Here is a 144,179-nt window from a genome sequence, read left to right as displayed (position 1 = left end):
TAGACCAGGGGTTCCTAATAAGCTGTGGGATTAGAGAAGTCCTAAGTGGGGAAGTGATGTTTAAACTAACATCAGAGAGAATAGCACATGTGAGATGCTCAAGGCATTGGGTTTCAGACAGAAGAAAGGCCAGTGTGAAGGACCCGATGTGAAAAGGGGCTTCTTTTGATATATATGGAAGAAGAGCAGTAAAACTGAATAGAGAACACGAAAAGGAATGTGATGAGAAAATGAGGCCAAAGGCACTCAAGGGCTAGATCCCGTGGCATCTTGTAAACCTAGGGTGATGGAGAGCCATTAGGTACTTTAATCAGGGCAGAGCCTAAGGGGGCACTCTGCATATATAGCCCAGAGAATGGATTGCAGAGGAGTCAGTCATGCCACGAAATGTACTAGTGAGCTGATGGTGACTTACACCAGAGTGGAGGCAGCTGAGAAGGAGAGAGGCGAAGGGATTTGAGGACCCGTTAGGAAACAGAATTGATGTGACTGATAGCATTGGTTCTTTTCCATTCATTCACTTCGTCTATTGTGTGTCTCGCAGTGTTCTTGACCTTGAGGATCGAAGTGAACAAAATACAGAACCTGCTTGCACGAATCATTCTAAGCAGGGACCGGGCATAGGAGAAAAACAACGTACTCTGCCAGGTGGTGATAAAGCAACAAAATAAAATAAAACAAGGGTAGAAGATAGAGATGAAAGAGCTATTTTAGATATTTTTATTTATGATGGCCAGGCAAGACCTCTATGATAATCTTACTTTTGAAAAGACATCAGGATGGAGGGAAGGAGTGAGCCAGGTATCCATCTGGAGGGAGAGCATTTGAGCACAAAAAAGTTTTAGCAGTGGAGTGTTTGGCATTTTGGGCACAGCAAGGAGTTCAGTATGATTGGAACAGAATGTTTTCTTTCATCTTCTTTTCAATTTTCAAGGCTTCCTATGCATGCTATGGTCTCCATGAATAAAATTGTCTTGTTAAGAACTTTCATTGGCTTCTTTTTTCTAAGTGGTTAAAAGTTCTGACTACTGGAACCTTGTCTATACTATTTCCTCTTGGATTCTTGTTTCTTATTCTCCAATTACTCTCATCTCATAATGTTGGTTATGCTTTTCTTTGTGCTCACAGCTCATTGCTGGGATACAAGTTACGGGTTTTCATGTTCACTGGCCAAATACTGGAATAGAGGATTCGTGACTTTACAAGCTGCAATTAATGCTGCTATTATAGAAGTAAGAAAAGTTCTAATAATGTAAACTAATTCCAGAAGCATCAAGACTTTGGTGAAAGATGAAAAATACTCAGGTTTTCATATGTTTATATAATGAAGCAGGTATAGAAATGCTGAAACTGGATTTAGGCAAAGGAACACATTGCTTTTCCTTTTTAGCTTTAAAGTTTCCACTAGTTACAGAATGACAGGAAGTTGCAAAAACAATGTACAGGGAGATCTGTGTGCCCTTCACCCAATTTCTCCTAATGGTAATATCTTGCATAACCATTGAACAATATTAAAACCAGGAAGTTGACATTGGTACAATCCCCGTAGCTTATTGATTTCACGTTTCTCTACTTTAAATAATGATTTTGTTTGTTTGAACCCTTCTTTAGATCACGACAAATCACTCTGCGATGGAGGAATTGATGTCAGTTACTGCTATAAATATGAAGACATTACCTTTTATTTCTAAAAACATCCTTCAAAATGAGATGTTTATTTTCTGCTGCTTGCTTTACTTCTCGCCATTTATATATTTTTTATCATTCAGTGTTACAAAAGAGAGAAAAAAGAGTAAGGATTTAATGAAAATGATGGGTCTACAAGATTCAGCATTCTGGTGAGTGACCGATTCAAGTAATACAAATGAATAAGAAAAATTAAGAAGCAGTGAAAAAGCATTGTTGTTTCAGAACATTATGATTGAAACCTGATATGCTGGCTACGTTTTTCCTTTGTTCTGACTTTTTGATTTAGTCTTTGTTAAATTTTTCCATGCAAAATAGTGGTTATGATTTGCCGAGCATTTTTTCTGTGCCATGAGTATGTTAAGCCAATGCTGTGACAGAGGAGCTGTTAAGAACAAAGCGAATAAAAGAATTGCTCAAAGTCAAATGGATGATGAGTGCCAGAGTTGGGACGCCAAACCAGATGCCATGAATCTGCCCACGGTTATCACTTGATTTCTTGAGATTTCCTCATGTTGAAGAAAATATAATCCTATAATGGCTAGCTTGTATTCAGAGGTTTAGTCACCAGGGCTATATTTTTTGGAGCAACTGAATACCATACATTGAAGTTAAATAAGATAGGCTACATAATGTCCCCAGCATATACACATAGGATGGCATGTAGCACGAGCTTAATAAGAGCGTTTGCTTCATATATTGACATACTTATATCTTACCTCACTCCAGAAATGATTTAAAGTGATTTTGAAATATATGTCTCTATATATACATACACACGTATATGTATGTATCTATGTGTGTATTTGTTATAATAAAAACAAATAATTGAGGAATAGAAACAAAGGCCTAACAAAATAATAAATAAGCTTAGCAGATAACAATGCAAATCATACAAACTCTAAGCCTCCAGGAGGCCAAAGCCGAGAATTCTGCAATATAATCAGGTGTAATATCTATACTAAAAAAAAGGAAAAAAGGAAAAATAATTTGTTTATTTTAACCCCAAAAGAAATCTCACATTTTTTGATATTGAATCCTGGGAGGTATTTCTCTGTATACTCCCCATATCAAGAAAACACTCTTTATAAATGTGGAACTATGTGGAATGGATGAGGAACAATTGTTGAATAATTCTTTGCAAGCCACATGTTTCCTGAAGTAAAATTATGGGCTAAGAAATTCTAACTCTTTTATAAAGTATATTTTATTAACAGAGAGAGTTCTAATTCGAATACACATCAATTGTAAAATAGATAAAAGAGGAAACTGTCTTGAAATAAAAAAAGAAAGGAAAAGAGTGTTTTGCAGTGGAACTTTGGGAAATGGAAAGGAATGGATGGAGTGTGTTAGGAGGGAAGCGAGAGGGGATCTGTGTAAAAAGGATTGTCTTTCAGTTCAGGGCATGTCCGGTGGGACAGCATCCCTGCAGTCGCCTGAGACTAGGTAGGCACAAGTCAACTCTAGGTCAAAATCAGAAAGATATTGGATATTTAGATGTCGATTCACTCTCAGGATAAATGCTTCTTAGTATACATGTGACCTAAAACTTAGCAAAATGAATTTATGTGTATATTCTTAAGACTCAGAAGGAAAAACTTTCTAGAACATTTTTGTTAAGTGCAGGGTGTCTATCAGAAATAAATTTTATGACAGGCTTTTTTTTACTAATGTAATAAATGTGAATGTAATCAGTATTTATTCTTCAAGTGCTTTGTATTTATCGTGAAGGTTTTCCTAGGTTTATTAACGTTTCCCCAGATCCCCTCAGCTCTTTGCAACCAGTTCCTTTTTCTAGGTAATGTTTTAATTTCCTTCATTTGTAATTCCCTTACCCTAAGGTTCTTCAATTCCTACCTATAGTTGTCCCCATCTATACTCAGGAGGTGGATTCTGCGGAATGTGGTATGCTTTCTCAAAAATGCTGATGTTTCTAACACAGCCTGAATCATTGTAATGACATAAAATTTGAAAAGAAATCAAATAAGCGGTAAACACGTTCTACTGGGACATATCGATGCAAGTTCCTGATTTTAGCACGTTTGCTGTTCTCCTCAGCTGTTGAATTCTTATTTAGTTAGGCAGTTTTATGTAGAGGGAAGAGCTTTGGACTGAGTGAAGGCCTGCAGCATCATCCTAGCTTTGTTATTGATTTACTTTGTTGACCTTGAATAGGCCCATTAATTAGTAATAGAGACCACGATTTACTCATCTGTAAAATGAGAAACTTGGACTAAAATACTGTGCAGTCTTGTCAGATCTAAAATTGAATACTACTTCTTAATAACCACCTCATAAAAATGTGGCTACCAGCACATCTAAAGTAAAACAATGTGAACTACTTAAGGGCGTACCATAATTTATATCAGTTTAAATAAAGAAAGCATGAATAGAAATAGCAAGAATGGAATGGGCTTAGTGCAGTTATGAAATGTCAATTTCCTACTACTCAAGAGGGTGGAGGTGCTGCTGGCTGGGATCCTCAAGAATGGTCAGCTTCCATGGTTACTTGTTGGATCAGCAGCTGTTAAGTTTCCTTCCAGTTCTACAATTAGAACACTGACAATTTACAATAAAGCTGAAGATTAAAAAAATGTTTTATTTCCTTTAATTCAGCAATTTTACCCTGGAGAAGTTTTTATTCATTTTACCAAGCGAGACAAGTACAGGAATGTTCTTAGCAACATTGCATTAGAAATAAAAACTGGAAACAACCTAAATATCCATAGGCAGGAGAACATTGGGATATATTCATACCACAAAATATTATACAGCAGTGTATGCTATTGTATGTACTGATTTATAAAGGCAAGTTGTGAAAGAATACATACAAGATGATACTATTGATACAATGACCATACTACTTATACAATCTGTGAATACAGAGCTGATACCTAGCTAGTAGACACCTGCACAGCCGTGCCAGTGTAATATTAGTAATATTTTAGTTATTAATCTAGGTGGCAGGTACAAAGGTAATCCTTGTACTATTCTTTAGACAATTTTTGCATGTTTTAAATATTTCTTCTTATGAAATAAGTTAAAATAATTGAAATAACTTTTTGTCTTTATTTAGGCTTTCTTGGGGTTTGATCTATGCTGGCTTCATCTTCATTATTTCCATGATGATTACAACTATCATAACATCTGCCCAAATCGTAGTCATGACAGGCTTCATGGTCATATTTACACTCTTTTTCTTATATGGCTTATCTTTGGTAAGTTCATACATTTATTACCACTTTCTCTGCTTTAGATCTTAATTATATGTAGCAAAAATTAGATGTCTCAGCAGGCTGCTGCAGTCACTTCTTTCATATCCATTGTGTGTGTGTGTGTGTGTGTATGTGTGTATGTGTGTGTTTGCTTGAGAAAATCTCTACGGGTATGAGAAAATGATGTAACCCAAATAAAATTGGACCTCTTTTTGGCATACCGGTCTGAATTAATGAAATGATGGATCAAAACAATTATCTTGACTCTCAAAATTTCAAAGGCCTTTCTGGATGATTAATGAGCATGCTCTTGAGGGGGTAGACCCATCTTTTTTTCCCCAAAGGTCACTCATCGCATGATAGCTTTTCACAATATCTCTTCTCCCTCTAATACCCCACCTTGCGCTTACTTCCCACACCACTCTCCTCCTCTGAACCAAAGCTTCTAATTTCTTCCACCTTTCAGGGTGTTTCTGCAGAGGGTATGTAGATGTATTATATTATTAATTAAATTGGTTAATATATTAATTTAGTTTCTTTCAATCTTTCTAGTTGTGCATTTCTGTCCTTTCCTCGGCTCTTCACTCAGCTTTTTCCACCATTTCCTCATAACAAAAGCCCAGCATTTGAGAGTGTAAATAAGGATCCTCTTTACAAAGGGTTTGAGAGAAGGACTGAGCATAATTACGCCTTAATATTTTCATCACTGTCTCATCGATAAATATTTATGTTATGATATAGAGATCCTTATTTTATTGTGCTGCCAATGATTCTCAGAGAACTAAACCTATGTCACAGCTAGTTGTCTTCTCTCTCTTTCAGATAGCTTTAGCATTCCTGATGAGTGTGTTGTTAAAGAAAACTGTCCTCACCAATTTGGTTGTGTTTCTCCTCACTCTCTTTTGGGGGTGTATGGGATTCACTACATTTTATAGACAAATTCCTTCATCTTTGGAGTGGATTTTGAGTATTTTTAGCCCCTTTGCCTTCACCGCTGGACTGACTCAGGTAAGAGCATAGTTAATTGGTTTATTTATTCACTTATTTTTTGAGGAAAATTAGCCCTGAGCTAACATCTGCTGCCAATCCTCCTCTTTTTATTGAGGAAGATTGGCCCTGAGCTAACATCCGTGCCCATCTTCCTCTACTTTATATGTGGGACACCTGCCACATCATGGCTTAATAAGCAGTGTGTAGATCTGCGCCCGGGATCCGAATTGGCAAACCCCTGGCCACCAAAGCAGAGCAGGCAAACTTAAACGTTATGCCACTGGGCCAGCCTGGATTCATTAATTTTTGAACTTTCAAAAAGAATTTGATACTTCATTACTGCTCATAATCAACACTATTTTAGCTTAAGAGGTTTTGTTCTAAACAATTCTACTGTAAAGCTAAATTTGAAAATATTATTACATTGTAGAAAAATGTTTATCTCCCAAGGAGACTTGAACAAGAAAATCTTGAATAAGGCAGATTTTCATATCTCTGATGTATTTTCATTTTGAAATATTTTCTCCAGTTTTTTTCTATATGCAAAATTTACCTTTCTTTTTACTTCATATAATGAAAGCATTCTCTTAATTTATTAAAAATTGTTGTATAAACCTCTTTTTGAAACCTCAAATATGAAAAGTTTTCAAGACATAAATATACAGTTTGACAAATAATTATAAATATATCAAAGTACTCTTGAACTATATCAAGAAATAGACTGTTGCCACAAGCCCAGAAGCTCTTCCAAAACTCCTTCCTCCTAAAGGTAAAAGTTTTATGATAATCACTTCCTTGCTTTTCATTGTCACTTAAATAGGTGTTTATAAATATAACTTTTTAGTTTTGCCTATTTTGAACTTTATATAAGTGCTTTGTACAAGGCATATTTTTGAGATTCTGTCTTTTGTCACTCAACATTATATTTTTACTTTTTAAAATTTAATTTAATTTTTTTTATTGTGGTAACATTGATTTATAACATTATATAAATTTCAAGCATACATCATTATATTTCGATTTCTGTGTAGATTACATCATGTTCACTATCCAAAGACTAATTACAGTTTATCACCATACACATGTAGCTAATCAACCCTTTCACCCCGCTCCCTGCCCACTTCCCCTCTGGTAACCACCAGTCCAACCTCTGTCTCTATGTGGTTGTCTGTTGTTGTTTTTAACTTCCATTTATGAGTGTGATCATATGGTATTTGACTTTCTCCCATTGACATTTCACTTAGCATAATACTGTCAAGGTCCATCCATGTTGTCACAAATGACCAGATTTCATAGTTTTTTATGGCTGAGTAGTATTCCATTGTGTATATGTACCACATCTTCTTTATCCATTCATCCCTTGATGGGCACCTAGGTTGCTTCCAAGTCTTGACTATTGTGAATAATGCTGCAATGAACATGGAGGTGCATGTATGTTTATGCATTTGTGTTTTTATGTTCTTTGGAAAATACCCAGCAGTGGAATAGCTGGATCATATGGTAGTTCTATTCTTAATTTTTTGAGGAATCTCCATACTGTTTTCCATAGTGGCTGCACCAGTTTGCACTCCCACCAGCAGTCTATGAGAGTTCCCTTTTCTCCACATCCTCTCTAACACATTGTTTCCTGTCTTGTTAATTATAGGTATTCTGATCAGAGTGAGGTGATATCTCATGGTAGTTTTGATTTGCATTTCCCTGATAATTAGTGATGTTAAACATCTCTTGATGTGCCTGTTGGCCATCCATATATCTTTTTTGGAGAAATGTCCGTTCAGATCTTCTACCCATTTTTTAATTGGGGTGTTAGTTTTTTTTGTGTTGAGATGCATGAATTCTTTATATATTTAGGTATTAACCCCTTATCAGGTATATGGTTTGAAAATATCTTCTCCCAGTTGTTATGGTGTCTTTTCGTTTTGTTGATGATTTCCTTTGCTGTGCAGAAGCTTTTTAGTTTCATGTAATCACGTGTTTATTTTTTCTTTGTTTCCCTTTCCTGGTCAGACATAGTACTTGAAAATATGCTACTAAGACCGATGTCAAAGAGCGCACTGCAGCTGTTTTCTTCTAGAAGTTTAATGGTTCCAGGTCTTACATTCAAGTCTTTAATCCATTTTGAGTTAATTTTTGTGTATGGTATAAGATAATGGTCTACTTTCATTCTTTTGAATGTGGCTGTCCCATTTTTCCAACACCGTTTATTGAAGAGACTCTCCTTTCTCCATTGCATGTTATTGGCTCCCTTGTTCAAAATTAGCGGTCAAAAGATGTGTGAGTTTATTTCTGGGCTCTCAATTCTGTTCCGTTGATCTGTTTTTTTACCAGTACCATGCTGTTTTGGTCACTATAGTTTTGTAGTGTATTTTGAAATCAGGTAGTGTCATACCTCCAGCTTTGTTCTTCTTCCTCAGGATTCCTTTGGGTATTTGGGGTCTTTTGTTGTTCCACATAAATTTTGGGATTCTGTGTTCTATTTCTGTGAAAGTGTGGTTGGAACTTTGATAAGGATTGTATTGACTCTGTAGATTGCTGTAGGAAGTATGGACATTTTAAATATGTTAATTCTTCCAATCCAAGAGCATGGAATATCTTTTCATTTCCTTGCGTCTTCCATTTCTTTCAACAATGTTTTATAGTTTCAGTGTACAGATCTTTCACCTCTTTGGTTAAGTTTATTCGCAGGTATTTTATTCTTTTTGTTGTAATTATAAATGAGATTGTATTCTTAATTTATCTTTCTGCTACTTCGTTGTTAGTGTATAGAAATGAAACTGATTTGTATGTTGATTTTGTATCCTGCAACTTTACCATATTCATTTATTATTTCTAAAAGTTTTTAGTGGATTCTACAGACTTTTCTATATATAAAATCATCTCATCTGCAAACAGTGACAGTTTCACTTCTTCCTTTCCAGTATGGATCCCTTTTATTTCCTTTTCTTGACTGATTGCTCTGGCTGAGACTTCCAATACTATGTTAACTTAGAGTGGTGAAAGTGGGCATCCTTGTCTGGTTCCTGTTCTTAGAGAGATAGCTTTCAGTTTTTCTCCATTGAGAATGATATTAGCTGTGGGTTTGTCGTAGATGGCCTTTATTATGTTGAGGTATTTTCCTTCTATACCCAATTTATTTAGAGTTTTTATCATAAATGGATGCTTTATGTTGTGAAATGCTTTCTCTGCATCTATTGAGATGTTCATGTGATTTTTATTCTTCATTCTGTTAATGTGGTGTATCATGTTGATTGATTTGTGGATGTTGAACCATCCCTATATTCCTGGAATAAAACCCACTTGATCATGATGTATGATCTTTTTAATGTGTTATATTCATTTTGATAATATTTTGTTGAGGATATTTGCATTGATGTTCAGCAGTGATATTGGCCTGTAGTTTTCTTTTTTGTGTTGTCCTTGTCTGGATAGGTATCAGAATAATGTCGGCTTTGTAGAATGAGTTAGGAAGCTTCCCCTCCTCTTAAATTTTTTGGAAGAGTTTGAGAAAGGTAGATATTAAGTCTTCTTTGAATGTTTAGTAGAATTCACCAGGGAAGCCATCTGGTCCTGGACTTTTATTTTTTGGGAGGTTTTTGGTTACTGCTTTGATCTCCTTACTGGTGATTTCTCTATTCGTATTCTCTACTTCTTCTTGTCCAGTTTTGGAAGGTTGTATGATTCTAAGAATTTATGTACTTCTTCTAGGTTATCCAATTTGTTGGCGTGTAGCTTCATAGTATTCTCTTATAATCTTTTGTATTTCTGAGGTATCTGTTGTAATTCCTCCTCTTTCATTTCTGATTTTATTTATTTGAGCTTTCTTTCTTTTTTTCTTGGCAAGTCTAGCTAAAGGTTTGTCAATTTTGTTTATCTTTTCAAAGAACCAGCTCTTAGTTTCATTAATTTTTTCTATTTTTTTGTGCTCTCTATTTCATTTATTTCTGCTTTGATTTTTATTATTTCCTTCCTTCTGCTGATTTGGGGCTTTGTTTGTTCTTCTTTTTCCTGTTCCTTTAGGTGCACTGTTAGATTGTTTATTTGGGATTTTTCTTCTGTGTTGAGGTAGGCCTGAATTGCTACAAAATTCCCTCTTAGAACTGCTTTTGCAGAATCCATAGATTTTGGCATGTCATATTTTCATTTTCATTTGTCTCCAGGTATTTTTTGATTTTCCTTTTGATTTCTTATTGACCTAATCATTGTTTAATAGCGTTTTGTTTAATCTCCACATTTTTGTGGCTTTTCTGATTTTCTTCCTGTAGTTGATTTCTAGTTTCATAGCTTTGTGGTCAGAAAAGATGTATGGTATTATTTCGATCTTCTTAAATTTATTGAGACTTGTGGCCTAATATGTGATCAATCCTGGAGAACGTTCCATGTGCATTTGAAGAGAATGTGTATTTTGGAGTTTTTGAATGGAACGTTCTATGTATATCTACTAAGTCCATCTGGTCTAATGTGTTGTTTAAGGCCAATGTTTCCTTATTGAACTTCTGTTTGGATGATATATCCATTGGTGTAAGTGGAGTGTTAAAGTCCCCTACTATTATTGTGTTACTGTCTATTTCTCCTTTTATGTCTGTTAATAACTGCTCTATATACTTAGGTGTTCCTATGTTGGATGCATAGATATTTACAAGTGTTATATACTCTTGTTGGATTGTTCCCTTTATCATTATGTAGTGCCTTCTTTGTCTCTTGTTACAGTTTTTGTTTTAAAGTCGATTTTGTCTGATATAAGTATTGCTACCCCTGCTTTCTCTTCTTTGCCAATTGCATGGAGTATCTTTTTCCATCCTTTTACTTTTTAGTTTGTTAGTATCTTTAAGTCTGAAGTGTGTCTCTTGTATGCAGCATATATAATGGTCTTGTTTTCTTTATCCCATTGGCCACCCTATACCTTTTGATTGGAGCATTTAGTGCATTGACATTTAAAGTAGCCATTGATAAATATGTATTTATGCCATTTTGTTACTTTTTGTTTCTGGGTGTTTCAGTAGCTCTTCTCTGCTCTTTTCATCTTCTCTTGCCCTCTTCTCTTGTGTTTTGATGGCTTTCTTTAGTATTATGTTTGAGTTCCTTTCTTTTAATTTTCTGTGTATTTATTACAGGTTTCTGATTTGTGATTACTATGAGGTTCACATATAATAACCTAAGTATATAGCAATCTATATTAAGTTGAGGTCTCTTTAGTTTGACCTCTTTCAAAAATCTCTACCCTTTTATCTCTCTCCTCCACATTTTATGTTTTTGATATCATATTTAACGTCTTTTTGTGTGTGTGTCTATCCGTTATCCTTTTTCATGGAAATAGATAATTTTAGTGCTTTTTTCTTTTGACTTTGACTTTCATAGGTGGTTGATCTGCAACCTTTACTATTTATTTGCCTTTACCAGTGATTTTATTACTTTTTTAAATATAATTTTCTTATTCCTGTTTGTGGCCTTTTATTTTCCACTTAAATAAGTCCCTTTAGCATTTCTTGTAAGGATGGTTTCTTGGTGATAAACTCCTCTAGTTTTTGCTTGTCTACGAAACTCTTTATCTCTCCTTCCATTCTGAATGATAACCTTGCTGGGTAGAGTATTCTTGGCTGTGAGTTTTTTCCTTTCAACACTTTTTAAATAAATCATGCCACCCCTTTCTACCCTGTAAGGTATCTTCTGAGAAGTGAATTTTTAATTTTGGACATTTTAATTATAATGTGTCTTGGTGTGGGGTCCTTGGGTTTATCTTGTTGGTGCTCTTTGTGCTTCCCATACCTGCATGTCTGTTTCCTTCCTTAGGTTAGGAAGGTTTTCAGGTATTATTTCTTCAAATAGATTCTCTTGCCCTTTGTCTCTCTTTTCTCCTTCTGGGACACCTATAATATGGATGTTAGTGTGCTTGATGTTGTCCCAGAGGACCCGTAGACTGTCCTCATTCTTTTTTCTCTTCAGCTTCAGTGATTTCCTCGTCTTTGGTCCAGCTTGCTCATCCGTTCCTCTGTGTCATTTACTCTATTGAGTCCCTCTAGTGAATTTTTCACTTCCGGTATTGTAGTCTTCATTTCTGATTGATTCTTTTTTATATTCTCCAGTTCATTGTTGAAGTTCTCACTGAGTTCATCCATTCTTCTCCCAAGACCAGTGAGCATCCTTATGACTTTTTATTTGAACTCTTTGTCAGATAGATTGTTTATTTCTGTTTCATTTAGTTCTTTTCCTGGGTTTTTGTCCTGTTTCCTTGCTTGGAATGTATTCCTTTGTCTCCTCATTTTGCCTGTTTCTCTGTGCTTCTATCTATGTATTAGATTGGTCAGCTATGTCTCCTGATCTTTAAGAGATGGACTTATATAAGAGATGCCTTATGAAGCCCAGCAGTGTGCTTCCTTCTCATCACCACTTCCAAATTCAGGAGTGTCCCCTGTGTGGACTACATATGTCCTTCTGTTGTGGCAGGGTTACTCTTGCTGCAGGTGCCCAGGGAGGCTAGGCTGTCTCCCTGGATGGCTGGTTGTAATGCTCAACTGCATGTGATTGCTATGGACCCTTCAGTCACTTTGTCAGGTGTGGGGCGCCTGAGCACAGTTGGCTGCAAGGTCAAGTAGCACATTCCTGTTGCAGTTTTTCTGTTAACTCAATAGGCCCCCAGCATGGCTGGTTGCTATGCTCAGGGGCAGTCAATTGTTGACCTTATAGGTCAATTCTGGCCTATAAGGCTATTGTCAACTCTCTCAGGATTGCAACTGAGTGGGGCTGGCTCCAGGCATGGGAGCACCCAATTGTTTCAGGCTTTGGAAAGTGGGGCTGATCCCTTATGTGGCTGCTTGAGAAGCACAAGTCTTCTGCAACTGACAAGCCCCACTGCCCACAGGACCATATACCCAGTCAACACAGTCCTATCCCCTGTGCATGCCCCTACCCACTGAAGTGGACCTAATCACTCCACTGCAGAGGCTCCCCACACTCCACCAATGCCCCACACACTCCACCCACTCTTTGCACATGCTCTGGCCCACAGAGGCAGACCCACTTGCCCTGCTGAAGAGGTTCCAGGCACCCTGCCTATGCAGGCCCACAAATTGCCTGAGGGCTTGCTGTTTGGTGGGGCTGGTCTCTAGGGTGGGCTGCCTGCCCTGGCTGAACTGCATCAAATTGGTGCTCTACTGGGTGGGTGGGTCAGACCTGGTCTAATAGGCCAGAGGAAGAACTCCAATGGTGTCTGCCAGCATCTGTGTCAGCATGCCTGTACTAGGGCACAATAATGGCGGCTGTTGCTAATGTCTCAGTCCCTAGAGTGGTCTTACTTCTCACCGAGATGCATCCAAAACCTATCAGGTGAGTCTCTTTTTACCAAAGGACTGTGCCCTTTTCTTTCTGGTGATTTTAGGTTGCTTCCCAAAACAGTTGAATTTGTGCATGGGCCCTTTATACCAGGCTTTACCCCGCTTGTGTCCAATAGCTTTTCTGGTGATATTCCCTGTTGTAGTTAGTAGCCAGCAAAGCCAGGTATTATGACACTTGTCTCAGTTGTGCTGAGTCTAAAAGCTGCTTATAGCATTAGTGTTCCCCTACTCAGAACCCTCAATCCTCCAGGGAAGGCTTCGTACCTTAGGATTGCTCCAGGCTGGCTGTGAAGCACCGTGCCTGGTGAAGGTGGTTTTTTTTTTCTCTCCATAAATGAATTTTGGCCTCTTCCACCTAAATCAGCACTGTCCCTGTTGCAGAGGTTCTTTTTTTATCCAGTTTTCAGTTATCTCTCAGGGGTAATTGTTCCAAGAGTAGTTGTAAATTTGTTGTGTCCACGGGAGGAGGTGAGTTCAGAGTCCACCTATGCTGCCATCTTGACACTGTCTCCAAATTACATTTTTAGATGTCATCCATGGTTTGTGTGTAGTTATATTATAGTGTTATGTAGTATTCTATTGTGCAAATATACTATAGATTTTCTTACTGATGGACAACAATATTTTCCAGTTTTTGACTATTATGAGTAACTCTGCAAAAAAACATTCTTATACATATTTCTGTTGAACATGGACAATCAAACCTATTTGGTATAGATCTAGGAGTTGAATAGTGGGACCTAGAGTATGTATATCTTAATCTTCACAGCTATTGCCAAATATTTTTTCCAAAGTGGTTGCATCAATTTACTTTTGCACCAACAGTGTTTCAGTTGCTCCAGATCTTCACCAATGTTTGGAATTGTCAGTCTTTCAAATTTTAGCCATTCTGGTAGATATGTAATAATATATTGTTGTGGTGTTAAGTTGCATTTTCCTGATTATTGACTAAGTTGAATACTTTTTCATATGCTTAGTGGCTTTTTGTATTTTCTCTATTATAAAATGCCTCTCCTGGTCTTTTCCCCATTTTTTTACTGAGTTTTCTCTTTTCCTATTGCTTCATACAAATTCCTTATATATGCTGGATATGAGACATTTTTCAGTTATTTGCTGCTGACATTTTTGCTATCTTAATGGTGCTCTTAATGAACAAAATTTCTTAATTTTGATAAAGTCTGGTTTGTCAAGTTTTTCTTTCATGTAGAGAGCTTTTGTATCTTTAAGAAATTATTGAATACCCCAAGATTATAAAGATATTATCCTACATTTTATTCTGGAAGTTCAATTGATTCAGCTTTTACATTTGGATATAAAATCCACTTCAAAATAACTTTTGTGTATCTATAGGAAGAGACAATATTAATTTTTCTACACTGACATCCAATTACTTCAGCTCTATTTATTTAAAAGATCATCCTTTCCCCAGATGAATTGCAATATTTCTTTTGTCACAACTCAACCAATCATGTCTGGACCCATCTGTCTATCCTTGCACTGCTGACACATTGTCTTAATTGTTTTGCTTTATAATATGTCTTGATATCTGGTAGTAACAATTTTACCACTTTATTTTCTTTTTCAAGAGAGTCTTTTCTACTCTAGATTCTTTGCAATGATGTAAATTTTAGAATTAACTTAGGAAGTTATACACACATATGTGTGTGTGTTTGTGCAAAACTGTTGAGATTTTGGTGAAGTTGACTTTTTCATCCATTTGGGGAAAATTAACACTTTTTTTGTCATGAATATATCCTCACATTCATTTTCCCTTAGTAATTGTTTTAATTTTAAGTATAGAGTCTTGCACATTTTTGTTTGATTTATTCCAAAGTTTTTGATACTTTTGATGCCGTTATAAGTAGCATCTATGTTTAAATTCTTATTTCTAAATGTTTGTTGTTAATGTAGAGAGATGCATCTGATTTATGTACATTGGCATTGTATTCAGCATTCTTGCCATGTTCATTTATTGAATCTAGTTATTTTTCTGGGTTTTCCCTTGGGATGCTTTATATATAATCATGTTGTCTACAAATAATGATGGTTCATTTTTTCCTTTTGCAATCTTTATGCTGTTTACTTGTTTTTCTTGCCTTATTGTACAGATTAAGATCTCTAGTACAATGTTGAATAGAAATACAGGCAAAGGAAAAGCTTTCAACATTTCACAATTAAGCATGATTTTTGGCATTGGTCTTTGTACATCTAATTCATCAGATTAAGGAAGATTTCTTATCTTCTTAGTTTGTGAGGAGTCTTTCTTTATTATAAGCAGATATTGAATTTTATCAAACACTTTTCTGAATCTATTAGATTGATCATGTTATTTTCTCCTTCAATCTGTTGTATGTTGAATTACATTGATTGATCTTCAAATGTCAACTCAGCCTTGTATTCCTAGAATAAACTCAACTTTGCCATGAAAAACTAACATTTTAACATAAATTGAGAAGTTGTATAGTGTCTATGGTGAGGAATTGGGCTTGGGAGCTGAACTTCTTTATTCTGATCTCAGCTTTACCACTCCTCACTTGTGATTTTTGACTTCATCTGGTTAAGCTACTCAACTTCTCTGTCTCAGTTTCATCATATGTAAAATGCAGATAAAAATAATAAGGCATACCGCATAGGGTTATGATCGAGATTAAATGGGATTATATGAAAAGCACTTAGAACAGTGCCTAGAACATGGTAGGTATTATTACATGGCAAAATTATAAATAAAATTCTTTTTTTGTAGTAATAACTAGAAAAAAGGTAAGTCCTCTTATCATTTTCCTACTAAGATCCTCCAAATAATTCTTCATGTTCTTTCTAAAATTTGTATTTCATTGTTGCAAAGAGTAGATATTTTGCAATATTGCAAGGACTTTATGAAAACCAGCAAACGAATTATAATTTAAATTTGTATCCTTAGAACATTGTACTTTTTAAATCAGTATTTCCTTCTAATATTCCTTTTATCACTATAAAATAGAAATAGTTTCACTAATAACTTTATTTTAAGAGCTTCTTAAAAAAGCTGCTTATAAAATTATATAATTCTTGCTGCTACACTGAGTTATTTTTATTTATCTAATTTAAATATTTATTATTATTTTTGTTTGAATCTTAGATTATCCACCTGGATTATAATATGAATGGTGTAATTTTTCCTGACCCTTCAGGAGAATCATATAAAATGATAGCAACCTTTTCCGTATTGGCTTTTGATGCTCTTTTCTACTTGGTATTGGCATTATACTTTGACAAAATCTTACCCTGTAAGTAATAGTGGATTTTTCTCTGACCTTTACTAATATTCATCACACTGAAGATGTTTTTCTTGAGGTTATGTGAATATATTTTAAGAAATTAAGAATAACAAATATTTCTCATCACAGGCTAAATGAGTTCTTTATTTCTACTTCATAATTTGAATGGTCCAAAAGACGTTTTATGTAAAAAAGTTATTTTTCTGACTTTAATAATAATACACATTTTAAATATACAATAATTATAATTTTAATACATATTATGATTATATAGTATTAAATAATGTTATTTTTTCAAGGTTCCCTGAAAGTGTTTTCAAAGAATGATATTTAGGATTTGTATCAGAACAAGCTGAAAAAATTAGTTAAGGTGATTTTGGCTAGTATAGGACCATCTTATGGTGGAAGTGCTTCCTAGTAAATATTTGGTCATTTTACAAGAATGTGGGGGCAGATTGTAAACTAAACACAGCTAGAAAAGACCTCAGATGTGAAATAATCAGTGTCTTCCTGACTTTGTTTCTGGGAGGACTATTTTGGAAGGGAAGATGTCCATCCTTTAAGGAAATAACAAAATGAAAATTAGAGAGGATATTTTCAGCAGTATTCTGAAAATTTTTCATATACTGTTCATATTTACAGAAATATATTACCAAGTTAGATTTACTTCATCTTGCAGACAACCAAAAATTTCACTTATTATAAGCCCAGAATTTCTTCACATACTCTAGGATCAGAATGCTTTTTTCCTTCTTCTTATCTTCAAGAAACAATCTCCTTGTTTTTTATCTTCCTTCCACTTTGACTGTATTTAAGGTTGTGTTATGTGTTTCTGTGTATTTCTGTCTTTCTATCACTTCTAGTTAATAACTGAAAGCCCTTAATAACAAATACTACTTTATTTTTAAAATCTGAAAAATTACTACATTTTCATCCTGAACAAATGTAATTTCTTCATGTATTTTTTTATTCATGTAACATATAGATTTCAGTATTATGTTCATCATATTGCTGTGGTCAAATGATTTATTAAGTTCAAAACATGTTTACGATTATTTTTATGTGCCATATTACAGCTTTCCCCCCAAATATTTGGTTTCATTCATACTTCTAAATACCTTTTCGACCACATTTTATTCAAACTTTTGATTTATACGTTGCTGAAAGTTCTATTATATTGTTTAACCTTTGTGAAAATGTTATTTCCTTTGAATTTTCATCTTTACTTCAAAACCAAGTTTTCTTCTCAAAAATAGAAGTTAGGAAGAAAGTAATTTCTTTACGATGCTTAAAAATCCAAGACATCCTGTACTATTCTGAAAAGACTTCTCTGCTCATTGTTTTAATGTTACTGACTCAATATCTTATTGCTTCTTGATGAATTAGATGGAAATGAACGCCAGAATTCTCCGTTATTTTTCCTGAACTCATTATCTTGTTTCCAACACCAAAGGACTGATAATAAGTTCATTGAGAAAGAAATAGATCCTGAGCATCCCTCTGATGACTGTTTTGAACGGGTAGCTCCAGAATTCCAAGGAAAAGAAGCCATCAGGTAATTGCACTTATACTAATATATGGATGCAAGGCTAATGAATTATTAACCAACAGCAACGGGATGAGCCTAAGGCAAAACGTTGAAGAAGAAATTCGTTTTTATGACTGTCACTTTGAACTCTTCCACGCCATCACCACCAATATCTCCTAACTGCTACTTGAAAGGACAATTCTCTTTGCTTAGCTCCGTGTGATCTTACTGCATCACTCTCCGTCCTGTCTTCCTCCTTGTTTCCATCCCTTGTCCCCCATCTCTCTTTTATACTTGCTCTTTCTCTTCTCTGTCCCTTCCTCCGTAGTTTTGTCTGGCTTACACAAGATGATGGAAGAAGTAAGAAATTTAGAATCAGAAATTCTTAAATCTTAATAGCACACTTCCCTCTCATTTGATGTGTAATCTTGGAAAAATGAATAAGTTTCTCTGGAGTCTTGGTGTCCTGTGTGAAACAAGAGTAACATTTGCTCTGTAAGGTTGTTTGTGACAGATTTATATGAGTTTTTAAAATATCTCTGCTCTCAGACCCTATGGATTCTAACTCGGGGGGTGTGGGCTTGAACCCAAGGGTCTGTGGATTTTAAAGAGCCCTGTAGATTTTTCCAATGTGCACTAAAGTTAAAGAATTAGAGAGTTTTAAATATCAACCATTTGTTTATTTAGCAGATATTCATATAGTGCTTACTATGTACCAGACACATATTTAATTCCCAGCAAAAGTTTATAAGGCAGGCGCTTTTATTTTGCCCATTTTATAAATGAAAAAGTTGAAGTACTGAAAGGTTAAGTCTCTTGCCCAATGTCACACACTCGTAAATGGGGAACTGGGATTGGAATCCAGTTTGGCTCTAGAGTCTATGCTCTTAATTTGTAGTAACCTGGCTACTGTAGAGATGTCAGGGGGCAATGGAAGATGAATAAAATGGAACTATAGCTGGAAAATGAAATATTCCTAAGACAAGAGTATAGGATGAACCTATGTACCTAAGCTTTGCCTTTCTAATTCTGATCCTATTTTCTGTTAAGTTTTCTGAGGGGCAACAGTCGCTCCCAACCCTAGCTCCATGGAAAACACCTGCCTGAAAGAGAAAGGCCAACTGAGGAATAATCAAAAAAACTCAATCCCAAGGTCATCAGTCCCTCTCTTCCAGTTGAGAGCACAAAAAATGGCATTATATTACTATTCAAATTATAATAATTTTCAGGTTAAGTTTTCTAAGAAAGTGTTAAGATTAGTTACATAGGTCAAAAAATGTTTGTTCTTCTGCTGTGAAGGAGAGAAAAGTGAAATGTCCTCACCCACACACCCACCATCCCCCTTACCCTCAACCCTGACCAATCTAATCAATGTTGACTCTGGGCATCCCTGTCTCGTGATCTGGATTCTTGACTAAAATAGAGATTTTGGACCACTGACAAACTGGGAAAGGAAAGTCGTCTGATCCAAGGCCTGTCCACTGAATCTCTTTGCTCCAGTGTGGGACGCCTCACCCCAGATCCACATGAAAGTAGCAAAGTAGACTTAGGTGCCCAGCATTACAGCTCTTCAGTGAAAAGCTGCTCACATTCAGTCACTAGTTAAGCAGGTTCTGGGGCTGCAAGACAGCCTAAAATTGACCTTTACCACCCAACGTTAGATGCAGTTCCCAATCCACAAGTCTTATCTCTTCTTTCTTCACAGCAACCCTTTCTTAGGAAAATGATTGCCCTTTCCCACCACTAGACAAGTATCAACTCTATCACGATCAATCCCAACATGTGAATTTGATTTTGTATGGATATAGAAGGTACTAAGGTGTCGATTCCCTTTTCCCCAGGCAGTCTCTACTTATATACTAATGAACTCTTCCTCTTTCCCTAGCAGAACTTAAGCTATATGTATCTGGAAGTATGGGGGAAATCTTGCAGAGTTATAACTAGAATCAAGATCTTGGTTCTGTAAAAATATCTTGTTTAAATTCACAACTGGCTTCCTCTCACCTGTACTCCCTTTTCCCAATTCTTCTTCTTCTTTGGGGGCATTTGTATGTACATCTGTCCATTCCTAGAACTTTAGATGATTCATGCAACACTCCCAGAACATAGGCAGGAAGTCTGCCCCAAATGTAAATGGCTATCTTCATCTCTGAAATCCCAAAATAACTAGCTGCTCTTAAATGGAAGTTTATTTATTAAAATAAAACATTAAAGCCCCACTTCAATGTGTGTCCCATTACACACAAAAAAATGTGGAAACAAAATACCCTGTCAGATTCAGTGCCTTTTCAGCCTTTCTCTTTCAAATTTTCCAACTCTTTGGTGTAACCCCACACACCGCCAGCATTCTGGTTGAATAAAAGTCCTTACCTTTATTCTGATTCATGTTCAGAAAGGAGGGTGACTAAACTCTGTTTCCCTTTGAAGTTGAAGATGCATTGCACATGGTATTATGTAATCATGACATTTCTAACCTGTCTGGTTCCTGCCTTGTCCTGCAGCAGTTCCCTTTGAGATTCCAATGTGCATTGAAATTTGATAACCACTCATTTAGAGGTGCGTGTGTGTGTGATATTCAGATAAAGAAATCCAGCAAACCTTTAGATTTGTGAGCTCAGGGGAAAGGATGAGGTCAACTTTAGGTTGGTGTTGAAACCACAAGAACCAATGAGATACTCCTTTGAGAAAGTCAAGAGTGAGAAGACCCATAATATACATAGAGAACCCTGTGGAGCATCAAACTGATGTGTCTGGTGAAAGAAGAGAACTTGACAAGGAAGTAGAGAAGGGAAATTTAGAAAAATAGGAAGAAAATCAGTAAAGTGGAGTGTCGCCTTGAAAGTAGACACTATCAACAAGGAGAAAGTCATTAAGAGTGACCCATAATCCAATAAATAAGGATGGGAAAATATTTATTGCATTTGGTAATTAGGAGTCCACTAAAGATTTCAGCACGAAGACGTTTACTAGAGTAATGGATTCAGAAGCTAGAGTGTAATTGATTAAGGGGGAAGTAAGAAGTGAGGAAGTGGAGATGGCAAGTTTACATTTTTATTTTAAGAATTTTTTTAAGATAAGGGAGGAGAGAAGTTCGATTGTATCTAAAGCAGAATTAGAGGCTAAAGAGAAACTATCAGAGAGAAAATGCAGATGACAGGCTCTGATCAGTAAACAAGATTGGAAGGAATGGGAGATGATGGTTAAAGAGTACAAATAAATGATCTTGAACAGGGGAAAAACACAAAATCTTCTAAGACGAGAAGATGAAAGTAAGGATAATTACAGAGCACTCTACTTTCTAAGCAAAACACTAATAATTTAATAGTAACTTTCTGAAGAGACTCTTTTATTTTGTATCTCAAGGGAAGTGATTGATCAAAAATAAGTCTTTACCTTTCTTTGTAGTGTGGTAATGTCATCCCTTATTTCAGGTAATGTGGTTGACTGCATCTAGCACTCTAAGTTGGTTGTGATCTGTAGTATTTTTGCCTCTGTGTTGGCTAAGTAAGCACCCCTTCTGTCATTTCAGAATCATAAATGTCAAAAAAGAATATAAAGGAAAGTCTGGAAAAGTAGAAGCATTGAAAGGTAAAGAAAAGCATTTCATTGTTTCATGATTTATTACAAAAAATGGGGAAAATTCAATGTGAAAAATTTTAAAAATATAGATAAGTGAAACAGGAAAAGAAAAAAGAATACAAACAATCTAACTCCACTACCTGGAAATTAACTATGTTTAAGAATGGATATAATATACTTCCAGATGTTTCATGCCTCTATTAATTTGCAAAAATGGGATCATACGGTGAAAAATGCAATTTCACTTTGTTTTTTAAGATGACTTTGCTATAACCAATATTTTATTTTATTTGCACCATGAGGAAAGAATATCTAGACTTAAAATTGATATTTTTTTTTACTAGCCAGGGAATTTACATAGTTTATATGTACTGGTGAAATTCATTAAAACAGGATGAGTAACATCCTTGACTGTGAATTAAATTTTACAAGTCAATATCCTATAACAAACATAGTTTATAATTTTGGATACACCAACATATTTGATACTAAAGCTTCTAACAAATATGGTTTTCTATAACAAACGTTTAAGCAAGTATCAAATTAGTGGCTACGTTTTATAGAGGACACCATGCTTTTAAAAATTAATTAATTTTTACCAAGGTATAACTGACATATTAACATGTTAGTTTCAGATGTACAACGTAATAATTTGATATTTGTATATATTGTGAAATGATCACCACAATAAGCCTAGTTAACATCCATTCTGATGCATAGTTACAAATTTTTTGTGTGTGATGAAGACTTTTAAGATCTACTCTCTTACCAGCTTTCAAATATACAATATGGTATTATAAGTGTAGTCACCATGCTGTACATTATATCCCCATGACTTATTGATTTTATAGCTGGAAATTTGTGTCTTTTGATTTCCTTAACCCATTTTGCCCACCCCCTATGGCAACTACCAATCTGCTCTCTGTATCTATGGGCTTGGTTGTTTTTTTTTTTTCAGTTTGTTTACTTGTTTGTTTAGATTCCACATATAAGTGAGATCAGACTGTATTTGTCTTTCTCTGTCTGACTTGTTTCACTTAGCATAATACCCTCAAAGCCTATGTTGTTGCAAATGGCAAGATTTCGTTCTTTTTTATGGCTGAATAGTATTCCCATTGTACATATAATTTGCTTTTATTAATAATGATTTTAGGAAGAATGTAAATCATTTTTACAAGGGACAGAAGTTTTAAAAGTTAAAAAATAAGATCTGTAGACCCTGAGGAAGATTAAGAGTTCTCTCTCCATTGTGCTTACTTTATATTTATTTTCTAACAAATGCAGCATACCTTAACTCAATCTTACTAATTCTTTTGAGATTGGGTTTTACTTTGAGAATTTATTATACTTGTGTCAGCAAGTTTAATCTCACTCCAGGTTTCTCTCATCAGATTCCATCGAGACCTGTGGCTTCTTTCTTTAATTTTAGCCAATGATATATTGAAGTATTTTTAAATTTACCATTTCAGTTTCCAGAGCACATTATGAACTGCTTTTGCACTCATCAATAACCATGAACTTCTTTTTATGTCTAAACACTTCCAACTTCTACAAGGATTTCTTCTATTTTCACAAGTAGCAGCATCTTAAAAGAATTGAAAGGATTGAACATCAATACATTAAAAAATATATGAAACAGAACCATTTGGAGTTGCTCTTTGGGAAGTAAGAATGAGAGTTGTCTCTCTCAGCTTGTCCCCATGCAGTGGAACACCTTTGGGAAAACACTTTTGAAATCCCTTATCAACAGCTGATTCTTCAATGGCTAAATAGCATACCATGGTAGCAATACCATAATTTACTTAACTAACACACTAGGGTATGAAATTCTGTTTGTTTCCAATTTTTTCACAATCATAAAAAACACTGTAATGAACATCCTTCTTCTTCTTCTTTTTTTTTGAGGAAGATTAGCCCTGAGCTAACTGCTGCCAATCCTCCTCTTTTTGCTGATGAAGACTGGCCCTGAGCTAGCATCAGTGCCCATCTTCCTCCAGTTTATATGTGGGATGCCTACCACAGCATGGCTTGCCAAGTGGCGCCATGTCCACACCCAGGATCGGAAGCGGTGAACCCCGGGCCACCGAAGTGGAACGTGCGCACTTAACTGCTGTGCCACCAGGCCGGCCCCATAATGAACATTCTTGTTCAGTCTTTATAAAGATCATCAATTATTCCCTGAATATGAATTTCTAGAAGCAGACATTCATTATTCAAAGAGACCATATTTTTAAGATTTTAATTCAAATTTCAAATTGTTTCCCTCCAAGGTTATAAAGATTCATACTCCCACAAGCAATAATTAACAACAACAATAGCAACACTGATGATAACAACAAACACTTACAGTTCATTGAATACTTAGTGTGTGCTGGGAGCTATGCTCAGTGCTTTACATGGACTTTTTTTCATTTAATCCTTTGAGATACGTAATAGCTCTCCCATTTTGCAGATGAGGAAACTGAGGCTTATATTTCTTTTTTTCAGTTAATATGGGTCAATTCCAGGATAGCTAGTGCCACTTTTCTCTTATTCTTGAAAATATTTATTTTTCCACCTAAGAAAAACCTCATGAAATTTGTTAATGTACTTTTTTAGTTGTCACCATATTTGTTATTAATTAATTCATCTTTTTTGGTGAATATGAAAGGTCGTTTCATTGATCTTTATTTCTTGTGTTTACTTTTGGCCATTTTAGGCTTCTATTCTATTTCATTGGTCAGTGTATCCTAGACCAGTAACATGTTATTTTGATTACTATATTTACTCACTCCGCTGGTATTACTGTACTAGTAACATATTATTTTATTTTATTTTTTTTGGTGAGGAAGATTTGCCCTGAGCTAACATCTGTTGCCAATCTTCCTCTTTTTTTTTTTTTTTTGCTTGAGGAAGACTAGTCCTGAGCTAACATCTGTGCCAATCTTTCTCTCTTTTGTACGTGGGTTGATGCCACAGCGTGGCTTGACAAGTGGTGTATGTCCGTGCCTGGGATCTGAACCCGCAAACCTGAGCTGCCAAAGTGGAGTACACTGAACTTAACCACTATGCCGTGGGGCCAGCCCCAGTAACATATTATTTTAATTTTTATAGTTCTCCAGTGTATTTTAATATCTTGTAACCAAGACAAATTTCTTTCTATTCTTTAATTTTTCTTAATGATTTGAATTTATTCTTCCAACGATCTTTGAATCTTTTAGTCAAATTATAAATGAGGGTTTTAATAGACTGGATTACAGTAGGAAGGATTTTCTCTTTACATATAATTGTTATCACTAGCACATTTAATAGCTTACCAAACCAAACCTTATAGAGTTTAATTTATCCAAGATCATTGAGACAGAAAATGGATGAACTGGAATTTCAGCCCAGTCATTAATTAATTTCAATAATGTTTGACAATGGGTCAGGTAACTCAATTGAAAGGACTTGATCTTTTAGATATACTGTATTACATATAAGATTCTTAAGAATTTCATCTTACTCTGTCCAACAACTTTCCATAATAAAGTTTGATTTTCACTTGATGGTAAAACAAACAAACAAAAAGTAGTACCTCAAAAGATTCTTAGTTAAATGACTTTTGCTATTGACATGTAAATGCAAAGAGTTTATGACAAGGGGCCAGTGTGGTGGTGTAGCGGTTAAGTTCGGGTGCTCTGCTCCTGCAGCCCGGGGTTCACCGGTTGAGCCCGGGCTCAGACTGATGCACCACTTATCATGCCATGCTGTGGCAGGTGTCCCACATATAATATAGAGGAATATGGGCACAGAATTTAGCTCAGGGCCAGTTGTCCTCAACAAAAACAGGATTGGCCCCAGATGTTAGCTCAGGGCTAATCTTCCTCAAAAAAAAAAAAAATCAGTTTATAACAAAAGAATAGAAAAATGGGCATAGAGTAAATATAAATTTTTGGTGAATATATTTTAGAATGCAATTAATACCATGGAAAATGTTTATAATTTAATATTTGAAAAGGCAGACTAGGAAAGAATAGAGTATGGTCGTTTGTGAATGTATATATGTACATTTACATATTTATATGTGCACATGCATACACACTGGAAGTAAGTGTATTACAATGTCAATATTTGGAATTATGGTTAATTTTATCCTCTTAAGTGATTGTGTTTATTTTTCAAGTATTCTACAGTAAGCATGTTATTTTAGCAACCAGAAAATATTGAATATTCTCTCTTTCAAACTATTGAAATGCTTGAGAATACATAACTAAGATAGATTGTCTTGTTCTGTTTTTAGAACCAGCCTTGTCTAATGTGCCTTATTTATAATTTTCATATTTTATTCTAAAAACAGGCTTGCTCTTTGACATATACGAAGGTCAAATCACAGCAATTGTGGGTCACAGTGGAGCTGGCAAATCCTCATTACTAAACATCCTTAACGGGTCGTCACTTCCAACAGAAGGTGAGCAAAAAGGAATTTTTCAAAGGCAAGATGTCTGATAATAGAATGAGGGCATAGGTATGCCTTTCTCTCATTTTAAGGTTTAAATTTGACTGCTTAAGAGAAAATAATGTTTGTTTATCTAAAGTTCTTTAACAGAACTATATGATTTTGAATATACATTTTATTTCTCAAATTTGTATGAAAATCATTATCTTTATTCCATCGCTATGTGATGTTCCAGGGGAAATATACACTACTCTGGGCATATATTTATGTTAAGAATAATTAGTAGTTGTTAATAAGTTATGAAGTCATCATTTTAGATATGTGGAATATATGCCAATATTTTCCTAAGATCTCCAAGCATTAATGAAATGTATTATCTTGCCACTGTTAAATTGTTTTTAACTTCTATTCTTAGGATCCATTACCATCTATAATAAAAATCTTTCTGAAATGCAAGACATGGAGGAAATCAGAAAGATAACTGGCATTTGTCCTCAAGTCAATGTTCAATTTGACATACTCACTGTGAAGGAAAACCTCAGGCTGTTCGCTAAAATAAAAGGGATTCAGCCACAGGAAGTGGAACAAGAGGTAGATAGACATGCTGGATTGATTGAACTGCCAACTATTTGCCAAGTTGAATCATGACCACAGAATTGCCCTCAGTGGTTTACCTGCCCTGTTATGGATAAAATTTAGGCAATGTGGGGGCTGGCCCAGTGGCACAGCAGTTAAGTTTGCACATTCCATTTCGGCGGCCCAGGGTTCGCCCGTTTGGATCCCAGGTGCGGATGTGGCACCGCTTGGCAAGCCATGCTACGGCAGGCATCCAACATATAAAATACAGGAAGATGGTCACAGATGTTAGCTCAGGCCCAATCTTCCTCAGCAAAAAGAGGAAGATTGGCGGCAGATGTTAGCTCAGGACTAATCTTCCTCAAAAAAAAAAAAAAGAATTTAGGCAATGAGGTCCTATAAAAAAGTCTGCTGCTGTAATGAACCGTTAAAATTGGATAAAATGAATCATCTTGGATTTTAAGCTGTGTGTATTTTCTTGTATAGGTACAAAAAGTTTTATTGGAAATGGACATAGAAAACATTCAAGATAACCTTGCTGAACATTTAAGCGAAGGCCAGAAAAGAAAGCTGACCTTTGGGATTGCCATTTTAGGAGATCCTCAAGTAAGTGAGATTGTGCATGCGGAGGAATGCAGGTTGAATATCACTAAAGTGTCAAGCTCTTCTTTTACCACTAAAAGTAGTAGAGCTTTCACAGTAATGCATCAAGAGAGAGCCTGCCATGTTTAACTGAGTCCAAGTGTAGTGGATGTAAATTGTTGGATAGTTATTTATTTATTTTTTGGTTTTTATTGTTATCCATGCTATCATGTGGAAGCAATTAATATGGAAGAGAGACGTATTTTATATACCTTCATCCTCTGCAGGTTTTGCTATTAGATGAACCAACTGCTGGATTGGATCCCTTTTCAAGGCACCAAGTATGGAGCTTCCTCAAGGAACGTAAAGCAGACCGTGTAATCCTCTTGACTACCAATTTCATGGATGAGGCTGACATCCTGGCTGGTAATTGTTGGTTTTACCTCAGTATTACAGTAAAGAATTTGGAAATGTTTATTCCTGGGGCAAGAGTCTCGCTCTCATTACCTCAGTGTGCCTACATTCCATAACAGCCTGCGGATGATAGGAGTCTAGTCCCACTGTAGAATTCCTTGCTGACTATACATTTGCTTGATCGTGACCACTCATAAAAGATTGTGATTTTTTTCATATCAGCTATCAATTAAACACCCAAATCTTCTTTAATATATATTTGGCTGAAAAATATCCACGCATTCTTTAGCATCCAGAATAGAAAACATGCCAATGTAATTTATGCTTTTTTGTCAGGAAGTATTACAGGGCAATGAAGTCGACTGTAATTCATAAGCTCCTTTTAAATGCATACATTTTAGTGTGTGTTTCAAATTTTTAAATGCACATAGATATAGTTATGTCCACAGAATGCTTCTCCTATAGAAATCTGAGCTTTGGCACCTGATCTACATTTTTTAGAGAGGAAAGAAATGACTCTTAATATCTTTTCTTTCTGGCTTCTTTCTACTCAGATAGAAAAGTGATCATGTCCAATGGGAGACTGAAGTGTGCAGGCTCTTCTGTCTTTTTGAAGAGAAGATGGGGTCTTGGATATCACTTAAGGTAAAGACTTCAGGAATAGATTGGAGATAGACAGATGGATAGATATACTGGTATATCCAAAAGGCAGACACTTATGAGAGAGAATTGGCCTTATGCTTCATCTCTGCCAAACTGAATGGATCATTGTTTCCCAAATGCATTTCCTACATTCCTGCCTCCTTGTATCTTTGCTAATGCCAATGATAAGCAAAATTTCAAAATTAGCCCAGGCTGACTGATCTCAGCAGAGCTACACGTTCCAAGCAGCTGCTCCATGCAGCGTAAACCTCCACTTTCTTCCCACCTCCACTTTCCTCGGCTGACCCATATAATTCTGTAATATATTTTCATTCTTTCACAGGGCACAAAGTCAAATAATTTCAGAAGGTAGTATCAGCAGGGATTAAATCTGGTGGTAGAGAGTAAAGAAGACTGGGTCTAACAAGAAAGGGTGTCCAGGCAAAAAAAAATCAAAAATAAAGAAACTTACGCCAAACAAAACGTGTACATAGGCCAAATTTCCCTATCAGCCACTAATTTCTGATATCTACCTGGTCTTGTGTAATCTTTATTTCCCTAAGAAGTCTCCTCTGCCTAATGTTCTCACCTCCCTCTGTTTATCTTCCTATTTGATATATACAGTTTTAATTACAGTATGTATTTGTTTGTATATTTGTAGTTCTTCTGAGTTTATACACCTTCTCTGTGTAGATCATAGGATTTTTCAAACTGATGGTATTATTATTATTGTTATTGTTTACTCACTTTGTTTGTTCCATAAAGCCAAGTAAAGTAGTACTCAAAGGCTAGATATTCAGTTAAAGCTCTTCTTTCTAGTAGCAGTGGAGAAAATACAAATTAAATTGTCTTTTCTTTTAAATATTAGTTTATACACAAATGAAATATGTGATCCAGAAAAAATAACATCCTTCATTAATCGTCACATCCCTGATGCTAAATTAAAAGCCGAAAGCAAAGAAAAGCTTGTGTATACTTTGCCTGTGGAAAAGACAAATAAATTTCCAGGTAACTTAAATATGATTACGATGGAATGAAATTTGGGAACAAATGTTCACGTTATTGCTACAATTTTTATTCTTTAAAGGAGTTGGATTTTGTTGTAGATTGAGTTCCCCAAGAAGCAGAACTTGAGATGAGGATATTAGTGCAATTAATTTGTTTGATAATTGATGCCTAGAAGCTCCAACAGGGAGTGGGGACATGAGAGGGAAGGGAAGGAAGCCAGGAAAGTTTGCAATAAGCAATGGAGGAGTAATACCACTGGAGAAATAAATAGATAAGTAAATACGTGAGCTCAGAGTTATGTCACCAGAGGGGTGAGAAAGCTGGGGTATTTACTTGCCACTCTGTATCCATCATTGGTTAAGAGATGCTTCCAAGAGCATAAATCTTCTGATCCTTCATTCTTGTGCTCAACATGAGCTTAGCATACTTCAGGGCCCAGAAAAAAAATTCCTCAGGCAGCTGTTCTTAACAAGCAGATTTGCTGTATACAGGCAAGCGCAGAAAAGACGGGGATGGGCATCCACGCATAAGCTAAAGGTTTCCTTTTGTATTTTAATTTAATTGTGTATGTATTTATTTCACAGAGAAAAACATAGTTTATTTATTCTACAAAAGTATTCACCATGGGTTCCCAGCCTGCTGGGTAGCGGAACCAACGTAGGCTTTGTTTGATAGGTAGTCCCAATAATCCCTAACTCTTTGTATGATGCTGTCTCTGAGCCAGGCACTGTTCTAACGGCCTCATATATATCAGTTCATTTAGTCCTCACAAAGTCCCTGTGAGGTGGGCACTGGAATTTTCCCTGTCTTACAAGTGAGGAAATGCATCTCAGTCTTTAATGACTTAAACAGCTTTCTTTTTGTTTAAACATTTAGTTTATTATAAGTTTAACTCCCTATAGGCCTGCTTTATACAGGCTCATTTAGATGATTCAGTCTCATGAAGCAAAAATACACAAGAATGCAGATTTAATCCCACCTCCAAATATAGCACTCTCTCTGTCCTTGTTGTAGCATGGAAGATGGTGTCCCCAAGACCATGGGCCATGCTGTGCTATTCTGTTCTTGGACTAATGTCCAGTGAGGTGCAAGTAGCCCGCCTTCTTTTTTGGTTGGGGAAGGGGAATAGTGAGTTATATGCTAGTACCACCACTAGAATATATCACTTAGCCAGAGTCCCCGGTGTTGGTCCGTAAGCCCATGGCAGCCTCTTTACGTGGACCCCAGGCCTCTGCAATTCCAATGGTGTACTTATCTACTTATGTTTTTGCTAGGACATAAGGAGGCTCCCAGATCTGTATTACAATTGTATAATAAAATAATAATCAAGGCCGTGGAGGTTAGAGAAATGACTGGTGTCAGGCTGGGGTTTATACAGAGTGGTCACAGAAGGCCACAAAAAGAAAATGCTCTAGAGCATTCCAAGCAGAGAGGAAAAGAGGGTGTCCAGAGTGCAGTTAGGAAGGGAGGAGAGTGGCAACTGGGAAGGGGTCAGGTTGTAGGTATAGTTACTCATTCAGATGGAGCTTTAGAGGCTGTGGTGTGGTCTTTTAATTTTATGTTAAATGCGTTGAGAAACCACTGAAAATCATTAAACAAGGGATTGATGTGATGTGACATATTTTCATTCTCTGGATAGAAAAGATCACTCTGGATGTAGCGGAACAAGAGTAGATACTGGGAGACCAGCTATGTGACCATTTCAGAGGTACAGGTCAAAGATGATGGTGATTGGGCTACCGCGGTACCAGTTGAAAGATGGATGGAAGGGGATGGATTTGGAACATATCTGGAGATAAAGTCAAGGAGTCTGACTGATGGCCAGTCTGTGGAGCATGAGGAAAGTGAAAAATAAAGAGACTCTTCTAAATTTTTGGCTTCAATCATTGGGTGGAAGCTGGTGTCATTTATTGTAAAATGATGGTAGGGACATTTGGGTAGGATGAAGAAGGAGAAATTAATGTTCTGTTTTGGAAATGTTTACTTTGAGATGCTTTTAGACTTCCAAGTGGAGATATCGAATGGCTAAGTATTTAGTTGGTTATAGGACATTGGAAATCAGAGAAGAGCCAAGTGAGAACTGAATTTGGGAATCATCAGGATATAGATGGATTTGATGCAAAGAGAATGGATCAGAGTGTACGAAAAGAGAAGGTGATTTAGGACTGAGTCCTCAGGGAAAAGTAGAAGAGTAGTCAGAGGGAGATGGAAACTGAGAGCCCCCGATGAAGTTAGAGGAAAAACAAGAGAATATGTTCTCATTAACTCAAGGGAGAAAATGTTTCTAGAAGGAGGGAGTAGTCAACAACTTTGAATGCCACTGAATTAAAAAAAAAGAGAGAGAGAGGGGGCTGGCCCCGTGGCCGAGTGGTTAAGTTCGCGCGCTCCGCTGCAGGCGGCCCAGTGTTTCGTTGGTTCGAATCCTGGGCGCAGACATGGCACTGCTCATTAAACCACGCTGAGGCAGCGTCCCACATGCCACAACTAGAAGGACCCACAACAAAGAATATACAACTATGTACTGGGGGGCTTTGGGGAGAAAAAGGAAAAAATAAAATCTTTAAAAAAATAAAAAATAAAAAAAATAAAAAAAAATAAAAAAGAGAGAGAGAGAGAGACCGAGTTAAAAGAGTAAAATAAAAATAGAATAAAACTTGTGCATGGAGTCATTGATGACCTTGAAAAGAGCATCTTCTGTGGAAGGATAAAAATAGCATTTGGATTTGTGGGGGTTAAGTTGAATAGGATGTGACAACTCAAAGGCAACAAAGTAGACAAATCTTTGAGCCCTGTGTGTGTGTGTGTGTGTGTGAGTGTGAGCGTGAGTGTAGGAGGAGATTGGGGTTTTTTTGTTTGCTTTTTTCCTGATGCTTGTCTTTGCTTACTGGGTGGCATTACAGCATTTTTCCCTGCTGTTTGGGATGACCCACTACATGTAGGAGAAATTGATGATAGAGGGGAGAGAGAGAGAGAGAGAAAGGAGATTACTTTGGGAAGTCCTTGAGGTGCCAAAAGAGGATAGAATTCAGAACACGAGTCAAAGAGGTAGCCTTTGATAGGAACGGCTACAAGTCTTTCGTCCATACAGTTGGAAGACCCAGAATATGGGGAGAAATACAGGTTGATTTGTGGTGTGGAGGTGGGAAGATGATGCTCTTTCTGATGGCTCATATTTCTTCAAAGAAGTTTGCCAGATATTCATAACTGGGGATAGAAGATGGAGTGCAGATGGTTTGAGGATACAGAGGTCTGGCATATGCATTTTAGAGAGGGAGAGCATTCTAATGAAATTTTGCCTCTGCTTACTGGGATATTCCAAAGACATAAATTTTCTGAACAATATTCTGCATCATCTTTTAAATGTAATTTACTAGATTTAGTTATCAATGTGATATTTCCAAATGTATCTGATCTGATCTGTTGCCTTAGACCTTTTTAGTGATCTTGATAAGGGTTCTGGCCAAGGTGTGATGAGTTATGATGTTTCCATGTCAACTCTGAATGAAGTTTTCATGAAACTGGAAGGAAAATCAGCTTTCGAACAAGGTAAATCCATTTATATAATTCACAGAAAGTCCATTTCCAAATGATCATGTACCAATTTAGTATTTATAATGTCTTATGTAAGAGTCACACTAAGGAATGTGACAAATTCCAAATTTGACTCTGCTGTTTGGGAAGGGCTGTCATTGTTTCCTAACATCATTACTAGGACTGAACACAGATCCCTTCTTGGAACATACCAAATCACTATTTGCAAACTATTTGCCTACAATTTAAGCAGTTTTCTCCTATCCCCAGACGCTCACTGCTTCTTGGACACTTTGAAGACATAAAAGTTTCTCAGTCAGGGTCATGAAGTCTGAGCAGATATTTCTTATAAAAAATTGTTCTTAGCTTGTTAATATGCAAACTTCTGCAAAGGTCTAAATGGGGGAAAGTCTTGGGACCATCTTGTATGTACTTTAATGGGTGATACTGATAAGAGCTGTCATTTATAGAGCAGCTGTGCCAGACACTTTGATAAATGTGTGTATAGGGGCCGGCCCCATGGCCGAGTAGTTAAGTTCTCGCGCTCTGCTTCGGCAGCCCAGGGTTTCGCTGGTTCAGATCCTGGGCCCGGACATGGCACCACTCATCAGGCCATGTTGAGGCGGCATCCCACACGCCACAACTAGAAGGACCCACAACTATCTACTGGGGGGGATTTGGGGAGAAAAAAAGCAAAAAAAAAAAAAAGAGAGATTGGCAAGTTGTTAGCTCAGGGGCCAATCTAGGAAAAAAACTGTGTATATATTGCATTACTTTCCTACAATAACCACCTTTCTAACAAGTGTCATTGGCACTATTTTACTTATGATAAAATCAGACAGAAGAGCAGTTAATTGATTTGCCCCAAATCATCCCAAGTCACAGATGTGGGAATCAGGTACAGATCTGGTGGTTTCAGAGCTGGTAATCTTTCACCTACACTTCTTTTTTTATTTTTTTAAAGATTGGCACCTGAGCTAACATCTGTTGCCAATCATTTTTTCTTTCTTTTTCTTCTCCTTCTCCTCCTTCCTCTCCTCCTCCTCCTCTTTCTTCTTCTTCTTCCTTTTCTTCTTCTTTTTCTTCTCTTTGTCCTTCTCCTTCTCCCCAAAGCCCCCCACTACATAGTTGTATATTGTAGTTGTAGGTCCTTCTGGCTCTGCTCTGTGGGACGCCACCTCAGCGTGGCCTGATGAGCAGTGCTAGGTCTGTGCCCAGGATCTGAACCAGCAAAACCCTGGGCCACCGAAGCTGAGCATGCAAACTTAACCACTCGGCCACGGAGCCGGCCTCTCACCTACACCTCTTGATAGCTTAGTACTAGACGTTTAGGAATCAATGATTGGCTATTCCTGTGGAGAAGATTTCTCAGAATCTCTCAGAATATTCTTACATATGGAACCTTCTATGTCTGTTGAAAGACTGGGCATAATGAGATCACTCTTTAGTGAATTCTTCTTTTGGTATGAATTTGGCATGCTTTATCACTAGATTTATTGAATGTGAACATCATAAATGTAATCTGTTTCTTAGTTTTCTTTGTAACCACAGACATTCTAAAACAAATTTTAATATTGAAAAGAGAATACTGATACCCAAGGATGACATTAATAATGTGTGTGCATATGTGTGTATGTGCAGATTTTGAACAAGCAGAAATGACAAGAGACACAGAAAGCCTGCACAATATGGATCTGGCTCACTCTTCTTTCCCTGAAATGCAGGAGGCTCTGAGTGACATGGGCCTCTGGAAGATGCAGGTCTGTGCAATAGCATGGCTCCGTTTCTTAAAGTTAAAACGTGGAAAGAAAGCACTTTTGGCCCTGTGAGTATCAGAGTACTGTGGTTTTGTAAGTGAATTTCAAAAGAGGATCAAACCAGAAGAGAATTTAAAACTAGAGCACAATATGCCACATTCTTGCCAGAGGATGGCTAAATGCAGCATTTGATTTTACTGGGGACAGTGGGAATACCTGTATGTTAGCACTCGATTAGCCTAATCCACAGATCTGCTTAGTTTTCATAGTTTGATAGCCTGGTGTTTATATAGCAATGCCTTTTAGTATTGTTGGCATGCGAAGATGTGACTTTCAAGATTTTAGCACCTATAATCAGGGCTGGTGTAGATTTGGTATTTGACAAATATTTGTGAAATTTTTGACTGAATGAATAAAATTACTATAGATTCATATGGTTATTTTTCTTTATTGGTAGACTATTGGTATTTGGAATCGCAATATTCCCTTTGATTGTGGAAAAGATACTTTTCGCTGTAGTAAGTCAAAAGAGTGATTGGGAATTTAAACCTGAATTGTATTTCCTCTCTCCTGGACAACTTCCCCAAGACTCTCGTACCAGCCTATTGATCATCAATAACACAGGTGAAGAGACAAACAAAATTTAAATCCAGAGATAAGTTATTGTTATTGTTAAATAGCACATGTAAAAGGAAAAAAAGCAAATCATGAGAGAAGAAAATGTGTGATTAAACTTTATGTATAGAAATCAACTTCTGGGGAATAGTGCATTTTGCTCTGATTTTGGAGATGATGGGGATGGTGGGACAAGATAAAAGGAAGGTGGGTCACTATAGGAACCCACAGGTCACTGTAGGGACTATAGAAACAAGATAGAAGGAACGTGGTAAAGGAGAGCTGCCTTTTTATCTGACTACCCTGAGACACTGTGGGAGAGAGAAATAAGCTCCTATATTGACTGAACCCCTCTATTTTTAGATCTCTTTGTTACAGCGGCCTAACCTCTACTGTAAATATTATGCACACTGATTAAGCTATAGAGATGGCATTTTTATACCCCGTGCCCCTCCAACAGGGTCTAGGAAGATTCCTTAAGACAGTTTGGAGCCTGTGCTCTTTTTGTCCTAAATAATGGGTAACTGGTTTTGTCTAACTGGTTATCTAACTTTGAAGAAGCTTTTATGTTTCTGCCCAAGATATTAAAATATATTCAGAGTAAGAGTCCTCTTTTGATGAGTTCCCCGGCCCATTCTGATTTTTATGTACATTCGTGATTCAAGGTGTAGATGTCTTCTCTTTAAGCAAAGAGTTTCTTTTCATTTCTGTTCCTCATTCTTATGGTTTTCTATTTGGGTTTTGGAAAGTAAATTGTGTTCACTCTCTTATCTTAAAACTAAAAGCCTTGCTAATTGTATGTTTGACTTTCAAGATCTAGAACAGTTTCTTTACCTTTCAGCCTGTCGTTGTCTAATGAATGTATTTTCCTCTCTGGTTACTCTGAGAACAATGTATTTGTGTCAACTTATTTATTTTTTCTTCCCTGTACTCACTTGTTAGGTATTTTGTGATTTAAGTTTGGGATTTCTATGCCATCTTGTTTTTCTCTTTTCTCACAATCTGATGATCATTCGTACAGTATTCATCTTTAAATTGGAGAATCCATATTTGCCCAGGTGAATGTGGTCACCATTATGGTGTCCTACCTCACGTGACTGTGGAGATGGAGGGGACACGCACTGCCCCAGGATGCATGGAAAGCCTGTTTGCTATGTGTACCTCCCGATCCCACCTGGTGGAAATCCTAATTAGGATTCCGATCCCAGAGCCCCGTCTGAGAGTCCCCAGGATGAACTCCCATTTCAAAGTCCAAATGAGGAAAAAATGAGAGTTCTCATTTCCTTTTCCTATTCCGTTCTGTCGTTCTAACTGCCTGGAGTTACTTTATGTCCTGCTGTGTTGTTCTCTCCGGATACTATCTCTTGAAAGTAAATTTGGGGTCTTGTATCCTGGAGACAGCTACAGCTGCTGCCTGCTCTATGTGGAACACAGGGAGGGGCCTGTGGTCACCTTGTCTGAGGTGTATTTAACCAGTCAATGAGTCTGACCAAGACTTCAGAGCCCACTTTGCCCCTCAAATTTGTCCACTCTGAGTTCTGATATCCTGGAAATTGGTTTTATCTTTTCAATTGTTTGGTCCTGTGTGATCTAGGCTGTGGGTTTTTCTCAGCTCTTATTTCTCTGTCAAACGATCTCGTCTGCTTTCTTCTTTAGGGGCAAATCAAAAACTTCAGTGTGATAGTGGCACCCTTTTCATTTCCCACTTCCTGAGAAAAAATATATTTATGTAATGTATGCGTACATAATACATATGTAAATATGTAAAATAGAGGTATATGTTATATATACGCATACATATATTCATTTTTCTGTTATTTCAAAGAATAAGAGAGGAGAGTGTTATTGGCCATTTTAGGCTGGACAATCTGAAGTACTCCTCATATAATTATTGTATTTCTGCAAATTATTGAGTTCAAATGTATTTTAATGAAGAATCATAAAATAGAATTATCTTGTTTTAATGGTCATGTGTTAATTGGCATTACACAAAATTATAAAGCTAACATCACAGCATAAGATTTAATAAACTGAAGATGGTAGAGTGGTTTCTCTTTCACGGACCAATATTACTGTGATACCCAAAGAGACAGGCCTTCACATAATATTCTGTACGTATTGACTTTAAAAAATTTGACACATTTGTTCCTGCTTTTATATTGTCTTCTGTCATTGATTTCATACTAGAATCAGATATTGAAGATTTTATACAGTCACTGAAGCATCAGAATATACTTTTGGAAGTAGATGACTTTGAAAATCGAAATGGCACTGATGACCTGTCATACAATGGAGCTATCATAGTTTCTGGTAAACAGAAGGTATGTTTGCCTCTTGTTTTGCTTTTATGACAAAAAAACCCCCAACGCATTAATAAAGTGCTACATTTTCACTGTTTCAAAAACTGCAGAAAGTCAACCTAGGTAGTGTACAGCAACTCAATTCAAAAACATTTTGGTTCATTATTGAATAAACTGTGAGGTTGAAAGAAGTTTTTATTAAACATTTTCCATCTTTTTTTCTCCTCTGTAATAATAAGTACTTTATTTTTTGTAATTTTTTAAAACGTGGAAATAATATACCTGTGCAAAAGTACATAGAATACATATGCACAGCTTAATTATTGCAAAGTGAATTAAAATATTAAGTGATCACTCATGTTACCCACGCTATCACAATTCATGTTAAACAAAAGACCACTACCAGCATCCCAGACGCCCTCTAGCTATCTTTCCTAATGATAATCCTCTCCCTCCCTCCAAAGTAACCACTATCTCACTTTTATGCTCCTCACTTTCTTGCTTTTCTTTATAGTTTTACCACTTATCATACTTCCCTAATCACTATAGCTTAGTTTTGCCTGTTTCTGAGCTTCACAAGTGTATAACTTAGAATCATAAAATATGTTCTCTTTCTTGTCTGGCTTCTTTTATTTTTATTTTTTCATATTTATTATGATTGCTTTTTTATTGCAATATAATTGACACACAACATTATATTAGTTTCAAGGGTGAAACATAACATTTTCTGTCTTAACTGTTGATTTAGATAATTTTTACATTTCAAAGTAGCTAAATGTAATTGCATTATTCAGACTTCATAAAATATTCGACCTTATAATTATCAACTAATATCATTATGAATTTAAGGAATCCTATTCAGTGGCTAACTACTCAAATGATGTTTTTGTATATTGAGAAAAGACTTTACATACTTTAATAACCACATGAAATCTCTGAGAGAAAGGTGTTCTCAGTCTACTACCTCAACATCTTTCAGTTTGGGTATAAAAAGTGCAAGCAGTAGAGATCCTTCCAGGACCATGACTATTGGAACTATGTCCTAATCGTCAGTAAAACTCTGAGTCAGGGAGCCACATGAAGTCAAGCGACCTCTTTATTTCTTGCTACCAGGGAAATAAAAACAAAAACAAAAGCCTCTGAGGATGCATCATTGGATTCAGTTCTACCTAAACTAGGTACATCATAAAAAAATGGAATCTGCTTGTGCCAACTGTGGGAAACTACGTTGTCAGTTCCTTTACTTGTTAGTTTTCTAACATATTTATTATGGGAACTATTGGTAATATTTAAACAATATTAAGCCTCTGATGAATTTATGAACATTTTCATAAACATGAAGAAATAAATATTGTCTTGGAAAGTATGAAAATGCTTCATTGGCAGTTTAACCATGAATACTTTACGAAACCCATGCTTGTCTCCTATTCAGAAGATCAGGGTTCCTTTGCTTGCTCACTGTAAACAGTGCATCTCCTTGTCAGGGCCACTTTTAAATTCTGTTCGCTGAAATTTCCTCGTCAGTAAAATGGAGACAAAATAATCTAAAATTAGTAATACTAATAAAAATTCATATTGCCGACTGTGCTATCCAGTGTGCTAGGGCCTAATATACGTTATCTCATTTAAACTATATAACAACTCATTTATTATCCCCTTTCACAGATGAGGAAGCTAAAGCTCAGAAAGATCAGTTAACTTGAAGACGGTCACAACTAGAATGTGGGACTAGTAAGATCTCATATAGAAAATCTTTGTTCTTTAAGAATTTAGAATTAACATTATTTATTTTATTTGTGTGTGTTTGTTTTATGTTAAGGATTATAGATTTTCAGTTGTGTGCAATACGAAGAGACTGCACTGTTTTCCTATCCTTATGAATATTGTCAGCAATGGACTACTTCGAATGTTTACTCATACACAACCTATTCGAACCGAGAGAAGCTCATTTCGTTTGGTAAGTGTTAGATTTCCTCATTCTGAATAACTAGGAATTTGACAAACCTATGTTTTCCCCTTTAGCTTTTAAATATTCAAAGTTGGTTGTTATCCTAAAAATTATTATTTTGTTCTAACATTTTAAACAGATTCTATCTAACAGAATATGATTTGTTTCTTATTATTATCAGACAATTCTCATAGGGGAATACTTTTCAGTATTATGTCATGGTCTCCCAGGGAATCTTCTGAAAAATTATACACACTTGACTGCAGAGGTGTATTGGAGAGAGTGTGTACACTGAATTGGAAATAAGAGCACTTGTAACCCAGCTTTAGAATCTTATAAATCTAACATAACTTGTCAGTGGATCCTCCATTGACTACATAGGTGGTAGATTGACTGACATGAAGGAGAATTTGCCAGTTCTTGGGCTCTATGCTTTCTGATGAACGCCTTCACCTCCGGTGGTTGCTCTCTGTTGCAGGGGTATCTGATATACACAGGCTGCATTTTCAGGATTCTTTGTCGGCCAGCTACAGGGTAGGTTTAGGCAACTGGAAGCAGTGGTGGGAGCCAGGAGAACAGGAGGATTCCCTACCCTGGGCTCCAGTAACGTCCCTTCCTTCCTTTGTCGCTCTAGCCCAGAAGTGACAGTGGCTTCTTTCTTAATCATCCTTCTTGGCTTCTCTGCCCTTTCCACTCATGTAACCATTACCACTGTAGGATTAATTTCTCTCTATTTTAAGTACTGAAGGTGGTGATGGTTTACTGATTAGACCCTGACTGATACCCAAGAGGGACCTCTCAAAGCTGACTCCAACTGTTTTAAGCCAGGAGGTTGGAAGAACAATAAACATGATGGGAAATGGAACCATCAAAAAGGGAAGCCCATTTTGTGACACAGGGGTCAAATTCAGGTTTGGCTTCACTGCATTAGTGGTGCCGGGGGTACATGCAAGAGCAGATGGATGGAATATACTTGAGACATCAGCAATGGACATATTTTTCCTCTCTCAGTCATTCTTATGAAGACGGTAATGCATTTTCCTACCTGGTGAAAAATTGGAATTTATAGATGTAGCCTTCAAAGCCTTAAATAAAGTTTGAGAATTGTAGAATCATTTTGAGATAGGCTATTGCATTGCTCCCCTGTAATTATATCCATGAAGCAGTCCTTGTACCCTGCCCGAGCATAGTACAGCCTCAGGCAGACACTGATTTGGGGGTAGCGATTTAAAATTCATCTCCTTGAAGATGGGCTCAGCGGCGTTGAGTTTTCTTTTTATGCCTATGCTTCAGAACACGCCCACCCAGCTTCAAAGATACATCATTAGGTTTGCTGAGAGAGACATGCTCAGGCCTGAAGAATCTGTTCATCTAGGATTGCAATTTTGGAATTATTACTTTTTTGTATTGAGGTAAAAAACACATAACATAAAATTTACCATCACAACCATTTGTAAGTGTATAGTTTGGTATTGTCAAGTATATTCACATTATTATGAAACAGATCTCCGCCACTTTTTCATCTTGCAGAGCTAACACTCTACACCCTTTAAACAATAACTGCCTATTTCTCCCTCCCCACAACCCCTGGCAATCACCATTCTACTTTTTGTTTCTATGAATTTTATTACTTTTGTTACCTCACATAAGTAGAATCATATGGTATTTGTCTTTTTGTGATGGCTTATTTCGCTTAGAATAATGTCCTCAAAGTTCATCCATGTTGTGCCTTGTGACAGGATTTCCTCCCTTTTTAAGGCTGAATAATATTCCACTGTGTATATGTACTACATTTTGTGCATCCATTTATCTGTGCATGGACATTTGGGTTGCTTCTACCTCTCGACTGTTGTGAATGGTGCTGCTGTGAACATGTGTGGGCAGATATCTCTGAGACCCTGTTTTCAATTCTTTTTGATCTGTACCCTGAAGTGGATGCTGAGTTATTTCTTTCTTTTATTAAATGTTTTTATTGTTTTTACTCCTCTGTTTTCTAGGAGTCGAAGCCTCATGTTAAATGATCAGAAATCATTTTCCCTCCCACTTCCATGTGGGGATGTTGATGAATTAGACGTACATTTTTACTTTTATTTTTCAATATTTTGAAAAGCATCTTCTTTATGATTATTAGTAATTGTTTCACTTTTTAAAATATTCACTAGTTTAAAGTACCTTTTGTATTTGCAGAATTATGTTCTACTCTGGGCTGAGATGCTGGAAGGCTCCATTTTCTTTTTTTTGGTTGTGTGCAGCATTTCTCCCTACATCGCCATGAGCAGTGTCAGCGATTATAAAGTAAGAAAAGAGGGGAAAAAGGAAAAGAAATTTCCGGGACTTCAGTAATTGTATTTTGAGTGCTATGTGTTCAAAATATTTTCCTGTGAGAAAAACATTTAAACACATGTTTAATTTAGATAATGTAGTTAAACACTATTTCTATCAAGTCAGAAAATTTATTTCTAAAAACATGAAATACTTTTTACTTCAAATTACAGGAAACGTGCAATAATTTTGCAGGGACTCAAATTAGTCTAAACCTTCAAAAGGGGATATTATAAAACTTTTGACTGTATTGTTTCTTAACCACAAGGAGGAAATCATTGATGTTGAAATTGAGGACCAAATGTAAGGCTTGAATCTCCTATGTACTGCAGAGAATACAATTTTTTGTTATATTTGTATTTGGTTATGCCCTTTATCCAGGAAAAACAGTTAAACCAAATTTAGGCAAGTCATCCTTCACTGTTCTAAGCCAGTGACTCTCCCAGAACATATTTGGATAATGGAGAATTTATTATCCTTCAGGCCACAAAATAACATTTCTTTTGAAGGAGATTAATGTCTCGATCATTTTGAGGTCTACTTTTCTATTCACTATTCATGAGCTAAAGTGATGTTCTGAATCAAACTTATCAAGCAAAACAATACTCAGGGCTAGAATGGTGGTGTAGTGGTTAAGTTTGTGTGCTCTGCTTCAGCAGCCTGGGGTTCACAGGTTTGGATCCTGGGTGTGGACCTACACACCATTCATCAAGCCGTGCTGTGGCAGCATCCCACATACAAAATAGAGGAAGATTGGCACAGCTGCTAGCTCAGCAACAATCTTCCTCAAGCAAAAAGAGGATTGGCAACAGATGTTAGCTCAGGGCCAATCCTCCTCACCAAAAAATTAAAAACATAAAACGATACTCTTTTTCAAAATTGCCAACTTTGTGGAATTGGCTCTTTAGACTTCAGGTTCCTAAACAGTATGTGCATAATTAAAATTATTAAAAAAATAAAAATATTAGAAGATTAAAAAATATTAGAAGATTAAATTATATTTGTCTTTTAAAAAACCTTTCAATGTGTTTGTTTTGGATTTGGGTTTCAGCTGAATCTCTGTTCATCTTGTGTTTTTTCATCAGAAAAGAGCTAAGTCTCAGCTATGGATTTCGGGCCTGTACACTTCTGCCTACTGGTGTGGGCAGGCACTGGTGGATACTACCTTCTTTGCTTTTATTCTCCTTTTAATGTACTTAATTTTCTACATAGCAAACATGGGGCACATTTATATCACAAGTCGAATTGTGTTTGCTTTGGTAAGTAACACATTATGTAAACAATATCTTACAAAGTTATTCATAATAAATTTTAGCATTGGTATTTTATATAATCGAGGCATTTCTATTTTGATTTGATCTATTTTCATTTCTATTTTGTCATAAACAAAAACCAAAATACCAGGCAAAGTACATGAGCAATAAGATATTTTTTAAATATGTGTAATTTAATTTTTCCCTCAGGTAACATTTCATTTTTTTACTTTGATGTTGTTTGTATTATCTTCAGGTTCTGATTACGCTTGGTTACGCAATTTCCCTTGTTTTCTTGACCTACGTGATATCATTTATTTTCCGCAAGAGGAGGAAAAATAGTGGCCTTTGGGCATTTTCCTTCTCTTTCGTAAGTACATATACAAACAAATAAATTGAGAGATGGAGTTCTTTTTTAAACTTTCAATGTAATGTTAAATATAGTGAATTTTGTCTTAAGCAATGGGGAAAATTAATATCTTAAAATTACACCATAGAGAGGAGAGGGAAGTGGAATGTGTTACAATATTGCCTTTTCTTATTTTAATCCATGATAATTCAAAAATAGTTGGCAGCAATGGAAAAAAGATATCCCATCATATGCAGATATATTTCAATTTGAAAAATACAGTGTTTCAGTGTCACGTGTTTGATTCTCTGCTGTGCTCCTTTATTTGCTGTAGTTTGTTCATATCACAATGAGAACATCTTAATCGCTACCTTAGTCCACAAACCTGATAGAAAGAGGTTCTGCATTATCTTGACTTTCCTTAGAAACAACAAAGTCAAATTGCTTCCTGTGTTCATTTATTCACTTGCAGCTGAGGTATTATGCAAGAGGAATTCATAATCGACAATGCAGATTCTATTCTATATACACGGTAGAAGGCAGAAGAGAATCTATAGTATATATAAAAATGTATCATATGTTGATGGTTAGTGCAGTAGTCCTTTTGTGATCTTGAGTATATATGGAAGGACAGCCTAGGCAATGTCTCTTCATCATTGAGTAAAGCCAGTTAAGAGTTAATTTGTTTCTAGATTCCACTGGACTCCAGTACCCCCAAGGGTGCTTCAAGGATATCTTAGGCCCTTGTCTAATAAGGAAGCACCCTTCCAGCCCATATTTCAGCCAAGTGGTGGAGGTATAGCTGCACATCTTCTTAGCACGCTGAGCCATGGAGTATTTCCTTTGCTGCTGTTTGGAATCCTCTCTTGTTCCAGTAGATGAGAAAGGAGGAAAAAACGACTCACAAAAGTAGAAACTTACAGGCGAGTAGAATAAGCAGAGTCAGCTTAGAATAAGAGTCGGCTAAGCGGACTAAAGGACTTAAAGTTATAATAAATAAAGAGAAAGGAGAAAAAGGAAGAAGAGGGTGACGTCATGGAAACCAAGAGAAGAGAAATATGTAAACATGGACAATCGGGCAATACCTTTGCAAAGAGATTGTGGTGACTGTAAAATGAGAAAAGTCCTATGGATTTGCCATCTTAAATGCTTATTGTGCTCTTACTGAACACTTGATTATAAGTTATATGGTTCTATTACCAGTTACTTTTTATATGTAGACTATGTATTCCTCAAAAATGTAAATTCATTTCATATTAACACAACATTCTCTTGTGTAACAATCCCTCAAAATAGTACATTTCTCTGACTTAAAGTCTTGGGAATCACACACACAGAGTTTTGAATTCTAGCTCTGTCATTCACTAACTGTGGTTTTGCGGATATTGTTTAACTTGTCTGGACCCTAGATTTCTCATATATAAAGGGAGGGATAATAAGAATAACCACATTATAGAGTTGTTGCGAGGATTTAAGTAAACAATGCATGCTAAGTTCCAAATGCCTGGCATTTGTGTGATATTCAGTGAATTTAGTAGTTAAGATTCTTATTATTTTTATTATAGTTAATACATTAACAAGATCCAGCAAAGGTTCAGTACAGTGCCCAATACACACCTGTTGACTGATAAATTGATCCTTAAAACAGAAAAATTAGGGCTGGCCCGGTGGCGCAGCATTTAAGTTTGCACATTCCGCTTTGGTGGCCCTGGGTTCGCCGGTTCAGATCCCGGGTGTGGACATGGCACTGCTTGGCAAGCCATGCTGTGGCAGGCGTCCCACATATAGAGTAGAGGAAGATGGACACAGATGTTAGCTCAGGGCCAGTCTTCCTCAGCAAAAAGAGGAGGATTAGCCTCAGATGTTAGCTCAGGGCTAATCTTCCTCAAAAAAAAAAAACAGACAGAAAAATTAAAATTTTAAGTACACATTTACCAGTATTCTAAAAGAAAACGAGTCCATGCAATCAAAATGCACAATCTTGGAAAAAATCATTTGTTTGGAATCAGGAAGAAATGGAGCAGGGAGGATAACTGGAATGGTTTAGTCTAGGTGTGAGACAATATGGATTTGTCTTTTTAATAACTGCCCATATACCTTTTCAATGTGTGTAAGTTTTTATACATTAACAATATTGGTACCTTAGCTATAAAAAGGTAATTCCTCTCTTTATCCTGTTGTCTTAGATTGCCTTTAATCACTGTCAGAGAGTCTATTTGGTCATTTTAGCTTTCACCTTAGTGTCCAGATTTTTTATCTAAAAAATTTTCTGTTGGGGAGCTAAAAGTCCTATACATTCTCAATAACAAATGTGGCTCCCTTCCCTTCTCCTTCTGGAAGGCGTGTATCTGCATATGGGGAAATTCTGATATGTGATGAGAACACCTACATCTTCAGCATTTTCTCAAATATCAATGGACTATGTGTGACATGCAGTATGTTTCAACTTATCTTATAGGCCTCAATCATCATGTTTCGCATCGTTGTAATACATCGAGCCAACTTACCCAGCTTGATTCCTAGCATGATATTTGTTCCCCCATCTACCTTGGGTGGATTTCTAACTTTTTTGGGAGAGGTGAGAAATGTTACCAACTGTGTTATTAATTTTGAATATGCAACCTATGCAAGTGCTTTGCCAAACCTATAAAGACAGAAAGTAGGCTGGTGGATTCCTGGGGCTGGGGTGGGAATGGGAGTGACAGCAAATGCGTACAAGGTATCTCTTTGGGGTGACGGAAATGTTCTTAAATTGAATTATGGTGTTGCTCTCACAACTCTGTAATATTACGAAATTTCCTTGAATTGTACACTTAAAATGGGTGAATTTTATGGCCTGATGAACAAGATAGCAGTCCTTCCTCTCACAGAGCTTAGTGGAGACAAAGACAGTCCAGCCCCAGGGAAATCAATGCCAGGGGTTGAAAGGTTACAAAGGAGAAGACGAAGGGCCCAGGGAGGGATATGAAACAAAGGTGATGCGCTAGGGAGAGTTGGGGAATTCTTCCGGGGCAGCAGTGTTTAAACAGAATCCTAAAGAATGAGTAAGAATTAATTAGTGGGAGAGTGGGGTGGAGGTAAACATACTCTGTAGAGGAAAGCGAGGTATTGAAACAGGAAAGACCAGGAGGCGTTAAATAAATGGAGTGTCATTCAAACAGAAAGAAGTGTACGATGAGGAGAGCAGAGATGCTCAGTTACAGCCCTGCATCATCCTGGATGAAGCGGTTTTAAAGACAGTAGAGAGGGCCTCCCTAATCGTTTGTGTTCTTGGGGTCTAGGGAAAGCCCTCCAGCTGCAAAAATACTTTTCCATTGACAGAGCAATGCCTGGATTCTTGATTGGAAATTCATTCCTTTGCTTAAAGCATTTCTCTCCTAAAATATAAATAGGCCTACAAGGTGGAATGCATTGACCTGGGTCTGTCACAGATTGTTCAGGAGGAGTGAGCTACTTTCTGAATGCATTGATTGAGGAAGAAAGAATAATTTGATAAGACTAATTATTGTTGGAAGAAATAGTCACCATGGGATAGGAAGGGACCCTGAAAAGGCTTGTGAGGGGCATTTATGACAAATATTGCTAATATATGGAATTTTTTATGATGCAGGCAACTCTCTCTGTCATACTTTCAATACTTTCACCAAACACTAAACGAAAAGATTAAAAAAAGAGAGAGAGAATAGGAAGGGAGGAACCAACATAGGATACCTGCTCATTGAGAGAGAGTCAGAGTTGAGTAGGTACCCCCACCCCCCTTCTTTGCAGGCAATTGCTTGTCACCAGCGCACACTGGGGAGCCAAGCTTAATGAGGAAAATATTCAATATGCAAAATGCCAGTTTAGTGAAATGCAAATTGTAAAGCTGATTAATTTCCACTTACCCATTTATTTTTGGTCTTTTCAGAACATTGCCAAGCACCAAGATAACATTCAACACCCAAATTATGACCTGAGTGGAGCTGATTTTCTCTTATGCCTAATAGTAAGGACTTCCTACCTTACCATCTATTTTTTTTTCTGGATATTTATCATTTACTGTGATAACTATTTCATCTTGTTTGGAGTGTGCCAACTTTGAAAGTGTTTTTAATATAGTGTTAGGTAAAACAATTACATTTGGACATGATTCTAAATCCTAGAGTTACTGTTTATGTGCATGAATAGGCTGTGTACATCCAGAATCCAACATAAAGTTGATTTTTCGTGTGTCTTTATCTTTTTTGCTGCCCTCTCCAAATTGGAGAGAGCTTTAAAAAATACAGATGCAATATAACAAATTCTTTGAATTAGAGATAAAAAGGCAAAAATCAAATAATAAAAATAAAAAAAAAAAACCAATTACCTTGGTATATTTAGGGTGAAGAAAGCTACTGTCTTTGAATACAATGTGTCAGTACGTTCCTAGGCACAGGAGGAAATATAGACAGAAGGCCCTGCCCCGTTGGAGCTTATATTCCTGTGGAAGGAGACAGATAATAAACTAAATAAATAATAGATGCTGTGTCAGATGGGTGATCAGGAAAGACCTGGCTGAGAAATAAAGATCTGAAGGAGGCAAGGAAGCAGACTGTAGGGAAAGTTTGGGGATGAGCATTCCAGTGGGAGGGAGCAAGAGTGACCCTGTTTTGTTCCAGGGTCAGCTGGGAGGCCCGTGTGGTTGTGGCAGAGTGGCCAAAGGGGAGAGTGGTAGGAGAGATAATCACAGAGGTAATAGGCGTAAAATGTAGAGTGAATGGAACGTGTTACACAGAGCATTCTGAGTCACTACAAGGACTTTGACGTTCTTTGAGTAATTGAGGAGTCATTGGGGGATTTGAAGCAAAGTGATGTGATCAAACTTATGTTTTCAAGACCTTGTGTTTTAAAAGAGTAGCTCTAGTGACTGTGTTGAGAATAGATGTTTGGGGAAAGGAAGGAAAAGGGAGACCAGGTTACAAGGTGCTACAATATTATAATGAAGTTATAATGACCTGGGACTTCAGGGGGAGTAGGACAAGCAGGGGTGAGAAGTAGTTGGGTTCTGGATACTTTTGAAGGTAGAGCAGATAGAATTTGCTGACAGACTGGATATAGGCTGTGAAAGGAGGAAAGGGGACAGGTTCCACTAAGCTGGGTTGTCATTGTATCGCTGGATTTCTCCCCTGAATTGTAAGAAGGATTCACATTTATTTTACCTGGAGACAAAAGGCCACCAATTTAATTCAAACGTTTAAATAATATTTGTGAATTTGTGCCTGAATATAACTGTTTTTCTTTGCTCCTAGCCTTACTTTCAGGCTTTGCTATTCGTTTTTGTTCTAAGATGCATGGAAATAAAGTGTGGAAAGAAAATAATGCAAAAGGATCCTGTTTTCAGGTTGGGATAAAACTTAGTTTCGTACTAAATATTGTATTTTTAATATTCCTAGATAGTAGTTGCACTATCAACCTGTTAATACGGATTTATATTTACAACGTAAACGGCATGATATTTTCATGATGGTGAGAGGATTGCTTGATTACTGCCAGGAAACAGGACTCTTGGGCAGAGTTCAGCCACTGACCAGCTGAGGGGAAGCTTTCACTTTTTCAAAAAAACTTAATAAGTTCTCACATGGACCATTGTCCCATCAAAGATGATTATATCTCCTTGAACAGAAGAGATAGGATGGAATTGACTGAGTAACTTCACAAGTGGAGGGACTCTAGATGGGGTCAACAGGGAAGGAGATTGAGGTGAATGTCGGATATGGTTAAGATGGGCTCGGAGGGAACAGAGAAAATGTAGGTGACCTGATTTTTAAAGAAGCAGCAGTACTTGCTGACCGATTTGAAAGTGTCAAAGATGCTAACTGAAAGTATGACAACACCACTGAGAAAAGGATTCTAGCTACCCAGATGGAAGTTGGTGGCAAAAGCAGAAGCAGTATTCGCACAGCCATCATCCTCACCAGTTTGTTGAAAGAAAGGCCAATGGTAAAACCACAGGGAAGCTGATAGTTGAGGCATTTTTGACAACTAGAAAACCTCATGTCACGTTTCATTTTCTCTACAGAATTTCCCCCCAAAGTAGAAACACTCCACCAAATCCAGAAGAATCCGTAGATGAAGACGAAGATGTTCAAGCAGAAAGAATAAGAACAGCGACCGCCCTGACTACTTCAAACTCAGAGGAGGTAGAAAAGCAAGTGACAAAGTGGATTTAATGGAAATAGTCAAGCACTGCCAGGCATAGAGGTTGACATGCTGGTTTTCATTTTGAAAGTTTGGAGTTTGGTGCATTTTCGTAATTCGGCATTTTCATAATCTTAAATATGCAGGCATTTCTTTGAAGTGTTGTGGAAGCTCAAAGAAGAACACAAAATCTAATGGTTTTATTCTTTTTTTTTTGAGAAAAATGGACTTTGATAAGTAGAGCTATAATTTCAAAACTAAATATTTCATGAGTTGAGGAATTTATGCGAGATTTGTTCTAAAATCCTAAGTAGAGATTAAGATTCTAAGGGTTATTTGACTTAGATGTTGTGATGTTTCCATGAGGTTAGACATATCTCTTCTGGGAAGGCAATGACCGCCTTCCATGAAACCATACGGTTTTCTCAGTCCATTTAGAAGAGAGAAATATTATCAACATCAGTGAATGCATGTTACATTTAAAACAAGCGATATGGATTATCCTCAACTCAAAATATAGTTTTCTTTATGACATAGGACAGGGAAGGTTCCAGTAGGGAGACCATAGCACCATAAAGTCTCTGAAGTTTAAGAGGAAAATCACACTTCCTCTATTCCAGAAACCAGTCATAATTGCCAGCTGTCTACACAAAGAATATGCAGGCCAGAAGAAAAATTGCTTTACAAAGAGGAAGAAGAAAATAGCAGCAAGAAATATCTCCTTCTGTGTTAAAAAAGGTTTGGAAGAATCCTTCTTTTTCATTCATCGTTATTTTTAAAAATAGTGACTGAACATCTATGCTGTGAGCACTGTTGTACTTGCTGAAGCATTCATTCATTCATTCAACATATATGTATATTTGTTGAGTGTGCCAGGGACTGTTTTAGGCTCTGGAAATATAATTATGAAAGAAATAGGCGACATCTTGTCCTCATGGATTCTACATCCTAAGAGGGGTCAATTAACGAAAAACAACTTATGAAGAAAAGTGTCAGCTATCACATAGGCAAGTTCTATGTAGGGCATTCAAATATGTGAAATGACGTGAGTGACTTAGAGTTCCGTTCACTTGGAGTAGGGGAAGGCCTTTCCTGAGCAGTGACATTTAAGCCAAGATCTGGGTGATGAGAAGGTGGCAGCTATGTGAGCATGAAGAGACAAGATCACCCCAGGCAGAGGAGACAGCGAGGGTAGGGACCCAGATATGGGGACACCTTTGGAGTGGTTGAGACACAAAAGAGGCCAGTGTATGTATCTGCAGACGGCAGGGATGAAGTCAAAGAGGTGAGCAGGACCAAATACAGCCGAGAGTCCAGATTTTATACGAAATTAGTGGAATGCCACCGGAAGGTTTTAGCAGGCTTTTTGTCACGATTTAATGTATATTTTGAAAAAATTACACGTTGGGCATTGTTTTTTTCATGAATTTGTGTGGCAGACAAGTTAAGAGGCTTTTGTATTAGTTCAGACGAAAGAGGGTGATGACTTGGACACAGGTGGTGGAATTCGGGATAGAGAAAATGTCCTTGACTCCCCAAGTTTAGGTATCATTTATGTGTGTACTCAGCACGAGCTGTCTACTAGCAAAAACAATCTGGGCACATTTTTAACTGGAAACGTAATCCAGAAAAAAAGAGGCAGATATATTGACATCAAATCCATAAACTTTTCACTAATATTAAATAATTATAGGAGCTAAAGTTCATATTTTGGTGACATGGATTACATATATGTTATAAATTTCAAATGGTACTAAGGGGTACACCTATCTGAGAAGGTTATTGAAGAAACAGGTTTATGTTAATATTCCAATATTGATAGTCAGGCTTCCTTTTTCAGGCGAAATTTTGGGATTGCTAGGACCCAATGGAGCTGGTAAAAGTTCATCTATTAAAATGATATCTGGAGTCATGACGCCAACGGCTGGAAAGGTACTGAGAAATGAAAAAATATTTCCACTCTTGAAATAGGATTTCGTGATAAATATGGGTTATGTCTTTGTAAGACTATACTTTTATATTAATAGTTTAAATAGTTTTTACAATAAATATATGAAGTAATTTCTGTAATATTTCTTTGATGCTCAAAAAATTTAGGCATTTATCAGCTGTGTGTCAGTTTCTCAAGTGCGTGATTGGAGAAAAGGCTACAGGTGTTTCTATAACCGGTTTACTTTCTTAGGTGGAATTGAAAGGAAGTAGTTCAGACTGGGATCATCAAGGAGATGACACGCTCAAGTTCCTGGGGTACTGCCCTCAGGAGAACGTGCTGTGGCCCAACCTGACGGTGAAGGAGCATCTGGAGGTGTTCGCCGCAGTGAAAGGGCTGAGAAAAGGAGACGCTTCCGCTGCCATTTCACGGTACAGAGAGGTCACGTGACTCCTTTGTGTCAAGAGGCAGGGAGGCTGTACCCTTGATGGTGAACTCACTAACAAAGCATGGAGAGTAGAAATGATGTCTCCACCTGTTCAGAGTGTCAGTGGTAGAGCAGGGATGGGGGACAGGAGCTGTTTCCTGCATCCCTGATTGAGGGATCGTTAAAAAAATAATTGACGATGTTAAGTGAATGAGTAATCATCCATTTCAGTTCCAAATTCAGAATTCCAGTTATTCTTAAAAACTTTTTATGAGATAAAAAAATCTTTCATATTTCAAAACACACTGCTTCTCCTTTTGATCATTAGAGTTTTGAGAATAACAGTGCCAAGCTTCCCTCCGATGCTGTTACTCTTCCATGTGATTACATTTTCCCCAAGTTCTCTCTTGATCTGATATTCTCATCCTGTTTTCCATCAGATTGGTGGATACTTTCAAACTGCATGACCAGCTGAATGTTCTAGTGCGGGAATTAACAGCAGGAGCCACTAGAAAGGTGTGTGTGGTATGTGATGTTATTCTGATGGTATTCTGTGATGGTGGCAGCAACCAGGGGTGTTTCTCTGCATTTCAGTTGTGTTTTGTGCTGAGCATCCTGGGAGATTCACCTATCTTGCTTCTGGATGAACCGTCTACAGGCATGGATCCAACAGGACAGCAGCAAATGTGGTGAGAATTATTATAACCCTCAGAGCCAGAAGTACAAATCTTATGTAAAACTTGCATTTTTAAACTGATCTTGGAAAACCAAAACCACTGGTTCTTAATTTAGTGGAGATAATCCATATTATTAAAAAAACCAAATATTTAACAAATAGATTCTCTAATGTTGCATCATATTCATGTGGTATTCACATTAAAAAACAAACCTCTAGGTATTTTACTAGAGTTTTACTTCTTATAATTTGGAGTGTATTTTAATTTTGTCTTTTTTATTGCGATGTCTATAACAGTTTCCTTAGAAACTAGTAACTTACTGACTTAAATTCCCTATTTTCCCCTTTTCCTCCTTTCACCTAATCTGTCAAATTTGTTCATCCAGTTTTTCTTAGTTTTTAAATTCTTTTGACTTTCACATCTCTGAGTTTCCATTTGGGTTAATAAAATTCTCCAATCTGCCGGAGTCCCGCCCCGGCTGAGTCCAGGTACCTGAGGGATGGACGGCGTCGGCGCAATGAGCGGAAAATAAAGGGGACTTGATACTTGGGTTGGTATTAGCAAGTCCAACTTCACTGTGCACAGGTGTCGTATTTATATTTTTCAGGATTAGTACAGAAATAGCTCTACAAATATTCTTGGAGAGATAAGGAAGTAAAAAACGAGCACAAGAATATTTATTAGCATTCTATTCTATAGAGCATAAGGTTAATGGTAGTCTTCTCCACAATTAACTAGTGTTTGTTGTCTCTAAGCTAAAAGAGATAGGTACCTAGACATCTGCTGTGATTCGTGGTAAAGTTAAATCAAAGAGAGAAGGTCCAGGCCTCCGGACAGGACAGCATTCCGTCTGTTTACATCCTGGGGGAGCCATCCCTGCCTCCCTCAATCATTTAAGCCATTAATGTAGATGGTTAATGGGAACAAAAGGCGACTCCAGGGTGTCTTATCCCTAGGGCTATCTGCATTCTCAGCGGGCAGTTAAACATCTTTACATTTTCGCGCCCTTTAGGGGGTGAAAGCATTCCTTTGTCTTTTAGATTGCAGAGCTAACAGTCCCTTAAGCACACTGCCGGAGAAAATATCATTTTGTTAGTAAAGTAAAGGGCTGAAAAGCTAAGCTAAACTATATATCTTCAAGAATAAAACACAGAAATAAGTATAGACATAACCTTGATAGAAAGCATGCATATAATTCAGAGAATATCAGGGGTGTCGGCCGGCCATTCTTCACCGAGGGGCATCCCTGCACCCCTCGGCCCTTCTACTCATCAATTATTTATTATTTATTGCTTTTAGGAGAAAACCTCTATAACATTTTAACAGAAAGCAGAGGGTCAAGAATAATATATAGATACTTCTTGATCATCCACTTAGCCAGCAAACTTAGAAGGATGATGCATATATATATATTTAGACAAAGAACTGGACGGAGAAGGAAACATTAACCAGATGGAGGCCGTAAACCTAACTCGACATCTTATCTGGGCAGGATTCCTTTCTGATTGTCTCACATGGGACTGTGTGCTCCTCCGTTAATTAACTGAAAAATATCTTGAAAGTTACCTGCAGGTGGTCACATTCTCTTACGATATCTAATTTTCCCGGGAGGTAGTGCCTCCCAAGCAGCCACCCAAAGAAGTGAAAACTGGAGGTTAAGAAAGGAAAAGGAATGAAGGGCAATTAGAAGCAGCACAGGTTTCAGAACTATGTGAGGGGCCGGCCGGTTGTTCTTCACCAAGGGGCGACCCTGCACCCCTCGGCGTTAATCGGCTGGACCCTGTCAAACAGCCGATCAAATGATGTAGCCACGGCTCCCGGCACCAATCCAGTTTTATATTTGTGACTGTCCAATATTTTCCCAACTTTTTTTTTTAAAGTATGTCTTTTTTTCGTTTTAGGGAGATTGGCCCTGAACTCACATCTGTTGCCACTCTTCCTCTTCTTTTTCCCCCCAAAGCCCCAGTACATAGTTGTATCCTAGTTGTAGGTCATTCTAGTTCTTCTATGTGGGATGCCCCCACAGCATGGCTTGATGAGCCATGCTAGGTCCATGCCCAGGATCCGAACTGGCAACCCCTGGGCTGCTGAAGTGGCGTGCATGAACTTAACCACTCAGCCATGGTGCTGACCTCCTTCCCAACCTTTTAAAAGAATTTTGCTATGGAGATTTTGCACAAATGTGAAGAAAGTCATTTATGAACCCTTTATACCCATCACCTAGTTTCAACAGATGTCCACATAGGGCCAATCTTTTTATACCTCCACCCACTTCCTTTCCCCACTCTCCAATTATTTTGAAGCAAATACTAGGTAGCATATGCTTTATTTATAAGTATTTGTTAGAATCTCCAAAGGATATGAAGTCTTCCCTTTCTTTTTTAACTTAACCAGAACACCATTAACACACCTAAAAATTTATAGAAGTTTTCTTTATGTTATCAAAAATCTAGTTAGTATTCACATTTCCTGGGGCTTTTTTTTTTGAATTAGTATCTAAATATGATTCACAAACTGTATTTTTTTCTATAAAATTTCCCCTCTTTCTTTTTTTCCTACCTCCTTTCTTTTAATGGTGTTAATGTTTTGGCTTACTTCAGGCAAACAATCCAGAAAGCCATTAAAAACACAGAGAGAGGGGCCCTCCTGAGCACCCATTACCTGGCTGAGGCTGAGGCCATCTGTGACCGCGTTGCCATCATGGTGTCGGGAAGACTCAGGTAAGTGTCTTTCCAGAGCCTGCACTTGGCCCCCAAAATGAGATTCCCTATTAAAAGGGAAAAATCGCTATGAGCACCTGGAATTCTTCGTTTCAGCTCCCTTAGTGACGTCCTTTCCCTTACATTTGAAATTTAAGAACAACATAACAAAATTTAAGGAGTAATATTTTTTCCCAACATGTTTTCCTTCTTGCCCATAGATGCGTCGGATCCATCCAACACCTGAAAAGCAAATTTGGCAAGGATTACATTCTAGAACTAAAAGTAAAGGAAAGTTCTCAAGTGACTTTGGTGCACGTTGAAATTCTGAAGCTTTTCCCACAGGCTGTGCAGAAGGAAAGGTGAAAGGAGCTTTTGGTTATGAAGAATTCTGTTGGCTTTACCCTCAGGGTTCCTTTTCTGCTCTGTGAGAACTTCAGGGTTATTTGACTTTATAATCAAGTTAGGGACTTCAAAAACTGTTTTGTTGAGTCTTTTAGATTATAAGAGATTTGGGAGCTACCCAGGAAGCTGTGGCCCCCCAGGGAGGCTTGGGGACACCCTATGTTCATTCTGTGTTCAACGAGAACACAGTTGGCATAAAGTGAGCATAACTGTAACTATGCTGGATCACTTCTAGAGCTGTCTCCAACAGCTGGCAACCAAAGCCATTCTAAGATTTGTCCACTGATAAATTACTTATTTCATACGTAAGCCATGCATTAAAAAAAAATTGCATTACTTTTATTTTAAAAAGAAAATTGCTGATAATATCAATATTTATTTTGATGGTCATTTTTTCCCCTTAAAACTCAAGGTCAAATATGACATTTTCCCGTTCCCAGATTTTCCTCCTTCGTGGTCTATAAACTGCCCGTGGCGGATGTCCACCCTCTGTCTCAGGCTTTTCACAAATTAGAGGCAGGTAAGAATGACCATTTTTTAAACAAAGCTTTTGAAGAATCAGTTCAGACTTGGATAATAATTTAATGGGAGATAATTGTGTGGTTTGAAAATAGGCCCAGTAGGGGATGATTTTAAGAATTTTAATGGTAGATAATGGGGGGATTTAACCCCAACTTCGGAGAGTCCAACTCTAATGAAGTGGTTAATCTCCAGCGCAGAGACCATAGCTGCAGGAAAACACACAATCGTGCTTGACTGGTTCTACTGTGAATTCAGGACATTAACCTCAGAAAGCCCCTTAGTCCAACCTGCTTTGCTCACATGCGCACAATCCATTCACACCAAATGTCCTAACTTCTTTCCTCACTCCTCCTCTTACATGGCCTTCTCCTTGCTGCTTTTCTCCCTCAGTTGATTCCCTTGCTTTATGTTTCACTGACAAAATAAAGGCAACAGAAATCCTCCCTGCACCTGTGCTGTGTTCTGCCTTCCTGTTAACGATGATGAACTGTCCGTGTCTCTAGCTGTGTGTCCCCTGCATTGTGCATAACTCCTCTTGCCACTTGAAATTGTCCATTCCCTCTCTTTGTCATCTTTTTCCCACTTTTAAGTGGGTCATTCTCAACAGCAGGCCATCTTGTGTAGTTTCTCAACACAGCATGGTAGTAAAGAGCTCAAACTAGCACAGGCTCTGTGGGATCCCATCCCAGCACGGCTGCTGACATGCTAGGAGACATTGAGTAAAGCTAGGCAATCCCTGCACGTCTAGATGGCTCACCTCTAAAATGAGGGATAACATCAGCGCCTACATGGCAGGGTGCTTAGGACGATTAAATGAGTTCATTTGTGAAGAGCCTAGAACAGTGCTGGCTCATTATATAAATAATGGATATAATTATAATATAATATAAATATAAATATAAATATAAATATAAATATAATTCTCTGGTTCACTCCTCCTCCTCCAGACACTCTGACTTCCTAGCTCTTCCTAAATGTTGCAGACATGCATACTCCACCTCAGGACTCTGCACTTGCTAATCCTTCCTGGAATTCTGCTTCCTAAATAGCTGGTCAGCTTCCTCACTTCTTTCGGGTTTCTGCTCAATTATTGCTTTATTGCTGTGGTCCTCCCTGACTATCCGGTACAAAAGAGTGCCAGCACTTCCTATTTCCTTTACCTGATTTATTGTTTCTCCATAATAACTATCAATATTTACTTTATTATATATTTAAGTGCTTATTTATTTGATGTCCATATTCCTCACATCAAATACACGGAGGCAGGGGTTTTGTTTCTGTCTGTTTTCTTTATTGCTCTATCTGTGGCACCTAAGGGTGGCTCATACATGGAAGACACTCAACGTATAAATGGTGAACTGTGGACTTGTGACCATATGAGTCTGGTGACTAGTGTCATGCAGAGTTCCTGTGGGGAAGCCCAGCAGAGAGCTGGTCCGGGAGATGAACCGGCTGAAGCACACCCACACGGAAGGAGTGGGTCCTTTTAACGGGAATGGAATGGGATTGAATTCTTCCTCACGTGTAAGAATACATGTATCAATCAATTATGCAGTTCCTCAGGGAACTTACGCATCTCCCCAGGATGCATATACTAAGTAAGAAAACACATATTATCAAAATGCAATATAAGAAAATTCTAATATCAAGATTGATTTAATATACACATATTAATTCTGTGACTTGTCATGATTTCATTCTTTCACCAAACATTTGCTGATTCAGCTCTATATTCCTATATCAATGATTTGCATTTTTATTTTGTATGCTTTTGAAAAAATTCTTGGTAATAAATTATAAGACTCTACTACTTGTCTTTTTTTTTTTTTCAGTGAAATATAACTTTAACCTGGAAGAATACAGCCTCTCTCAGTGCACACTGGAAAAGGTGGGTCAACCTTTGTGGTTTTGTTTGATCACTGAATTTCACCTGAAAGTAACTGCATTTTTCTTGTGTATTTGGAAGACAATCCACAACTTGGTAATTCTTTTCCTTCTTCTTTGTCTCCTATTTAGGCCTTCCTGGAGCTGTCTAAGGAGCAGGAGCTGGGAAATTTTGCTGAAGAAGTTGATACAAGCATGAGATGGAAACTCCTCTCTCATTCAGAAGACCCTTAAAACCTCAAGCCTAACAAGTCTTTGTTGATGTCACATAAGCTTCTGTTGTATATAATAATTAGCAGTATGTATAATTTTAAAAATCAACAACATCAATATTAGGTATATCTTGTGTATTTAGTTAATGAATGGATAAATTTGGAAATTATTCCTCCCCTCAAATTTAGGGGTGATAGAAAATCTGTGATAAAGGCAATACAAAATATCACTTAAGATACCTGAAGAGCCAGGCACTGGGTGTTGTGGAAATAATACCACGAACTTGGAATTTTTTAAAGTATGACTTAGAAATAGGATATTTACTAAAAAGTTCCCTTGCTGAAATATGTGAGGGATGTATTTAACAGCCAGAAGCTGTGTGATTGTTGCATGCCAGTATGTGATACACTGGGTTTATGAGCTTGTTTTAATACATAAGCACAATCCAAGAGTGTTCCTCTGAAACCTGTTCAGAAATTGTTTTAAAATTCTCAGGGTTGGAGTCCCTTGAACTCACAAATGAACAAACATGTACATTGGAAGAGCAGTTCAAATATACCCATTGAAAACAATGGGAGTCATAGCAGCATTGGTTCAGACTTTTACAATTTGAATACATTATATTGAGTTTTTATTATTATGGGGGGTGCTGATGGTTTTCTGTGTATTTACTACTATTTTATGATCACGTCTCTCTTATATATGTGTAGGCACATGTGTGCATATATAAATACACGTGTGCGTGTCTTTTGTATTCCTCAATTAAAAAACAAATCTGTCAGCTTTACAGATTATTTTATTTTTTTCCTTAAACAATAGTCATTTTATTTTGAATATCACTGGAAAATTTTTTGAAGACCAAGCAGTATTCTTGCTGCTGTTTTTTTGGAGATGTGTTATATAACTTAAAAGAAAATTTTTTAGGCTCATTGAAGAAAATTGTATAATGGAGAAAAATATAGAAATTGAATAAAATGGTATAAAAGAATCGCCACAATTTCTCCACACCAAAAAAAATCAACTATTTCCTTTATTCCTTAGTGCATTTTTTACATAGTTGGAGTCATTATAGTACATATAATTTCCTAATTAAGTATATATGCATATTTGCTGATGTAACATTGAAATTGTTTTAATTTACTTTTTAACTTATGGTGAGATTGAAGCTTTATATTTGCATTTTATTTTGTGTTAATTATTTGTATTCTTTGTTCATTTATTCTTGTGCTTTAATCTTTCTCTTATCCATTTTACAGGCTTTTTATACAATTGAATATTGTTTCTGTATATTTTACATATATCATAATTATATCTGGAGTATTATATTTCCAAACCTACGATGAATCACCTATAGTTTACTGTTTACTCAGGAGCCTTTAGTGTTCTATAAAAGTAAATCCATATTACAGTGAGAGTTGAATTTAAATTATTTCTAGACCTCAAGCAATAAATTCTCTTGTCTTGCTCAAATGTATAACGTCACAACATACATATAACCATTTCACCTAACAATATGATGAAATCTTTGCTTGTGTCCTTACATAAATTATAAATTTTCTTAAGTGTTATAGAAATATGTTTACAAAGTACTGAATAATCAATATCAGATGTGGTATGAATATTTTAAAATATCAAACTGGACATAGTTTGCTAGAACCATAATAATATAGTTGCTTTTGAAGCTATTAACTTGGGTATTTATTAGGATTGTGTTTAAGAGCAAATAAATGGGTATGAAAAGAGATGGAGATGAGAATAAAACAAAGGAAAAGATTTTTTAAAAAGGAAGACATATCTTGTGCTGATTTTGTTCTCTATTTTCCTAACATATTCCTTCCAGAGGAGGCTGGCCACTGGACACTGTATCCCTAATTTCCTTCATTGATGGTTGGCTTCCGGTTGGGTTTGACCAATCCAATAGGAAATAGCAACAGGAGATGGGAGGGTGGAAGAAGAGTGAGGTTAGAGGATTTCCTCCCTTCCTCCCTCATTTTAGTTCCAGATCTCAAGCAGTAGACATATCCTTCCTTCCAGGGTTATAGCCTTTGCCCTGCTCCAGTTACACTCACTCACCTGCTTCTGCCACCCCCCTAATAATATTGGCCCCAGAAGTGTGTCACTCTTTCCTAGTCCACACTCAGCCTCCAGCAATTCATCATAATTACCATTTAAGTGTTTTTTTCCTACCAATTTGTGCCTCTAGTGGCTCCTGCTCCAGATCAGCTGATCTTGGCTGCAATTCTCTGTATTCGCTTGTATAAAAGAATGAGATATATTTTGGTCTCTGCCCTTGGTTCCTCCTAATATTTGGCCTTTGAGCCTGTTTCCTGACACAGAGCTCCTAAAACTCTTGGGATTTCTTGGGTGATAGGAGCATTTTCTGTTCTAATGAGATGACTCTGGTGGGCTCCTGGATCACAGCTGGTCACCAGAAAGACCAAGCCATGATTAGAAGCTTGGTACTTTCAGCCCCACCTCCCATTCTCTGGAGATGAGAGAAGGGTTGGAAATGGAATTAATAACTGATTACACCTGATGAAGCATCCATAAAAATCCCCAAAATACTAGAGAGCTTCCAGATTGGCAAACACATCCATGTTCCAGGAGGGTGGTGCATCCCAATCCCACAGGGACCAAAGCTCCTGTGTTCAGGACCCTTCCAGGGCTCACCCTATGTATGTATCTCTTCATCTGGCTATTCATCCGAATCCTTTCATATCCTTTATCATATAATAAACCAGCTAACATAAGTAAATGTTATCCTGAGTTCTGTGAGATGTCCTAGCAAATTGTTGAGCCCAAGGAGGGAGTCATGGGAACCCCGATTTACAGCCAGTTGGTCAGAAGTACAGGTGACAACCTGGGACTTGTGATTGCTGTCTAAAGTGGGAGCAGTTTTGTGGGACTGAGTCCTTAACTTGTGGAATCTGACACTAACTCCAGATAGATAGTGTCAGAACTATATTGAATTGTAGGACACCCAGCTGGTGTTGGAGAATTGGTCAGTATGGGGAAAAACCCCACACATTTAGTGGCCAAAAGTGAAATGTGAGAGCAAAGGAAAACATAATGTGTTTTTCCTAGACATGTAGTGTCAGTGAAGTGGGATTTGCCTGAACGGCTCAGGCTCATGGAAACATGGTTTGGGAAGAAAGAAGGGAAAGGCAGGGGATGAGGAGCCTTTGCTGCCTGGATGGCTTGTTAGTCACCCATGGGGTAAACTGCAGCTGTGCTTTTATCAGTTGCGAAAGGTAAAGGGTACCAGTGGAATTAGAGATGAGAGAAGACCCAACTCCTGAGGAGCTGACTAATTGGATACGTAAGAAAACACAAAATACTAAGAAACATTCTAAACATACAGTCCCTTCGTTATTGTTATCTGTAATAACAGAATGAGGTAAAGTGCTGAGTGCACACTTGATGCCGGACCAAGCTCAGATTTGAGTCAGTCTGAGATTTGGCCATGAAACTCAAAGCTGCCCACAAAGGGAAAAATCATGCCAAGAAAGAATCTTGAAGGCCTCTGGTCACCAAAAATGTAGTCAGTGTGGTGGCAGATAAACCAAGAAACTACTGAAACCAGGGGATACAGTGTGCGGGAGTTGCCTCATTTTGTGGATGGGTATCATGAGCTTCCTGAGGAACCTTTACTAAAATGGAATGTGAGAGTAACTAATTTGGGGCTATGTCTTTCGTTTCGAATGTTATAGATGGAAGAGCGTGTTTGGGTTAATACAGGGCCCACAGTTCACTATTGACCAATTACAGATGGCTATAAGTGATCCAGACATGCAGAAGATTGTTCCTGAGGGAAGGTCAGCCTGGTGGACTGGATAAAAGCCACTATAAAGGGTGTTTATCCTGAGATGGGGGACTGCCCAATTCCCCCTGTAAATGCCTAGCAGAACACTTCAGATGAAGCAGCTGATCTGCTTCACGTGCAAGCCATGTGGGATTGGCTTTACCAGGACTGGGATATTCACCCGCTGAATATGCCCATTACCAGTTTACAGTAAATGCTGTGATTAAGGGGACCCCTTTTAGAAGGGCACCCCATGTGACGTTGCTCTTGCAAAATCAAACAACAGTCAGAAGTTTTATCAGTTTGCTGTCTCAGCTTCCCTCCATGGATCTTACTGATACCAAGGTGTCTGACTGCGTGCCCAGCTGTGCAAGCAGTGTGGGATAGGTAGCAGAGAGACCGAAGAAAAGACCCGGAGACAGTGTATGAGACATAAAGGTTTATTGGGACCTAAATACAAGGAGTGTCCAGGAGTAGCCGACTGGACAGAGTTGTGCACCTGCACTCACTACCGTGAATACAGAGGGGGTTGCTTATAATGGCAGGGGAACAAAGCCTACATGCTTGCCAAAAGGGACCGTCCTTCCATGACCAGCATTCCAAGACCAGTAGCTCATGTAGAAGGGCTCTGTGTTCCTCCAAGATGTGATGTTCTTCCTGGATTGTTACAATACCAGATGGTTGGTGGCACACCCAGAAGGGGGCCAGAAGGACACATGGCTGCTATAGGGCATGTAGGCTACTGCTGGGCAAGCACGACCCTACACGAGGTCACCAAAGTAATTAAAAAAGAAAATGGGAGAGACAGAAAGGAGAGTCAAGGGACTGGTCTCAGCAAGGCAGAAATCTTTAGATGGGGTGACATTGTAATTTATAATAAGACGTATACATATATATGTGGTCTTCATCCTCATGTCTGGCACAGAGCTCCTAAAACCCTTGGAATTTTGTAAGAGATATGAGATCAGCAAAGGTGTCTCCTATTAAGTTAATGACATGCCTTTTGGACCCATCTAAGGAAAGGAGCTAGTTGCCAGGAGAACTAAACATGTCATTAGAGAGTTGGAACTATCCAGGGAGGGGAAAGGTCCTGGAGGTTGAATGGATCACCAATGGCCAATGATTTAATCAATCATGCCTATGTAATAAAGCCTCCATAAAAACCAAAAAAGGACAGGGTTTAGAGAGCTTCTGGGTTGGTGAACACGTGGAGATGCAAGGAGAGTAGTGTATTCAGAGAGAGCATGAAGCTCCACGCCCCTTTCCCCATACCTTGCCCTATGCATCTCTTCCATAGCATTCCTGAGTTATATCCTTTTATAATAAACCAGTAATCTAGTAAGTAAAACGTTTCTCCGAGTTCTGTGAGCCACTCTAGCAAATTAATCAAACCTGAGGAAAGGGTTGCAGGATGTCTGATTTATAGCCAATCGGTAGAAAGTACAGGTAACAACCTGGGCTTGCCATTGGCATTTGAACTGTGGGTTGTGGGCAGCCAATCTTGTGGGACTAAGCCCTCCACCTGTGGGACCTGATACTATCTCTGGGTAGACGGTGTCAGAATTGAGTTCAATTGTAGGGCATCCAGCTGGTATCTGAGAAATTTCTTATGGGTGTGGGGAATCTTCCTATTGGAATTGATACAAGAAACTATTTAGATGGTTATTGAGAAATGAGATGGATGTGGCAGACATTAATGGTGTTGAAACAATAGTGTTGATGCAGCACTATTGAAGGTTGGGTGGACCAATGGGACTCCCTGCTGGTCCCCCAACATTAGAAGGCCCCAAACAAGTCCACTCTATTTACCCCAGTTTGGAGGAATTTGAAAAGCCAAAGGACAAAATTGCAATGAGAAACCCCACTCAGAACCACCTAGGGTTTTGGTTAAGCAGATTGATCAAGGTAAATACTGAAGGAGAGGCCAGGGTCTTGTGGCTCAACCTGGCAGAGACCCAAGGCCATAAGCACATGTGTGGATAAAATGGCCAGGTTGGGGTAGGAAGGGAGAGACTTTTCCGGGACTCCTTGACACAGGAGCCCAAAACACTGTGATTTGAAAACTGTTGGTGATGTTTTAATGGCGGCTAAATTTAGATCAGGCGGAAATGGAGATGCAAAGGTTAACAGGATTGAGGTGAAAGTTTAGATGAAAATTGGGATTTTTGAACAAACTTTATATGAGGAAATCGAGTCTCCTGTGCCTGAATTTATTATTAGGATAGACATTATGTCGGTCCAGAGATTGCTTCCCCTACCTAGTATTGAGAAGAGAGGCATGAAAGTCCTCCTTCAGGCCAGTCTTAATTGGACACACTAAATGGAAACCACTAGTTCTGCCTGAACCCACGCAGGTGGTTAACTTAAAACAATATGGAATACCTGGTGGGCAAAAAGAGATCACCACTTTAATGACATGTTAGAAGCTGGAGCGCTGGCACTGATGAATTCTCTGTACAATAGTCCTGTGTGGCCTGTGTAAAAGGCTTGCAGCTCGTGGGGACTAACAGTAGACTATTGAGGCTTAATAAGATGGTGCTGCTCATAGCCTCAGCAGTTCTGACCATGGTTTGGACTATACAAAAAAAACATAACAGTCTAAAGGAGACTGGCACTCAGTGACTTTTTTCTCAAATGCTTTCTCCTCTGTCTCAGTCTTGGAGAGGAGCCAACCGCAGTTCACTTTCACATGGGAAGGATCCTGACTGACATTTACTGTGTTGCCATGGGGCTATCACAACTCACCAGCTTACTGTCAGAATTTGATCAGGAGGGATGTGGACTTGGTCCCCAGTGTAATAGTACACCGCATTGATGACGCATGATAATGTTGGGAACTGAAGAGCAGGCTAGGACTGATTTGAATGCAATAACTCACACAACCAACTGAGGCTCGTTAACAAATTCAGCAAAGGTCCAAGGACCTACCCTAATGGTAAAATTCTTAGGAATAACCTAGGCAGGAGCTACCTGGAATACTCCACAAGTGGCCAAAATTAAACTGCTTTCGTTACCCACCGCTAGGACTAACCAGGAAGCCCAGTGTTTGGTTAGTTTATTTGGGTTTGGGGGGAAAAGCTTATCCACATCTGGGAATATTGCCAGCCCCTATACTTATGACTACCCAAAGGAAAGCTGTATTTGAGTGATCCCAACAGAAGCGTGCCATGACTGAATTATAAAAAGCCTTTATTGACACCTTTATTGATATACCAAAGATTTTAGTCAATGATAAGTGGCTTTTGAAAATACATTATTTTAAACATCACTTCAGAGGTGTCAACACAAATAATCAATAATCAATCTATAAATCAAAATTGGGGTGAGTTTATTATATGAGCCAATCTGCGGGCTACACGGCCCAGGAGAATGACCTTCACCAGGGAAGGCAGCACTCTGGTAAGTGCACAGCATGGTTAGAAACGATTTTGGAACAAGGAACATACATCAAATATGACAAGAATATCTCTTTTTACTACATTCACGAGATGTTTTGCCAGCACAGCAGGTCAGTGGTCACAAGATATACACAGCAGGTCAGTGTGACTCTTAGTTTCTGGGAAGAAATGCCTATCTTTAAACAAACGCTGATCTGGGAGGGAGGCAACATCCCTATCTTTAAAGGCGGCATTCTTTGCTTTAGGATATTGTAAATATTTAAAACAGATGTGCAAGGCATGCTTGACAGGCCACATCAGGCCATTCTGGAAAAACAAGATCAAGGCAAATTAGTTTTAAACCAAATGGCTTCCTCTTATACCTCAATATATTAACTTTCCTCATTGCTTTGCATTTATTCATCAAAGGCAAACTTCACAAGTTTTTCTGTAGTTTTAAGGAGTCCTGCCGACCCCAGCAGGGCTTTCAACATGCTTTGAGAGCTCCTAACATGTCTATGGTAAACATCTTCCGTTCTCCTCACAGCTATTTCCAGACTGCTAACACTGTCCTCAGCTGCCAAGCACATCTGTTGGTCTGTTCTTAGAGTCTGCTTCCCACTTTACAGAAAAATATCTTAACCCTCAGGGGTGAAATCTTTCCTTCATCTTGTCATATTTAAAAATTCTTTCGGTTCTCACTTTCACCTCCTTTTTTTCCTGTGACAAAGGAACTCTCTCTTCTCCTTTTCAAGTCTGTCCTCTCATCTTGGTTCTGATCCAATCCCTTCTTATCCCCACTCTCCTTCCAAAAAGCAATGTTCCATCTGTTACTTTATTTTTCCTGTTTTTTCAGCGTTTTCCTTTTTCCTTCCCTTCTAAATACCATCTTTTAAAAACCCTACCTTTGACCAAAACAACTCATTTTGGCTAGCATCCAACCAATGACCTTTCTTTTATAACCAGCCTTCTAGAAAAAATAAATGATGCTTTTCTTTTTGCTTCCCCATCTCATATCCAACATTATACATTTAAAACTCAAAGTATATGTATTGAGCAACTTTCATGTCCCAGGCTCTGTGATGTGCACAGTGATAAAGATTCTGCAGGACCCTTCAGATGTGTACAATCTATGGTGGAAGTGAGATGAGCATGATTAGTTTAAAATATGGAGGCGTACATACTGTAACAACAGTAACCACGGTGTGCTAGGGAGCACCTGGAAGAGGCATCTAACCCAGATGGGAAGAGGGCCAGGAAGGCTCCTGTGAGAGGAGAGGTAAGGCCTGAGACCTGAAAAACAGTGAGAATTAGGCAGATATACGTAGCCAATATGAGAAGGCCCGTTTGAGAGAAGGGGTAAACAGGTTCTGGTACCAATTCCAATGGGGGGAGGGGGCCAGTTCGCTACACCACCAAGAAATGCTCAGGATACCAGCCGAGTGTCCTAATTCAACTCAGTTCTCAAACTATCTACCCAGAGATAGCATCAGATTCCACAGGTTAAGGATTTAGTCCTACAAGACTGCTCCCTCCTTCAGACTCTAGTCTCAAGTCCAGGTTGTTACCTGTACTTCTGACCAACCAGCTATAAATCAGATGTTCCCACAACCCCCTTCTCGGATCGATTAACTTGCTAAAGTGGTTCACAGAACTCAGAGAAACATTTCACTTACCAGATTACCAATTTATTAAAAAAGGATATAATTCAGGAATAGCCAGATGAAAGAGATGCATGGGGCAAGGCATGGGGAAAGGATGCAGAGCTTCTATGCCCTTTGTAGTTGAGTTACTCTACCCAGATCTCCCCATGTTCCCCAACCCAGAAGCTCTCCAAAACCTGTGTTTTGAGTTTTTACAGAGGCTTCATCACATAGTCATGATTGATTAAGTCACTGACCATTGGCAACTGATTCAACCTTCATCCCCTCTCTCCTGTGCTAACCCTCTAATCACATGGTTTCTTTCCCTGGCAACCACCCTCTATCCTTAGGTTAACTAAGGATTTTCCAAACGTCGCTTCATTAACATAACAAAGGCCACCGTTATTGCTTTTATCACAGGAAATTCCAAATGTTTTAGGAACTCTATGCCAGGAGCTAGGTTGAAGACCAAATATATATTTCTTATTATAAGTTATAATATCACAAGGGATTGATTCCAGAAGAGCCAATAGAGGTGAATGAGAATGCTTTACATTCATTTAAAAAAACAATGATCATGTCTAAATATGACTGGAGTTAGAGGAAGGGTTAAGGCAAGGGAAGACTGGAGAGAAGCAGGGACCAGATAATAAAAAGTCTTGTGCTTTTGCTACAAAACCAGGACACTGTGAAGGTAGCAAAGGGAGTGACATAATAAAAATTGTGTGCCAGAAAGATTGTTTATATGTGGTGTGAAAATGGATTGCTTTCCAGTTTCAAGATGGTATGTGGACAAAAGTAGAGGCAAAGATGATATCGGCTCAACACAAGGTTGACATATGGAAGCCATATTGTAGAAAAGAAACCATATTGTAACTTTGAGTGATCTCTAATTAACTAACTCAGCTGGATATGCATGCTCCAGGAGACATACATACTCTGTAGATTTTATGGCCCTTGCTTGGGTAGGTACCTCCCAGCTGTGATAAGACAATAACTTTGTTCTTTTGAGTTCCGTAGGAATGTGATGACCCTTGAAGAGAGATTCTGTGTTGATATCTGGGACAACTGAAAGATCTGGCAGCTACTGGTCTCCAACACCAGAAGGTCAACATTCCTAACTGTCTCCCCCATAACCCACTGGCCCATATAGCTGCTTCAAGACTCTGTGATCCCCTTAAGATGATTTTTAGGATGCTAGTCCACCATCTTCCAATTTGCTAGCTCATCACTTAATAAAATGCCCTTTCTTTGCCACCATCTTGCCTCCTGATGGATTGGCTTTTGTCTTTTGGTGAGCAGATCATGCCCTTTGCGTAGTAACAGAAATTGGCAATGACGATGGGATCTATAAGTCTGCCTGCAGCCAGCCAACTTCGGGGGAAATTCTTGGGAAAGTCCCTAGCAGCTGCTGAGGCTCTCTTTGCCTTGGGGGTGGGTCCTGTTGGTTTCCCTCCACTGCCAGCTGTCTCCAATGCTTCCTATAGTGGAAAGAGAAATGGCTACTTCTAGAAGGTCAACAGGCTCATGGCTGGAGTAGGGTAAGTTGCCTCAGGGGTGCACCACTGAAAACTTTCTTTCCCTTCATCTGGGGTCCCCTTCTTTTGAGGGTGGTCATCTGGCTAATAGGGCACACTGCTGGAATGGGAAGAGTTATAGGACTTCACCTGAAATCTGGGAACCAGTTCACCGGTGTCTGGTGTTTCCGTGTCTGTGTTTGTAAACAGCTCCAGGATCAGATGTCTTTTGGGTGAATGACCTTGTTAAAACGTGCCCATGCCTAAAATTGTTGACTATCTCATAGGAATTGTGGGTTAGAGGTCCTGCTGTTGAGATTTTTTGCTTGGTTAAGGTTCTAAGCAAGGACTGAGGGTTTAAGGGAGACAACATAAATGGGTTACAGCCACTGGGGCACGCAAAAGGATAAGGTTAGAGTCCCAAGCTCCAAGGTACGATCCCAGAGTACCAGAGTCTTGGATTTCAAAGTCTGTTCACATTTGTCTGTGTCTCACTGTTTTATTTGTTAAAATTGGCTGTTTGGGGACTTAGTTCCTTGGTGACCTAGTTCCTTGGTGACTATAACAAACTCTCTTTAGAAACTACCTTGCTTGTTGCAGGCACCTTGGAAAAAGCCTCCTAAAATGAGGATAACTATAAACAGCTGGAAAGACAACTTAGGATAATTTAAAATTAAAGTGGACAGAGGCCGGCCCCGTGGCATAGTGCTTGGGTTCAGTGTGCTGTGTCAGGGGCCCTGGTTCATGAGTTTGGATCCCAGGCGCAGACCATGCTGTGGTGGCAAACCACATACAAAATAGAAGAAGATTGCCACAGATGTTAGCTCAGGGCAAATCTTTCTCAGCAAAAAAAAATTAAAATAAAATTATGGTGGCCATTTTGGGTTCTTTTTGAGCCTCCAAATGAAGGAAAAAGGAAAAATCTTTCATCTTGAAAGAGTCAAGGGCTCCACCTTTTGACAGAGGTTTTCAGAAGCTGTCGATGTTTACAGAGAACAGCAGAATCTTGCCAAACTTGTTTTGTGTCCTGAGGGCTTGGTTTGATAATCCTCAGGTTAGGAGGGTCCCAAAACTACAGTGGGACAAAAACGCGTTGTTCTCCATTTTGTGGTCAGAGATGGTTTGACAGAAATGCAGGTTACACTCCCTTTTGCCACGAGGGGTCCTACTTTACTGCTGTCAGCCGCGGGGTAATTAATTTGGCCATTAGAAGGAATGTTCCATTAGATAAGATCATTTAAAACTGCACTTAAAAAAACTGAAGATTTTGTTACAAAAAGCTAATAAAAAATTGTCATAAAAGGTACATAAGAGAAACGTCTATTAGGTCATGGTTTTACAGACATCCCGTAATCTATGTTCAAAGGAGGGCCCAAAATGAGCCCCTCATAGAGTGAATGAGACTCAGAGATTTTCTGGGGAACTGCTGTTTAATATAGCCTGGTACAGTTATTGTTTGTCCCAACTGAAACTCGACAAGATATTTGAAAGGATTTAGCAACTCATGATAAGAAATTCAGCCAAATGGGAAGCTGATATTCAGAGCTTGATAAGAATTTATTAGGCCTTCTTCCCTAAGTTAAAATAAAACTAAGACTCCAGAAGGAAAGAAACAAATTAGGAATGGTGTAGTTGGACAGGTAGACCAACCTGTAACGTCATTTGAGTTACAATCCAATTTCTGAGGAATCAAGAGCAACTGTCCCTAAAAAAATACCCTTGGGAGACTGGAAGTGCAGCTGTAGAGGCAGTTCAGATTTCACCCTTTACTTTTACCTCAAAGAGCTTGCAAACCCTCTGGGGAGTATCTAGCCCATCACTAATTCCTAGGACCGAAGGGGAAAAAAGGAAAAAGGAAAGAAAACGGCCATAGGAGCACCCTTGCCAAAAATCTAGCAACTTGAGTGTCTTCTCCACAAATATTAGTAAAAAAAGAGGCTTAAAACAAAATTTAGATTCATTACTAGGGAGCCTTGTATTACTGTACTTGATTGTGGCAATAATTTTAAAACAATAGCTGTAGAGTCTCTGTGTATGTGTGTCTATATAGTTATATATGTGTGATAACTTACTTCCCGATGGTATAATTTCTAAAGAGCTCTACTCAATTGGGTTAAAGTAAGCACTTATACAAATGTAATGGAAACTAACAAAAGTGCCTTTCAAGTTAACATAATATAAAACAATCTTTGGCAAGTGAAAGCTTATTTAAAATTGTTTGGCACATACATGACACCACCCATCAGGTCATGCTGAGGTGGCGTCCCACATAGCACAACCAGAGGCACTCACAACTAGAATATACAACTATGTGCTGGGGGGTTTTGGGGAGAAGAGGAAGAAGAAGAAGAAAAATACTGAAATATTATTGCTAAACATGTCTAAGATTATCTAATTCTGGCTTCTTATTACAGAGAAACTAAAAAATGTTTTGGTCTATTAGTAAACATGTCTTGTATTTTATTAAATGATTGTACTATGAAGTAGCATGTTTCTATAAATTATGAAAAGTGTTTAGAATGCTAATATAAAAGACAATTCATAAGTGCTAATTTTTTAGTTTTCACTAAGGTCTATAAGGGTCAAAAATTCTACTAAAAATTAAGAATGAAAACATATTTGTATTCAAAGAAAAGAAGATGTATGCTTTCAGTAAAGAAGGTATAAAGAATGGAAATATTTTTGTTTGTTTTCTTAAGAAAGATAAATTTATCCCAAAGTAGTAGGTGGGAAAAAAAAGAGAAGCCATGGGTCAAATTCTGAATGTAAAAAGAAAGATGTAGGTTTGTGGAAGAAGAACCCTAAAAAAGAGTTTTATGCATGGTCAAGTTGACTAAGATTGAAGTAAATCTAAGTAAGCAAATGAGTTTTAATATAAAATGTAAGCTATCACAAAAATTAAAATTTGGTTTTCTTTCTCTTAAAAGGGATAATTTTCTTAAACTTTTAGTTTGCTCTTGATAGAGGTTATAAAACATTTCTCTTTATTTTTGAGTAAGTTTACCCAAAAGACAGAAAATCTATGCTTTGTTAAGATAATTTCCTATGTTCAAAAAGATGAGATCTCTCTATTAAGGTTTTTGACTGTTTCTTTTTTTTTTTTTTTTTAAAGATTGGCACCTGAGCTAACAACCATTGCCGATCTTTTTTTTCTTCTTCTTCTTCTTCTCCCCACAGCCCCCCAGTACATAGTTGTATATTCTAGTTGTGAGTGTCTGGATGTGCTATGTGGGATGCCACCTCAGCATGGCCTGATGAGTGGTGCCATGTCCATGCCAAGGATCCAAACTGATGAAACTCCGGGCCACTGAAGCAGTGTGCACAAACTTAACCACTCGGCCACACGGCTGGCCCCTTGATGACTGTTTCCATTGTCACTTTTTTGAATGGATAACTGAACATCATTTTGCAGTAAGCATTGTTTCCTATTTGACCAAGTGTTTTAAAACCTTTTAATAATTTTTAACAAGCTTCCCCCAAAATTCAAATCCTAAATGAAGTCTCTCTTTTGACCTGAAGGAAAAAATTTTTCTTTGAGAATTTCAGAGGACCCCTGGGACTGCTCAAAGACATTTGTTCTCTCTCTTCCTATAAATAAGAAGATACTAAGCTAATTAGGCTTATTTGGTATGTTAAATTTCATGGGAAGCATTGTAAAATAAGTGATGATAAACCTTCTTAGGTTGTATTATATGGGTAAATGTTATTGATATAAATGTTTTAAAAATTATATAACATTCCTAAAATTCTAATCTGTCCTAGTTGAGAGCCATAATTCTAGTTATTACCTTAAAGTGTTGTATGTCACAGAAATAGTGAAATTTTTTTGTCAATTGCCATTTTTGAGTCTTTTGTCATTTTTAGATAGTTGTTATCTAACTCTGATGTTTTTATAGATGTATTTCATCTTCAGAGAGATTCAAGGAGAGGACTCCAACACTTACTCTAGAAGACAGATTTCTGATAAACTTTCAGATCATAAAAGTGAACTGGGTAAGAAATTACAGAACTCTAATGAAGAAACTTATGGCCTCATAAAACTGCTAACAGAAGAATAAGATCAAGAATTGATTACACAGGACTGAATAAACTGATGAGGATGATTATAATTTTTATGACATGTCATTTGAGATATTGCTGATTTTTTGATGTTTTGTTTTTTCCAGATTTAAGGAAACCTTTTTCTCTTTCTCTTAAGCTAACTATGACTTAGAGTAACATGGCAAAATTATGCCTTTTTAAGTGAAATTGAAGTATTTTTCTTTTCTCCCCCTACTTGATCCCTTCAGAATTTGAAACTCTTAGTGAGTAAGATGCAGACTCAGACATGACAAGATAGCTTTTGAGGAACAAAGATTGACTTTATAAAATAAAGCCACATGAAAATATTGGTCTAATACCTTGCTTACAGGATTCCTAGCAACCTTACCAGGTGAGTGAAGAAGTTTACTTCTCTAACAGGTATAAGGAACCTCAGCATATTTTGGGGAAACTCAAGAGAAGAGAGGAATCCCCCAAATCTATATGTATAACAGGCAGATTCTGATGACAAGTCCTTGGCTTTGCTGGCCTCAAGAGGCCTTTAAAGTTCAACCTGAGCTTTCTTGTAGAAAGTTCCAGCAGAAGGTTGCAAGATTTGAAAGACTGTATATGATCAATTGCTATTCTTGGGGTACTTATGGAAATAATAGTATCAAGTTTATTGAAACCAGACTTATTTCATAAACCAATTAGTCTTAATTTGGCTATCTTTGGTGAAAATGAGGTGAACAGGGGCTGGCCTGGTGGTGTAGTTGTTAAGTTTGTGTGCTCCACTTCAGCACCTGGCATTCACGGGTTAGGGTCCCAGGAGTGGACCTAAGCACTATTCATCCAGCCATGCTGTGGTGGCATCCCACACACAAAAAAATAGAGGAAGAATGCCACGGATATTAGCACAGCAACAATCTTCCTCAAGCAAAAAAGAGGAAGCTTGTCAACAGATGTTAGCTTAGGGCCAGTCTTTCTCACCAAAAAAAAAAAAGAGAGAGAGGGTGGTGAACTTAGAAAAATGATGTTGCCATAGAAACTGTGAGGTTTTTGTTTTCTATCTGTAAACTAGATTGAATCCTGAATTCTTCCAGTCTCCTGATATGTCTCACTACAAATATGCAAACCAATGTTTTCAATTTTTTGTTTCCATCATTTTCATTTGAATCATTGAGAACTGAAACTGTGCTTTTTCCAGAAGCCCTGCAAACGGAAGCTGGACAACTTGATATGAATTTAAGAGAGACTTATGTCTGTTGCTTTGTAAGCCACTCAGAAAGATACCTGAACATCTGATGACATCCTCAAAGACATTTAAAACTGCAAAATACTTTGACTCTGACACTTATAAATGTTTTTGACTGGCTGTCCCCTGTGCTCAGAGACTGGTTTATGATTTGCTTCAACTATTAAGATTGTTTCTCCTTTTGTTTCTCTAGAAATGCTTCCTATTAAATACCATTATTGCTTACACAATATAGGCTTAACTTTGGGAGGCCACCTGCATCACTGTCTTAGTAGGAGACTGGTTCAATGAGATGGAACAACCTATGCCCCTTACCAGCAGGAAGAAGCTAGAGCAGTCATCACCCTATATCCCTCAAGATGGAGGAATAAACAACAAAAGGGGGGAATTGATACAACACAAGGTTGACATAAGGGAAGCCATGTTATAGAAAAGAAACCATATTGGAACTTTGAATTCCCTCTGATTAACTAGATGAGTAGGATATGCACCCTCCAGGAGATATACATGCTCTGTAGATTTTATGGCCCCTGCTTGTGTAGGTACCTCCCAGCTGTGATAAGATGATAATTTTGTTCTTTTGAATTCCCTGGGAATGCGATGGCTCTCAGACAGAGATTCTGTCTATTCCTATATCCATGAAAACTGAAAGATCTGGTGTGGTGACTACTACTCTGTAACACCAGAGGATTAACTTTCCTAACCCCTCCCCTATAACCCACTGGTCTATATAGCTGCTTCAAGATTCTGTGTCCCCTGTAAGATGGCTCTTTAGGATGCTAGTCCACCATCTTCCAATTTGCTAGCTCATTGCTTAATAAAATGCCCTTCTTCTGCCACCATCTTGCCTCTTGATGGATTGGCTTTTGTCTTGTGGTGAGCAGGTCATGTCGTTTGCATGGTAACCAAGACAATAGGTCTCAAATACCTAATAAACTTCCAGGAAAAAGTACATAGAAAGACTAGAAGGGAGGTAGTATTTGATTAACATATTAGCTGAAAATTTCCCAGAACTTAAAAAAAAGACACAAGTTCTATGATTGCAAGTGACCACAAAATGCCCTGTAAGACAAAAAAGCCCAAAAAACAAAAAACAAAACCTACACCTAGGCACATTGTCATGAAGTCTTATACACCTGTGCTGAAAGGGAAATTCCTAAAATTTCCTAGAGAGAAAAAAAAATACCTCAAATTAATGAGAATCAAAGCTAGGTAAGCATTCTTACCAGCAAAACTAAATGTGAGAAGGCAGCAACACGGTATTTTTAAAGTGAATAATTTAAGACATTTTCAGTCAGGGTCCAAACAAGAATATAAACGAAAATTCAGGATGACAGAATTACAGAAATACAGGTGGAGAAAATGGACAGATTTATCAGTCAAATAGTTTACAACATGGCCAAAAATTATATTCAAATATGTTTGACAAGTAATCTAAGAAATCAAGTAGTAGTGTAACCACAGGACCAGGAACAGAATTTCTCACCCCAAAATATGCCTCTTTGGCACACGAATTATTTTAGGCTGATTACTTTTAAGAAACAGCAGACAGGGAAAAAGCTCTGAAGACCTAGGAGAAGTTACCCATTTGTAGGGGAAATTTACATTGATAAGATAAATTTCCGTTTGTAAGGGTGACTTCCTCTCTGAGCCAGAGGACTAAATCTCTAGAAACTCAGAGAAGGAAACGACTTAAATTTACATAAAACTTCACCCTTGTTTACTCTGCTGACCTCATCTTAACAACAGAAGGCTGTGAGCCACCCAGGAGTATGCGCAGAAGAGAGAGCCAATGAAAACTCATCCTGCTAGCACTTCTGCACACCAGCCTGCCCTCCCCAATCCCTTAACCTTACCCTATACCCTGGATCAGGAAGACAGAGTTGAGAGGCTGTCCTTCTGTCTCCTTACCACTTGAATGCACAAACAACAAACTCTTTTTTCCCCCTCAAAAACGATGTACACAGTATCAGCTTCTGTGTGCACAGGTGGAAAGAGAGCCTTCACTAGGTAACAAGAGTAATTTTTATCAATCAGATTAGTAACTTTTAAAAAGATCTATGATTCCAGTTTTGGCAAGGCTATGGAGAGTATAATTGCCAGCATTTACTGAGTCCTCACTCAATGCTGGATACTGTGCTAAATGTATGTATCGTTTCCTACCTATCCTACCCTTAAAATTCTAATTTTTTTTTAATCCTAAATGATTGGATACAGTTGAAAAATAAAATTCAAGTGAGTAAATTTAAAGCACTAATTGTCTTTATTAAGCAATTCATGAATCGGGTAGCCTCCCTTTTAGCAAGTGGAGAGATACTCGAGGCGTTATACAAAATGTGAAGTTTATGGGAAGGAGGGCAGGGCAAGGAAGTTATTGGCAAAAGAAAAGAAAGGATTATTTTGGGCCAGGACATCTTTTCTCTGGAGGGAAGGGAAAGGCAAGGGTTTTATCATGCAGATTGACTTTTCTTCCTCTGGGAATGGGGGAATAGGGAGGGCTCACGCAGATTACCTCATTGGTACTGACCAGAAAATTCCAGACTGGTTGATTAAGATTACATGTTTGGGGAAAGTGAAACTGCAATTAGATTTGGTATGAAATTGATATCATGGGATTTAGCATAATACCATTTTGGGCCTGTGGGTTTCTGTTTAACAATCCTATCTTATCCTCTGTATCTTACAGATGAGGAAACTGAAGCTCCCGGGGTAAGTCACTTGTCCAGCATTGCACGGCGGAAAGTATAGCTAAGGTTCCAAAGTCAAATATGTTGAAGGACTTATCCTGCAAGGGGTGGGATGGAAGCAATGCACAGCAGGTCGTGGGCGGGAAGATAGATAGGGATAGAGGCTGATTTTTCACATTGCCAGAGTAACATCTGTTCAAATATGTTTGTCAACATGTAAGGGTGATCACTAGTAGAATGAAATACCAGAAAGTACTCACCCAGAACTTTCCAGATGGGAGGAGGGGAGAAGGGCAGGGGGAACCTAAAAAAAGGAACAGAGAAAAACCATGATCAGTGTGGAAATGGAGAAATGGAAAACCACAGGAAAGCTTGATTTAGAGACTATAAAATCAGATGATTGGACAAAATGGATTGGTTATCCTAGGGACTTACATTCCCTCATGAAAAGTAACAGATTTGCAGACTAAGTGAAAAGAAAAATAAAATTATACTGTTTCAAAAAGACATCCTGTAGGCAGATAATAGAGGTGGGCCAAAATGTACCTGAGAAATGGAACTGCAAATAGAAAGAATGGAGGGCAGGAATATATCATACAAGGATGTTTCAAGCCAAAAACAAGAAAAGGCATAAAAGGGGACCAAGTAGAATTAATTTCTTGTATTTTTAAGAAACAAAATAAAATTTGGAGAGTATCTGATAAAACCCAAATGCAGGCAGCATAGCTAGGTCTGAGGAATAATGAAAAGGACAGAAAAGTTCCTGGGAATGAACAGACATTCTCAGTCTCTCTCTTTATCAGGCTGCTGGCTGCTTTATTCTCGTCTCTCTGCAAGTCAGGTTTTTCTGCTTTTGACAGTGTTGAGGGCTGCACACAGGTCCCATGGTGCCCAGTATTCTGTACAAGTAGCCAGGATATAATCCAAGAGGAATGTTTTAGCCCAATGCAAAGTACATCACATGAAATCTGTAAGACTTCTGGGACAAGAGAATATTCCTGCAAAATATATGAAGCAAGAGGCAAGGAGAAAAGTGAGACTCATTGAATGAACAGAGACAGACACAAACAAGACTGGACAGCATTTGTTATTTTAGCTTATAGACCAGAGATTGTCCGGATTGTAACCAAGGTTCTGCTACTCACCAGCTATGTGAATTTGGGCAGGTTATTTAAATTCTCTGGCCCTCACTTTTCTCATTTATAAAATGGGGTTGATTATGATAGTGCTTGCTTCATGAGATTATTATGTGGATTAAATGTGTTAATAATGTTTAAGTGTGCTGTTTGGATGGGGAAAATCCCCTTTCTCCCTTTCTTGCGTTCTTATAGCTGGTCTGATAATAAAACTGACACATGACCAGATGAACAGGAGAAAAACCCAGTTTAATATGTACATATTGGAGATCATACAGAAATGATGCTCGGAGAGTGAACAAGGCAGACAGTATCTATACATTTTTTACACAAAGAAACAATAAATTGTGAGGAATGACAGGACAAAGAAATTTAGATTTGAGATACATAATTACTAAGGAATTTAAGCAGAGTTTAGGCTTGAGGCAGTAAATTGTCAAGGCTTGTTTATGTAGGCATCTCGGCCCTGAACTCCCCAGCTTTGGTGATAAGGATGCAGGCAGAGCATTTTTCACATGGGAGATTTATTTCCTGCTGTAAAGGGGAACAGAGACAGGAGGGCAGAATGCCCCTTTTGCTTCTCAAGTAACTTTAATTAAAAATAATCGATATGCTATTGTGGGGTATTTTGGGGTGGCCTGCCCTTGGCCCCAACAGTGCCTTGCATGTAGTAAGGGCCATCCGTGGTTGCTAAGCAAGCACCATGATGTTACGTAATCAATGCCATTCCACTGTTGAAATCCCAATAGGACCTTTTTTTTTTTTTTAACTGGCAAGCTGATACCAACGTTTATTTAGAAGAGTGAAGACATATGACTTGGTCAAGGAAAATGTTGAAAAATAAGACTAACAAGGGTGGGCTTGCTCTGGGACAGTGTTACAGAGATTACAGGGTGGTCCATATGAAGGAGGAGGCCAACACGCTGAAGAAAAGAATAGAGTTCAGAAGCCACCTAGAGGACCAGAATCCACAAACTATCCTGGATACAAAGTTCTTCTAGGAAACAAGTTACTGAAGAAAGTTTCTAAATTATATTCTCTGTGTACAGAATGCTGGCAATGTTATTAAATGCGAGAATTTTTGTGCCTTCTACAGAAGACACAAGACATGCAGAAATACTCAGAAGTCTTTTTTTTTAATTTGACAGTCTCTCGCATTAATGAGTTCAGTCTGTTTCTACTTTGCTTGCTGAACAATGTCTGGATCTCATATAATTATCAAAAGAGTAGCTATGATTGAATAAATGTTGAGGGAATGGGAAATAGTAAGGAAGATTTCATGCGATTATCATGGACAACGGGAGACAGATAAAAGTCCATTTGAGTTAAGAATTGCACGCATAGCACATTGTGTCCCCTTCCGTTGTGTATTCAGGAAGTAATGAGAGTGCAGAAGAACTTAACAGGCTTGCAGACTCTAAGCAAAAAGATAGTGACTCTTTTCTACTCTTCTCCTACAGCCGAAGACCAACTCTGTGAATTACAAGAAGTTTGGGAACTGCCTTGTCTTCGACTTATGTGAGATGCTCAAAAAAGATAGAATGGCAGCTCTTACCTGTTAAAAATGTTTCTTGTACTTCTCCGGAAAATAGGATGCACTGGCAATCAGTGGTTTCTTACAGAGAAAGTAGTGTGTTTTCTGGGACTTGTTGCAGAAATAACGAGCCTATAGGTCCTGGGAATGCAGGTAGTTTTATGACATTGCTTTAAGGATTCTTCTATCCTCCACTCCAAGAAAGATGCTGCAGTTGGCGTGTATGCAATGCAACTGAGATGCAGGTGAAAATCCAGAGCTCATTTTGTTATCCTGAAAAAAATTACTTTGCTTCATTGCCATATTTCTAGATCCAGGTTTTAAGACCTACATTTCAGTTTTGAGTCACTTTCTGACCTGGTTTGTATGTTTATAGCTATCATTAAACAAAAACCTCAACTCTTCTATTTCCTTCTCTCTGCTCTGCCTCTTATACTTCTTTAAAAGATTATATTGTGGGTCAACTCTCCCATCAGTGCCTTGTATGAAAAAGCTCGTTAAGAAAGACTAGATTCGCTTGGTTTGAGAGCTCCTAATGTTTTGATATGTCCAGCCAGCATCTGCAACTATGAACTCCCTGCTGAGGAACTGGCCAGGAGTCAAAGAAACGGAAAACTGTAAAGAAGTCACCATGTGATGTGAGCAGAGAGTTTTTGGCAGCCTGGCTGAAGTAAGACCATAATCCTTTTCGGAAATCAGTTTAAAACGGAACTATTCACAATAAACATGAAATTAAAAGCATGAAGTAGTGGTGTCCCAAAAGGAATGTGAATTCTCCTCCAGGACATGCAGAGACCCGTGGATGAACTGTTTCTAGATTCTTGCTCCAGCTTTCCTGAGAGTAAGTTAACCTCTAAAATTGTGGTTGTTTCGCATATGGAAGAATAACATACAACTTCAAACAGGGAATGCCAAACATTTGGATGGAAACTATTAAATGCAGTAAGTTATTAGTGAGTTGTTTGGCTTTTTCAAATCATCTGAGCATTTTATATTGTATAGCTAGCTAACCGGTTGGAGAACTAAGATTTGTTTTTCATTTTTACCCTATGACTAAAGCATGTTTGGACAAATAGCATATATTATCAAATAAGGCTGTTGGATAAATTAAAGGAATGTAACTTTATGTTGCGTTTTTGCAAGTATGAGCTATTTCCCAAGTTATTAGAAGTAGTTATTCTTTTTTATTTGTTTTCAATTTTACTGCCAGAGGATTTGTAAGCACGGGGGTATACATGATTTTCTGAATTTTGAAATGTTTTAACTGGCTTGAGAATATTTTCATCAAGAAAACTTAGGGCGATATTTTTATTGACCTTGTTTATCATACTAAATGTATAAGAATTTTGATCTAATTCATTGTGCAATGTTATTTATTCTTTGAAAACTAGGAATTCTATCTGATGGGAAGTGACTCGCTTTTTATAGCCAAGTTATTATTTCTAGATCATAAAACTTCCTATTGGAGCAATTTAAGCTAGTTTGATATTTTGTGCTACTATGGTGCGCAGTATTTGTTTTCCCTATTAGTGTGCGCAGTGGAAAATAAATCAGTCTTAACAGTCAGAAACAAATAACCACAATCATCATAACTAGATCATGTGAATTATTCTTTATTCAAAAATAATTTCCAGCACATGCCTTAATCCACAGAAAGAAAGAAGAATAAGCCATCAGGCAATAGATTTAACCCTTTCAGGTACCATCGTTTACCACGACATTGATTTCCTAATGGGAAATGCTGCAGGTTGGTTTCAGTTGGGGTCACCAGGCTGTCAGAGCCTACTCTGGTACCATTATTAGCATTCACATAACTTCGGAATCCTTTTGTTCATCCCTGGACAATTTTTAAACATGAATTCATGTCCTCCTATGTTCCATGAACGGGCACATCATAGAGGGAATCCCCAGCAACTATTTTGGTCCTAAAGTCCTTGCTCGAGACCTACGCTGGAATTTCTTTCTGTCTTGTTCTCAGTGCTCATGCTCTCAGGCTCTTTTTATGCTCCTTGAACTAGTTTTCTACTGTTGCTATAAAAAATGACCACAAACTAAATGGCTTAAAATAAAACAGATTTATCGTCTTACAGTTTGGGAGGTAAGAAGTGTGGTGTGAGTCTCACTGGACCAAAATCAAAGTGTTGGCGGGGCCGCGTTCCTTTCTGGAGGATGAAGGGGAGAATTCTGTCTTCTTGCCTTTTACAGCTTCTAGAGGCTGCGCACATTCCTTGGCTCACGCCCTACTGCCTTCATCAGAAAGGGCAGATTCAGTCCTTTTCACATCGCATACTCTGACCTCCTCTTCTGCTTCCCTTTACCACATTTAAGGACCCTTGTGATTATGATGTGTCCATCCAGATAATCCAGGATTGTCTGTTTTAAAGTCAGCTGATAATCAACCTTAATCTCATCTCTTACCTTAATTCTCTTTTGCCGTGTAATGTAATATATGTATTCATAAATTCCAGGATTGGAATGGGACCATTATTCTGCCTACCATGTTCCTCTTCAATTATTCCTTGCCTTTCAGACTTAAACAGCAGCAACACAGTACTCCCTGCAATAAACCATGGTTAGGTTCTATTGCTGGCAGACCCCCGCAGCTGCCTCAAGTAAATGATCTTCCATTTAAGCCGAATACTGAATTTGGGGGCAGGGAGGGGGAGGTGTGCGTGCAGCCCGTATTCATGGCTTCACTCCTGCCACCTGGATACGATCAGCATTTTAGGCCACAAACCTTGTATCCAGAAGCAACTTCATTGGTAAAATGGTGGAAGAGACAATAGTAACACTATGATTTCCATTCCTCTTCACTGTGGATCCAATTCTGGCACAGCCTCAGGATCCAAGCTTCATGAGAAGGCACAGAGCTTCAAGGGTTCTCTCTCTTCAAAGGTCCTCTTTCACTGTTGCCCTTTTTGGGAAAATCCAAAGTGGCTGTAGGGTGAAGGAAAAACTGTTTATGCTAATTTTTTTCTCGTTGCATTTAGGACACTTTAGACTCCACTTTTTCCTCGCAACCCATGCTATCATTTAAGGGTTGATTTTTTTTCTCCTCATCTTTGAAAATACTCTTGCTAGTAGACATCTTCTCTGTCTTTCCACACCCAGATGAGGTACTTGCCCCAAATGTGGAAGCTGCAAGGGTGTCTCTCTTTCTAACCATCACGGATTTATTTTACTTGGGAATTCAGTTCATTAGGGGCTCCCTCCATCTACTGTTTTTTGCTAATGCCACGCAAAATATGATTTTAATTTTTCTGAGGTTATTACTTTTACCATTGGTGTAAAAGCATTTCACATTCTTCTATATCCTAACCTTGGAGTGGAAGAAGGCAAAGCTATTGTATCCAGGCAGATTCTGCTGCACCCACACCACCCTGACGTTCCAGGACGTGGGGTCAGAGCCCATGCTTCGGTCTTGGCCTTTAACGCTACAGATCATTTCAAGTGAAGGAATATTGTGTGGGTTTCAGTGCTTTCCAATAATATTAGATTAAATTAATTTTCTCAGTTAATTTTAGATTAATATTCACATTTAGGTCAGGAGAGTTGAAAAACTGCCTCGTGTTTTTTCCTTAATTTGAGGCAAATTTTAATAATTTGCCTGACTTTTTGGGGAAGAGTGGTTTGTGGTTTGTGGTTAAATCACATTCTAGTTTTATAGCAAATGGATATTTCTTCACTCTTCTTCTTTATTTTTGTCCATTTTGGTAGATTTTTCGAAATAAAATGAGTCACTCACTTTTTCACTTCCGCTTTGAAGATGTCAGGCTGAATTCTGTTCCATTATAAACTGTTTCCTCCCTCCGTCCTGAACTATGCCACTCCACCCCATCAACTTGATTCTTATAGACTTTCCCCTTTATCTTTAATTTCAAAAATATTATTTTTTTATTTTTTTGTCATTATATTTGGTTCTTGGAGCATCTTTTTGGGAAATACACATGACTCCCCACTGCCTTGAAAAAGTAATTTCCATTGTACTTTCTACAATGTGTTGTTTTTTCTTCAATGTATTTTTCTTGCAACTGTATTTTCTTCTTTTTCGATATCTCTTTACCAAATAGTTTAATTTTGATCATTTTTTGTCTCTACTCCATGTACTTGTATCTCTCTCATTGTTTTCAAATGCATTTTAATTTTTTTAAAAAATTTGAGAGAATTTCAAAATTTTACTCTGTATCATGGAAGATTTTATCTTCATTACTGATCTCAATGGGAATTTAAATATGTTATTTGCTTTTTATTTCTTTTTAACTTTCTTCTTGAATTTTGTTATAGTCATTAAATGGGAGATTTGAAGACTTTTCTTATGTTCATTGTAATAAAGTTTTCTTTTAAAAACTATCTGTGTTCTCTGCCTTTTGAGGGTAATCTACCTTTCCTTATGTTCCAGCATTTGGGAGCTCCTGATAATGACTGCACAAAATGAAGTCTGTGAATAAATAGCCTGAGTGGATCTCTCCGAGAGCTCCTCACTGCCTGTCTGGATGCTGGTAGAATCTCTGATCTTACACTGAAGGAAAAATTGATCCACTACTCTCTAGCCAAATTTCTACAGCAGCATGGCACACTGGTTAAGAGTTTGATCTCCAAAACTTGACCATCTTTTTCCTTAATCTGAGGCAAAATTTAATAATTCAGCTGACTTTTGAGGGAAGGGTGGTCTGTGGTTTGGGGTTAAATCATATTCTAGTTTTATCATGAATGGATATTTCTTCAGTGTTCTTTATTTTTGTTCATTTTGGTAGATGGACCATTTTTGTCCGTTTTAGTCCTCATTCTGTTACCATTGGCTGTGTTTGGCCAGTCATTTCTCCTCTCTGTGCCTCACTTTCCTCATCTTTTAAGTGGGAGAATAATAAGATCTATCCCAAACGTTTATTGTGAGGATTAATTAATTATTAATTCTTGTAAAATACTTAGAACTGCCTAGAACATAGGAAATGTTAGTTAATATTATTTTCTCTCCAATATCCTATATTCGGACTACCTCTAATCCCCTCTCTCTTTGTTCCAGCCATAATGAACAATATGAAATTCTCTGACATTTTATGAGATTTTTCTATCTACTTATGTTTGGATTTTGTTGCTGTTTGGCTTACTGTTTGTTTTTTTAATAGTTGGCTCGAGACTTTTGGACTCTTTAAGGATCAAGTTAATCTTACTTTTGATTTCATAGCACACAAAATGATTGGTTTAAACGAAGCTACTATCTTGTTTTGGTTATTGATTTTTTAAAATTTACATTCTCATTTCATCCTCAACCTCCATTCTCGTTTCCCTTTAGCACAGGTCGCCTTTTCATTGTACTTGATGGTGGTCCTTTAGTTCCTGGATATTCTTGAAAAATGTGTATGGCATGTAATGTTAATTAATATAAATGATATTGTGATACAACTCTCAACCTTTTATTATTTTTATTTAGTTGGCACTATGTTTTTAAGATCTCTCAATGTTGATGGGTAGATACCAATCCATTGCTTCTGAATCCTACACGATATTCTATGGAGTAAAATTTGTTTTACCATGCTGTGCCACAATACTCTACATTACGATGAATATCTTTGTACAGGTCCCCTCACGGACCCATGTGGTCATTAGCCTGGCACACATACCAGGAGCAGGATTGATTGATGGCAGGATATTGCTAAGTAGCGATGAATTGGTGATGAGTCACCAAAATGGTTGTGTAACTCTATACTCCCACCAGCAGTGTGTTAAGTTCCTTTATTCCTGTTAGAAAATGGAAGTATGCCAAATGGTGCGGACAACTCTTGACTCTGTTAAACTTTCTAATTTTGTCAGTCCAATGAGGGATAAATATAAATTATATCTCATAAATTGTCTTAATTTTTACTTATTTCCATCTTGAGCTTGAATATCCCTTCATGTGATTTTTAGCCTTCTGGCTCCCTTCTGGTACACACGCAATTGGAAATAGCGGTTATCATGTTCTTTTTGGTTTGGTTGCACAATGTTCCCTATTTCAGACCTTCACATTTACTTCCTTTACTTCCTCATTTTAAGATTAACAGGTCAGAATGAACAAGAGGCACTCAAGTGTGCGTCAGCAAACATGGGCCCTTCTCTGCAAGAATGTTCTTAAAAAATGGAGGATGAAAAGAGAGACCTTGATGGTATGGTTCAGAGTCTATGCCTTCTCATTTTTAGCAAAGGAAAAAGTACTTTCTCTAGCAGTGCAAACACTTTATCTTCATTATTTAATGTTTTACATCTATTCCATTTCTAACTACAAGTTGGATTATTTTTTTTAAATTGTGGACTTTACTATTATTTCAAAGAAGATTCCTTTAAAATATGTCATTATTATATGTCTTAGTGGAGGCATTTTAAATAGAGTTCCTATTCAGAAATTCCCTGGGAAATAAAGTCACATCTTCATACTGCAGAGACAACAATTCTTAATATCTGAATTCATTGAATCTCACGAAGGAATAGGAACAGAAGTTCAGGGTCAAAGTCGAAGAAAGAGGGAGAATTTAATTCATAAAGTAATCCAAAGTTTAAAAAATCACTCAAATGATAAATTGTAGCTCTTTCACACAATTGTACTGTGGATACAGACAATGCCAATTTGAAAGAAATAATGGTCATATAAACAAACAAGAAAAGAAAGTGACATTTTGAGCTTTTGCTTCTATTAAGATAGTATACATTTTCTTCTGATCATAAGAATGAATACATGTGCTTTGTGTAGAAAATTCAGAAAAATATAATAAATAAGTTTAAATCACTCATTAGATACCATAGTTCAAGGGTTGATAGATTAACATTCAATCTCATGAGCATTTGTGTGTGGGGCAGGTATTGTGTGTGTGTGTTCTTTCAACAAATATGTATTGAATGCTTGGATTGGCAGTGAATAAGATATACAAAAATTCCTACATGGAATAAGGTTTACATAAATATAAAAGTTGAATTCTACTCTATGTAGATGTTTTCCTTTCAACTTTTAACTCTTTTTATATAAGCATTGTATCTGTCAGTTTATCTATCTGGATAGATTAGGTATAGATAGAGACCAACACCATAGCTAGAATCAGATCATATGATGAATAAGATATGCACCTCTTTTAAAGGCCACGTGTTTAGAATTATAGCTAAATAATAAAGTTGTTATTGTCACTGGACTTCAAATGCATTCTGTGTATTTCCAATTCCAGAATGCTGTCACAGTGATGAAGACTTTTAAAATTCCTTCTTATGAGCAATATTTTGGGACTATCTTCTTCCACATGCAGGCAGCAGGAGATAAAAATATGACCTTGCTCCTGTTGATGGAAGTTGGTTATCTATTTCAGGCCACCTAACATTTCTTCATCATTGTCACTCAGGTGTCAACATGACTCTGATCCATTGTGCCATTCATGGAGTGATCCAGCCTTTAACATTTGCATTAAAGTATGATAAACTTAGACTCAATTATCATTGTAATTGATGCTACAACTCTGTCTTGATGGATGATGTGCATATTTCAAAACATGCAGATTAACGGACAAAAGAAAACCAAGACATTTAAAAACTGGGAGGGGGGAAAAATGGAACCCATGCTATATAACAGAATAAATTGTTTGTGGATGATCAATTTGTCATTGAACCGCTGTTGATTTGCTTCCTTTTTCTTTCCTTGCTGTCTAGGAGTGGTTTTTCTCATTACTTCTAGTACTGTTTGCATACCTGTTTTCCTCCAATTTACATCAAGTTAATGATTTTCCTCACTTGCCTGCAATGGATCTGGGACGTGTAGATAATTTTAATGATTCTAATTATGTTATTGCATTTGCACCTGAATCCAAAACAACCCAGGAGATAATGAACAAAATGGCTTCAGCCCCATTCATGAAAGGTATGTTCTCTGGCAGTTCATGGTAATTTCCTTATTAACAAAATACACAAATTCATTTTGGGATTTCCTTGATAAAGTGTGTTAAATGTTCAAGTTTCTAGATTTAATGAACAAAATTAATGCATATTCCTCTCCAATAGCAAGGAGATTTTCTTACTCTATTTACTAGTCTCCTATTTAGAAAATTTATGTTAGAAGAGTTATCCTCATTACAGTCTGTATCAAAATGAGATAGTCCAGGATTATTCAAGTGTTTGTTTGTGAGAAGATTCTGGAATGATTGGGCAGTGGTGACAGCATGGTTTTTAAATCTCCCCCAAATACTCATATAGAAGTTGAGAGAGAAACTAGACAGAAAAACCAAGAAATCATGGGTAATACTTACAACAAAACTGGGTGACAAGGAGTTCCCTCAAACCCCAAAATATAAGTGATTGGAGGAGAAGTACTACCAGTCAATAGGCCTGCATGGTATCTCTCTCTGGAGTGGTGAGAGAGCAAAGGAAAGCAATGGGGGTATCTGATGGACCTGAGAAGAGAATCAGAGCACCTTAAGAGAGAACTAGTAGCCACAGCAAAGCAGAGAAGGCCGACTCAAGAACAGCAGCTGAAGCCATCTTCAGTTACTGCATTGGTGGTGTAACATTAGCATGTTATTCTGTGGCTGCTATATATGTAAAGTGAGATATATCAAATAAGTAATCATGGAATAGTTGAATTTTCTCACCCCTGAGTTCTTGAAACACAAGTCTCAGCACGGGAAGAAAGGAGATGCAGAGATTTAGGACAGGAAATTTACAGGGTGAGGAAACTTGTCATTCCAGATAGCTGGGAAGTCATTGAGAATGAATAGGTTATGTCAAAAGCACTCGGCAGTCAACTTAAAGACACTCCTACTGGTCAAGGTTGGCACCATTGCGCTTCAACAAGAATAACGAGTGCAATGATTTGAAACTCATCCAATGTGTATTTAAATCTATGCCTTCATAATGATATCAGAAGAAAAAAATTGCTGAGCCTTTAAAGGGTGATAGGAAATCTGTTCTTACTATGAAATTTGTAAATAAAGGGGAAATAATAGTATTTATCCCATAAGAATTGTGCTGTTGCATAACCAGATGATTGAAAGTACTGTTTTATAAACATTTTCTACTAATAAATGAAAAACAAATGATGGAAATAGAACATCACCACTTTGAAACTCCCATTGAATTAACAGATCTAGGCATCAAGCAGCAGTGGCTGCTAATATCTCAAAAAGAGAAACAATCAGAAATTATGACATATTGATGAAAGAATATACCACCTACAGTCTTGCCAAAAGGATTGGACCTGAGCCTGATTAAGCCTATGGATGCTGTTGCCAGATTGCAGGAAATACAGAGGACAAAGGAACATGTTGAATTGCATCAGGAGCCCGCATTCAACAGAATCCACATAGTGGGAATTTATATGGGTTAAGTGGCCTGGGTTTGATCAGTAACAGTCATTCATTGACATTTTATATTTTAGAATAAATGAAGTCTCTTGAGAAAATACTCTCCAAATTTAGCAATTTTACTCTGTCTTTGGAAGTTTGGCCACGTTGACATGAATGTCAAAAGGAAATGTATATTATAATTATAGTATATATTTATAATTATAGTATGTATTTTAACTTTAGATAGGTCTGTGTGTACCTGAGTTTATATGTATGAATCAATATTGCTATTATTTCAAGTTCATTGTGGTTTAAATTACTGGTTAAATAGTTTATTTGGAAAGGCGTAATCTATTTGTGATAAAAATGATTGCCACATTGCACTTCTGATTTTATCTAATGTCAGAATCTCTCCTCCAGGTGTGTCTCTTATTTAGGACCAGCACTGCCTTTAGTTAGTTAAAGAAATAACTTTAACATAAAGTAGCTTCAACATAATCAAATATGGCATGCTGTCTTTAGACCATATGGAAATCTTCTTACTTAACTATTCCCTTCTTTCACACGGCAGGAAGAACAATCATGGGCTGGCCTGATGAAAAAAGCATGGATGAATTGGATTTCAACTATTCTGTAGATACAGTGAGAGTCATCTTTAAGGATACCTTCTCATATCATTTGAAGTTTTCCTGGGGAGGTAGGATCCCCAAGATGAAGGAACACAGAGATCATTCAGGTAACCTTTCTGTTAGAAAAAACTTTTTTTTTGCTATCATGTCGTTAGTCACAAGGGGGCGTATGTGATAGCAGAAGTTTACACAAACGCACAACACATGCTTCTAATTTCTGAACATAAGCGAGATTCATTCTTATTAAATAAAGCTTATATTCTTAAGTACATTGTTTACTAAGAAATTTTATTTGCTATTATTCCTATGTTACTCCTAAGTAAAACCTGCAGAAAAGGCTCTTGTTCAATGATTCCCAAATATTAAACAAACAAACAAAAAAATTCAGTGCTTTTTTGGCACAAGAAACAGAAGAGCAAAGCTCAAAAAAAAATTCTTACCTAAGGGGAAGAATTGTAAGATTGAATGAAAAATTATGGAGAACAGATCTGAACAACATTAATAAAGCAATTCTGGAGCATCCTCCTTGGGTATACTCTGCAGTCCTCACTTGAGAATCTTACCATATGCTATATTATCATGGACTTGGAGTGCATTTTGGAACATTCGAACTTTTGATTTTTCCTATAACCAAGACTATCCCATCGCTTCATAATAGCTGTGTTCTTCTTCTTTTCCTAAAGCTCATTGTCAAATAATGGATGAAAAAGTCACATGTGAAGGATCAATGTTCTGGGAGAAAGGCTTTGTAGCTTTTCAAGCTGCCATTAATGCTGCTATCATAGAAGTGAGTAGTAAGTTAAAGGAACGTAATTGCATTGTAAATTAAATTTTGATGGATGGTGATATAATGGATTATCCTATGTTATCATTTAATTAATTTATTCACTTAGTTAATTTGGCACAATATGCTGAACAACTACTATATTTAAACCATCATGCAAAGCACTGAAGATCAGGAAATAAATAGAACACGGGCACTTTTCTCCAGGGATCCAGGTAGTGGGAGACTAGAAATATGGATAAACAGTAGTAATAAGAGTTTAGGTTCCATGATGGAATTATAAATGATCTGCTAGGCAAACAATGAAGCAGAAGATACTCTGATGAGAAATATCAGAGAAGACTTACTAACCGAAGTGACATTTCAGCTGAGACTTCAAGCTTCAGTAGGATTTTATCCTGAGAAGATGGTGAGTAGGGACGTTTTAAGGAGTTAAGACAAAACCTGGAGTCTTCTAGGAACTACAAGGGGACAGATCATGATGGCCATATATATTAAATGTGGAAAGCACATAATTTCTTATAATTGAGACAAAACGCATGAGGTTATAATTAACTTAATGATAATTTCTTCATTGATGTCTTTCTCAGATCACAACAAATCATTCAGTGATGGAAGAGCTGATGTCAGTTACTGGTATAAATATGAAGATATTGCCTTTTGTTGCCCAAGCAGGGATTACGACTGATTTTTTCATTTTCTTCTGCATTATTTCTTTTTCTGCATTCATATACTATATATCAGTCAATGTTACACAAGAAAGACAGTACATTAAGTCATTGATGACAATGATGGGACTTCGAGACTCAGCATTCTGGTAATTGACATGGCTACAATCTATGATGCAATGTAATACATGGAACAAGTTAGCTGGTTGGACTCTCTAGACCTGTAAAGTATCATATTCGTTATATTTACCATATTGATGATCTCATAAAATAGTGCATTATAAGTGAATGGAGTAGATGGACCTATGGGCTTGGTAAATGAAACTTACTTCTTTGAATTAAAGAAAAAGCCTGATCCTATAGACTGCTGAAATCCAGATCGTTAAAGAATACTATTGATGACTATTAGTCAGCCGGTTACCATATATGGGTGAACCCACATATATAAGACTTTGAGGTTTCTGTTTGATGAAATATATGTTTTAGACAGTTCATTAGAAAGGGTGAGTGATTTTGCCCCACGTTGAATGTCACCATTTTTATGACACCAAAGGAAAGAAGCCTGTTATACTTTTTAGGCATAAGAGCTTTCCTTAGTGGGGTATCGCAGAATAGTAAGAACACAGCCCTGGGAGGCAGTAAGTCACGGGTCTTCTTCATCTAACCTTTTAGTAGCTGCCACCTTGAACAAGTTACTTAATCTCTTTAAACCTCAGTTCTCTTTTCTGTGAAACATTGATAATAATATCTCTCTCATTGGCCATGAAGATTAAGGAAGCGAATGTATTTAAAATGCTTTACATTGAGCTTGACAAAAGTTAAACCCTCAATATTAGACAGCAGTTGATAGAACTTTGGGAAGTATTATGGCCTAAAACGACACTAGGTGCAGATTAAGAAACCAAGGATTGAATCCCCAGTTAGCAACAAAAATTTTTAATGAGTTTAGCCAAGGGATGCTTTTGAGACACACAGTGGTAAAAGCATACATCCGAAGTCAGAAAGCAGTGGTTTGAATTTGCCCTTTACATACTGTGATATTGTTTTCAATGTTAAACAAGATTTGTAGAATATACAGAATAGTTCTACATATGTGCCACGTAATCTTTAAAAAAATGGTAGACTCTGTTGAGTAGGAAGATCTCACATTGTTAGTGCTGCCAATTTACACCAAATTTATTTATTTTTCCGTCAGAAGTGTTCAATAGACTGAATGAAAGAGTGGATAAAATGGATTGCTGGTTTGGTCTGGAATAGGAGTTTTCTCCGGCATCTCTTTTTGTACTTACATTCTGTAATTCAAACTGAAGGAAAGTTTGGTCGCCATATTTTAAAAAATAATGGAAATGTACAAAGTCAGAGAAAACTAGCCAATTAGATAATTTAAAAAAGAAACCAAATATATCCAATGAAGCAGGGTTAAGAAAAATCAGGTCTTTTTCCTATAAGAAAAGATTGTGACATTCTATTTGTACAACACAGGAACGAAATTATGGGGAGGTTTATATAACACACAGAGAGAAATGATTTCAGAACAGAAATGTGTTGTGCAAAGGGAATCATTACAATGAAGCAAGAATTCCCAAAATGTGATGGCATTTTTCCTCTTTGAATAAAAGAAAACTAAGTGTTCATTGTGGAGCCATTATAAACCGGTTGCCATACTAAACCCACAAAACACAACATTTCATTTAATTCTCTATTATTTTTCAGTAGATGATAAGAAAGTTTAAAGAGATGAAGTTACTACCTCTCAGGATCGTATAGTCACAGTGTAGCAGAGAAAGTTTGAACCCAGACCTGTATGATTAGAGAGTTTATTCTCTTTCCCCTATAAAGAACTTTCTTTCTGTTTCTTTGACATTGGCAGCAAGAAAAACGTATCTTCATATCCATCTGCGTATCTATGTCTTATGTCCATGTGTATATCTGTACCCATGTCTAATCTATATCAGGGGTTGGCAAACTGTGGTACGTTTTTGTACAATCTGCAAACTAGAAATGCCTTTTACATCTGTAAATGCTTGAAAAAATCAAAGGAACGGTAATAGCATGTGGCACACAAAATTTTACATGAAATTTAAATTTCAGGGTCTACAAATAAATCGTTATTGGAACACAGCATCTGCTTGTTGCTGTGACTGCTTTTGAGCTACAAAGGCAGGGTTGGGTAGTTGCAACAGAGACCATAAGGCCTGAAAAGCCTAAAATATTTACTATCTGGCTCTTCAGAGGAAAAATTTGCTGATTCCTGCTTCATTGTGGTTTTTTTGTTCATGGTGTTGATACAGTTACTTTGCTGAAATAGGAAGTCCAGAGCTAACAAATGGTCACAGATGTCTTCCCTGAAAACCTCTCTCCGTTACTCTCATTTTATCACTCAGTTTCTTTCTTTCTTATTTTGCAATTAGCTATCTATTTTACATGTTTACTTGTTTATTGCCTATCTTCCCCTGTAGGATACAAACCTTAGGGGCAGAGAAATTTTCCGATTTATTAGCTGTTGTATTATTCCCTTTGCCCTTGGTATACGGTAAGCTTCACAATCATTTGCTGAATAAATGAGTGAATGAGGGGATGCAGTACCAGCATTCTGAACTGTTGCTTTGTTTCTGTGCTAGGCTCTCCTGGGGTTTGATGTATGCTGGCTTCATCTTTATTATGGCCACTCTGATGGCTCTCATTGTAACTTCTGCCCAAGTTGTCGTCCTAACTGGCTTCATGGTGGTCTTTGCTCTCTTCCTCCTCTATGGTTTGTCTTTGGTGAGTTGGTGAATTTAGTATCAATCTCTCTCTCTCTCTCTTTGGACTCTTTCTGAGAAAGCTACCCATCATTTCTCACTGATTCTGGCCACTCTTCTTCTGTTTTGTTTGCAGTGTTTGCATGAGATAGTATCTGGATTGGGGTGGAGTGGGTGAAATATAGTTTTGTGATATGAAATTCTGTTTATTATGCTGTTGATGATTCTCAGAGAATTACATACTACCTGAAGTTTTTCTCTCCTCTCAGATAACTTTAGTTTTCCTGCTGAGCGTGTTGGTAAAGAAACCTTTCCTTACTGGGTTGGTTGTGTTTCTCCTTATTGTCTTTTGGGGGAGTCTTGGATTCACTGCGTTGTACAGACATCTTCCTGCATTTTTGGAGTGGACCTTATGTCTTCTTAGCCCTTTTGCTTTCACGGCTGGAATGGCCCAGGTAAGAGCTAATGTAACTATTCCATTTTTTAAAAAACAGATTCCCTCTGAATTATTCATGCTACGTGTGCTAAACATTAAAATTTCCCACCCACTTTTGTAAAGATACACACTGAAGAGATATGAGAGGATTTTATTTTTCTCTCTCAGTATAATTAGTTTTCTTTTACATCACTAAGTATAAGCCAATACTCCATTATTGATGTGGTTCAGCTTTTACTTTTAATGGATTGTCCAAAAGAACACTTACCAAATTTAATGCTCAGGAAACATGGCCCTTAATGTTATTAAAAATGTTTGAAAGTCAAGAATTTGATACAAATACATTTTTACTTTTTGATTAGCCAGTTATAAATGAAACTGAACCTCCTCTCAAAATTTAAGTCTAGTTATGACATCATATAAAATGCTAAATGAAAGATTATGTTATATATAATCTCATCATATCTAACTATATAGTTCAGTATGAAATTATTCTTCTGTCGTCTGCCTAACTACTGAAGTACTTTCACCCCTCCATGTTTTTACTCCTGAATGGTGTCTCCTGTCTAGAATGCCCTCCTTTTTCTCCATCTTAAAACTGATGAAATGCTATAGGTAGCCCAGCTCAAATACCACCTTTCTTGAGTTTTTACCTGCTCCCAGAGGGAGTGCCTGCTGCTGCCTATGGGTCTCTAAGCCCTTGGTAACTACCTCCACTAACTTCCCAAATTGCTTTGTGGATGGTTTCATTGATGTGCTTTCCAATAGATTAGAGCTCTGTAAAGACAGGAATTATGTTTTATTTATCTTTTCAATCCCGGCGTCTAGCAGAAATAAGACAACAATTCTTAATGTTCTATTTATCCTTTTTAAATTCAATGTATGTATCTTTTTTTCAGCTTATTCATTTGGACTATGACATCAATTCTAACATCCAATTGAATTCTTCAAACAACCCATACCTAATAACAGCTACTCTTTTCATGTTGGTTTTTGATGCTCTTCTCTATTTGATATTGGCATTGTATTTTGACAAAATTTTGCCCAGTAAGTAGTAACAATATTGTGATTCAACACGATTTCATTCTTTGACTTTCTTTAAAATAAATGTCTAAATGTATGGATATAAATTATTAAGCATTTTTTTTCAAAATTTCTAAAATAAGCCTAATGGTATTCTGAACTTTGCCTATAGAATCACTTTCTAAGATCTTGTTCTACCATAACACTTTCAATTGTTTACTTTTTAAACGAGACACCTGCAAGAGGTTAAGGATAATTAAACAGTTAGTTCTTGTATCAGAACTAAATGAAGAATGCTAGTGCTTGATACTGGATCTTAGGAATTTCTAAATGCTTCCTCAAATGATTGCATTGACGTGCTGTCCTACATATTCCTTAAAATGGTGACAGATCCAATATTTAATTGCCTCCTCTTCATGTAGCTGAATACGGACATCGACATTCTCCCTGGTTTTTCCTGAAATCCTCTTTTTGGTTTCAACACCAAAGAGCTGATCATGTGGCCCTTGAGAATGAAACAGATTCAGATTCTTCACCTAACGACTCTTTTGAACAAGTGTCTCCAGAATTCTATGGGAAAGAAGCCATCAGGTAATAAATAAATTACATGGAGTTGCAAATGGAGAACAGGTAAGTGATCAGAGATCTATCAGGCAAAACACAGATGTGGCAAAGAGTTCCTTCAGTGCCTCTTTGTATCCGCTTGCATCCAGGCTGCTACCCTCATCAAAGGCTACGTTCCTTCTTAATAGCACATTCTCACATTGTCAGTATTTACATTTACAAATATCTTATGGTGTAGCAACAACCACCAATGAATAAATAATCTTCATATTTCCATTTTTCTTATCTCTTTTTTTCTCCTCTTCATGCTTCTTTCTCTTTCTCTGCCCGTTCTCTTTATGAAAGACACTGTCATCAACTCCATTGTTATTCTCACCCTCTTTTCTGTGATTCACTTTGTCCCTCTCCTCTTTGCTTCCTGATGAATAAGATGAGAAGGAAGAGGCAGGTGATGCAGAAAAGGGATGGGAGACATCCCAGAGAGATGGGAAAGAAGCATAAGTCAGGGATACTCATGTCGTCTTCCCTCCAAGATGATGTATGTGTTTTATTGATGCTGATTGCTGTATTTCCAAACACCAGAAATCCCGCATTCCCTAGATCTTTGCTCAAAATTTGTCCATCATTCAATGTTACCTTTGTCTCACTCCTCAAAAAAATTTTTCAATTCACCCCCTCCACTTATCTGTTTTAACTCTGAACATTTATGAAACTTACAGTCTCTAAATGTTTAACTTCTAAAAACATAGGTTTAATATGACCAGACACCATAGAACAGGATTCTCTCATTCCTCCTGTGTTAGTGCTGTGTTATCAAGAATTGTGATCTCCCTTAAAGCTGGAACTTTAAATTGTGTGTCCCTTTCAGGCCAGAATCAGGTGCTATCAGAGCAGTGATAGAAAGCCTTGAATACTGAGAGAAGGCATTTTGATTTATCCGGTGGGCAAGAAGGAAGATATTGAAAGTTTGTGAATCATATGTAACAAGATTAGCCCTATGATCCAGGAAAATTATCCCCAGCAATGCATGGAGGCATTGAAAGCAGAGTCTACATATATGATTATTGGGGTAGTCTAGAAGCTTTGATCTATGAATTGGCAAGCCAAGGCTGTCTGTCCAGTTTCATTGCGGTGACCCTGCACTGCATCCAACAGACCAGCGCACAGAGCTTTGAAGCTCTGGGTCCTTCTACCCAGAGGCCAAGCCAGTCGGATTTACAATTACCTCTTAGTATAGAAGGCAGAAGAATGGAATGTCAATTAAAACACGTTAGTGTGTCAACCGCAGAGTAGATTCTACCTAATCTAGAATCTACTACCTAAACAAACGTTTAAGGCTAAATTCTATTAAAACGTATGGGAAAAAAGCCATCATTCATATTGTTTATGAATTCCTTATGAAGGAATAAAACAAGCTAACACCTGTTACTGCCTAAAAAAGAAAAGAGACGGAAACAGAGGCTAGGAAAAGCCCAGCAACTGGCCCAAAGTCACACAGTTTACAAAGAGAGGCAGTATTTGAACCCATATGTGCTCAACTCCAAAGCCATTGCACCTCGCTGCCTATCCTCTTCATAATTATTTCTGTGCTTAATTGGATTATACTCATGCTATGGACTGAATCGTGCCTCCCAAAACTCATCTGTTGAAGTCCTAACCCTCAATGTACTGGTATTTGGAGATGGGCCTTTGGGAGGTAATTAGGGTTCGATGAGGTCATGAGGGTAGGGCCCTTATGGTGGGATTAATATCCTTATAAGAAGAGGAAGAAAGACCAGAGCTCTCTCTCTCTGCAAGATGGCACTGTTTGCAAGCCAGGTAGAGATCTCTCATCTGCTGGTTTGTTGTAGGATGTAAAAAAATAATGCAGATAAAATGCACAGGACCTGGCTTATAGTAGACCGTTAATACATTTTAAATCTTTCTTCTCTATAATCAGTGTTCCTTTCTTCTCCCTCTTTTCTCATCTTCTTTGGCGGTGTACTATGTTTCAAGCCTTTTGCATTCTGCACATGGTATCTTATTCACTCTACAAATCAACCATATGAAATAGTTAATATTGTCACCCCCATTTTACAACTGAAGAACTGAACTCAATAAGTTTTGAATCCACAGAATTTGTGAGAGAGCTAGTGAGTGGCACAACTGGACTTGAATCAGAACAGTCTGACCCCAAAGCTCTAACCTTTCTGTTAGGGTGGTCTCTGTTTCTCTTCTCTTCTCCACCAGAGTATTTCCTAAGCATTGAGTTTATCTCCTGCTTTCCTCTCATCCAGTCATTTGTCACAGTCCTTACAGCATCTATTTCTGTGTGCTTGCTGCTGCCTCTGTAGTGTGATGTGTTCCCTTTATGGTGATCAGGGATGCTGCCTCTAATGAGAGACCCTAGATGTTTCTCCCAGTCACTTGGGCCTTTGTAAAGGAAAGAATCCCCAGATTTTCTCACAGCCTCAAAGACTTGATATATCAATCTTTTGTCCACCTCTGCCATGTCTTCAAAACATTTTCCTTTTCTTTTCAGAATAAAAAATCTTAAAAAAGAGTATGGAACAAGAAAGCATGAAAAGGTAGAGGCTTTGAAAGGTAATAAAATGGCATATTTAGCATGGCTGTTTGATTTAGTGACTATGCCTCACCGTTATACTGTCTTGGTAGAGACCAAGAGCAAATATCCCAGATGTCATGGCTCACCTTTATTTGAACACATTATGCTTCCTTCTAAGTAAATTAAAAACCATGCAAGAATTTTAGAAGGTTGCATGCACCATTGATATCTTAGGGCTTTGAAAGATGTGTGATAGCATCACGATATTCTTTATTTTCAACTCATCATATTTTCTAATCCTAAAGCTATCTTTATTATAGTCAACCTATTTTTAAGGACAAAACTGCTTTTATCCAAAAAAATTCTGACTCACATAATAATATATCATGACAAGGTTACAATATAAAATGCATATTATATGAGATGCAGTTTTAAAGGAAAGAATTTTGAGATAGATTTTATTTTGAATATTGCTAGCCAAATATATATGTGCTGTAAGAAATTATAAAAATTTTGGAGAATGTAAAGTTACTATGTAGGCTGTGAGTGTAATCTTTTTGTAATAATGCCAGGCTTGGTGTTTGACATCTATGAAGGCCAGATCACTGCCCTCCTTGGTCACAGTGGAGCTGGCAAAACGACCTTGTTAAACATGCTTAGTGGACTGTCGGCCCCAACATCAGGTGAGAAGACAATTTTCCAATGACAAGAACATGGGCAAATGAATCAACTGTGCGTTTCATTAGTTCGTTTCATTAGTTAATTTCAATAGTACTTTTGTTAACTACTAGTCACAGTCAGGTATTTAAGAGAAAAGTTTTAGAAGTGTCTTCAAGTCATTATTTTATAGATTTATGTCCAATTGATTTAGGAAAATCTTTGTGGTTTAAATATTTCATGATAAGTGGCTTTATGCTTACTAATTGGTATTCCAGCTGGATCAGAAATATTGTGATTATTAAATTTTTAATTAGTCAATAGTGTATTCCATATAGGTACAATATGTTTAAAAGACTCCAGTGACTGAAACACGTTGTTTTCCATTTTAAAATATCTTAAGTGAAGCACGACACCTTATCTTGATGCTAACTCTCACTTTCCACTTTTAGGTTCGGTCACCATCTATAATCACTCACTTTCAGAAATGGCTGACTTGGAAACTGTCAGCAAACTCACTGGAGTCTGTCCACAATCCAATGTGCAGTTCGACTTCCTCACCGTGAGGGAAAATCTCAGGCTATTTGCTAAAATAAAAGGGATTCAGCCACATGAAGTGGAGCGAGAGGTAGATGAACATGTTAGATGTCACACAGATATGAAAATGAACTTGTTGACCTAGAAAATCCTAAATATATTTGTCTTCTTTCTACACAATTCATCACCTAAAGGGCACAAAGGCCCTTTGTAATGAACAGCAAAATGATAGTGTTTTTAAAAATAAACATTCTGGGTTTTGGACTAAATATTCTTTATTTGGTTAGGTACAACGAGTTTTACGGGACTTAGAGATGGAAAAGATTCAAGACATTCTTGTTCAAGATTTAAGCAGTGGGCAAAAAAGGAAACTAACCTTTGGGATTGCCATTTTAGGAGATCCTCAGGTAAGTGGAACCAAAATTACTGGTGAAATCCAATTGAAGGCTGTGAAGCTATTGTATTTGATCAAACAATTTGCAAATGATAAATATAAGACAACTGTTACAATGAAAAATTAAGTATTAATATATCTGTCCCAGTACTTTTACAAGTAGATTGCCATCTAAAAAAATTTTGCCTGAAAGGGGGAAATTATTTTATATGCTTTCCTATCACGCAGGTTTTGCTATTGGATGAACCAACTGCTGGATCAGATCCCCTTTCAAGGCACCAAGTGTGGAACCTCCTGAAAGAGAGGAAATCGGACAGAGTAATTCTCTTCAGTACCCAGTTCATGGATGAGGCTGACATCCTGGCTGGTGATTCTTGGTTTTCTTTTATGTATTTTAGTGAGAAATCAGGGACATGTGTGAAAAATGTATAGATATGTCCCAACATAGCTGCCACGTGTGTGACTTCCATGAACCAAGACAGGAGAATCTTGCTTTCATCCATTTGAGTGTCTACATCCCCAAGGACGTTGTGTGATGGAGGTATTCTGATCCTACTGCAAAGAAGCTCATTGGCTGTAAAATATACAGCATACTCTCAAAGATATGTTATGTTTTATTCAGTACGAATGTCAGTTGGCATGGAATAGATCTTTTTGAAGTATGATAATTTTTCTAAATATATGAGAAAAACAACTAACATATCTTTGTTATTAGTTGACAAAGAAAGTGCCTTACATGTGACCAGAATTAGAACGCATCTATTTTAGTGGGTCGTGCTCCTAAATTACATTATTTGTTAATGGATTTGTTCTTTTATAAGTAGTAAAAAATAATCTCAATACAAATTTTTGGTTCTTTCTACTTAGATAGGAAGGTGTTTATATCCAATGGGAGGCTGAAGTGTGCAGGCTCTTCTCTATTTCTGAAGAAGAAATGGGGCATTGGCTATCATTTGAGGTATAGACCTTATTGTTGGAATATGTTGGAAATGTTGGGCATGGGTGAAAACAGTATTACCATGTTAAAGTAGACTATCCAATTAGTAAGTTCAAGAGAGCTGTGTTAGAACTATGCCACAACTCGCTTGTTCTTAACTAGAATGAAGGATAAGTGAGATTGTAGACACTGAGAACATAAGGATGGTTAAGCTAAGTTTAAATAAAATTTTTGGAAAATATTTTCACAACCTGTTGTTCGCTAAGGGAAATTTATTGATATTATAGCCCCCTCTCTTATCATATTTCTGATGTTTATTTTTGTTCATCATGACAATTTCATTAGCCTCCTCTCTATTCTCCCTGACTTCATTTTCTCCCTCATTCTTTTGTCTCCTTCTCTTCCTGATAATAACTATTATCATTATTAAGTAATGTCTATCACTTATTAAGGTTGGCTATGTTTTTAACATAGTTAATTATTTAATTAAGTTTTTATTTATGTGTTCCTAAGATACTTACAAACTGAATACTCACATAATCATTTTTAATCCTCCAAATAATTCTAAGAGGATGGTATTGTTATCCTCCTTTGACATGTCAGAGAGTTTTAATAATCTGCCCCATCTCATATTATTCACAAGTGGTAGAATCTTTGGACCAAGATTACAGGTGTGATATGAATTGTTCTTTATACTTCCCACTAAAATATCAATATTTCTTTAAAAAATTTCAAACCACTTCATCCCCTATGGTTAAATGGATCCCCCTATCATTTACTCCAAGTGTTTAACCTGACCAAATCTACCATTCCATCATGATTGATAGGTTTGGAACAAAAAAATGATAAATTAGTTAACGTATATTGACTATATTGAGGGTTTACTTAGCACAAGGCCCTGTGCTCTGTCATACATACTTTATTTTATTCTGTGCTTTAAAATTCTTTGAGAGCAGAGTATTATTTCATCTCACAGATTAGAAAACTGATGCTCAGAAATATTAAGCCTGAGTTCTGGATCATGGGTCAGCAGGATGTAAGGACCATGTTCTTTGACTATACCAAATTACCTCCATTTTTGTTCCCACCGTGTTCGTCTTACCTTCTTTGGAATTCATACTTTACTGCAAAGAGAGAGTTCAAAGTTGAGTTTTTGAATAGATGGAAACAAAATGGGGCATTCTCATCCACCTCACTCCAGCCAAGATCTAGCTGAATATCTCTTTTTCCAAATAACAACCTTCAAGTCACCTTATCTGTCTCTATCTCTCATGCTAGTTCTTCTGCTGTTTTGTATGAATTATACCGTTTGGGCTACATTAGTATTTTTATGTCTTGCTTCTTCCATTAGAGTATACATTTTTTGTCTGATAAATTTTAATGAAGTGACAAGCACGTATGACAATTGTTTGCAGAGATAGTGTTAGAGAAAAATAACTTTAATTTACTCTTTTTAAATGTTAGTTTGCATCTGAATGAAATGTGCAATCCAGACAGTATAACATCGCTTGTTAAACATCACATCCCTGATGCCAAATTAACAGCACAAAGTGAAGAAAAGCTTGTATATATTTTGCCTTTGGAAAGGACAAACAAATTCCCAGGTAACAGAATGCAGAGACCACAGAATGATTTATAATGGTATTACTAACAATAACAGTGGTATTAAGAATGATGACTAACATTTTAATGCCTACTAAGTGCATGGCACTGTGCATTAACTCATTTAATATTCCCCACCCCAAGGTCACTTCTAATATTAGCCTCTAACATCCCCACATCACTTATGACTGAACCGAGACACAAAGACATTAAATATGCCTCAAGTTGAGACACGTGCATTTAAGAGGCACGAGATAGCATCAAGCTAAAATTAGGAATATTTGGGAAATATGTTTCAGGAATGAATGAAAGAGTGTGGTCCGGACAGGAAAAGATCTGTGAAAACTTCACAGAGCAGTGAAGGGTACTAAGGGAATGGTATACAATATGTAAATTGTTTTATAAACACCATGACATAATGTTATAATCTATGTTAATTATGATCAATCTGCATGTTGCCAAACATTCTAAGGTCCATGACTTTGCTGCAAATACAAAATACTGGAGGACCATTGTCTTTACCACTTTTCTCTCTGCTCTCCCAACATGCTGTTTCATTTCCTAAGAGTTTTGAGGTAGGTAGCAATTTTTTTTTTTTAAAAAAAGTGCAACTCATTAAAATGTGTTTACTTTATCAAGTTCCAGGAATTTTCCAACTTTTAATGGAGAATCCTGGGTCCATTGCTGAGTGCTTGAATCAGTAAGCCTGCCAAAATCATGGTTAGTGAAGAAATATAGTACCAGGCAATCGGGTGCAGTTGTTGAAAGCTCAGAAGCTAGAGCCAGACTGACCAATTTCCGATCCCAGCTATGTCATTATTAGCTCTGTAATCCTGGACAGGTTCTATCACTTTTCTGTGCCTCAGTTTCCTCATTTATAAAAAGGAGACGATAATATTACTAACTTTATAGGGTTTTTATGAGGATTAAATGATTTAATGTATTTAAATTTATTATTACAATATTAAATATAAATAAAGCACCTGAAATAATACCTGATATCTAGTACCTATAGGATTTCACCAAGTCTAAGATGCCCTCTACTACAGGGTGTGCTACCAAGGAAGAAATAGAAAGAAATAATGCTGACATTTAAAATATGACCTACCTGCATTTATGACACATGCTCATTTCAGATACGTTAAAAGATGACGAAATGTATTCATCTTAGAATCAGTGAAATAATGGTAGTCTTAGATGCATACGCAATGCCTTTGATATATGTATCACTTACGAAAACAGAAATCTTTATGAAACCCTCCAAGCAAAGTGTTACCTGATTGCTTATTAAATGCATTTCGTAGGGGAAATGTACAATTTAGAGAAAAATTGAAAAAGAACTAACACTTAAGTGGATTTAAGGACTCATTAGAAATCACGTCATGAATATATCTCTATTTTCCTTTAACACACCATTAAGATAGAAACATTTAATTTCTATCAATATTTGAATTATTCTTTATTCTACTTTCAATTTTCCTGAACTGTCCTAGGATCAATTCCAATATCTTTTTTTTAAAAAAAGTAATCTTTCAAAATGACCCACAAATCCCTCATGAAGACCTACACTCTTTCAAGGCTCTTATGTAATTTTCACACCATGGTCAAAAGCTGGAAGAGGAGAGAAAGAAAGTGAAACGTTGCATACGTGCTTCATCTTTTCCTTTAATTTATATTCTTTGTAACTAAGGACAATTCTGCAGCACCTAATTATTTCTATAAACGTTAGTTCTGTTTCATTTGTTATTATATCACTGAACAATTATCCCTAATGTGAAAGCACAAATCTCTATTGTCTGGAAAATATTCCATAATTAACGTAGGTTTGGAATTATGCATTTCCTATTTTAGTTTGGGCTGCTCTAACAGATACCATAGACTGGGTGGCTTACAGTCAACACATATTTATTCCTCATAGCTCTGGAGCCTAGGAAGTCAAAGATCAGGGTGTTATCACAGTTGGGTTCTGGTGAGAGACCTCTTCTGGGTTCCAGACTGCTGACTTCTCCTTGTATTCTCACGTGGCAGAGACTAGAGAGAGGAAGCAAGCTTTCTTGTGACTCTTAGAAAGGTGTTAATCCCTTTCATGAGGGCTCTACCTTCATGACCTCATCTAACCCTAATCACCTCCCAAAGGCCTTACCTCCTAACACCATCTCATTGAGAGGTAGGGCTTCAACATATGAATTTTGCGGGAGATGCAAGCACTCAGTCCACTCATAACACTTCCTATAATCAATAAAATTAAATTTTTTTAAACACAGTAAATAAAATATAATAATTTCTTCAAAACCCCCAATAAAACAGTTTTCTAAGAATGAAAAAGTAAATTTTTAGAATTTTATACTCAAGAAGTCATGGAAACTAACACACTATACAGATTATTTTAGAAAAAAGGAAACGTCTATATCATAGCACTATTTCTGATGAATGCATTTGGCCTATCACAAATGTTTTCTATTTTTGAAAAATATAGTTATTATCAAGCTCATTGCAAATTATATTTTTTGATGCATTTTTGTGCCTACTTTCAGACCTTTATAGGGATCTTGACAGATGTTCTAACCAGGGCATTGAGAGTTATGGGGTTGCTATGACAACTTTGAATGAAGTGTTCTTGAAATTAGAAGGAAAATCATCTCTTGATGAATCAGGTAAACAAAAAAAACTTGAATTTTACCTTTCTGTGCAATATTTTATCTTGAAAATATGCTTTTAATGATGAGGTTACATGCTTCTGGAGGTGCCATGATTCAGTCTGTTCTTGGGAAAACTTAGAGCAACAAGAAATGTATTTCTGTCTCCTTCTTCCATCTTTTTTCAATGCTAGTCTCCAATCTTGAATGTCTTATCTTGTACCAAGCATTTTGCTAAGCATATGGGATACAGAAGTGTGCAAGAGTAGGTCTTTATGGAGCAGACAACAAATGTGTAATGTAAGTGCTATAGAGAAAAGTAAATTAGAATCATAGATTGACTGTTACTTGTAGTATTTTGAGGCTGTTATTTCATTGTCTTCAAGATTCCATTATTGCTGTTGGAAGATTTTCTGTCAGTCTAATTTGTCATTCCTTGAATATTCTGCCTTTTCTCTCCAATTACTAATTAATTATTCTCTTGTTTCTGGTTACTAGCTTCCTACCGTGTTTACTCTTTACTATGCTTTTTCATTTTCTATTTCTTTTTCTTATTGATCAAGTATTTTTTAAATCTCTCTTTTATCGACTTTTGAAGTTATGAACTTGGTATCTTTTTAGTGGTCACACTTAACTTTAAATGTACATGTCTTATAACTTTCTTAAAGTCCAAAGTTGATCAGTTTCTCTGGGCTCCTCTTCCAAAAGAGGTAAATTTTACCCTGTTTTCAACCATGGCTGTATTAAAAATATTGTCTCTACCAATTTCATATTCTTATTTGGAGAAGAGAGGGAATCTATATGTACTGACTCTTCCACTTTGGTCAGAAATACTAAGATTATTTATCTCTGGCATCGAATAGATTTTTCTAGGCTAAATATAAATTTCTTTTCGTTGGTTTCTGTGGAATGAAGTAAGTCCTTTAAAGCTGCTGACAGAACTTTTTTTCAGAAAATACAAGATTTTCTTTTATTATATCATTTTTTCTTCTTGTATTATATCATCTTTTTTGCTTCATTTCCCATTTCTTTATTTGTTTCTCTAGCAATGCCATGAATTAGATTAGCTGTGTCTTTGTTCAAGACTCTCTACTTTGACACCAATTTGTGAAAAGATAATGATAGGAGCATCTAAAAGATGCACATCTACAATGGCACTTTATAAATCACTGATTTTGCATTTTATAGATATTGGAATTTGGGGACAGTTACAAAGTGCTAGGAACACAGACACAGGAAGACTTGTTGAGCTGGAACAAGTGTTGTCTTCCTTTAATGAGACAAAGAAAGTAGTCAGCGGCCTGGCTCTCTGGAGGCAGCAGCTCTGTGCCATAGCAAAAGTTCGCTTCCTCAAGTTGAAGAATGAAAAAAAAACTTTGCTGACCATGTGAGTACCCAAGTGTTTCAGAGCTGTCTGGTCAGTGCTCTCAAAATAAATGTGAAACAAAAACCAACTTCATATAAAATAAATTCCAGCAACTGCATATGGTCTTTTTAACATAGAAGCCAGTTTTTAATTGCTTAGGTGGGAATGTAATTAACTCAAAGAAAGCTTGGGGTTTTTCTTTTAATTTCGAACAGAATCTGCTCTTATGGAAAGGTTTCAGTAGTTTTTCGGAAGCATGGAAGTTAGCACTTAGGTCTCATCCCAAACACTTGCCTTCTTCCCCAAAGTAGCTCTGTGCCAGGGCTTATCTTAGTCAAGGCTTCATGTTACTATCTGGAACCTACTATTTGGTTCCTATAGTCCTCTACAGCTTCAGGTTCTTCATTGGGTAATACCTCCCGTGCTACACACAGGACACTCATTCATTCAAAACTATTTGTGAGTGCCTCTGCATAACACTCTGTGTTAAATGTCTGTAACGCTTATGCAAATAAATCAAACATGAGATTCAGCTCTTGAGGGTGATTAGAGGTATACTACAAAAGCATAGTACAAAATTAGGTAATTTTGTCAACTGTAGCATTCAGTACAACAGAGATTATGTCCAAATAGGGGCATTTGAAGAAGAATTTTACATGAGAAAGAATTTGAATTTGGTGTGGGAAAATGGAACATTTAGCTAAGAAAAAAAAGAGAATGGAAATTCAGGCACATGGAGAGGTCCTGAGCATGGAGATACAACGGGAATCTGAGGAAATGTTATTAGCTTAATTGTAGCATAGAGGGTACAAAAAAGTAAAAATAATTTTGATAATGCACAGAGCTAAAGAGTTTGGACGTTATGAACAATAAGGAACTATTGAGGTTTTATTTTTTATTTTGAACAGATAATTGATATAATTATAACAGAATGCCAAGAAACTTAATTGGGCAACAGTGTAAAATTGGTTTGGAAATAGTAGACTTTGGAGACAAGGAAAACAATCATTTAGGACATACCGAAAGAGGTCAGAAATGAAATAATTAAGGTCCAAACTTGAAATGTGGAAAAGAGAAGAAGATTTGAGGGCAAGCAATAATGATGATAAGAGAGAGAGAAATTTTCAACCATTTGGAAAAGAGACTCAAAGGAGAGAAATGAATATAAAATGATTGAGCTTTGGAGGTCAAGTGAATGAGAAAATGTTGTAATTTGTAGAAAGTGGGAGCAGGAGGGGGAAAAGGTTCAGAGTGTAGTAAGTCTGGGAGCTGGTGATATGCCAGTTTGCAGTTGTCCAGAAAAAGGAAGAAATGCAAGACTGAGACATGAGACAGCGTGAAGAAGTGAGCATTGGAGAGAGGGATTTAAGAATCATACTCAGCAGGCTTCGTAAGCTTGAATGAAACGTCCAAATCTTGGGGGGAGAAGGCATTTAGAGAGAGAAAAATATCAAGGATAGCTACATAGGAATAATCTCATTTTAGAAAGAAGAAAAATGGGGGGGAACATGATTTATGCGTTTGGTTAGTGTTTATAATTTATTTCTATTATAACATCCATTATTGGCTCAAACTTAAAAACCAACAAAAGTTACCAGAGATGAATTGTTTTCTTTTACATTTTCCTCTATGTAGATTATTGCTTTTTGGCATTAGCCTTTGCCCTCAGCTTTTGGAACATCTATTCTACGAGTTATATCAAAAAAGCTATTCTTGGGGACTGTCTCCTGATATGTACTTCCTCTCACCGGGACAACAACCGCAAGCTCCTCTGACCCCCTTACTGGTCATCAACAAAACAGGTGAACATGGGGCTAAAATGCAACTTTTAAATCCTGGTTCTTGTTGAGAGATTCCCCAGACAACATAAACCACAAAGGAAAGATAAATTCTTTATGTTTTTGAACACACATATGAGGTGGAACAGGAAATTAATTTCAAAATGAAAAATACCACGTTGAAGAGTTTGTTTTAGAAACACGTTATGACAGCCTTACTTAAACCTTAAAGCTTATTGCACAAAGCAACACAAAGGGATTTAAGAAGGTGGATCATTGACTGGTCTTCAAGGTCTTTCCATAACGTTTTCTAAGCACTATACATTCTTGGTCTCTGGAAAAAAAAATCTGTTCCAAATTTGTAAGAAAATAGAAGATTAATATCTTCAAGGATTATAATGTTAATTTTAAATAGTGTTTTTACACTAACAGAAATTATAAGTAAATGTCTAGGCTCTAGGTAAAGGAACTTTGTCATATCCTTGATATTAGAATGGATTTTGGTACCACAGCATCAATTCTGCCTTCTTAAGGAAATCCTTAGATAGTCCTTATTGTGTTATGCTTTGAGTGACATCGTTTATTTTTTTCTCAAATATCACTTGACCATTGTTTTTCTTCACTTTTACTTCCTTTGATCTTTACTTTCATGGTAGGGTCAAGCATTGATGACTTTATACATTCACTGAAGCAGCAGAACATAGCTTTGCAAGTGGATGCCTTTGGAACTAGAAATGGGCTCAATGAGTCATCGTACAATGGTGCGATCACTGTGTCAGGTGATGACAAGGTATGTTGGGCTCTGATTGCTGCATCTCACTAAAGATGGAATATGAATGTACAATTTGAATAATACATATCAACTGACACAAAAGGCCAATTTGACATAAACAAATGGGATATTTCTCATTTTTAGAGGAGAAGCTGGACTATAAGTATTTGCCCACAGTCTCAATTAAAACCGTATATAATGAAATCTTTGATTTTATTCCTTATTAAATGGTATGCACTACTATAATTAATAATGAATTTAAATCTTATTAGCAATTGCATTCCATTCCAATAATTAATTTAAATCTTATTCTTACTTGAATTTTAACTCCAATGACATTTTGATGAATCCTCCAAGCATGAATCCAATTAACGCCTACTGTGCACTTCAGCTCCAGTTACAAAAGAAATATTAGCTCTTAAATTTTTTATGGTAAATTTTTGTGTGGTTTTTGTGGGAAAAATACCTCAAGTCCTACCTGCTAAATTTTACACAAATGGGTCAAACCTTCAGATAAATGTTTATGCTTAGCTATCTGATGTTTTAAAAAAATGCCTTAGCTTTCTGCAACTCAAAGAGCGGTTCATGAGTCAGCATCGTTGGATCACCTGGGTGCTTGTTAGAAATTCAGGATCTCAGGCTCCACTCCAGACCCACTGAGTTAGCATTTGCACTTTCATAAGATCTGCAGGGGATTAGTCTGCTCATGAACATTTGAGAATTGTCTTATTTGGCAATATTAAGACTGGTATATTTCCCATTAAATTGTAAATTTCTGGCTTCTCTTGAAACCTCTTGCCTCCATATGCCAATTCTGGCAGTCTGCCTTTGGAACTGAGAAACTGTCGCCCCATGGAGACTTGGACTTTACTTCCAACTTGCTGTATCTCCACACGGTTTCACTCATTTATATTACCTGCCTAGACCCTGTAGGAGTTTGGATTGAGAGCCCTATAACAGACAGATGGAAAAAGATGACAGGATAGAGTTAAATGTATAAAATAAGGCAGTTAGGTGTTGGAAAGCTTGACCGCTTGCAGCTTGTTGGAGCGAATTTTCAGAAATAATTTCCATGCCAAAAATAGAGTAAGAAATTACCTTCAATCAAACTAGTCCTTGGTATGTCTTAATCAAGTTAGATTCCAGTATACTCAGAAAAATAGTTTTAAAAAATGGCACCGTTAATATTGATAAACATCAGTTTAAGTAATTAGGTTAGATGCAATTTACTTGATTTATTTATGATCGTGAAAATGCATACCCAAATATAGATAATAATTTATTTAAATTCTTTTTATTTGAGGGACAAATAATCATTTTAATATATGTATATGTCATTTTAAAAGAGATTTTAATGTAGTATTGCTATTACAGGCTCAGTATTTGTGAAAAGCTTTCGTTAAAACAGCTACCTGCCTCCTGCTTTCCAAGTATTCAGACATTCTTTATTTATAAAATGAATGCGTTATGTTTTGAAACAAAGCGTAACCTCACCCTGTTAAGGTGAGGTTGCATTATAGTGTTTGATAGTGTTGCTCCTAAAAATCATTTGGGATATTTCGCTTTGTGAGAGTTAAGGCATAAATAGCCATATGGCTGATGCTGTGGTAGGTAGAGACCAAAATACTGGATTCCTAGAAGTATATTGGGAATTAATGGGATAATATGGGTGATGGTGATATCGATCACATTCAGTGCTTTAACCTTACTGTATTGCCAATAATTTGAATGATTTCCTACTTTATTCTTTCATTAAATTTTGTATTCACTTTCTCAGGACTTAAAATGCATATTTATTATATTTTAGAGTCACAGATTTTCAATAGCATGTAATACCAAAAGGCTGAATTGCTTTCCTGTCCTCATGGATATCATTAGCAATGGGCTACTTGGAATTTTTAATTCTTCAGAACACATTCAGACTGACAGAAGTACATACTTTGAAGTAAGTATAATATCTCACTTATACTGAGCCACAAGAAGCTTTCAGAAAATACTTGCAATAACATCATGCTAATTTTTATGAACTTATTCTTGAATAAGTTTATGTTTTATATACATATTAATTACTACATACATACATGTATATACACACACAATATTTAGGTGTGATTACATAACATTATGATGTTAATCAGATGACTCAGGGTCAATGGAACAGCAGCTAATACAATTAACTGGGAAAAAGAAATGATGACTTCTGGTCTTCGATCTGTCACCATCTGTGGCCTTAGTAGCACGTGGTTAAAACAGCCAACTGAAAGGCCAAACTATGTGACCTTCTTAACAACTTGACTTCTATAAGTGTTGGTTCACCAATCCACAAAAAAAATGGATAAAAACTTTATCACAAAGGTTTTAAGAAGTAAATGAGGCAATGTGAGCAGCAGGCTGAGTTGGCTGAGCTATTGTAAAGACAAACAATAAGGCATGTAAACCTTGAAAACCATAGGTGCTCAATAAATTGTACTTATTGTCATCATTGAATTTAATATTATTTTTCTAGGGAATGCATCAAGTTTCCATTAAAGATCTTTCAGCTCTGTCTAGATAGGGGACTGGCTGAATTAGAAATGGAAGTAGTTCTTGTTTAAAATATGATTTGCCAGGTCTGCTCAGACTCTGAGTCAGAATCTCCTGGTGGGGAGGAGGGTCTGCAAATCCGTGTCTTCAAGTCGTCTCTTTCATCTTGCTATGTTGAATCTCTCTTTGCCCAAATGACAATTTAGACATATTCTATAGCTTCCTGGTCACTTTTTGTTATTGAGAATTATTCCAGTGCTGTCCCAAACTTCAAGTTCCTAGCCCATTCAAACAGTGGGAGTCAACTTGTGGCCTAAGGGATGTGGACTGGGGCAAGTGGTGGTGGTGTGATTTGCTCTTTCATTCCTTTTTATTGTCTAACATCTTGAAATAGAAAGAGAGAGTGACCTTGCTCTTCTCGCTTCTGAGTAGAATGAGGCTGGGGCTGGGAGCAGAAGGGAAGGATGGAGAGATCAAGATAGAAAGAAATGGTGCTGTGAAAACATCCCTGCTTTCTCTAGTTGTATGTGCTACTGGCACCTTCTGCTTATGTGGTCGCCACAGTCTAGGTGACCCGTGTGATTGTCTTGTGGTAGTGTTTAGCTTTGACCCCAGTCCCTTCTGTAGATGAAGACACACTCGCTGTTGCAGAGCAATATGTCTCTTAGGCTGCTGTAGAAAAACCCACACTGTCAAGCCTTCTCCAGTTTCCATTGTTCATCGTTTGATATGGCCATCATCAACATAGTTTAACAACTTATTCCCCTCTTTAACCTCCGTGCTTTTTAAAAAGAGCTGTGAGTACTGTTGAGTGCCTCTTGGCCACTGATTGAAAGTAATAGAGATTTGGGATGCGATGAGGGTTGCCTCATCTTCTTCATTGGCACCTCATACCATTGTCTTATCGAGCCACATTTCAGCAGTCCTCCTTCCTTCTGAAATCTCTAGAGCAGAAACAACTGTCTCCTTGTTCATGTGAGGTCGCAAGTGAACCTTGAATATTTAGAACATTTAGAACATTTACCATGTGATTTACAAGTATTATCATATTTAAACGTTCTAACAAGACTTTGAGATGGGTCGTATTATTATTATTATTATTGCTATTATTGTACAGCTGAGGAACCTGCAGTGCATAGAGGTGCTGGTATGTTTCATTAGCTGTTATATTGTAAGAGACAAGTCCATTATCTGGATAACCAAGAATAGAGTGCTCCCAAGAATGAGTCAACCACCTAACCTGAGCTCCTGCCTTTAAAAAGATGTCTTTAAAGATGTCTTTACTACAAATATTTGCTACCCTCTAGCCCTGCTGACCTTAAGTTCATGTGTAAATAAATTCTCTCTATTTGAATTGCTCCTGATTTCTCCACCCAGCCCCTGGCATTCTTCTACAATTCTGCAAGCCTATTCTCCTTGATCCTAAAGCAAAGAGCTCACTGTAGCTCAGATCTTGTTTCTGACTCCACTCAATGACTTTAACCATCTATTAGAGTGTCCCGAAGTGTTCCCAACCAGCTGCTCCTGCACGTCTTCACCTGACCAAACTACCCAGTTGATATCAAGTGTCTCTGTGGGTCCCTCAAGGATAAGCCCCACTAAACTTGGCTGTGGGTGGGTATAATCTAACATAGACATAAAACGTTATTTATGAATCAAGTTGTGAGTAAGGGGGCTGGCTGTTGAGACTAATTGTGAATTTCCCATCCTCAAAGATCTTCCAAATCTGGAAAATCAACAAGGGTGACCATAGGTAAGGATATCAAATGGGTGAGGTGGTCCTCGGTACCCTTTCTTCACCTTCCAGGGCCTCATCTCCACATATGCATCTTTATTCAGGCAGTTTTATGTGCTGTAAGGTCTCCAGGGGACACTAAGTTTTAGGAGGGGCCAAGAAAAAGTAAGATCTTAAAACTCATGATACCTGACCTCATATAACTTGCAGTATAGTGAGACAACTGGTTGTAGATCAAATCAAGGCTTCTAGCAAAAACCAGGGCCCTTTTTTACCTGTACAGGATTTTGAATTTTTTAAAATTCAATGCCTTTATGTGGAATGTGTGCTGACCATTTTTTCCAAGCCCCACCACTTGTATTTCCTAACATCCACCTAGTCATTAACTTATATCTGCCAAGTACCTGGAGGCATTTGAGTTTGTTCCTTACGCATTATGTTGAGCCAGAGGAATGATTCTTCATAAATGTTGAACTGAACTGATTTGCTACCAATTTCAGATAGTAGCAAAAAAGCTCCTCTATTGACAGTCCACAAATTCTATTGTCTATTAAAACATCAGCCTAAATGTTGCCATCATGATGTCAGAGAGCAGAAATTTTATGCTTACCTTGTCACCAAGCAAGGGCTCACTGCCTGATACAAATAGAAGCCAATACTACAGCACCAGCTTTTGAGAGAAGAAAGGCTTTATTGCAAGGTCGACCAGCAAGGAGACAGGAGGCAAGGCTCAACTTTGTCTCCCTGAGCTGAAGCGGGTACAGATTTTTAAGGAGTTGGGAGTGGGAGTCATTATGTAAAACACTAGCTTGGTGGAATCTGATTGGAGGGTGGGAGTGTACCAGTCTTATAAGTCCAGTGTGCTACAAGTCAAGAGACCCCTCGTTTCTTACTGGGTTCCCTGCACCACTTTCTGTTCACATCATGTTCTGTGGTTAGGGAACTTCTAGTTTCTAGGTGGCTCAAGGTCATCTGAGGACAAGGTTTCTGTCTTCTGAGCATGCTCCAGCTACATGACTTGCAGTTTTTGCTCATTGCCCCAGCAAAATATTTTACTTTGATATTTTGTTATTGAGACAACAAGATAAAATAGGGCCAATACGAATTGGTCTATGATGGTTAAACCTCACGAGTTATTAACTGTAGGACATTAGCCAAGTCATACAACTTGGTGGAGCTTTCTTCATCATAAGTAAATCAGGACACTTGTTCAAAATGTCCAAGTTGCTGCAACACATGATTAAAAATGAATGTGGGTAAGAAGTTGCAAAGAGGACCTTGGGAAGTGCTTTGAGTGGTAAGATTGATTCATTTATTTGAAGGATTTAGTCAAGAAAGTACAAATGAATCATAAGCTCAATTGCCATCAGCTCACATGTTCTGTATAATTTCAGGAACACATGGCTTATGAGTTCCTGAGTAATGCCTCCTTCTGGATACTCGTGGCAGCCTGTTTTACTCCTTACATCGCGATGAGCAGCTTCGGTGACTATAAAGTAAGAAGAGTTAACAAAGTCCTTCCATGTTCTTAATACCCAGAGAATCTTTCCCCATTTTATGACCATAAATTTATATGTAAGTGGTGCACCTAATTTATGTGCTTGACACAATGAACAGTTAAGCGCTTTGATAAAAGTTTGGCAAATATGAAGAAAACGCTATTTTTCTTAAACAAATGTGAGACCTCGGGAAAGACAGCTTAGAAGATATCATCAACTAACAAGGAATGCAGTTTTATCCAGTATATCACTTAGAGTTTTATTTCTAGACACCCACTGACGTAGTCACATCCCTTCTCTCAATGATAGTTTCCACTTTCCAGATGGTGGTTATGTTACTCAATTAAACAGCCCTAAAAATTTTACCCAGCACTTTGGTTTTTTGTTGAAAAGACTGTTCCTTTAAAGCTTCATTTTTGTGATTCCTCTATAAAAATTCAAGAAGCCTGTAACAGAGTCCTTCTGCCTCTCCATGGTACTTCTGTGCCATGCAAAGGCCCTTTCCTGTGTGTCCATGTCCTTAGCCCATCAGCTGATGCTGCCTTTGTGCTGTTGAGCCTTAGGAGAATTCAGGAGATGTCATTGATGGACTTGAATTAATTTTCATTTATTCTTCTGTTAAACTATTCCTGTCTTTAGCAACGTCTCCCATGAGAAACACAAATACAATTCTTTCACTTTTATGAGACCATACTTTCACCACTTTCTGTTACCGCTCTTGTCACTGCTTCTCATTTGTTTTTTGGAATCAACCTGTTTCATTCCAATTTTGACTAGTCCATTGTCAAGCTGTATGAACATCTGGAAATTGATTAATGACTCAGTGTCTCACTTTTGTCTCTCATAAATTGGGAATAATAATTGCATCTATTTTAAATAGGTTCCTGTGAGGATGTGGTGAAATAATACCTATGAATTACTTAGAACAATATCTGGCGTATAGTAAGTTTCCTATAAATGCCAGTGCTTGATTTCCAAATGTCCAGGGTTTAGTCCTGGGGCCCCTTTTCAGCTATTTCCCCAATTCCTGACTTCCATATATATAACAGACTTCTTTATAGCTCTACATTGATGCCTAATGGACATTTCAAACATGGGCAAAAGAAAACTTGTGATTTTCCTGGCTAGATCTGCTCATCCCCCAACTTTCCCATCTCAGTAAATGGGGTTGCCATCTACAGTTGCTCCAGTACAAAATTTTAGAGTTGTCTTTGCTTCTCTCTTTCTTTTAGCTCCCTTGTCTAATCCGTCAGGAATTCCTTTAAGCTCTACCTTGAATGTATCAAATCCATTCACTTCTTTCCATCTCTACTATTTTCATCCTGGTCTAAGCCATCTTCATTCTTTGCCTGAACCACTGCTATAGCTACTCACTGGTCTCCTTATTTGCAGTTAATTCTGTATACACATCCAGAGCAAGTTTTCAAAAGTTTTAATCACTACCTTACCTCCAGTAACAACCTCCAGTGACTTCTTTCTGCACCTAGAATTAAATCCTAATTCCTCACTTTGTCTAGCAGAGTCCAGTGTGATCTGTCCCCTATCTGTCAACCTTTTCTTATTGCAGTCTCCTCCTCTACCCACTCCACATTTCTTTCTGATTCTCAAGCATGCCAACACCGTTCTCATCTCTGCGCCTTTGCATTGGCTGTGCCTTCTGGCTGCAATGTTCTTCCTCCTGTTCTTTGCACAGCTGACTTCTTCTTGTCATTCAGATTTCAGTACAAATATTATTTAAACAGAGACTCCTTCCTGCCTACCAAGCCTAAAATAGATTCCCCATCACTGTCACATGAGCTCATTTAAAAAATCTGTGCACAGTGCTTATTGCTGTCTGAAACTTTTCTCACATTTTTGTTAATAATCTCCTTCCCACTAGGAATAAGCATCATCAGAGCAGGAATATTTTTCTCTAAATTCTACCTACTCCATTGTTGCTTATCTCTATAAATATAGATTACCTTTCATTCTTTTACTCTTGACTAAAACCTAGGAGCTATTCCTGTAATGGTTGTCAGATTAGGCAAATAAAACCAAGTTAAACTTCAATATCAGATAAACAATAAGTAATTTTTTTAGCATAAGTATGTCCCAATCTGTATTAGAGACATACTTATACTAAAAAAAGAAAGGTATTTGTCTAAAATTCAAATTTAACTGACACCTCCATGACATTGGCACGCTTCTCTCCCTAACCTAACTTTTGGCTAATGGGGAAGTCATGGAATTTACTTCTGAAATATATCTGGAATCTTTTCACATTTCTCTATCTCTCCTACAACATGTTAGTCAAAGCCACTGTCATCTCTTTCTTGGATGAGCACAGCAATCTCCCTAACTGCTTGCTGTGGATCTACATTAGTCTTCTCCTTATCCGTTTTCCACACAGTGTGACAGGGAAATATCTTAAAAGTACAGATATGACCATGTAAATTATCTGCCTAAATCCCTTCAGTGGTTTCTCATCAGACTAAGGAGCAAGAAGGAAATCCTTGCTAAAGCCTGAAAAGCATGCATGATCTGGTCACAGGTGTCTCTCTCCACTTTGATCTGATGCCACTATCACCTTGATAACTATGTCCAGTCACACTAGTTTCTTTTCAGTTTCCTAAAAACATTAACTCTACCCGCTGTAAGGCCTTCTCTCCTGTTCTCTCTTCCTGCACTACCTCCGACCTGTCACTTGGATAACTACTCCTCATTGCCTAGACCCTAACCCAAACCCTTCATGAGGAAACTGTCCCTGACACGACCCCCTAGTCATAATTTATCTCCCTTCTAAAGGTTCTTATGTGACTCTGAATTTTAATACTTTTAATTTTACTTCTTTAATTTTAACAATTTTAATTACATAGTTATTGCTATACTTATTTGTTTATTGCCTTTGTCTCCCTTCCCTTCTGCAACTTAAACTCCACAAGAGCTCCAGGACCAACACAAAGCCAGGAACATGGTGCATGCTCAGTAAATATATGCTGAACAAATTAATGAAAAGGAAAAATCAAGCCCTCTAGGCATCCTCACTATCATTCTCTTTTCTGCTTCCTCCCAGAAGCAGAAAAAATTCCAGAATATTTACCTGCCTTTCAACTTTTTCCCTAATGAATCTCTTTATAGAGACTCAATTTTAGATTGAAAATTTTAATTGTTTTTGTGCTTTACTGTTAGAAAAGTCCAAGTTACATTTTAAAACCTTGTATTAAGACAACCACTGCAACAACATGGCTTATAATAGGTCACAATGTCAAAATCCACGTACTAGTTTTGCATGTAATCATGAAAAATGTGGTTTAGTTCAAGAAAATGTGTCACATTTTAACAGAAGTCTTCTTATGCCAACCTAAAGAACTTTTTTGGAATTGGCTCATTAGATGATCATTTCTTAGACCCCAAATAAAATGCCAGTTATAAATGCACTGTTTACATTCTGCATAAAATTTAAGAATCTTACAGGAAATTGCAAACCTGCATCTCTTGAATCTTTCTACAATTTGCAAGTCTTTATAGTGTCAAAGGGAAGAGTAGCTTTGGAAAGAAAAGAACAGGTATTTTCTCGTTGAGGGACTGCCCAGTCATTCAGTGATGGAATGTGAGCTGGTCATGTTGGTGCATTTTCCCTTTAGATGATGAAGTCATCCTGTGGTTTGCAGTGTTATTAATGCCCCTGAAGCAGGAGTGTGACAAGTGACTGTGTCATTTCTTAAATCAGCATATTATCTGGAAGGGACATAGAGAAAATGAATGCTTTTGTGACTACCCATTTGCAATTTCTCAAGCCTCAACTGTTTAGGACCTTTTAATGATTCCTCTATTTCTTTATCAGAAAAAAGTTCATTCCCAACTGAGGATTTCAGGCCTCTATCCTTCTGCTTACTGGTTCGGGCAGGCGCTGGTGGATATTCCACTGAACTTCTTGATCCTCCTTCTAATGCAAATAATGGATTATGTTTTTAGCCCAGATGAGATTATATTTATAATTGAAAACCTGTTAGTTCAGGTAAGTGACAAAAATTATGAGATCGTTTTATTAGGCTATTTATCATGAATGCAGTAATATTAATCACAAACCAAAGAACTTCAAATTACCTTTGCTATAGAATAATTTGGAAAGTTGTGGTTAAGGATGAATACTTTCCTAGAAAGTGTTTACCTTATCCAACTTTAATATTTTTATTTGCAGATCCTGTGTAGCATTGGATATGTTTCATCTCTTGTTTTCTTGACATACGTGATTTCCTTCATTTGTCGCAATGGGAGAAAAAATAGTGGCATTTGGTCATTTTTCTTCTTAATTGTAAGTATGCACACAGTGCATATTATTTTATTTTAAAACCATTTTAAAAATAATTTGAAGAGCATATATATTAATCTTTGCATTAAGCAGAATGAAAAATTAATATTGCTCTCTAGAAAATTTGAATTACTCTAAGATAATTGTAAACATATATAAAATACAATAGGTGTAGGTATCTACCATTTATAAACTATGAACTCAAATACGTCTCCAGGTCTAACCTCTCCCTTGAGCTGGACACTACTGCCTCTACAAGTTCACGTGCAATTTCACTTGAATATTTAAAAAGCACCTCAATGATCACATATCTGAAATATAATCCTCGCCTCAATCTATTCTTTGGATCGTAATATATCACATTATTGCAGCACAATCTATCCAGCTAATTGCTCATATCAAAGATCTAGAATTATCTTTAATTTCTCTCTCTTTGTTTCTCCTCATGTTCAATCCATTTGCATGTCCTTTGGACTCTAAACATTTCCCAAGTGTGTTTGGTATGTCCCAACTTCACTGCCACAACCGTTGTCTAAGCTTCTATCATCTCTCAACTGGAGTACTGCAACAGATCTGTAACTGGTCTCCGTCTTCCTATTCCTGCCTCCTATAAACTATTTCCACATAATAACCAAAATGATCTTTTCAAACAGTTTTTTGTTAAAAATTATAACTGGTGTATAGAAAAGTATGCCATAGATTAGTTTAGCCAGTTTCTGAACTTCATAAAAATGTGATCATGTAGAAGTTATTATTCTGTATCTGCTCTTAGTCAGCAATATGTTTTTAGAGCCATCCACGGTGTTGTATATGATTACTACCATAGTTCCAAAGTTCATTCCTTTCCATTTCTGTAATATTCTATTGATGAATATGCTACTATTTTTCTGTTCTATTGTTAACAGACATTAAGTTGGCTTCCTGTTTTGGACCGTTATGAATAATGCTGTCATGAGCTTTCTTGTATGTCTTTTGGTGCACATATGTAAGATTTGAAACCAAAAAACTCTTAGAAGAAAACATAGGGAAAAAGCCCCTTGACATTTATCTTGGCAATAATTTTTTGCCAAGGACACCAAAAGCACAAGCAACAAAAGCAAAATCAACTGGTGGTACAACATAAAACTAAAAAACTTCTGAAAAGCAAAAGAAACAATCAACAAAATGACAAGGCAACCTAGGGAATGGGAAAAATATTTACAAACCATATATCTGATAAGGGGTTAATATCCAAAGTATATAAAGAGCTCATACAACTCAATAGCAAAAAAATCCCAAACAATTTGGTTGAAAAATGGACAAAGGGCCTGAACAGACATTTTTTCCAAAGAAGACATCCAAATAGCCAACAGGTAAATGAAAAAGTGGTCAACATCACTAATCACCAAAGAAATGCAAATCAAAACCACAATGAGATATCACCTCACACTGTTAGAATGGCTACTGTCAAAAAGACAAGAGATAACAAATGCTGGCAAGGATGTGGCAGAAAGGGAAACCTTTTGCACTGTTGGTGGGAATGTAAATTGGTAAGTCACTATGGAAAACAGTATGGAGGGTCCTCAAAAATTTAGAAATAGAACTACCTTAAGATCCAGCAACCCCACTTCTAGGTATTTATCTGGAGGAAATGAAATCACTGTCTCATAGAAATATCTGCACCCCGTGCTCATTGCAGCATTATTCACAATAGCCAAGACATGGAAAGAACCTAATTGTCCATTGACAATGAATAGATAAAGAAGGTGTGAAGCATATATATATATATATATATATATACAATGGGATATTATTCAGCCATGAAAAGAGGAAATCCTGCCATTTGTGAAGACATGGATTACCCTTGAGGGAATGAGGCTAAGTGAAATAAGTTAAACAGAAAAAGACAAATACTGTATGATCTCACTTATATGTGGAATCTAAAAAAGCTGAATTCATAGAAAGAGAAAGTAGAGTGTTGGTTATTGGGGGCTGGGGGTTGGGGAAAATGTGGCGATGGCCACAGGGTACGAACTTCCATTTATAAGATGAATAAATTTGGGGGAATCGATGGACAGCACAATGACGATAGTTAACAATACTATATTATACACTTGAAATTGCTTAGAGAGTAGCTCTTAAATGTTCTCACTATAACAACAGCAAAAAATGGTAATTATGAGAGGTGAAGGATGTATTATTAACTAATGTTATTTTGATAATCATTTCACAATATATATGTGTATCAAATCACCATATTGTACACCTTAAACTTACACAATGTTATATGTCAATTATATCTCAATAAAGCTTGGGAAAAAAAGATGAACTACTTAAGGATGGAATTAATCCAGTCAAGAAATAAGTCAAAATAAAAAATTCAAGAAAATAAAAATCACTGCAAACCACTGGTATAGACTACTGAATAATGTTAAACATGTATGAAGATTATACAACTTTGAGAATCATGGTTATAGCATATTTATATGGAAAAACCCACAAAGTTTAATAGTTCCTTTATAAAACAAGTATAACTTTAATAGCAAATCCTGAGGAAGACAGAGTAAAAAAGAAGATCATTGATAGACTCACTTGGAAAAATCACAGACAACTGTCTAAATTAAAAGATGGCACAGCAAATCCAGAAGTAAATTAAAAGGATAATAATAAAAAATAGTCAAGTGTGATTTATTTAAAAATGCAGTGATAGTTCAGTATTAGCAGCTATCAAACTAAAGGAGGAAAGCTTCATGAGCTAAGAAAACACTATACAATTCCTAAAAAGTGACCAGTAAAAAGAAAATATACATATAATAAAGACAAATTACCAAAACCAATAGCAAATATCACAGTACATGGTAAAACTGTACAGTTATTCACCTAATATCAGCAGTAAAACAAAGACATCTACAATAATTATAGCATCCTGTGTCAGTGAGGTGGCATAATGCACACTGTAATTCATGGTTTGTAGGAGAGCAGATTATCCTAATAATTTTGAAAAATAATGGGTAACTATTGAAACAGTTAGTAACTATTGAAAATTTAAATGCACATAAATTTTAACCTGCAATTATAGTTCTCAGAATCTCTCTTTAAAAACTGAAAGTGTCAATATATAAGGATTTATGTAGACCATCATTTTTAGGAGAAGAGAAATTGAAACAACACATTTTGTGAAGACAAAATTGTTGAATTATTCCACATCCACTCAAAGAAATACTATGCAGAAGGTGTCATGATGGCAGTGTAAGTGGACTCTGACCTCACCTCCTCCCACAAACACAACCAGGTTACAACTATTTTTAGAAAAATTACCCCTATGAGAGAACTGAAAACTGGATAAAAAGAACCTCTGCAACAAGGGACAGTCCTGACTGAGGCAGGAGAGGCAGAAATTTCTGTCTGGAGAGAAAAAACCACTTTCATGAGCCACAGAGCTTCACAATTGGCTGGCCAGGAGCAATCCTAAGGTACGCAGCCTTCCCTGGAGGAGTAGGGGACCCAAGCAGGGCAAAGTTGCCACTATAAGCATCCTTTGGACTCAGCCCAACTAAGATGAGTCTCATAATATCTGGCTTTGCTGGCTATTAACTACAACAGAGAATACCCCTAGAAAAGCTATTGGACATAAGCAGAAAAAAAATCAGCACTTAAAAGGCCCATGCACAAATTCACCCATTTTGGGAAGCAACCTAAAATCACCAGAAAGAAAGGTGCACTGCCCTTTGTTGAAAAGAGACTCACCTGATAGGCTCTGGGTACATATTGGTGAGGGATGAGGCCTCTCTAGGGACTAAGACTTTGGCAGCAGCCATTATTGTGATCTAGTATAGGCATCTGGCATAGATACTGGCAGACACCATTGGAGTTCCTCCCTTGGGTTGTTAGCCCTGGGTCTGCCCAGCCCACTAGAATGCCAATTTAATCCAGCTCAGCCATGGCAAGCAGCCCACCCTAGGGACTGGTCCTACCCCTCAGCAAGCCCTCAGTAAAGTGTTCGGCATGCATAGACTGGGTGCATGGATCCTCTGCAGGTAGGCAGGTGGTCCCACCTCTGAGGGTCAGGGTGTGCATGAGGAGAGGGTGGAGAGTGTGGGGCATAAGTAGAGTGCATGGGAGCCCCAGCAGTGGGGTGACTGGGTCCATTCCAGGGGGTCACAAAGTGTGCATGGGCCAGGATTGTGTTGATGGTGGGTGTGGTGGGCCATGGGGCTGGCTTATCCGTGGCAGAAGACCTGTATTTCTCAAACAGCCACACAGGGGATCAACCCTGCCAGCCAAAGCCTGAAACAATTGGCTACTCCCATGCTTTGGGCCAGCCCCACTCACCTGCAATCCAAAGAGACCTGACAACAGCCTTGCAGGCCAGAGGCTCACAGCAATTGTAAGCCCCTGAGCCTTTCAATCAGCCATGCTGGGGGCCTAGTCACTTAACAGAAAAACCGCAACAGGAATGTGCTATTAGACCTTGCAGCCAACTGTGCTGGGGCTCCCCAAACTTGATAAACTGACTGAAAGGTCCATAGCAGCCACACACAGCTGAACACTACAACAAGTCAGTCAGGGGGCCGGCTTAGACTCCCTGGGCAGCTGCAGCAAGAGCAACCCTGCCACAACAGACAGACACATGTAGCCCACAAAGAGCTCAGACCTGGAACAATTGGAACTGGTGGCAAGAGGGAAGCATACTGCTGGGCCTCAAAAGGTGGCTCCTACATAAGGCTACTTCTCCAAGATCAGAAGACATAGCTGACCCACCTAATACAAAAACATAAGCACAGAGAAAGAGGCAAAGTGAGGAGGCAAAGGAATGCATTGTAAGCAAGGACCAGGACAAAACCCCAGAAAAAATAACTAAATGAAACAAAAGGAAACAATCTACCTGACAAGGAGTTCAAACAAAAAGTCATGAGGATGCTCACTGATCTTGGGGGAAGAATGGATGAACACAGTGAGAATGTCAACAAAGATTTGGAAAATATAAAAAAGAACCAATCAGAAATGAAGAATACAATACTGGAAATAAAAAAAATCACTAGAGGGACTCAATAGCAGAATAGATGATGCAAAAGAACAGTTCAGCAAGCTGGACAAAAGACTAAAGGAAATCACCCAAGCTGAACAGATAAAAGAGAAAAGAACAAGGACAGTCTAAGGGAACTCTGGGACAACATCAAGTGCACTAACATTCATATTATAGGTGTCCCAGAAGGAGGAGAGAGAGACAAAGGGGCAGAGAATCTATTTGAAGAAATAATAGCTGAAAACTTTCCTAATCTAAGAGAGGAAACAGACATCCAGGTACAGGAAGCAGAGAGCACCAAACAAGACAAACCCAAAGAGGCCCACACCAAGACACATTATAATTAAAACGTCCAAAATTAAGGAGAAAATCCTAAAAGCCACAAGAGAAAGGCAACAAGTGACATACAAAGGAAACCCAGTAAGTCAAGTAGCTGACTTCTCAGCAGAAACCATAGGGGATAGAAGGGAGTGGCACAATATATTCAGAGACCTCAAATGAAAAAACCTACAGCCAAGAATACTCTACCCAGGAAGGTTATCATTCTGAATGTAAGGATAGATAAAGATTTTCCTAAACAAGCAAAAATTAAAGGAGTTTATCAACAAGAAACCAGCTTTACAAGAAATGCTAAAGACATTATTTAAGTGGGAAAGAGAAGGCCACAGCTAGGAATAAGAAAATTATCTCCCAAAAGGGCAATAATATCACTGGTAAAGGTAAAAAATACAGTACAATAGCAGATCAACCACTTAGGAAGATCAAAAGACAAAAGTACTAAAATTACATATTTCAGTGATAAGAGGGTAATGGATACACACACACAAAATAAAAGGTTAGGTATGATATCAAAAACATAAAATGTGGGAGGAGAGGAGTAAAAGAGTGGAGCTTTTAGAAAGAGGTCAAACTAAAGAGACTATCAACTCAATATAGATTGCTATATGTGTAGATTATCATATATGAACCCCATGGTAATCACAAACCAGAAACCTATAATAAATACACAAATAATTAAGAAAAAGGAACCTAAACATAATACTAAAGAGAGCCATCAAACCACAAGGGAAGAGAGCAAGAGAAGAAGAAAAGAACAGAAAAACTACTAAAACACCCAGAAAAAAGTAACAAAAAAGCAATAACTACATAGTTAGCAATAGCTACTTTAAATGTCAATGGACTAAATACTCCAATCAAAAGGCATAGGGTGGCCAATTGGATAAAAAAACAAGATCCATATATATGCTGCATACAAGAGACACACTTCAGACCTAAAGACACTCACAAACTAAAAGTAAAGAGGTGGAAAAAGATACTCCATGCAAAAGGCAAAGAAAAGAAACTGGGGGTAGCAGTACTTATATCAGACAAAATATACTTTAAAACAAAAACTGCAACAAGAGACAAAGAAGGGCACTACATAATGGTAAAGGGAATAATCCAAAAAGAGGATATAACACTTGTAAATATCTATGCACCCAACATACGAGCACCTAAATATATAAAGCAATTATTAACAGCCATAAAAGGGGAAATAGACAGTAACACAATAATAGTAGGGGACTTTAACACTCCACTTACACCAATGGATAGATCATCCAAACAGAAGATCAGTAAGGAGAAAGTGGCCTTAAATGACACATTAGACTACATGGTCTTAGTAGATATATACAGAACACTCCATCCAAAAACCACAGAATACACGTTCTTTTCGAAGTCACATGGAACATTCTCCAGGATTGATCACATATTGGGCCACAAAACAAGTCTCAATAAATTTAAGAAGATTGAAATAATACCAAGCATCTTTTCTGACCACAAAGATTTGAAACTAGAAATCAACTACAGGAAGAAAATCAGAAAAGCCACACACATGTGAAGATTAAACAAAATGCTTCTGAGCAGTGATTGGGTCAATGAAGAAATCAAAGGTGAAATCAAAAAACACCTGGAGACAAATGAAAATACAACATGCCAAAATCTATGGGATACAGCAAAAGCAGTTCTAAGAGGGAACTTTATAGCAATACAGGCCTACCTCAACAAACAAGAAAAAATCTCAAATAAACAATCTAACAGTGCACCTAAAGGAACTGGAAGAAGAAGAACAAACAAAGCCCAAAATCAGTAGGAGGAAGAAACAATAAAAATCAGAGCAGAAATAAATTAAATAGAGACTAAAAACCAATAGAAAAAATCAATGAAACCAAGAACTGGTTCTTTGAAAAGATGAAGAACGTTCACAAACCTTTAGCTAGAATCACTAAGGAAAAAAGAAAGAAGGCTCAAATAAATAAAATCAGAAATGAAAGTGGAGAAATTGCAACAGACATGCAGAAATACAAAAGATTATAAGAGAATACTACAAAAAGTTATACGCCAACAAAATGGATAATCTAGAAGAAATTGATAAATTCTTAGAATCATAAAACCTTCCAAAACTGAATCAAGAAGAAATAGGGAATTTGAATAGACCAGTTACCAGTAAGGAGATCAAAACAGTAATCAAAAACCTCTCCAAAAATAAAAGTCCAGGATCAGATGGCTTCCCTGGTGAATTCTACCAAACATTCAAAGAAGACTTACTACCTATCCTTCTCAAACTCTTCAAAACTTTGAAGAGAAGGGGAAGCTTTCTAACTCATTCTATGAAGCCAGCATTACCCTGATACCAAAACCAGACAAGGACGACAGAAAAAAAGAAAATTACAGGCCAATATCACTGATGAACATGGATTCAAAAACCCTCAACAAAATACTAGCAAATTGCATACGACAATACATTAAAAAGATCATACGCCAAGATCAAGTAGGATTTATTACAGGGAGGCAGGGATGGCTCATCATCCATAAATCAATCAATGTGATACACTGCCTTAACAAAATGAAAAATAAAAATCACAGGATCATTTCAATAGATGCAGAAAAAGCATTTGACAAGATACAACATCCATTTATGATACAAATCTGAATAAAATGGGTACAGAAAGGAAGTACCTCAACATAATAAAGGTCATATATGACAAACCCACAGCTAATATCATTCTCAATGGAGAAAAACTGAAAGTTCTCCTTCTAAGAACAGGAACCAGTCAAGGATGCTCACTTCCACCACTCTTATTTAACATATTATTGGAGGACTTAGCTGCAGCAATCAGGCAAGAAAAAGAAATAAAAGGGATCCACACTGGAAAGGAAGAAGTGAAACTGTCACTATTTGCAGATGACATGATTTTATATATAGAAAACCCTAAAGAATCCAGGGGAAAACGTTCAGAAATTATAAATGAATATGGTCAAGTTGCAGGATACAAAATCCCGCAATCCAATACAAAATCCAATACAAAATACAAAAAGAAAAATTAGTTGTGTTTCTACACACTAACAACGAAGTAGCAGAAAGATAAATTAAGAATACAGTCCTATTTACAATAACAACAAAAAGAATAAAATATCCAAGAATAAACTTAACCAAAGAGGTGAAAGATCTGTATACTGAAAACTATAAAATATTGTTGAAAGAAATTGAAGAAGACACAAAGAAATGGAAAGATATTCTGTGCTCTTGGATTGCAAAATTAACATAGTTAAAATATCCATACTTCCTAAAACAATCTATAGCTTCAATGCAATCCCTGTCAAAGTTCCAACAACATTTTTCACAGAAACAGAGCAAAGAATCCTAAAATTTATGTGGAACTGCAAAAGACCCCAAATAGCCCAAGGAATCCTGAGAAAAAAGAACAAAGCTAGAGATATCACACTCCCTGATAATAAAATAGACTGCAAACCACAGTAACCAAAACAATATGGTACTGGCACAAAAACAGACACACAGATCAATGAAACAGAATTGAGAGCCCGGAAATAAACTCACACATCTTTGGACAGCTAATTTTCAACAAGGGAGCCAAGAACATACAATGGAGAAAGGAAAGTCTCTTCAATTAATGGTGTTGGAAAAACTGGACAGCCACATGCAAAAGAATGAAAGTAGAACACTTTCTTACACCAGACACAAAAAATTAACTCAAAATGGATTAAAGACTTGAATGTAAGACCTGGAACCATTAAACTTCTAGAAGACAACAAGGCAGTATGCTCTTCAACATTGGTCTTATCAGCATATTTTCAAGTACCATCTCTTACCAGGCAAGGGAAACAAAAGAAAAAAATAGACGAATGGGACCACATCAAACTTAAAAGCTTCTGCACAGCAAAGTTAACCGTCAACAAAATGAAAAGACAACCTAACAACTGGGAGAAGATATTTGCAAACCATATTTCTGATAAGGGGTTAATATACAAAATATATAAAGAACTCATATATCTCAACACAAAAAAACTAACAACCCAATTAAAAAATGAGCATAAGATCTGAACAGACATTTCTCCAAAGAAGACACACAGACGGCAAACAGGCACATGAAAAGATGTTCAATATCACTAATTATCCAGGAAATGCAAATCAAAAGTACAGCAAGATGTCACCTCACTCCCATCAGAATGGCTATAATTAACAAAACAGGAAACAATAAGTGTTGGAGATGATGTGTAGAGAAGGGAACCCTCATATACTGCTGGTGGGAACGCAAACAGGTGCAGCCACTTTGGAAAACAGTATGGAGATTCTTCAAAAAATTAAAAATAGATCTACTATATGATCCACCTATTCCACTGCAGGGTATTTATCCAAAGAACATGAAAATACAAATGCATAATGATATATGTACCCCTATGTTCATTGCAGCATTATTTACAATAGCCAAGACATGGAAGCAACCTAGGTGCCCATCAAGAGACGAATGGATAAAGAAGACATGGTATATATACACAATGGAATACTACTCAGCCATAAGAAATGATGAATTCCATCCATTTGTGACAACATGGATGGACCTTGAGGGCATTATGCTAAGTGAAATAAGTCAGAGGGAGAAAGTAAAATACTGTATGATCTCACTCATAAGTAGAAGATAAAAACAACGACAAACAACCACATAGAAACAAGGATTAGATTGGTCATTACCAGAGGAGAATGGGGGAGGGAGGAGAGTGAAAGGGATGATTAAGCACGTGAGTGTGGTGATGGATTGTAATTAGTCTTTGGGAGGTGAACATATTGTAATCTACATAGAAATCGAAAATTGTAATGATGTACACCTGAAATTTATATAATGTTATAAACTACTGTTACCACAATAAGTATAGAATAAAAACATTTTTTAAAAGGTATATTTTGATGTTTGCAATAAAAAAATTATATTAAAAAAATTAGAAATACTATACAGCTATAAAAATGAACAGCTGGTATGCCTAAACCTAAAAGGATATCCATGGCCTATTGTGAAATGAAAAAAAGAAAAATGCAGAGTAACATGTAATAAATAGCCCCTTTTTCAGAATATGAATTTCATCAAGAACTTTAGTTACTTTGTATGCACACTGCATTTGAAAAGCCCTGTTGTGTCTTGAAAATTTTGTAGTCAATCCAATACAGAATTGTGTACCAATCCTGTGTTGCAAAGGGCAAAACGTGGTGGCAGTACTGCCTTGTTGTGGGAGGAGATAGAAGTTGAAAGTAAGAACACTTACAAGATGAATTCCCCACCCTCTTGGAAAACAACCTGAAATTCAGATTGTTACATTTTAGTGAAACTGGGCTGTGCTTTTATTTTAGATCACCGTCTTTTCGATAGTTGCTACTGATCTAAATGAATATGGATTTCTAGGGCTATTTCTCTGCACCATATTAATACCACCCTTCACAATGATTGGCTCTCTGTTCATTTTTTCTGAGGTGAGTAATTTTATTCCTTCCTAGGGTCATGAAATATGCAGTCATTGGAGAAAGCCTTGAATATTATGAAAATGTAGGTAGAGTTCTGAACTGTACAAAGTTTGAAGTCTGTCTTTGGAAAGCCCATTCTCTTACCACTGGCATGAGCCATGTCCTCAGTCAAAAGGAAGCCCTGCCTTGGTTTATGAAGGTCAAAGGCAACCCCACATCAGTAGAATTTTACAGTTCTCATGGTAAACTTCACTTCTGGAAAAAAATGATCCTACTGGGAGGCTCATGAGATGCTCTTTTTCGGTCAATTTTGGACATGTTAGGATTAAGGCAATGGGAAATGCCAAGTAGCCAGTTGGATATGTGAATCTGAAATTCAGTGTGTGGAGTTTGGAATGATGTTAAATACTTGAGATTCATCAGCATCTATATGATATTTAAAGCCATGGAACAAGATAATATAACCTATAGAGTAAGTGTAGATAGAATGAATAGAGGGCCAAGGATTTGACCTTGAGCTCCAAAATTTAAAGATTGAGAAGACAAAGAGTCAGAAAATCAGCTTGAGAAGGAGCCTGTGAGGTAGTAGAAAAAATAGGGGACTGTTGTGCATAAGGATCTCTTCTCAGAAACTCTCCTTACACACTTAAAGTATCACTATACAAGGATGTGTGTCAGATGGCAATAAAGAATGTTTCAAAACGGAGATAGTGATTCAGCCATCGAGTGAGAGGTCCAGAAAGATGACAATTCAGAAGAGACCACTGGATTCAGCTACATGGAAGTCAGTGGTGATATTAGTAACATACGTTTCAATGGAAGGGTGAACACAAAGGCATAGTAAGAGTCACTTGGTAGAGAATGTGAAGTGAGGATGTAGTGCAGTGGGTGTATACACATATTTCTAGAAATTTTGCTAAAAAGGATACCAGAGAGATGGATGAGTAAATGAAGGAGGAGAATATACTTTTGTTTAGGAAGGGAGATACTAGTATGATATGAGAGAAATTTCTGACGAAAAGACAGATATGGAGGACCTAAGAAGCCAAGTCCTTGAATAGCTGAGAAAAAATGACATACAGGGCACAAGCAGAGAGGTTGCCTTCCTTAAAGGCAGGAACATTCTGTCTATTTATCAAGATCGTAGCCAGAGTATATGAATACAGAGGCAGATGGTTTAGTAGTTTCAATGGTAGAAAGATGCAATGATTCTCTTCTGACTGATTCTACTGTCTTAGGGAAAGAGGTGACATTATCAACTGACAGTGAGGTGGAGGAGATATTGGGATTTTGAGGATAGAGGAAAAGATGTGAACAATTATTTCAGAGTGGTCAGTTCTACTGAGAGGCAGTGCTAAAGGACCCCTGCCCTGCTTTTCAAGTGAAGTCAGCAAAGTTGAGTGTTTTGTTACCATAATCTGCTTCTCAAATGCAGTTCAGGGCAGACGGAGAGGTGGGTTCAGTCAGGGTGAACGTTTTGCAAGATGAGTCTGACAAAGAAAAGGCTAAGGGAGCAGTCGTTCTCTCTAAAGAGGGATTACAACAACGGACCACGGATTCTAAGCTAGTGAATGAAGACATGAAGGAAAGGAGGTCTACAGACAGGGACAATGTTGTGAGGTTGGTGGGTGGGAGGTTCATCAACTCCAAATTATGGAATAAGGATACTAGAGTAACGAAGCTGAAAAAATAAGATGTGATGGCAGACAGAACAAAGATTAGGGACCTGAAGTTGATCTCGGATGTGGTACAGTTACTGGAAGTGGGTCACGGAAGCATTTAGGAGAACAAGATCATTTGAAATGATGTCAGGTCCTGGCAAATCATCCAATGTGAGAAACAAAACCACCTCTAGATGGTGGATGACTGTGACAGAGATTTACTGCATCAGCTTAAAGCTGCTCAGAAAAAAAGTCTTGGAAAATATAGTTCAGGAAGCAAAATTAGCCCTTTACTCTTTACTCACTGAAGATTTGAAGGATGTTTCAAAACATATTGTAAATCTAATGAAAACCACACACTTATGTGTATGCCTGTGAAACTCCAGGTGAAGAGCTTTGTTTCTAGCATGAGGGATTGTCATGATTATTCTCCAGAGTGGGTGCAGTAAGGGACGGCAATGTAATGGTGCTAGGGCTCCTGGGGAAGAAGAGAGGGAAGGAGCACAGACGCAGAGAGAAAGGCAGGTAAAGTTAGGGGAGAGGGTTTGTCTTAAGACAAATCTTGCCCATGGCTTCAATGGGTCCTGCCAGCACCACCCAGGATTCTCCTGCTATCTCACAGTGTTACATATAAGAGCATCTGAGCCTATAGCCAAGCACTGGTTAACAGTCATCAAGCGACCTTGGAAGCAAGGAAGACACACTGCACAGTCAGAAATTGACCTTTACCTGATGCACCAGAGAGAATCACATCGAATGCTGGCAAGGTCATTTAACAGGCATTAATTTGTCTTATGTGAGATGAGATTCACAAACAGATGATGGTTCATTTAAATGTAATTTTTTCCTCATTTTACAGATTTCTCCTGACTCTGCATATTATTTAGGAGCTTCAGAACAGCAAATTGTATTTCTGGCATTGCTAATAGTAAGAAAACATTTCCATTTAAATGTTCTTGCATGAGGGGACACATTTGTATGCTTTGCATTAAATTCAAAATTTAATTTCAGTACTTAAAAATTTGGCACTTTAGGCATCTGAAGCAAAGCACACACACAGAGGCTTTAAAATCTGGAACAACATCTTTATAATGACCATCTGACGCCAAGTGTGAAGCCCAAACTCCAAATGTCATGAAAAGCACTAGCATCAACTTACTACTACAACTCCTGTTACAGTTTCTCTGAAGAGCAGTGAAGCTAACCCTGAGAGTTTTATGGGATGTTAAATAGGTTGTCTTTTAATCCTGTGAAAGTGTTATCCAGTCTACCTTTATATATGATCAAATTCCTTAAGTCAGTTCCAACACTGAAATCGCTATTTTTATGGTGATACTCATTTTGATTGTCTTTTTTTTCCCCCTAGCCTTACCTTCATTTTTTCATTTTCCTTTTTGTTCTACGATGTCTGGAAATGAACTTTAGGAAGAAATCAGTGAGAAAGGATCCTGTGTTCAGGTTGAGAAAATTCAAATACAATTTCATGTCTTATTTTAACATTCGTTGTTTAAACATTTTAATATGCCTCAATTAAGTAAAAAGTACTATGCAGGATTGTTTTTAAGGGACTGTGTAGTATATGAAATTATAATTCATGGTACTTTAATGAGTAAGAGAAGTCACAGTAGCACACATCAGACACTGAAAAATTAAGGGCAGACTATAATATCACTGACATACCAGAAGAAAGTTATATACAAGAGGTGTAATCTTTAAAATAATAGGTAAGTATAGATAAGCAATTAGATAAGTGTAGCCAAACCAGGAAGGAAGAGAAGGCTGAGGAAAAGAAAGAAAGTTGAAATAAATACCACCTTCTTGAAGACTTGAAAAGGGAGCTGGGAACAAACTTGAAGGCTTGTGTTGGAGGATAATGGAAAATTAAATTGAAGTTAAACATTAGAGTGTCTTGGAATAGGGAAGCGAAGAGAAGGTTTTGAAAATTACAGAATGGGAAACAAAGGCAGGTGTGTTTCAAAACCTGACCTGGCTCACAAAATACGAACCAAACTCAAGTGTAATGTAGGTGGTGAGAAGTGAACAGGAGAGTGAGAAGGTGACAGCCACGCTTTAGGAAATCAGCTGACAACAGTAATTTGGATGGCATGAGGGAGAGAGACAGCAATCAGCAGTAATCAGTGGTGGGGATGATAAGGGAAGGAATTAGATTGCTATCAGTAAGAAAGAATGATTTTGACACAGATTCCCACGAAATGACAGTGCTTAGGTACTGATGACTATATATCCGGGGTTTTCTGGGAGATAGCTCTGCTTCCAAATGTTTGGGTTCATTGCTCTCACAAAGCCTTCAGAATCCTAAAATATCGGTGTCAGAATTACAGTTTCTAGATTCCCTTCTCATACAACTGTACCCCAAAATCCTTTGCCAGAGTGTGCACTGTTTTATTGTTTGAAAAAAAAGTCATGACTGACAAGGAGAATTAAACTTAGGCAGAAAGCTAGGATGATGTATAAGTGGCATCATTTGACTCACTGATGGAAACTAAGCTGTTCAAAAGGCAGACGGTGTAGAGCAGAAAAATGGGGATTATGTTGTGCTCACAGTTACTCAATCTATTCACAGAATTAATAGCAGTTATAGAAAATCCATTATTTTTGCTACAAGTTTTTTTAACTGGAAACCTGTTATTTTCACATTGTTTTGGTTTTAGAATTTCTCCAAGAAGCAGTGATGTTTTTCCAAACCCAGAAGAACCCGAAGGAGAGGATGAAGATGTTCAGATGGAAAGAATGAGAACAGCAAATGCCGTGACAGTCCCAGACTTTGATGAGGTAGAATGACTGAAAATGCCCTTCATCAAATAATTTCCTATCTCAGATAAAGTGGGCAACTTTCTAATCTTAATTTTTGAAAAACGCTTTGAGGTTCTTTCATCCTTACACATGCAGCTCATTACTTGACTTCAGTAAATATGCAATACCCACAAAGATAAGAAAACAAAGGAAATACACACACACACACACACACACACACACACACTAACTTGTTAATGTATTTTTCAGAGTCATAGTTTTCGTAAGTAAAGCTACACATTACAAAACCTCAGTAAGACTTTGTGAGTTTTAGAAACTGAATAAAGCTTAGTGCAAGCAATTCAAAGCAGAGATTTCGTCAGAGGCATGTATGTGTTTGTGTGAGTGAGTGTGTGTCTTAAGAGTTCTATTCGTTTAGCGGATGTCTCTATTCCTATCTTCTGAGGAAGAGCGAGCACAAATCACATGATACAGCGCAAATGCCCTTTCCCTGTGGGACTATAGATTGAGAGAGCTCACTCGAAAATGGCAGTTTCTATGGGAAGGACTGGTTTGATTCATGATTTGATATAGGGAGAGATTGGGTCATAGGAAGTACGGAGCGCTCACTTATTTCAAGGTGAGCATAAAGCCCTGTTGTTATTTACTTATCTTTGCAGAAACCAGTCATCATTGCCAGCTGTCTACGGAAAGAATATGCAGGCAAAAAGAAAAACTGCTTTGCCAAGGGGAAGAAAAAAGTGGCCACAAGAAACGTCTCTTTCTGTGTTAAAAAAGGTTAGAAACAGGAGTTCTGTTAGCAGAGCGATCTCGACCTCTGAAGATGAGGTCTTTGGAAGGGAATGATACTATCCAAATCTGGGGCCTTCTACTGCTAGACATGAAAGGCAGCCAACTCATCAGCAGGCTAAGGCTGCTCCCTCCTGCTTAAAAGCCTCAGCTATACTTATAACAATGCTTTTACTTTGCTTAGGAAGACAGTTACGCCTGTTCTCTTGAAACAAACAAACAAAAAAGAACAACCACCACTACCGCCAAAAAAGGAGGCAGTCTTTCTCTTAAGAAGGATGGTATAGCTTTCTAAAGACTATAATTAATTTCACAACATGGACTACTACTCAGAAGAGCGCTCACTGGGGCATAGTAGCGCATGCTTCATTCTAACGAGTAGCACATTTTGTGGAAGTGTTGGTTAAGTGCAACAGGCTTTGGAATCAAGACTTGTTTCAAATTCCAGCTCAACCTCTTATTGGCTACATGAACTTGGGCTAGTTATTTATCTTCTTTATGCCTCAGTTTCCTTACCTATAAAATGACGCTAGTGATAACGCTCAGGTTTGTGTGTGTGTGTGGGTGAAGAATAAGTGAAATAATGTATATAGTGAGTTTGACCTAGAACTTGACACATGGTGAGTCTTCAAATAGTGTTTTCTTTGAATTTTTCTTGTTATTATTTGAAGTTATAATTCCGAGCACACCTATTTCTTTCAGGTGAAGTTATAGGGCTGTTGGGACACAATGGAGCTGGTAAAAGTACAACTATTAAGATGATAACTGGAGACACAAAGCCAACTGCAGGGCAGGTCAGTAAAACGCACTGAAATATGGTCATTAATGCTGCCTAGAACAGACATTTTACAACGAATATTGATGACAACGTTAAAAATACTTAGGCAATTCTGTCCTATTAATCACTGTGATTTATGCATCGAATGAAGAGGATTAAAAATTTCTCTCCTTAAATCCAAAAACAGTTAGATACTGAAAAGGGCTGCATATTATCTATGGTATGCCTTTTACTGAATGAAAATAGAGACGTTAAAAGGAAGTATATATTCCTTGTGATCAGAGATCTTTGTTTCGTTGATTTACATGTCCTGAGAACTTGTTGCATTGAATTGCCTTACCCAGCATCACATCAGAAACCACTGTCAGAATAATGACAAGTCCTGCTTGTGTGGTTGCAGAGACATGAATCTTCATACAGTCACATGTCACTTAATGACAGGGATACATTCTGAGAAATGTGTTGTTAGGTGATTTTGTCATTGTGTGAACAATGGTATGGCCTACTACACGTCTGGGCTATATGGTACTGATCTTTTGGGAACACCATTTCGTATTTGCAGTTGACTGTGTTTAATAACCATTCTCTACTTGTATGCTGTAATTAAATATTATATGTGATTGTGAAACAAAATTCCATTATCAAGTGAAACATCATAGGTCTTTACAAAGGGTATGTACAACAGAAACATATAATTATTGAGACATATCTTGGCCCAATTGATATAATGGTATGACCAGTAATCATAGATAAATTGAGCAGCAGAGAGTATCACTATAGATACATTGAAGTTCTTGATGCACAACAGTGATGCTGAGATAGGGGTAAAAGATCCAGGATTTATTAAGAAAATAGAGATCGTAGGTCAGAGAAAAAATTAAAAATTACCTAAATTCAAAAGCAAAGACTAGAATTGTATATGAATACTACTTGGCAATATGTCTAGGCCAAGTTGGGTAAAATGATGGACAGAGGTCCAAAGAAACACAACTTTGAAGGGGAGATGCTATTGACGTTTGAGAGAAGGTTAAGGTCAGCAGGAGCGTTCATCAAGAGAGGTTCCACAGTGGTGTTGACAGCTACCAAGATTCCTAGATCGTCTTTCCATTTCCACTCTTGCCTCACACAGCAGCCAGGGCAGTCCTTAAAAATTGCAAATGAGATCTTGTCACTAGCCTGCTTACAACCCCTCACTAGAATTGATCCCAAATCTTTACCAAGGCCACAAAAGGCCCTGCAAGATCTGGGCTGTCAACCACTTTTCACACCCCCGTTGCTCACACTGGCCTTCAGCTGTCTTCCAACTGCAGGGTCTTGGGTTTGTTTTTCCTGTGGAGTGCCCTTTCTTGACTCTTCATGTGCTTGCTTACCTCCTTCTCATCACCTTAAATTTATCTTCCCTGAAGGCCTTTCCCTGACTACACTAGCAACTAAATCAGATCTCCATTTTTATTCTTTAGCACATCTGTCTCCTTAAAAGCATTAAGCAGGGGCTGTAATTCTTTTACTCATGTATTTACTTGTTTATTTTCTGTTTCTCTCTCTAGATTGAAAGTTCTACGAGGTCAGGTTAACTAGTTCTCTCCTTTATATTTGAGAGAGACAATATAGCCTCAAGGTCAAAAGCTTGGATTCCGAAGGTAGATGCCAGTTTTAACTCTCAGCTTTACTTTGTGAGACCTCCCACAAGTTTCTAAATCTAAACACATGTCAGTTTTCTCATATGTAAAACAGGGATGATAAAACTAATACCTAAGTCATATAGGGTTTTTCTAAGGGTAAAGTAATTCAAAACATAAAATGCTTATATTCTGGTGCATACATAGTAAGCATTGGTACACATTATCTGTTATTATTATTATATAGCACAGTATCTGGCTCATAATAATAATAAATGCTATCATTGGTTCCTATGTGCCCGGCTAGTGCTCAGAGCTTTTTGTTTACTACCTTAGTTCATGATTTCACAAGCTCAACACTGGTGACATTTTGGACTGGATCATTTTTATTGTGAGGGGCTATCATGTGCATTTTTGGAGAGATAGCAGCATTCCTGGCCTCTACTCACTAGGTCCCAGTAGCATCCCAATTTTGACAACCAAAAATGTCTCCAGACATTACCAATTGTCTTTTGGGAGGAGGATTGCCATAACTGAGAACCAGTGCCTTATTTAATCCTCACAATGAACTTGTGAAACAGATCCTATAATTACAACTATTTTTACACTAGGGAATCAAAATCCTCAACAAGTATCCAAACCCTTAGAATGTTTGAATCAATGAATGAAGTCAAACGATGGACAACCAAATAAGCAAGCTTGAATTCAACCAGGGTGATGGACTTGGTAATAAAGTCTAAACTATAATGGAGGGATATAACAATGTGGAATATCTGTCTTCTGATTTATCGAATTTTTATCATCTTTTCCCAGAACTAAGTGATTACTTGTTTACTTTGGTACTCTTGGCAGCGGTGTGCGTAAGAGAAGGACATCACTGAAATATACACTCAGATTTACACACACACACACACACACACAATTTTGATGTGAATGTGAGAATGAACTTTTTGTATAGGTGACTTTGAAAGGGAGCAGTGGAGGGGACACCATCGGGTTCCTAGGGTACTGTCCTCAGGAGAACGTGCTGTGGCCCAACCTGACGGTGAAGGAGCATCTGGAGGTGTTCGCCGCCGTGAAAGGCCTGAGGAAAGAGGACGCCGCAGTTGCCATCACACGGTACATGGGAGCCACACCTGTCTCTACTAGAGGGCTGTGATAGTGATGATGTTCATACAGTTAAGGAAAGGAGATTCCAACTGATGCCTCCATGCTTGCGGGAGAAGACTTAGTCATCTAGAACCTACTTTAGTGTTATGTTCTCTCACTTTAAGCCTGGAGAGAAAAAGTTTATTGATTATTCTTACTACAGAAAGAAGTCATTGAAAATATGAGTTTGACCACCATGAAAGATTCATACAGTATCCTAGGTAGTTTCACTTTCATCGTCACTCTGACGATTCTTTTAAAAATTTCTCCACTGTAGTGTTTGTTCTCATTTGCTTGTTCTCCCACCTTCATTCCCCACTGTGCAGGATTGACTCACTCTGTTTCCTTCAGGTTAGTGGATGCGCTCAAGCTGCAGGACCAGCTGAAGCTCCGGGTGAAGGCCTTATCTGAGGGAATGAAGAGGAAGGTAGGGGTGGGGCTCAGCGTTACTCTGCGCACCCTGCAAATGGGTGCCACATGTGCTGTTCCTCTCATTGCAGCTGTGCTTCATGCTGAGCATCCTGGGAAACCCATCGGTGGTGCTTCTGGACGAGCCATCCACAGGGATGGACCCTGAGGGGCAGCAGCAAATGTGGTGAGGAGATGTCATCAGCACCCCTAAATGGATTTATTAATCCTGTAACAGCTGAGCTTCAAAACTGTAGTTTACTTATAAAGTGAGAGACATCCACATTATCAGGAACAGTGACATTAAGGGAAAAAATCTGATGTGATATCACAGCCAGTTTTTATTAAAGAGAAAAAGATAATTCTAACAACCTAACATGTGCTCTAAGAATTTCATTTTCATCTTAAATGTTCTGGGTGTGCACGACCCATTTTTATATTCAACCAAATCAAACTATTTTTAAGTTTTAAATTTCTGCAACCACCCAACACACAATTCTTATGGAAGAAAAAAAATTGCAAGTCTTCAACATATTCTTTAGTTACTTTACTTTTTACATTTTGTACATTATATCATGCTTTTAAATAAGTTCTCCTAATTTTCTTCTTTTTTCCCACTGCTTTCTCATAAATATTCTTGAAATTCAGCATTTTTCTAAACAACCTTGTACCCAGTATCATCCTCTCCATTCAGCCCACGCCGTGCTCTGAATTAGACATCCTAACCAATAGTTTGATTATTTCCATGCCTGTTGTCTCTCCAGTAATCTTTCTCTGTCTAATCTGAATTCCCTAATTGTTTTATATGTGCCGACAGAAACGTCTTTAAAAATTGTTTTCATTTTACCTTGAGCATTCCTCCGAGTTAACATTTCCCTTGGCCTAACTTTAGGCAGGCGATCCGGGCCACCTTTAGAAACACGGAGAGGGGCGCCCTCCTGACCACCCATTACATGGCAGAGGCTGAGGCTGTGTGTGACCGCGTGGCCATCATGGTGTCCGGAAGGCTGAGGTGGGTGCCTGTCCAAGCCCACCCTTGGCCCCCAGGTGTGCCCTGCACAAAGGACATTGCCCTGCACATGATTATCACTCTGAGAAGCCGGAGTAGCTGGCTGCTCCCGCTCTACATGCCCTGCTCCTGGCCTCCAGAGGCCAAAAATCACAGCAGTAGATTTCTCTCTCCTTTTTCTTGCTTGACTTTATCCTCCTCCCACCTCCAGATGTATCGGTTCCATCCAACACCTGAAAAGCAAATTTGGCAAGGATTACCTGCTGGAGATGAAGGTGAAGACCCCCGAGCAAGGGGAGCCCCTCCACAGTGAAATCCTGAGGCTCTTCCCTCAGGCTGCTCGTCAGGAAAGGTAAACACAGGTGGTTTTTACTTTCCTCTTGGTCTTTGTTTTGTTTTTCTATTATGGCAATGAGAAATAAAAGCTTTATCTTCTCATTTTTTTTTAACTCTGGTAATTATGAGTACTTTAATTACTAGAGAAAGGCTCAATTCGGAGAAATCCCATAGGAGTGAAACAAGAGAATAAAGTGCTGATCTGGAAGCTGATTCTTGTAAGGGAATTACATTCCCAGGGGTCCATGATGTGCCAGGCACTAATGTGTGCATGTACCTAGATCATCTCAGTGGTCCATTCTAGAGGGTAAAACCATCCCCATTGTATGAGATCAACTGCCTAAAGCCTGTCTGTGCCCAGTACCAGGCATCACTCCAAGCTCAGTGAATAGTGTCTCTTAGCATTTTTATTATTACCAGTAATAGCACTTAAGGCTCAGGTGGGTTAGATAATGTCGGATAACTAGTGGTGGAGCCAGGAGGTGAACCCAGTTCTTTTTACTTAAATGTTCTTCTCTTCTCGTTAAGAAAGAAGGATAAGTAATCCTGCTTCTTCCCTTCCTGAGGTGTAGGTGCTGTCAGTTTCCTCCCCTTTGTCCCCCATCCTCCCTAGGGTAAAATGGAGCCTTTTCATAAAAGCTTTCTAAATGGTTCTGCTTTAGTAAATTGACTTCTTGTTGATCAAAGAGCATTCACATCGTGGCTATAGCCAATGCTATACAGATGCATACACTTAAGTGAATTATTGATGAGATTATTGCTCCTTTTTAGACTTACATCCATCAGTGGTTATGCTCTGGAAACCTGGAGTTCAGCCTCACTCTCTTTTCCTCACAGATACTCCTCCCTGATGGTCTATAAGTTGCCTGTTGAGGATGTGCAACCTTTATCACAGGCTTTCTTCAAATTAGAGATAGGTAAGAGTGACTGCGTAGAGATAAGACTCTAGGAAACAGATCAATTCAAATCTTGCACAAAACCAGTGTAATAAGTACATGAACAAATAATTGTGATGTTATACTATAAATAGATTATTAAGACATTTATTCCAGTGTTTCTCAGCCAGGGGTGATTTGACAATGCCTGCAGATATTTTTGGTTGTCATGACCGGTGGGGCGGAGGGGGTTGGAAGGGTGGGTGCAACTGATATTTACTGGGTCAAGGCCAGGGACAATGCTAAACATCCTACAATGCACAGGTCAACCCTCTGCCAGAACAAAGAGTGATCAGACCAAAACATTATTAGTGTCTAGGTTGAGGAATACTTCCCTGACTGAATAGGCTCCAGAAGGAAGAGACCACTGGCATTTGGGTCTAGAGTATCCACAAATTCATACAAACAGAGAGATATATATTTGGTTTTGTCTGTCTGTACTATTTGATAGCATTAGATGCTGATAAGGAGGTTCCTCTTTGTTGAGGTGAGCTAAGTCATAACTGTTTTCTAGAGTCTTGAATTTTGATCTTTGCATACTGCCTTGATCTATTGTGGACTCAGTTTTGCCTGTCACACCAGTGTGTGAAATCTAATTGAGAGAAGGTTAGGATCACCCTAGAGAGGTTTTCTTTTCACTTTCTCATTCTGTCAGTCACCTTCACTCTATGGTCCATGGGACTATGTCCCACAATGACTATTTTGGCTTAGTGACCAATTTTGCATCATTCCAGTGGGAGGGATTTGAACAAGCAAAAGGCTTTTATAACTAATTAGGAGCAGAGAGAGAGAGAGATGTTCAGAAAAGCTACCTCCCTGGAATACAATATAGGCTTTTCTTAAAAGCCTTCTCATGTTTCTGCTTTCAAAAATATTCCCTCCTACTTCAAACTCCTTCTGCTGTGCTTAATTCATTAAAACTGAAGTTCTCATTTAGGGGGAAAAAACACAACTTTTTATCACAGTTTTCTGCCCCGTTATGTGAAGATTACACAAAGTACAAAATATGGAAATGTAAGCTATCATTTTTTTTTCTCCAAATGTTAAGTTGGACACAGTTACATTCTTAGCTGGAATACATTTATTGCATGACCTAGGCCCAGTAGCTTAGAAGCAAAGTGCATGCCCCATGACTATCCCTTTGTCTTGCCACATAGACTCATTCTTGCAGACCATCAGACCACTTTTGGGTGATGCAAATCCCAACAAAACTCAAGGCTTACATACTCCCTATGGGTCAGATTTACTTCAGATTTGAAGACTTGAAGCTAGGAAGTAGAACGGTCGGTTTTATCTCTCTTCTTATCTTATTCCCTCATCTACTCAAAAGCTGATGTTTTAGGCCCCTCTAGGGTGGAGAGTAAGGGGATGGGAGAGGAGATAATATGGTAACAAAGCTTGATTTGATCATAGAGCTGTACTGTTGTGTCAGGCCCTCCTATGTAGAGATGGACAATTGCTGGCCCTTTCTTTCATGGGTGCTTTCGTGAGTTCCTTGAAGACTCCCTCTCCCCTCCCATCTGTAGCCTGTGATGACATTCCACCCTTGGTGGGGGAATGATGCCTCCTCCTCTTGGTCTCTTGTGAACACCTTTTAGCCCCTGGGCCCCTTCTTGGAATCCCTTTACCCTGCCAGGTGATCCTCTTATGGTACCTCCCCCTTCGAAGTCCATGAGAAACAGATTCTTTGCTTCTCCAGATTCTGAGAGTGCAGGGCCATCAGCCATCCACTGCACTTTTTCTTTATGTGTTTCCAGACATGAGTCAAGGCCTCATGCCCCTGTCTCCAGATTGCAGGCCAATCCCACCTCATCCTCTGTCCATAGAGAGGAGAAAGGAAATGCCGCAGCAATGTGATAACTGTCTAAAAGAAATCTTTGCTTTCCAGTCTCACCTTTCCATTCATTATTTTCTTCTTCCTGTGTCTGCACCTTTGGGGTCTCAGTTATAGTCCACATTGGCAACAGATGGTAAACTCAAAATAAGATAATTCAAGGCAGTTTGGTTTATAAAAGGACTATTTGCAAGGGTGCAAGTAACAGTGCAGTTACTTGAGGCTAGAAACAGCAGAAGTGTTAACCATTGTTAGGTCCAAAGGGACTAAGAGAAGAAGCAGTGATTGGAACTTAGAAGCAGGGTCATCTAGAATTTTCCACCTTGAGAGAAGCAGTGATCTTGAATCAAGGGATGCACTTCATATCAGGGAAGAAGTGAAAGAATAAAGGCCTTCATCTTCCCTCTCCTCTGTCCCTCCTCCTAAGTTTTCCACTGGTGGAACCCACCAGGTGGAGCCTCTTAAGTCAGCCTCTGGAGAAAAAAGCAGGATGGAGAAAAGTGAGGGCGGATATAGAAGCACACATGGTAGTTGTCCAGCACAGAGGGAACCATCTCTTAGTATATTCTGCATAGGCGGTCTGGAATCTTTTATATTGTTTTTTAGTTTTGTGGTGCCTCTTCCCAAACTCTAAGAGCATGGGAGAGTATTTCCACCCTAGTACAAGACTATCTGGTGAAAATGCCTTCTCACATTTAGTCCCAGAAAATTTACTACAGTATCTTTTATATTTAAGATTGATTTCTATTTACTTTTTGTACATGACTTGATAAACTTGTGAATAAAAAATTTATGAACTCCTAAGACATGTTTATCATTACACAGTTAAACAGAGCTTCAACCTGGAGGAGTACAGCCTCTCACAGTCCACTCTGGAGCAGGTGGGTCAGTTTTAGTGATTTATATCACTCTTGGAACATAAATATATAATGTGTGTGTATGCTTTGCACTCACTTGGAGTTATAGGAAGTAGGGTGACATCCCCTCTATTTCTTGCCCCCATTACAGGTTTTCTTGGAGCTCTCCAAGGAGCAGGAGCTGGAGGACTTTGTTGAGGAAGTTGATCTCTCAGTGAATTGGAAGCTCCTCCCACAGGAAGCACCTTGAAGCCCCAAATACTCTGCCTCTCTTTAAGCTTGTGACAATTTTTTAAGATAATAGTTTATAGCATTAATATACCTTATGTGAGATATGGTGCAAAATGCTTTTGAAACTTATGTTCTCATTTTTCTCAATAATATTACTTATAAAGGACCAAAGTGGGTCTTCTTAACAATGTTACTTATAGAGGTGTTACAGGCCAAAGTGGGTCTGCTCCTTGGTGAGTTGAAATCTAAGTCTTCACCAGAAGTAGTTGTCACACAAAGTATAATTTTATTTGCAGCGTGCAGCAAGTAAAGGAGACCACAGAGAATAATTTCACAAAGCTGTGGCTCCCCAAGCAAAGGGAAAGTGGTACCTTTATTTGGGGTAGGGAAGGAATATTCAGAAGGGAAGGT

General features: G+C 37.5%; 2 protein-coding genes and 1 long non-coding RNA gene across 10 annotated transcripts in view; all 3 read left to right on the top strand.

The window, feature by feature from the left end:
* The window catches only part of ABCA6 (ATP binding cassette subfamily A member 6), a 64,385-nt gene extending 4,393 nt beyond the window's left edge, over positions 1 to 59,992 (top strand). For all 3 annotated transcript variants that reach the window (XM_046675977.1, XM_046675979.1, XM_046675978.1), the window contains 35 exons: positions 1,129 to 1,232; positions 1,612 to 1,838; positions 4,763 to 4,904; positions 5,724 to 5,909; positions 16,338 to 16,485; positions 17,863 to 18,031; positions 21,534 to 21,592; positions 25,902 to 26,012; positions 26,416 to 26,591; positions 27,063 to 27,182; positions 27,446 to 27,584; positions 28,127 to 28,217; positions 29,083 to 29,222; positions 32,652 to 32,768; positions 34,395 to 34,578; positions 34,968 to 35,134; positions 37,313 to 37,446; positions 39,245 to 39,382; positions 41,561 to 41,668; positions 42,781 to 42,954; positions 43,205 to 43,318; positions 45,756 to 45,875; positions 47,205 to 47,282; positions 48,565 to 48,656; positions 49,335 to 49,455; positions 50,074 to 50,191; positions 51,294 to 51,385; positions 51,636 to 51,814; positions 52,251 to 52,326; positions 52,405 to 52,499; positions 55,088 to 55,207; positions 55,408 to 55,548; positions 56,032 to 56,111; positions 57,946 to 58,001; positions 58,130 to 59,992. In XM_046675977.1, coding sequence (XP_046531933.1) covers positions 1,129 to 1,232; positions 1,612 to 1,838; positions 4,763 to 4,904; positions 5,724 to 5,909; positions 16,338 to 16,485; positions 17,863 to 18,031; positions 21,534 to 21,592; positions 25,902 to 26,012; positions 26,416 to 26,591; positions 27,063 to 27,182; positions 27,446 to 27,584; positions 28,127 to 28,217; positions 29,083 to 29,222; positions 32,652 to 32,768; positions 34,395 to 34,578; positions 34,968 to 35,134; positions 37,313 to 37,446; positions 39,245 to 39,382; positions 41,561 to 41,668; positions 42,781 to 42,954; positions 43,205 to 43,318; positions 45,756 to 45,875; positions 47,205 to 47,282; positions 48,565 to 48,656; positions 49,335 to 49,455; positions 50,074 to 50,191; positions 51,294 to 51,385; positions 51,636 to 51,814; positions 52,251 to 52,326; positions 52,405 to 52,499; positions 55,088 to 55,207; positions 55,408 to 55,548; positions 56,032 to 56,111; positions 57,946 to 58,001; positions 58,130 to 58,231 — 4,418 coding nt within the window. In that variant the 3' untranslated portion in view covers positions 58,232 to 59,992. The remainder of the gene's footprint in view (positions 1 to 1,128; positions 1,233 to 1,611; positions 1,839 to 4,762; positions 4,905 to 5,723; positions 5,910 to 16,337; positions 16,486 to 17,862; positions 18,032 to 21,533; positions 21,593 to 25,901; positions 26,013 to 26,415; positions 26,592 to 27,062; positions 27,183 to 27,445; positions 27,585 to 28,126; positions 28,218 to 29,082; positions 29,223 to 32,651; positions 32,769 to 34,394; positions 34,579 to 34,967; positions 35,135 to 37,312; positions 37,447 to 39,244; positions 39,383 to 41,560; positions 41,669 to 42,780; positions 42,955 to 43,204; positions 43,319 to 45,755; positions 45,876 to 47,204; positions 47,283 to 48,564; positions 48,657 to 49,334; positions 49,456 to 50,073; positions 50,192 to 51,293; positions 51,386 to 51,635; positions 51,815 to 52,250; positions 52,327 to 52,404; positions 52,500 to 55,087; positions 55,208 to 55,407; positions 55,549 to 56,031; positions 56,112 to 57,945; positions 58,002 to 58,129) is intronic.
* Positions 59,993 to 72,726: 12,734 nt separating this feature from the next.
* LOC124247545 (uncharacterized) lies at positions 72,727 to 73,944 on the top strand. The gene is made up of 2 exons (XR_006890756.1): positions 72,727 to 72,981; positions 73,777 to 73,944. It is a non-coding gene; the product is annotated as an uncharacterized LOC124247545 (long non-coding RNA).
* A 5,173-nt stretch (positions 73,945 to 79,117) lies between these two features.
* On the top strand, positions 79,118 to 143,882 carry ABCA9 (ATP binding cassette subfamily A member 9). 6 transcript variants are annotated; one of them, XM_046675067.1, is made up of 40 exons: positions 79,132 to 80,022; positions 83,581 to 83,680; positions 85,223 to 85,324; positions 86,847 to 87,054; positions 89,046 to 89,210; positions 89,787 to 89,890; positions 90,478 to 90,704; positions 93,177 to 93,318; positions 93,566 to 93,751; positions 94,632 to 94,779; positions 95,178 to 95,346; positions 97,841 to 97,902; positions 98,437 to 98,547; positions 98,974 to 99,149; positions 99,346 to 99,465; positions 99,681 to 99,819; positions 100,320 to 100,410; positions 101,854 to 101,993; positions 104,526 to 104,645; positions 105,816 to 106,014; positions 107,629 to 107,795; positions 108,428 to 108,561; positions 110,351 to 110,488; positions 114,196 to 114,297; positions 118,124 to 118,297; positions 118,481 to 118,594; positions 129,277 to 129,396; positions 131,908 to 131,976; positions 132,415 to 132,506; positions 133,721 to 133,841; positions 134,483 to 134,600; positions 135,315 to 135,406; positions 137,968 to 138,128; positions 138,510 to 138,585; positions 138,659 to 138,753; positions 139,459 to 139,578; positions 139,787 to 139,927; positions 140,749 to 140,828; positions 143,506 to 143,561; positions 143,689 to 143,882. In XM_046675067.1, the coding sequence occupies exons 2-40, from the start codon at positions 83,675 to 83,677 to the stop codon at positions 143,785 to 143,787; spliced, it is 4,884 nt and encodes a 1,627-aa protein (XP_046531023.1). In that variant the 5' UTR covers positions 79,132 to 80,022; positions 83,581 to 83,674; the 3' UTR covers positions 143,788 to 143,882. The 6 variants fall into 6 exon arrangements, with proteins under 6 accessions (XP_046531029.1, XP_046531023.1, XP_046531026.1 ...); XM_046675070.1 differs by having other exon boundaries at positions 85,215 to 85,324; XM_046675069.1 differs by having other exon boundaries at positions 79,132 to 80,123.
* The last annotated feature ends 297 nt before the right edge of the window (positions 143,883 to 144,179 follow it).

This window comes from Equus quagga, chromosome 11, assembly GCF_021613505.1.
Source record: "Equus quagga isolate Etosha38 chromosome 11, UCLA_HA_Equagga_1.0, whole genome shotgun sequence".
NCBI classification, from domain to species: domain Eukaryota; kingdom Metazoa; phylum Chordata; class Mammalia; order Perissodactyla; family Equidae; genus Equus; species Equus quagga.
Note: the sequence above shows the minus strand (reverse complement) of the source record. Positions and strands in the feature narration are given on the sequence as shown.

Bases quoted from the DNA above. Each gene is read 5' to 3' on its own strand.
- ABCA9 (XM_046675067.1), top strand. The intron at 85,325-86,846 runs GTATGGTTCAGA...CTTGCTGTCTAG, and splicing joins TGAAAAGAGAGACCTTGATG to GAGTGGTTTTTCTCATTACT. The intron at 90,705-93,176 runs GTAATTGACATG...TTTCTGTGCTAG, and splicing joins CTTCGAGACTCAGCATTCTG to GCTCTCCTGGGGTTTGATGT.